Source organism: Ambystoma mexicanum, chromosome 3q, assembly GCF_040938575.1.
Source record: "Ambystoma mexicanum isolate Mex_15411 chromosome 3q, UKY_AmexF1_1, whole genome shotgun sequence".
NCBI lineage: Eukaryota > Metazoa > Chordata > Amphibia > Caudata > Ambystomatidae > Ambystoma > Ambystoma mexicanum.
Window position 1 is genome coordinate 71,667,113 of NC_090926.1, and position 144,179 is coordinate 71,811,291.

A 144,179-nucleotide genomic window follows, 5' to 3' on the forward strand; every position below is an offset into this window, starting at 1 on the left:
AATTTTAAAAGAGACAAGTTAGTAAATATATGTGTTTATAGCACTGTTGTTAATGTAGATATTGATTTTTTTTGTTTATTGTGGTATTAGTGTTTTCTGATAACTGAGCATTGTATGTACATGCACTTTCCTTTCCCTATGTGCATCCGGTATATTTTACTTAGAATCTGTTAGTTGAACATGCTTTACAAATGAGTATAATAGTAAGTGTACAGAGCACACTAGGCTTCTTAAGGCTGTGTTATTGGATGTTAGGAGATAGAAGAAATAATCATATGCTTTTTTTGCTATTTCTACAGGGTAAATGGTAGGAAGTGTACAAAAAAAGCATGCAATGCATGCATTTGTGAAGGTGTGGGAAATAAAGCATAAGGATTTGATGTAGAGGCAGTGGTGCCGTTTCAGTTGGGAGTCTTTCTAATGATAGTAGCCCTCATTCCGAGTATGGCGGTAAGGGATACCGGGCACTGGTAAGAAGACCGGTGCCGGTAATCCCAGAAATCCCTTACCGCCCTACTACGAGGTCCCTTAGCGAGTCCCTTCCTTAATGCCTGGTCTGACCAGGTGTTAAGGACGGGACACATTAAGGGACCTAGGCGCAAATAACCACTAAGGTCTGACTAGACCGGTAAGTCCCCATCGCACCAAACCGGACACAGTACCGTTATTGGTGGCAGTCATGGCGCAAATAGCACCATGACTACCACCAACTTCGAAATGAGGGCCAGTGTCTATCTGTGTGCTTGAATAAAGATGCATGTACTCATCCTGGCTGTGTGTCATTTTTGAATACACTGCAAAGCATTTTTCCACAAGTATACTGTTATTTCTCTCATCATTTAATATGAAATGACACTTTTGGTTGTGTGTGTAAACAAAAATGTGGAGAGCAGACAGGTTTGCAAGTGACACTTGATAGCAGATGGGAGAAATAACAGTACGTTTATTTTACAGGCTATACAGGGTAAGTGGCAGTTACTCTGTTTATATGCATTCATACAAGAGCTGTACATTTCTGTGCAGAAAATATTCTGTCATACCGCAAGGAACCTGGCGGCTGTGGACTGAATGGAAGCTGCGTCCTCCATTACTGGTTCCTTCACATACAACGAAGCGCAGAGTACGGGTCTAGTCTTTTTTACGCATTCCGACGCCCGTTTATAAGCCACTCACTTCCGGGGTCGGATGCGTTTCCGTACTCCTTGTACTCGCTCTTCAGAGTTTTGCCCTCTCTTTCTCGCCTGGTTTTCCTCCCGTCCTTGCTCTTTGTATTTCCGCATTCTCTTCGCCTCCGTCCCTTTTACCCTTCTCCTTCTACCTTCCGCTCCCTTCTTCCTCCGGTCCCGTCCTCCCGTCTGGTGTTCTTTTACTTCAGCCTTTCCTTCTTTCATTTCCTCCTTCCAGTCTTACCTACAAGTTTACTTCCCGTGTATCGACCATTTTCTGTGTAACGGACTGCCTTGCCTTATCCCAGTGACTTTGTTGTTCTTCCTGTGCACCGACTCCTGCTTGCCTACGGACTGCCTGCCTTTTCCTGTACACTGTTGTGGCGATCCAAACTTGGTTAATCCGGATATTCCGAGTTCACTCATCTCTTCAGTTGAAGCATTCCTTTCTGGGGTTTTTTATGCCGCTGGCTTTTTCCCCACAGTATTACGGCTGAGGAGGGTAGCCACAGTTCACCCTTTGGGTGTCACTGTGGCGTCCTTTCACGGTCGTCCTTCCCTGCAAAAAAAAAGGGAAAGAATCGAACACAAGACAATCCGAAGCCTGCTTCACATCGAAAGATCAGAGGTGAGGAGGAAGGGGAGGACAGGGGATCAGACTCTTCACAAGCAGAGGAAGATATCTCTGACAGATTGCAACGCCAGCAAATCCCTATGGCTACCCCACAACAGGTGCAGGAGTTAGTGGCAGCTGTCCAGAACTTGAACTTAGAAGTCCAAAATCTTAAGGGTGCTAATGCCGCCTTACAGCAGAGGGTGGCGGAACGGGACCCACCTACCTCGGATCTTCCTCCCTTACCCTTAGTCTCTGGGAAGTTTGAAGGGACGCCCAAGAATTTGAAGGAGTTCTTGGATGCATGTAACTTACATTTTTCATTCCGTTCCCATGCATTTGCTTCTGGACACGCTAAGGTCGGATTCATGATTACTCACATGTCAGGCAATGCTCTGGCCTGGGCTACCCCGCTGGTCAACAGAGCAGATCCCGTGTTACAAGACTATGAAGCATTCAAGACATTGATGAAGCAGACCTTCCTACGTACTGAGAGTACGTAATTTGGCCTCGGAGGACCTGTTGGACATTAGACAAGGGAACTCCGACTTAATGTCCTACATCACGTTGTTTAAACAAATAGCCGCTGAGGCGGGCTGGCAAGAACAGGCACAATACGCCATATTCCGGAGAGGTCTGCGAGAAGAACTCAAAGACGAACTAGCGCGCATAGAAAGACCTCTCACCTTTACAGATCTCATCACAGCTACATTGCGAATAGATTTCCGATTAACGGAAAGACGAGCAGAGCGTCGAAAGACAAAGATGGGGATCCCTATACCTCCTGTTTCCCTCCCTCTGACATCACCTTCCTCGACACGATCCACGCGAGAAGAACCTATGCAGATAGGCATGACCCGTGCCCCTCTCACGGTTGAAGAACGCAGAAGAAGACGAGAAGGAAGTCTGTGTATGTACTGTGATTCTTCGACGCATTTACTTCGAGACTGCCCAGATGTACCCCCGAGACGCTCGGGAAACGGGCACCCTCGGTAAGTTTGGGGACTCACTACCGAGGGATGAGTCCTAGTCCCTTTGTGACCCTTTCAATCACTACATTGGAAGGAAGTAATGATGACCGACTCATGGTGATGGCAGTTACCCTACTTATCGGCAAGACCTCCTTTCAGACCCAGGCTCTTCTGGATTGTGGGGCCGCTGGCAATTTCATAGACACTCAGTGGGCAGAAAGCCACGGACTCATCCGAGTAGCCAAGACCGAAGATCAGAAAGTAGAAGGTGTTGATGGAGAACCTTTAAGCTCAGGCCTGATTACTCATTCCACAGAGATCCTCACTGTGTGCATCATGGAACATTCTGAACGTCTATCCTTTGACATTATTCGAGCAGCACACTTCCCTCTCATTCTGGGCATAGGTTGGCTCCGTCGACACAAACCTTCTATAGATTGGACCAGAAACCTTTTAAGTTTTCACTCAACCTTCTGTAAAAAGAACTGTCTGCCCAAACCTACCTTTACTACTATCCAAACCACCAACGGTACAGAATCGAAGACAATACATTGTTTACCGTCCTATCTCAATGAATACACTGATGTAGTGACAGAGAAGATACCGCTTGAGCTTCCTCCTCACAGACCTGAAGATTGCAAAATTGATCTGCATCCGGGGGCTTTGGTCCCTTTTTGTCGTATGTTTTCTTTGACACTCCAAGAAAGAAGATATCTGCGAGAATACCTTGATAAGAACCTGGCCAATGACTTGATCAGGCCTTCTAGATCTCCTGCAGGTGCCTCTTTATTTTTTATTCCCAAGAAAGACACACTAGAACTGCGTCCGTGTATCGATTACAGGGGACTAAACAAAGTAACTACAAAGGACAGGTATCCCATGCCTCTAATCTCAGAAATCATTCACGCCGTTCAGTCGGCCACGATATTTACTAAACTAGATCTACGGAACGCTTATCATTTGCTTCGTATTCACTCTGGAGATGAGTGGAAGACTGCGTTTAGGACCCCCTTTGGACTTTATGAATATCAAGTAATGCCATTTGGCCTTGTCAATGCCCCTTCCATTTTCCAACGCTTCATGGACAGACTCTTTTCTGATCTCTTGGGTCATTCAGTACTCATCTACTTAGATGATATCCTTGTTTTCTCTCGCACCCAAGAAGAACATTTTGCCCACGTCCTGGAGGTATTCCACAGGTTGCAAAAAAACCATCTTTCGGTTAAACTTGAAAAATGTGTCTTTTCGGCTAAATCCATTTCCTACTTAGGTTACATCCTTTCCTCTGAGGGCATTGCAATGGACCCTCAAAAAGTCAATTCCATCCTTGACTGGCCATCCCCTAAGACGGTTAAGGACATTCAGAGATTTCTTGGCCTTTCTAACTTCTATCAAAAATTCATCCCAAAGTTCTCTCTACAGGTACTTCCTATGACCACTCTTCTGAAGAAATCCTCCTCTCCCTTTCAATGGACTCCTCAGGCGGAGAAGAGTTTTCAACAACTAAAACAGACCTTTTGTTCAGCTCCTGTCCTAAGACAACCCGATCAGCACAGCCCTTTCATCGTGGAAACTGACGCCTCTTCAGCCGCTGTAGGAGCGGTCTTGCTACAAGAACACCATGGTAAGGAACACCCGGTGTCCTATTTCTCCAAAACCCTGAACATCAGTCAACGGAATTACTCGGTTATAGAGCGAGAGTTACTCGCAATGAAATTAGCCTGTGCTGAATGGCGTCACCTCCTCCAAGGTGGGGAACATCCTTTTACCCTTCGGACGGATCACAAAAATCTGCAAGTGTTACGTCAATTTGAGTGCTATAACACTAGGCAGGCAAGATGGGCACATTTCTTCGCCCAGTTTGACTTCGAGATCACCTATATCCCAGGCGAACAAAACCTGGTAGCTGATGCCTTGTCCCGGCGCAGTGATTATCTGTCTGAATCGGAATCCACGAAGGAATTGATGTTTCCTAGAACACAAAGTATTGGAGTTATTTCTACCTTTTTACAACGCGTCAGGGACAATTCAAGAGGAAGATTCGAGGATGAAATGCATGGCAACCGGTCGGAGTATGTCATTAAAGACAGACTTTATCTGGTAAAAGATAAATTGTACGTACCCACGCCAGCTTTAAGGAAGACGGCGTTATCCTGGTGTCATGACTCAAAGTTTGCCGGACATCGTGGTATTCGTTGTACACAGGATTTTCTAATACGACACTTCTTCTGGCCCAACATGAGAGAAGATACCAAACAATATGTACAATCTTGTACCACCTGCCTTCGGAACAAATCCACCACGCAACGACCTCTGGGATTGTTGGAACCCTGTGCCATTCCTACGGGTCCTTGGTCCACTATATCTACTGATTTCATCGTTGACTTACCAGAGTCACAAGGTTGTACCTGTATCATGGTGGTGATTGATTCTTTCACAAAGTTGGCACATTTTTCGCCCTTGCCCAAAGTACCTTCTGCCTCCAGTATGGCGGAATTATTCTTGAAGGACATATTCAGGTTACACGGTCTACCCACTAAGATCATTTCGGACAGAGGCAGCCAGTATACATCCCATTTCTGGTCCGCTCTCTGTAAAGGCTTGGGTATAGAGAGAGCTCTCACCTCGGGATTTCATCCACAATCCAACGGACAGACGGAACGCCTTAACGGGACATTAGAACAGTATCTCCGGTGTTTTGTTAACCAACAGCAAGACAATTGGGTCCAGATACTTCCTATGGCAGAATTTTCTTATAATCACGCCAAACACTCTGCCCTCGGAATCAGCCCTTTCTTCTGCACTTATGGTTATCATCCCCGCACCTTACTTCCATTAGTTGACATAGAGAGTTCTGTTCCTTCGGCCGAAGTCTCATTGGCAACTATCCGAGAGGCACATAACCAAGCTAGGCTGGGATTGAAGGAGGCCCAAGAAAGAAACAGGACCCAAGCAGATAAACACCGCAGACCAGTTCCAGAATGGGGTGTTGGTTCTAAAGTACTCCTGTCAACTAAATTCCTACCACGTTGGGTACATCCTTCAAAACTATCCCCGAGATATATTGGGCCCTACAAAATCTCTCGGGTCATAAACCCTGTGGCCTTTCGTCTTCAGCTACCATCAAGCTTACGCCGTGTTCATCCGGTATTTCACACTTCTCAACTAAAATCTTTTTTTGAAGATAGATGGACCTGTAAGACAAGCCGCAACTCTGTACCCAACGACCCTTCTAAAGATATCTATGAGGTGGCCCAGATATGTGACTCCCGGTATCATAGAGGACGCTTAGAATACTTGATTCGTTGGAAAGGATACCCTATTTCAGAAAACACCTGGGAACCTAGATCACATTTGAATACCCCCTTGCTGTTGTACAAGTTCCATCGTAATAATCTGAGCAAGCCAGGAGGCGTGGACCTTAGGAGGGGGCATACTGTCATACCGCAAGGAACCTGGCGGCTGTGGACTAAATGGAAGCTGCGTCCTCCATTACTGGTTCCTTCACATACAACGAAGCGCAGAGTACGGGTCTAGTCTTTTTTACGCATTCCGACGCCCGTTTATAAGCCACTCACTTCCGGGGTCGGATGCGTTGCAACGAACAGTTTTCCTGATCGCCTGCGCTTCCGTACTCCTTGTACTCGCTCTTCAGAGTTTTGCCCTCTCTTTCTCGCCTGGTTTTCCTCCCGTCCTTGCTCTTTGTATTTCCGCATTCTCTTCGCCTCCGTCCCTTTTACCCTTCTCCTTCTACCTTCCGCTCCCTTCTTCCTCCGGTCCCGTCCTCCCATCTGGTGTTCTTTTACTTCAGCCTTTCCTTCTTTCATTTCCTCCTTCCAGTCTTACCTACAAGTTTACTTCCCGTGTATCGACCATTTTCTGTGTAACGGACTGCCTTGCCTTATCCAAGTGACTTTGTTGTTCTTCCTGTGCACCGACTCCTGCTTGCCTACGGACTGCCTGCCTTTTCCTGTACATTGTTGTGGCGATCCAAACTTGGTTAATCCGGATATTCCGAGTTCACTCATCTCTTCAGTTGAAGCATTCCTTTCTGGGGTTTTTTATGCCGCTGGCTTTTTCCCCACAGTATTACGGCTGAGGAGGGTAGCCACAGTTCACCCTTTGGGTGTCACTGTGGCGTCCTTTCACGGTCGTCCTTCCCTGCAAAAAAAAAAGGGAAAGAATCGAACACAAGACAATCCGAAGCCTGCTTCACATCGAAAGATCAGAGGTGAGGAGGAAGGGGAGGACAGGGGATCAGACTCTTCACAAGCAGAGGAAGATATCTCTGACATATTCATACCTGCATTTTGTATTCATGCATGTGGATGTGGATGAATCTGCAACTAGAAATCTTGGAGAGTTTTATAGTAGTTGTTTCTGTAGATCCTTTGCAGTCACAGCCCAATTGTACGGAGAGTGATCAACAGTACATCTAAAGTGCTGATCTGCAATGATGGAGTTAGATGTAAAGTTCTTGCATGTGATTGGTGGATGGTTGTGTGACTGCATAACAGTAGCCAATGAGGAAATGGTGCAGAGAGTGAAGTGGAAAGGGTAGAAGGGCTGCCCCATTGTTACATGCTCCGCGGACACCGCGGCTGTCCGCGGACAAGGTGTGCCACATACGGGACTTCTCAACATATCTGGCATGGAAATAGGACTGTAGGGTTCAAACAATCGGGTGTTGAGGTTGTGGTTTGTATTGAAAGAGGCTGTGTGTAGTGAAGATGGCAGAGGTGGAGAAAGTCAGGGTGTTGGTGGTTGGAGATATGTTTGTGCATGGTTTGGAGCAGTATGCTAAATGCAGGAATGTGGCAAACAATTTTGATATTAAAGGAGTGGAGGTGGTGTGGAGCACTGTGCCTGGTTTCAATGTACAGGCAATTGTACAAGTTTGTGAAGGTATGGGCAGGGTGAACAGTCTACATGTGGTTGTTTTGCACTGTGGTGCTTTGCCTTTGGGAGTATGTCAGTGCACCTACTTTGTTGAAAGATTTAGAAAACTTGTTTGAGACAGTAATGAAATTACTTCCAAATGCTAAGGTAATTTTTTCAGGTTTGGTACCTAGGGCAATATGGGACAATAGTTTTGTTTTTTTGTCCTCAGAAAAATATTGCTAGGTATGTAATTAATCGAGGCATGTTTGCTTTTATGCTTAGAGCTGGCATGTTCTTTTGTAATAATAACAAGATTGATTCTGCTAATGTTGATTATTTTAAAGAAGATGATATGTGTTTATCTTTTTTGTTTTGGAATGTAAGGATTGCTTTGGAGAAGTTAATATGAAGATTTTTGGATGAAAATAAGGGAAAGAAAACCAAAAAATATACAAAATAAAAGGTGTTTCTGAAGCATCGTAAATAAACCAAAAAAAGGCTCTTTTCCGAGCCATCCTCAAATGGGAAATGGGGCACACTATTTAAATTTTCATTCCACACTCTCAGATTTTTCGATTTGTCTGCGGACACTGCGGTTGTCCGCGGATGGCACATATTACATACAGGGATTTTGGGGTTGAGAGGCATGCAAATGAGATTGAGCAGAGCAAGGGATTGGTCAATAAGGTTTACTGGGTGTGAAGTGTAAGGAGAGAGTTTGTCAGAAAGTCTTTTTCCTAAGAGGAGAGCAGATAGCTATAGCTGTGTGTTTCCGAAAGCAGATTATCTGGATTTTGGGAGACTAATGGATATATTGGTTGGAGGTGCAGATTGTTGTGGAGTGGCTGCACTTCTTGGCATGGAGTACGTGGAATGAAGTGGCTGGATTTGGTACCTCTTTGTGCAACTTTGGTGACACAGTGTCATCCAGACATTATTATTATTCATTGTGGAGGGAACAGTTTATGACATGTCTCTCGAATCTCTTTGCAATTTGCAATGAAAGAAGGACTTAGGAAGATCATGGACATGTTTCCAAATTCCAGAGTAATTTTTTATTGTATTGCGCAGAGACAAATGTGGCTGCGTTCTTCTTCATTTGGCCCACAAATGGAGAAAGTGAGGCGCAATGTCAATAAGGCTGTTTGTGCCTTTTTGAGAGATGTTGGTATGTCCTCTTTTCACAATGAAAATATTATGTTTCGTAGCACACACATTTTTCGCAGAGATGGAGTACATCTTACTTATGCTGGCAATCAGATTTTTCTGAAAAATATACAAAATGCATTGGGACCCTTTTTGGAATTATACCACTCCATTTTGCAGTAGGTGTTGACCATTTGTAGTTTTCGAAACACAAAAAAACACCACAAAAAAGGCTCTTTTCAGAGCCACCACTTCCTCCCAGAGAAAAGTGCAATGGTTCTGATAGGGCAACACCCCCAAAATTTAAATGTCAGCGGACTGTTCGCAGACTTTAAAAAAATGCCCAGGACCCTGCACCATTTATTTGGCATTTTTATTTTTAGACTGTGAAAGGCAGTCAAGAGCCTTTTTTTTTGGTTTTTGTTGTTTTATATTTTTTGGGTTTTTTTTAAACACGACACACAAGGAAAGGAGGGGAAAGGAGGGTAAGGAAGGGACATGAACCACGGAGATAAGGGAGGCAGGTGGAGAGAGGAAGATGTAGGGTGGGCCTTATTCAGGTAGTGGGCAGTTCTTCTTGTGCTCCTTGACCACAGTCTCGAAAGCACCCCCAAGTTTCTCCCCCCTGCAGAGTACTGCATCGCAGTACATGCACAATATTGTGACCCTCGAAAGGTAAGGTCAACAGCATCATGAATGGCCTGCGAGGCAGCTGGAGGGATGCACTGCCCACAGGAGTGTCTCTTGTGATGGCAGGAGCGGAAACAGAGGATGATGCAGAGGAACTCAACCTACTACGTTTATCGCAAGGTACAACCTTATGAATAGCCCCACCATGGAACGACCTTAGGTGTCGCTTCATTGATGTAGTACCATAGCTATACGAACCGGGCTTGCCACGACTCAGCACCATCTTGCACTGAGTGCAGATCACCTTGTTTGCACAAGCTTTTGGCACTCCATCAAGAGTGGTAAATAACCGCCACACCCAAGACTCATGATGAGTGCTAGTAGTAGGGACTTCCACTACCTCATCCTCTTCATCCTCTTCATCACTCTCCTCTGCATACTCATGCCTGTTCTCCTCTGCAAGCCCTTGGGGACGTGGTGGTGGTGGAGGGGGTGGGGATGCTGATGAAGCCGAAGTAGCCATGGTTGCCATCTGGAGAACAGCAGGCAGAAGTCACCAGCAATGCAGGCAATGCAGGTCAGGAGCAATGCTCTGTCATGTAATCAGAAGCACAATGAGGAGCAATTCTAGGGTGTGGCCTTTTATAGAGGTGCTGGGGCATGCTTCACGGACACCCGCACTGTCCGTGAACACTTCTAACACCAAAAAAGGGCTCAAAAAGTTCCAAAAAGTATGCAGATCGCCAGGGTCATAGTTTGGGACATGTGCAATGGTGAACCTTTACTGGAAAATTCCCTGGATTTCTCAAAAAACACTTTTTACATGTTCGGGGGCCTGGACGTTGTCCGCAAATAAGGACTCATGCTCAGTGTGGGTGCGGTCACATGATCACTTTGCGGACACGTTCGCGAATGGGACGGCTGTCCATAGGACAGCAAATGTACGGGGTCTGTTGTGCGCATGCGTGCGAGTGTTCTACGGACAGTGTTCCTGTCCCCGAACTAATTAAAAGTGCGACACAGGTGCGGCAGACACTTACGGACAGGCGCGATGTTCGTAGGACTCAGGAGTGTGATACGCATGCGTGCGGGTGTCCTACTGACAGTGTTCAAGTCCCTGAATAAAATAAATGTGCATCAGAACTTTGCGGACAGATCAACGGGATATGTGTTATAAGGACATATTAATTCTGGTTGCGGACATTGCGAACAGGGGGGATGTTCTTAGGACACCTTAATTTGACTAGTTGCGGATATGCGGACATATTTAGTGTACTACGGACAACCCATTTTTAACTACAAACAGTGCGAACAGGTATAGTGTTCTTAGGACACCCCCTTTTCGGTTTGTTGCGAACAGACGGACATCTTTTGTGTCCTAGGGACACCTCCATTTTGATTGCAAACAGTACGAACAGTTATAGTGTCCTTAGGACACCCTCATTTTAGTTTATTGTGGACAGGCAGACATCTTGTGTGTACTAAGGACACCTCCATTTTGATTGCGAACAGTACGAACAGGTATAGTGTCCTTAGGAAACCCCTATTTTGGTTAATTGCGGTCATCCCGGACAACCACGCTGTCTGCGAACACCCTAATTGCCTTTATTTTAAAAGTAAGACACAAAGGAATATTCTAACACACTTAAAATGTTATTATTGTATAACAGTATACAAATGACGAGAGAGAGGGGGAAGCAGAAACTGAAACAAATACAGAGGAATTAGGAGTTTGGACATGTTGGATGGGAGGGGAGGAAGGGATGGAAGTTTCATCGTAACGTTTTTCTTGCTGGGGAGGGTTTGGGGATAGTTGACTGGGACATGGAGAGGGGGAACAGGTACATGTGGGATGGTGATATTTAATGTTTTCTTTTATGTGGTCCTCCACAAAGTGTTTTAAAGTAATGACATTTTTCATTAACATATCCGTTTTAGTTCCATTCACTGCAGAGGATTTTCTAAGGTCTCTCTTGGTATATTATTTTTAGTGTCTGTATGGTCTGTTAAAAAAAAATGTTAAGTACACATAAAGTAATGGTTATTAATTGGTTTATATAGAGAAATGTTGTGTCTACCATTAGTATCACTCTCTTCACTCATTTCCTCCCGTGGGAAATTTTCTTCCAGCCATTCCAAAGGACTGGACATTTCTGTGTAAAAAAAAATAATATTAGTTTTATGTACCTAATACAGAAGGTTTATTAATATATAAAATAAATGTAGAGTACTTACAAGTTTCTTGGTAAGTTTTGCTGTTACTGCTGTGTAGGGCTGCTGTTGCTTTTTGCTGTGCAGTTTCTGTGAGGTAATTATGTTGGAGGCATATTTATGTTGTTTTGGTATATTCCATTCTGGTGCATATTCTATTTAAATGGATGGTTAATGTTTTACATATACAGTTTCCACTTCTTATTTATTATTAAATATAATGTGTTTATGTGCTGCTTTTTGAACTTGTTCAGTGTTTCTATTGTATAATACAACAATGTAAGATACCCCATGAGTTTTTGGGTACTGTTGATATTAACCGTGTCCATCCGCGGACAGGCGCAAAGTCCGCTGATATCTAAATCACTAGCGGGGGGTTCAGTATGTTCTATGTTACATGTATATAAACTAAGGGAATACTAGCAAACACCTATCAAATTCATGCTACGTGTATCTATATTTAGTGAAAAAGCTTTGTTAAAGGGGTATTATGGTAAGGTTGAGCTACTAAAAACCTAAGAAATTCAGTAAAAAACGTTGTTAAAGGGACGTTATGGTTAAGTTGCGCTACTAAAAACCTATGAAATTCAGTTGTTTTTTTATTACTGTTCTCTCCCTGGATATGCTTATATTTGCATACATTATACAAACACTACTTTCCTTAGGATCCAGTCACATTATGTGATAGTTATACATAGGTAAGTAGTAGCTTTGAAGCAGACCAATCATTTCTGTGCATTAAGATAATCAGTTACATTGAAGATTGTCTGGTAATACTGCTGTTTTTTGTTTATTTCATTTTCCCTGTATATGCTCATATTTGTATGTGTTGTTGTCTGTTTGTGTTTTGTTTGCAGTAATGCAATTATGTAGTAAGTGGGTTTTATTAGCTACTTATTAAATGTTTCACAGTATGCAAAACTGTAATAAGAAAGCATTTATCATTTTACTATTCAACATGGCAAGATTATTAATATTGCACCTTCATCATATATGCTGCACCCAATGCCTATGTTTCTACATGAGTAGCTTAGTATACTGGAAAGAACATCATAATAGAATGCTATTTGTAGCAATGCATTGCTTAATGCACTATGTACCTCATGATATTTATTCCAACGATCCGTGACACTTTTTTATCAACATTACAATAAGAATCCCTTGTACATACTTTTCCTGAAAAATAAATACACATATATATTACAGGGCCTGCGGTAGCGTCCCTGTAGTTATGGTTGAGTTGCTCAACTCATAGAAACAGCAATTTTTTAGCAGCTTAAAACTTTGGCGCCGTTGGATGAATCCTCACCAAACTTCACATAAAAGTATACGGCTTCTCGGAACGATTTTGCAAAGTTCGGTACGGTTTCGTTTGGGGGGTCCCAACATTTTTGCAATCTGCTTAGACACAATGGGAAAAAATGCTTGCTTACGCCTAGAGTCCAAACTGCTGGATGGATTTTCATCATATTGGCATCAGGAGCGGTGACATGGTCCTGAAAACGTGCTTTGGTAAACTTGGTGTAAAACTGCCCAGTATTTTTATTTAAAAATTCCCAAGCATTGGTGGTCTGGCGCCGAAGAATATGGCCGCCTAGTACCGTCGCTCCGTCTCACCTTGTCGTAATTAAGACGTTCTGTTATTTTTCTGACCTGCTTTTCAATTTAGTTCCAACCCCAGAGTTGCCGCTTCATTTGTATTTTTTATCCCAGAAATCCTGACTTTCGCCGGCATCTCGGCAGTCTGTTGCTCGTAGCAGCATGACACGAGCACCAATTGCTTCCCGGAGCAGCCGCGCTGCATGAGGAGAAACTTGGTGCTCCGCCTACTGCAGTGCGCCAGCTCAGGCCCGGTTTGGCTCCACCTGAAATACAACGCCACTTCTGCCGGACTCTGCATTCCCTGTTGTTGCTAAAATTCTATATGCAAAATCTAAGTCCTTCACTCGATATACGTTTACTTGACATTTAACTGTCTTCTTTTCTACGTGCAGTAGAAATTATTATTGCACTCGATTTGTTTGGAATTGAATCCGGCAATATAAGTATTTGTACGAGGATACAGAAGTGTGTGAATACTTGAGGAACGAATATATCTCTTCCAAAGGGTCCCTGCAAGCAAAGACTATTTAGTCCTCTGCACTTGCCCGATCTGAATGTCACCTGGCCTAGTAGGATCGTTTGTCTGTCTTCCCCTTGTTTCCCTCCCTCCTTGCCTCGTCGCGCCTTGAAACACTTGTGTATAGGCGCGTTACAAATACCATATCATATCATATCATATCATAAATTAAAAAAAATAAGTGTGATAGAAGAATATTAACAGGATAACAGCGAAAGAGGGCAGAAGTTAGATGTAGTGAAATGTAATTTGTTTCTCATGGATTTAGCAAGACAAACTTAAGCATTCCGAACAATCTAAAATTATAGGGGCTCAAATTCAATATTTTGCCTTGATCCCTCTATCTGTATTACCGCAGTAGCTGCATATCACAACATCTTTACTCTTTTAGTGGGGCAATTTTAGGTCACTGTGCAGCCTTTGTCACCATTCTTTACACCATTTGACATACTGCTTTCTTCTGGACCTACTGCACTGCAGTTGCTACCATAGTGCCACTCAATTTGTGGTTTCTACCCCGGTACTGTCTATTTGGCACCTCTGGATACGATAGCAACCAGCAAAAATCTGAAAAGGCCTAAAAGCGACTCACCACCTCCGCTTAGCCCAACAGATCCATCCATTGAAACCATTTTACAAGAAATCAGAGTACTAAGGCCCTTCATCTGGAGGGACTCCCACAACTAATCAAAAACTCCACCAACTGGATGACAGATGGAAGGGCTTTGAAGACAGAATGGAGGAGGTAGAAAGAAGGGTAGGTCTCAAGCAAGATGTGTCCCCTAGGTAGCGCACCTTGAAAAAGCTGTCAAAGATCTCCAGAAACATAATGAGGATCTTGAAAAAAACAGTAGACCCAATAATCTACACATTTTAGGCCTGCCTGAAGGTTGTGGAGGCTCAAACCCCATTGCTTTTATACAGAAATTGCTACCTGCCATACTGCATCTTCCTTTGGAAACTTAATTCAATATACAATGTGTTCATCTTATTGGTCCATTGAGAAACTCTGCATCTCCTCGCCCTCCTCGTCAAACTCTTATATTGTACTTGATGAATACACCCAACTCCAGTTAATTATGTCAACAACTAAGGAGAAGAAATCTCTCACATGGCATGGAAGTAACTTGCATATAGCTCAAGACGTAGCAAGAAGCACAGAATGTGTATCCTTTCGCCCTGCAGTGAAGCAGCTCAACATTAGATATGGTTTATATCACCCTTGCTCATTCAAAGTCACCCATGAAGGACGTACAGCCTTGTTCGATGATCCTGCTGATTTGAAAGCTTTTATTCGCTCCATCAATACTGTAGGCATTGACACATCACCACAAGCAAATCCCTCTACTTCTTCTGGAACAAGAGGTTTCTGATATCCCGTCCAATTTGGTCTTCTACTAATGGCATTATTATCTTCATTTTTATAACATTGGTGAGACGGGTGCGGTCGTGACATCCCTCTCCTGATGTGAGTTGTCTTTTTTTCTTTCTTTTGACGGCTCTGTAGGCGTCACCTACCCTGGTTGTTCTTTTTCTCTTTGCTCCCTTCTTTCCCGTTTTCTCCCACTTCCTGGTCTGATCTCCTTTTTGCTCCCAATCATATATGCTGTTGCCTTTGGTCCCCCTGATTATGAGGCTTTTCCCTCACTTTTGGATTCAAAACTTGCCGACTTTGATCAGACCTCCCCTTTTTATCCCTTTACCCTCATGTGTTCTCCGTTTCTGTGTTACCCCTGTTTTAGGAGGTTCTAGTTGTAGCAATACCTCACTGACTCACGTTGTTCAGGCATGGCTCGCAACATTCTGGTTTGATTGTATTTTGTGCTCATTACAGGTTTATATTCAGACTCTACATTTACTTATTTGCCTCAATGGTATTTAAGTGTATAACATGGAACATTAAAGGTTGCAATAACCGAATAAAGAGGAGCAAGATTATTGGCTTTTGGGTTTCCTTGGAACAGATGATTCTCAAAAACGAAAAAAATCTTATTGTGTGTGGGGATGTTAATCAGGTCCTTGACCCGTTTCTAGATCGAAAATCTAAATGTTTGTTTAAAACTTCAAAAACCCACAAAGCCTTCATGAAATTTCTTGCCCAGACTGGTCTGGTTGATTCATGGAGACCTTCCCATCCTACACATTTAGAATACACATATAATTCGTCTCCACATGGCACACTTTCTCGCCTGGATTATATTTTCTCTTCCAAATCTCTTGAGGGCACTATTATTGACTCCACAATCTCAAATATTATTATATTGGATCACGCCCCGGTCAGTACTTCCTTCAATTTTGACAACTTGATAAAAACATCATCCAGATGGAAATTTAACAACTATCTATTGCAGGATCAGCAGTTTATTCAATCAATACAACTATTCTTACAGCAATACTTTGCTGAAAATCTCAATTGTGACACATCTGTTGTTAACAACTGGGATGCGTTCAAGGCTGCGCTTAGAAGTCATATTATGGCATATTCTGGGGAAAAAAATAAACTAGGTAGGAAACACCTTGATGAGCTTTATTTCCAACTTTCCAGTACTGATAAAAACTACTACCGAGACTCCTGTGCGATGAATCTTCATTTAGTTATGGCCTTACATTTCCAAATCAATAATGAACTCACCAAATTAGCGGCTAGAACTTTACTTAAATACAAAACCAAGATTTACCAGACTTCCAATAAAGTTGGGAAGTCACTGGCCTCTCATCTTAAAACTAGGAAGGAAAGAGCATATATATCACATATCAAAGAGGCACATCCCTTACTCACCCTAATGATATCTTCCAATGTTTTAAACAATTTTACTCAGACTTATATACACCTGAAATCACTCTCCCCTCAGAAAATATGAACTCCTTTCTCCATAAGATCAAACTCCACTCGTATCTACAAATTGACTTATAACATTTAGAAGGTGATATTTTACTTCCCGAAATCACACGTGCCATCAAGGGTTTGGGTAGAGGAAATGCCCCTGGACCAGACGGTCTCTCAAAAGAATTTTATGACAGCTTGACTCATTCCCTTGTCCCCAAACTTAAACTGTTGTTTTCCTGCTTAATCTCCCAAAAATCTTCTTCTGGATACTTTTTCTGAAGCGCTGCTCATATTATTCCCCAAAACTGATAAAGATCCTACACCCCCCTGCAACTGTAAACCGATTTCTCTCATTAATTTTGAATGCAAAATTATTGCTAAAGTTCTTGCCAACAGGATTGAATCGTCTCTCCCCGCTATGATTAAATCTGACCAAGTTGGGTATGTGAAAGGGAGGAACATGTCGGCGAACGCAAGATTATTATTTTATGCCTTTCATGCAATTTCTAGGGACAAAAAAGATAAACAGGCCTATGCCGCAGTTGTACTTGATGCGGAAAAAACTTTCGATCACGTTATTTAGGACTTTATGTTTCAAACTCTCCGGTGGCATGGCTGCGGCGAGAAGTTCATTTCCCTGGTACAGCTTCTTTATTCTTGTCCAAAATCATCTATTATAATTAACAGTCAATACTGATCCATCTTTCCATTAAGTAGAGGAACTAGACATGGTTGTCCCTTATCCCCTATTCTTTATATTCTCTCTCTAGAACCTCTGTTAGAACTCATTAGATTTGACAGATACATTCCTGGTATCCCCTGTGGAAATGCCACTATTAAAATTGCTGCATAAGCAGATGACATCCTTATCCTTATTAAAAACCCCAAACTTCACCTTCCTCATCTGCTTTATAGACTTCATCAATTTTCCTAGGTTTCAGGCTATAAACTCAATAAAAAAATATCTGAGATCCTACTCCTCCATTCTTTTGGCATCAAGCATGATTTAGATGTCTATGGTTTCAAATGGTGCTATGAATCAGTTAAATAACTTGGCAGTCGCTTTGCCTCCTCAACATATGACACCATCAAGCTTAACAAACAAATATTATTAGAAAGACTTGGTGAGCTAACGCCAGCGTGGTCTCCCCTCTACCTCTCCTGGTGGGGTCGACTCAACACCATTAAAATGATGCTATCCCCCATCATCCTATATTATCTGCGACTCTTTCTGGTCCCATTGTCTTCCTCATTCTTCAAATCCATCTGCTCTATTCTTCTGATGGGGTCTGGCAAATGTAAAAGGATTGCTGTCCTTTTACAAGTTAAAAGCCCCATACTAAATGGGTAGCGTCAGATTCCTGGACTTTAAATCATATCATTCAGCATTTCATCTTAAACAATCCCGCTGCTGGTCCCCCCCCAGACCCTCCAAATACCCCAGACATTCCCTCCTGGTGTGTTTTAGAAAAACACCTAACACAACCCTATGATGTAGCAGACCTCACCTATGTATTTGGCCATTTTTCTGCTGCCCAGTCTGATCCAATTAAGGCCACGGTTTCTGCTCTCAGACTTTTTCTTTTCCCACATACCATGTCCCCCTCCAAAAACCTTTCCCCAATGCTCCGGCGCAATACAAATATCACCATCAATAACAGAATATTATATCGAAAATCCTGATTAAAAAGTGGCATCATATTCATTCAGCAAATTGTAAATAGCTCTTCCATTCTCTTCTTCCAATAACGAACAAATCTCTTTACTATCCCTGTTTCGGACTTTAACTTTTAGAATCATCTGGTTAATACTTGCCTTGGTGCACTCCATCTTTTCTCGAACACCACTCTTTCACCGGATGCCTCTAGACTTTTATTAACGACGATGGTTTCCGATATAAAAGCCTCAAAATGTTGCTTGGCCTGTACTCTTGACGTGGGAGGATGACCTGGGTAGTGCTTTGGATGACCAGACATGGTCCCTGCTGTACTCTAGGTTCAGGGGCATATCAGCTTTGGCCAACATAACATTTGTTCTTCTTCATCCATAGAGCATTTATCACTCCCGTTAAATTATCCAATTCCAAGGAATACACAGATGATAAATGTTGGTCTTGTGGTTGTGCCCCTGCTACCTACAAACATATGTTTGTTGACTGCTCATATGTATATAAGTTCTGGTGCGAAGCGTGGAAACTCCTTAAACTCATTTTCACTGTGGATGTCTCACTATCTTTTTTAAATATTTTCTGGGAAGCCTAGCGCTCACAGGCATTAATTTGCATGCCTCTACCAAGCTATATGATTTGTTCTTGGCTCTAGCTCTAAAGCTCATCAACACCAAATGGGGGGACTCCCACAACCTTTCCATTAGGGGTTGGTAGAATAACATTTGTCACGTGCATACAATTGAATTATGTATGGCCACTTATTTGAACACTATCCCCAAATATAATGCCAAATGGGCTTTTCTTATTCGCTATCTGGACTGTTTTAGTGTTTCATCGTGTGGTACTTGAGCGCCAGTTCCGGGGATCCCATTACAGCTCATGTTTGTTCATAGGTTTTTGACAATGTGTTATTCTATAAAAATGTGTATTAATATATTGCTATTGATACCCCCTCGTTCCCCTCTTGTCTCGTGTTAGTATTTTATCTGTATCCTCGTTTGTCTTCCCTTTTAATCTCAGGTTTGTGATCTTTAACTTGATTGCAGATTTCAATGTTGTAAAACCTCTCTCATTGATAGACCATCCCCTTGGTACTACTCATTTTACCATTGATTATAAGAATATGTTTTCCTATTTATTGTGACTAATATTTTTCGTTATGTATGTCTGCAAAGGTTTTATTATGTACTATTTCTCACCTGTATAATTTCAATAAAGATTATTAAACAAAAAAAAGCCCGAAAAAAATTAGTGATATCTAGGTCCGCAGGCCAATCAGGGGGTGGCTTGGTGTCCACAGACATCAAAGACAGACGCTGATTGGAGGTTTAAAAACTTGAGGTGCGTCAGAATGTTTGAAAAGGTGGCCATATTGGATCTGCAGACATCACCAGTGACCACAGACATCGCAGTGAGGAAAGGGTCTGGAAATTGCATTTGGGGTGACTTTGTGGCCGAAAGAGAGCCTGGAAGAGGTGAGGGAGTGGAAAAGAGTTAATAGGGAGGTGTTTCCATAGGTGGACAAAATGGTGGTGCTGCTGCTGCGATGTCCGCGGACGTCAGTGGGATTGGGGAGGTACTAGGTGAGTCTTGTAATTTGAAGGTGTACTGTACGTACTTGTTAGATGGCTTGATTGTATTGTGGTGGGTGTGACCAGTGGGCAGTTTGTTGGGGGCATGGCCGCAGGCCATGACCTCAAGATTATGGCCACTGTTCACAAGCACTATATTAATATGTGTATATTAATTGTAGATACTATAGGGAAGCATACTGTATTAGTGATATGGTGGGATGATATCATTGAAGTGTAAATGGTATTTATGATTGCAGTAGAATTGAGGATAGTGGTGATGGAATCTGTAGGAGAAGAATAAAACAAAAGTTAACACTGGGTATGGATAATTAGATGCATATGGAAATTAAGCTTGAATCTCTGGTTCATTTTCTGTGGAATAAAACTATAATGGTTAAACAGAGAGGTTTTAAACGTTTATTTGCATTCAATTGTATGTATACATTTACTTTTTAGACCCTCATAAACAGTACATTGTAAGTACTATGTTTGGTACAACATTAGTGTGTGTTACACTGTTGTTTAATTGACTTGAAATAATCATTAGGTCATTGGGAAAGAAATCGTTAGTGGACAAAAAAAACTACATTTTAAAGAATATACATATTACAGAGTGTGTGTGGTAGCATTGATATAAATTGTGAGTGGTGTATGTGTGGTAGGATGTTTGTTTGAAGTGTGTTGTAAGTACAGATATGTTTAGAGTAGTTAAATACCCGTTGGCGTATTTTAACTATACTGGATTTTAGATGAAGCATTGCAGTAACAATGAGTGTTTTGGTATATTTGAAGTGTATTAGAATGAAAGGGATTTTTAAAGTAGTTAGATACCCCTTTACGTATTCTAGCTGTTTTGGATATTACGAGTAGTATGGTAATATTATGGATGTAGTTAGATACCCATTGGCGTATTCTAACTGTTTACTGTACTATACTTTGGTCAGGAAATTTGGGTTGAAGGAATATTAAGTAGGCATTTGTTAGATTTTCTGCTAACCTATGTTTTGGAGTAACGGATGTGTCATTACATTGAAACCATATTACAAAAAGGTGGGCTAGACCCTAGGTGGCCCAATGTGGTTCGGGTCAAAATGTAATCAAAGGAACAACATATACAACCACGATGCAAATCAACATAATGTGTTCTATCTATTCTAATTAATTAAAAGATTTGAAAAAGTGCTTAAGAAGTCACAAAGAATATCTCATGTGTTTCTCAATCACAGCATTTTTTATTATTAAAATTGGTGTGGTGGCAAACATTGCCAACAAAACATACATTGCAAGGTGCAACTTGTGAAACAAATATAGAATCAAAACATTAAAATAGAACTCATATAAATGGCAAAATCAGGTAGAAAACAAAGACAACCAATTCTGAGAAAATAACCAAAGGGCATACAGTGATTGTTACTTGCTTGAAATTGTGAGTGAGTGTATTTAGCTATAGGGTGTATTCTGCATTACCCTAGACTGCTGTATTTGATTCAACAGTGTTTGTGCATGAGGAATCCTCATGCAGTCTACATTTATCATTACCCTGAATGTCAAGACGCGATCAATCCGTGGTCATGTCTAAAAGAACTGCCTACGTGAATCATTCTAATCAGGTGTTTGACTGTGCCCCTAATTGTCTCATGGGCATTGGTACACGTTTCGGCGTAGCGTGGATGGTGGTATGTTTCAATGCCTTCCACAGGGCAGGAAGAAGGACCCTAGTGGGGGCAGATGAAGAGGGGAAATTAATGTAAAAAAAAGAGGGATGTTGTGAAACACTGGTAATGAAATATCCTTAGGTTAAGAATGCAACTTTCCCCTGATTGGACAACATACCACTATTGCATTTACCCTGTGTCTTGTGCAGGGATGTGATGTGGTATGGCCACAATTGTGAATACCCCACAGCGGCGGGGGGACAGGACGCTTCCTTCTGGGTCCACTATGGCTCTGAAATGCTGCCAACTGGGAATGGAGAACCAGTCTGCATATTAAAAGAGGGGAGGCCCTTAGTTTAAAGAATCAGGGGCTCGGAAAAATATGTATAGCAAAGAAACAGCTAGTAGTTAGCTTAAAGTTGGTAAAGGGCTCACACATATATTTGTGAAAAGAAAAGTACATTTCCGAGTCTTCTTTCACATGGTTGGGTTGGTGGCAATCAATGTCACTTCCCTGGTTTCAAAACAATTGAATAGAGACCCGTGGTTGGTGGTATCCCCTGGAGCTAAACAAAAATAGTGTGGCACAGATTAGTGTGTGGGAGATGCTAGGTTTGTCAAGGCAACATCTACATCTATTAGTGCATTGGAAACGCTGAGTATATCAAGGCAACATCTACTGAAGGAGATATGGGAGACGTAAGAAGCTCCTCTGTGTGCAGTAAAACCTACGTGTATGACGTGTCATAAATCACATTTTTCAAAAACAGTTTCATACCTGCAAGTTTCTAGTCTGTGTGAACACGTGGATAATCAAAGCGGCAAACCGACTTGTAGTTGAAGTAAAGGGAAAGCCGTCTAGTGCTGATCACAGTCCGTATCCTGGAGAGGCTGCATGAAAACACAAAAAACAAACCGTTGGGTTTATGTACCAGACAGCTGTTGACCGTGTGTAGGGATTGAAAAGACTGAAGAGCTAAAACAATGGTGAATTACCTTGTAGTTTAGTCGCCTTCTCGCGAAATCTTCCGCATGCAGGGCAGCGTGTGCCTGCTCTTAGAATCACTCGGTACCATTCCGTAGGCATGGTTAATAAGGAGCTTTATACTTAGCGTCGGAGGTCGCAAAGTAAAGCGTGCAGCATGGTGGCTGTGTTTCCATAGTTATTTACTTTCGTTTCAGTCAACAGCCTATCCTGACGTACTAATGTGAGTCTCTGCTAACCCCATACTGGTCGTTGTTATAGTGTTGCCATGATCACTGGCAAGAACGGTTACCATCAAGTGTACCCGTTAGAGACATGATGCCTCGGAACGGGCAAATATTCATTTTGCTTTATGTAGCGGTCAGAAGAGCATCATGTTGAATGTAAGACTTCACTGATTGTAGTTGGTGGCACCACCTGTAATTAAATGGGCGCGGTGAGTACAGTATCCGAATATTCTTATCTTCTGGCTCTGACTGTCAAGTACAGCTTCTTCAAAGTGAGAGACCCCAAACAGTGCAACTGTATAGGCATGCCAAATTAAGTTGAGGCTGATGTTGGAGTGAAAAAAAGCGTGCTGGTTTATAGTTAATGAGAAAATACCATGCCCAATTCTAATGGTAAATTCCCTGGGTGGGGCACATGTGATAAGTCCATAATGGTTATGGATATATAGTGTGTCTAGCCTAATGATATTTAGGTAAAGTCAGTGATCCCAATTGAATTTAAAATGGAATAAGAATGAAAAAGGGCCAAATGTAGAGCAAAATGGTGGACACGTGGGATGGCACGTGTTGTATGTCCAACCTGCATATAGAGCACAGAGTTCGCTCGTTTGTGACCACTTGGCATCCATGGTCATCAGATGTTTTGGGTAACCTTTTATTTGGTGACATTCATAATCATTCATAATCTTCAATGCCGGCAGTGTCAAATACTTTGAAACCAACCACCTGTTTTTTAAACATATGCAGTATAGTGTTCTGAAGTGGATGTGGCACCAGTGTGGTAGATTATGCCCACTGTTGTGAAGGTTTTCTTGCCAAAAGATCCTTGGCCGTCTGTGAAGCTAGTGAGTTTACAGTTATTTTTGGTACCATATGCATTGTACCTTAGAAGCATTAGTATGACCTATTGGCCTTGTGAGTTTAATTGTATGGTGGAACGATTGTCTGAATTCAAAAAAGGGCATAACATGTTGTGATTTGCATTTTGGAGAAGCTGCTGAAATGGAATGGATTGACAATTTGGTATGGATACATATACACATCGTTCAGTAGGGATGTGCTCTTGTGAAACATGGTTGCAGAGAATTCTTGTATGTTTCCACATGTATGAAATCTGGATGACTTCATTTATAGGGATGTTTTTGGTTTCTAGTACTTGTAATAAGTATATTAGGAATTGTTGTGGATCTTTCTGTGTCTTGAAGGTGAATTTGACCATGTGTGCAAGTAGTCTAATTCTTGCCTTATACATGAGAAACTGTAAGTGTTGTGAGGATTATTTGCAAGCCAACTGGTTGGAACTGTTCAAGTAAATGTGTACAAATGGTTGCAATTGGAAGAGAAGATTGATTGCTACTTTTGCATAGCAAGTTACTGCACTTGTGTTTCTGAATTTAAATGGACCAGAAAGTTCTGCTGTTCTATCTTTTTAAGGGCCTGCAGTTATTTTTTGAGAAGAGAGATTTGTCTTGTTCTCTTCTAATGGAGGCACAGTTGTTTTTGGACTACAGAATTTTGTGTTGACGATCAGTGTTTTGTTTTTTCAGTGGTATTGTTGAGAGCTCTTGTATAGATTCTGTTTGTATTACTTTTCTTTTTAAAGGTTTTCTTTTTTCAGGTAGAGGGGACATAGCTAGGTGGGGGTGTACAGTGCAGGTAGCCTGTTGTATTCTAGGATGCAAGGAATGTCAGCGTTGACTATGTTTGCATCAAAGGTAGCTAGGAATAAACCGCCAAGTGTACAGAGACGTGAAAGTGCTATGTAACTTATACCTTCTTTGAAGACTGTGCTGCCAGTGTCAATCAATGCCTGATCTAGGGTTAGACCTCATGATGAGTGAATAGTGACAGCATATGCAAGGGATGGAGAGAATTGTTCTCTGTGTACATACATGTCTTTGAAAAGAAGAAAACATGCTTTTGTGCAGCCTATAATGGTAACTTCTACAAGTTTGTCAAAGTGGATGTTGACAAACTGAATGCTATTCTCATGTGGATATATTTGGAAGCCAATAACTGGACTAATTGCTCCATTGACTAAACATTGTTCTATGGGGATCATTCCGAGTTGGGCGGTAAGGGTTTACGGGCACCGGTAAGGATATCGGTGCCGGTAAACCCTTACCGCCCTATTCCAAGGTCCCTTAGCGGGTCCCAGCAGGAACGGCTGGTCTGACCAGCCGTTCTTTATGGGACCCGTTAAGGGACCTTGGAGCTAATAATGGGCCCGCAATTTGCGGTCCCGTTATTAGCACCTTCCCCATTCCCATTGAGCCCTGTGGGGGCTCGAATGGGAATGGGGAATGGTTTACTGAATGGGGACTTACCGGTCCTCCAAGGTTGGAATGACCCAATAAGTCCCCATTCAGTTAGACCGGACCCGGGTTTGGAGGCAGCCATGGCGCTAATAGCGCCATGGCTGCCTCCAAACTCGTAATGACCCCCTATGTCAAGGTTACGTTTTAGGATTACACTGCAGTTAGACACAGAGTAAATACTTTTTCTAATCCAGCTGTGTTTGAGATACATTTTTCTAAGCTATTTAGTTGTGCTGTTGCTTGTTGACACATAGGGAGTGTTATATCATGCCCTTTAAGTTTGTCTGTGGAGCTGATATGCACTATTGGTGGCATTTCTTTTTTAAACATTGTATTGTTGAATTGACTACAGCTTGCAAGGGTTGGCATTAAGGACATTTATTTTATGTGTTGTTGAGTTAATTGTTCCATGACATCAGGGGAAGATGTGTTTTGCCCATATAGTTCATGGATTAGTGTAGTTTTCAAGATGGATTTTGAATCTTTAGTAAGCAGACCAGTTCTAATGCTTTTTCAAATGTTAGCATAGGTGAGATCTGCAGACTGGTGCATGTTTTCAGTTAGTTCTCTGCAGCGAAAATGTTGCCAGAGATTTACATTTGCAATGCTCCTGAGTGTGTTACATCATTGTTTGTGTCCTAATGTTTTAAAAATAGGTTCACCTTTTACCAGTGTTAAATGTATGAGGCCCCCGTAAATAATGACGTGTTTTCCTCCAAATATTCCTTCGTAGTCGTAACACTTTCTTTATTGGTACACTTGGTAAGACATGGTACAAGTACAATGAAATCTCATTGTTGGGGGAGACATCAGGTCAGTAGACAATTACAATCACGTGGTATCAGACATTAACTCAGACTGTAAGGGTAGACCTTGGGATGGGCTGATTCAACTTATGTCCGGGCAGACCTGGTAGTTCAGGTGTGTAGCTCATGTGGACAGTGAGCGTGTGTGTGACGCATGTGATGACACTATGTTCCGGAGATATGACTTAAGTGGAGTCCACATATCTTTGGGTCGGGATTGGAGTGGTTGCATATGCGCCCATTGGTCTTCCATATCTTTTGCCCATGCCACGTCCTTTAGCCAATGAGCCAATGATCCTTGTTGGGGGATTGTGGGCTGATTCATCATAGTAGGATACACTTTTTAGCCAACTGAAGACACAGTCATAAATATTTACACAGAGGTATTGATGGGGGTAGGAATTGTGGAACTGGCACAGTAAAGGTGAAAGCTCAACAGTTTTACATACCATTTCAGACAATATCACACATATCGTTCTAGAATGTTGCGAGTCGGGGCAATCCCATATCATATGGAAATATTTGGCGTTGGGAAACAGGCAGCGTGGGCATGCCCCGGTACCCTCCCCGGAAAACAACCAGAGATGACATGGGGAGTAGTGATACCGTTGCAACACCTTTAGCTGTATCAGTCTGAATCGGGAGTTGTATGATACTATGTTTGTTTGTGGGCACATATCGGACTAAAGGTCGTCCCCTATATCTCATTGGAGGTCTGCAGCCTATTTTGTTTGTGCGTTGTAGTGTGGTGTGGTGGAGTGAGCTTGGATCATGCAGTACAATATTGAAACATGCCGGCAGTTGTCTCTTTGAGTCAACACGTATCCCAACATGAGGTCATTGTCTGGTTCGACTTGGAAGTACTCCCACAATTTCTTGGAAGCTTTGCGGAGGCCAGCATATTGCAACCATTGTGAGGTTCGTCCACGCATCAATTCAGGAACATCAGGGGTTTGGATGAAGTTACCTTCTACAAACAGCAATCCCAGTGTTTTGAATCCATGCTGCACCAAAATACTGCTGGATCTGGAATCTATTTGCGTCAGGGAGGGGATGCATTTCCAGAGAGGAAACTCCTCATTAAACGGAGCTTGCATGCGTTTTTCTCTCCAAATGTTACACCAGGCAGTGCAGTGACGCTAGCAGGGTCAAAGCTGCAATAATTGGTGAACCCAGATGGGAGCACCAGGGATCTGAGATCCTTGTCTCCCGCTGAGAGTTTCTCGAGTTGTACATTGGGGGGGAGGGGAGGGACGTCGCTGAACAAGTGAACCCCAAACTGCGCTTGAGCCGCCATCCAATACAGCTGGAAATTAGGTGTGGCCAACCCTCCCGTGTCAAATGGTTGTGACAGTGTCTCCCATTTCAATATGTCTGCGCAAGAGAGCCAGACAAATTAGCAGATTTCACTGTCTAGCTCTTGGAACAGCTTCCTACCAGGCCATAGAGGTACGTTTAGGAACAAATATAGGGGTTTAGGAAGTATTGTCTTCGGAAGTGCTATTCTCCCCGCAATTGTGATGGGCATGTGGGACCATGTAGCCAGTTTAGCTTGCATTTGGGCCATGTAGGTTGCGTAGTTATGGCTGTGTAGAGAGGGACAGTTTCACACTATCGTCACCCCCGGGTATTGAATGGTTTCTGGAGACCATTTAAAACTCTGAAGGTCTGGGGATGGTTTAGTGGCATCATTGATGGGGAATAGTCTAGATTTACTGCAGTTTACTTGGTGGCCCGAAACCTCTCCGAAAGTCAAAATGTCTTGCATAACCGGTGTCAGGTGCACCCCTGGGTCTCGGATGTATAGCAGCACGCCGTCTACATAAAGTGAAATTATTTGTGAGTCTTTCGACATATTAACCCCGTGTTGACCATGTTTAAGGCAAATCATATCTGCCAGGGGTTCAATAACAATGGCAAATATCAGGTGGGAAAGGGGGCACCCCTGGCGAGTACCCCTGACTATCATGAACTGCGGTGATAGTAACTCATTTGTACTGACCCTAGTCACCAGTGATGCATAGAGGAGGGAGATGGCCCCAGCCGACCACGCAACCCGCCAATACAGTGTACATGAACTGCCGGGATACAGAAAAGAATGCCTTCTGGATATCCAGGGTGGCAGCCTCGGCCTGGGCCTACCTCGGGGTCTACCTGCGCTAAGATGTTAAAAAGGCATAGCAGATTCAGAGCCGTGGATCTGCCCCGGATGAAGCCCGATTGATCGGGATGAATAATGTGCGGCATGACCGGCATAAGTCGAGTAGCAAGTTTATTGGCAAACACTTTCACGTCAGTATTCATTAGGGAGAGAGGGCGGTAGGATCTGCATTGGTCGGCAGGTTTCTCAGGCTTCAATAGAACTATGATGATTGCCTCCTGCATGGTGGGGGGAGTGAACGGACTTAATCGAATCCTGCCATGCCTGCAAAAGGTGGGGGGCTAGGGTTTCTTTGTAGCGTTTATACAGTTCAGCCGAGAGGCTGTCGGTACCTGGGACTTTCCCGGCAGGTGAGAGATCGATAGAATGGGTAATGTCGTTGAGGGTAATCGGGAGATCTAGCAGGGTTCTAGTTTCATTGGAGAGTTGGCTGAGTGGTAGAGCTTTGAGAAACCTGTCGATCTGCTCTGTCATGCATGTGTCCTTGTTGGAGTAAAGGTCTGTATAGAAATGTGTAAATACTTCATTAATGGCATTGGGTATGCAGACTGAGCCACTGGCAGCTTCGGTTACAGCCGAGATGCATCTGGTGCCGTTTTCTTGGTGTGCCATGCAAGCAAGTCGTTTGACTGGTTTATCACTCTCCCCGTATCTCCAAGCCACTGCTGGGATATCAAAGAACTTCACCTCGCACTCTGTGTGTAGTCTAAAGGTGTCAGCATGGCCGAAGGTGGGTCAGTAGTTAGGCCCCGCTCTAGTTCTTTGAGAAGCTCCTTGCACTGTGTTATGTTTTGACAAATTTCTTTAAGAACACTACGAGATTCCCCTAATGTACACCTTGAAGGTCTCCCAGAGCGCACCAGGCAAAGTCACAGAACCCACATTTTCCTCAAAGAATAGTCGCACATGCTCTTCAATGGTGGATGCAAATGCAGTGTACTGTAGTGCCAAAGACTTGAATTTCCAGGTATTACGAGGTCTAGACAGTGTCGGAAGTGTTAGGGTGATGGTATAGGACTTGCGCATAGTCAGAAAAGGTGCGGGGTAGCATACATATTTAGTATCCCCCATTAGAAAATCCAAGATGAGCCATAAATCTATATGGGAAGAGGCATCATGGACAGATGAATAGAAAGAGTAGGATCGAACTCACACATGCAGTGATCTCCAAGCGTTCAGCAGTCCCAGTGAGTGTATGCCCTCCTTGATAGTGGAAGCCGTGTAGGGGCTCTCTGAGTGTGGGTGGATCTGTCCAAGCTTGGATCCAGAATGGTGTTAAAGTCACCCCCCATAGTACCGGTATCAATGGTCAACCATCAAGGCGCAATCTCAAGCTACAGTCTGAGTTTGAGCATCAAAGCACTAATAACTGGTGCTTCCAAACACATCTAAACCAAAGCATAGCACCCCTGCGAGAGACAGCAGGATGGAGTGCTCACCATTGTGAACCCTCAGGTGAGCTAACGCCCATTGGGAATTCCAGAGACACCCGTGGGTGGGCAAGGAGATATAGAGCAGTGCCAGTGCTTAGTCGGTAACATTGCTACCCTTTCACCTTAGGTGCAGTACCCACAGACAGCGCCACATGCACCTCCCAGCAGTACCATCCTCCCAGAGGCTCCTGACGCTCCCGCAGAGGCCAGGTACCTTGATAAGGTATTGATCAAGGTGTCCAATTACAGCCCTGTAGAATTAAGGGTCGCCAATGTTAGGGCCATAAACGTTCATCAGTACTAATTCCCTTCCCGCAAGGGATCCATACACCAGGACATATCTACCCAGCAGGTCGGTTTTGGCATGTTTACACTGGAATGGAAGAGACTTGTGGATCAGGGTCATGATGCCTCTAGATTGTGAGGAGTAGGTTGTATAGAAGCGGTGTGTGTCCCAGTTTATGGTGTACAGTTCGCAAGTTGCAGAAAGGGCGTGGGTTTCTTGCAAAAAAAAGGATGTTGGCCTTCTGTCTTTCCACATATAGGTGCATTTTACGATGTTTGATCAGGTTGCCCAGTCCCCATACATTCCAACTAAGGAGGGTTATGTCTCCCATCACAATACAAATTGTGCAGTGGCATTGCCCTCAGCGCTCTGAACCAACCCGCGCCCAGTCTCAGTGTTTCGTTTAGTACCCAAGTCTTACTAGCCCATGTATATGGCACGTACCAAGTGCTTTTATCATTTATAGAATAACCTCAACTTCCCCTGCAACCCCCCACTCGCATTGCCCACAAAATGGAGCGATGAAGACCCACAGAGAACTCCCACAACTATAAGCGCAACATTGCATAGGGGAGGCCGGTGCACAGGGTCACATGGGCCATTGCCGGACTTTATTTATACAGAAAACAGGCAAATGTACCAACATAATGCATACAATGAGTTACAGAATAGAATTATAATCAGCCCCACCATAACCCTGTAAAGGAGGAGAACTTCGTCTAAGATTCTTGAACAGTGTTGTGGTGGCAGATCAGGTCAACAGGGTTGACCGCACAGCAGAATCTCTGAGAGGTTGTAAGCATAGATGTGAGTAATTAACCAGGACAAAAACCACAGCTATTTAGCCAGGATCTAAGGTGCTGGCAGGGGTACCTACAGGAATTTCATAGCTTCGGCAGGTATGGTGAAGAAGAAAGTTGTATTGTTCCATTCGACCTGCAGTTTGGCAGGGAATAGCGTGGCATACTTCATGTTGTTATCTCACAGCCACTTCTTATCTGCTCGGAAGGACTTCCTCTCTTGTTGGATGGCCACTGAGAAGTCTGGGTATATGTCTATTTTGTTGGAGCCAATATGAGGTCTCCCTGCTCCCGGGCCACTCTGAGTATTGCATCACGGTCGCAGTAATTAAGTATGCGGGCTATGATGGGTCGTGGAGGAGCCCCAGGGTTGGGTTTGGGAGCTAGGGATCTGTGAGCTTGTTCGACAGCAAATTGTGGTGACAGTGAGGGGTTCCCCAGGAGTGGCAGTAAAGTGGATTCAATCCAAAGCTCGAGGGAGGATTCAGAGCTGCATTCGGGGACTCCATTGATGGAGATATTGTTATTGCAAGATCACAATTCCAAATCATAATTTTTCTTCTCCACTTGGAGTACCCACCTGGAGAGTGTAACCAGGTATGCCCTCATGGTGGATATGCAATCTTCTACCATGCCTACTCTCATCACAGCTTCCGACAGGCGTAGGTACATTTTGTTAATGCATGTCTTAAGAGTCAATAGTGCTTGTCATATCATCAAGCTTGCTATGGACTTTGGCGAATCCCTCTTGCATGCACGCCATCATACGCTGGGTCTCGGAGGGTTCCATCAAGACAGATTCAGGCTCTGCATCGCAGCTGCCCTGGTCATGGAAGCGGCCCTGGGTGTGGATTTAGTATATTGGTTCATGGAGCATTGATTCTTGGTCCCTCCCTTGGTCATACTGTGTGGCAAGCCTGGTATGGAGAATAATGGAGACAGGCCCTGCGAGTGTATTAGGTGCCTCAAGTGGCTCAGTACTATTATGCAAAGTGTACCAAGTTATTGTGTCCTGCATACAGCAGCAAGGGGGGCGAAGTAGAGCAGGGCAGGTCTCAAGGTAGCAGGGCAATGGGCCAGTACAGATGAATACTGCGATGATCCAGCAAGTTGTACTGGGGTGCAGGTGGTGTAAGGGAATCAGCCCGTTTCCACGTGGACTGTCCCAGTTTATATGGATGGCAGTGTATGGAAATGCTGCAGTCCTGAGCATATATGGGGTCCTGTGGTCAATACGCTCCTGATTGGTCCACAGTATGGGTGGGGTAGCGACAAAGACTTGGGTGTGCAAATAATGGCCCCCGGATCTCCACAGGTGTAGGTGTTGGGTTTGTCCCCGGGACTGGCAGATGATCTGAGAAGGAGTGCCGGTGTAGCTCCTCAGTATGTCCAAATTGCTATGCTGGGTTGAGGAGTTGGAGGCGCTCCAGGCAGCAGGAGAAAGGGGGAGTTTGTGGGGATAAGTCGTGGGTGTCTCAGAGGAGGGGTTGTGGCACTGCAGGCCCCCAAAGACCCAGTAGGGTGGTGCAGTGTGGAGGGGGTCTTTGGAAGGGAAACACCTCCGCTATCACCTGTCAGCCCTTGTGTCACAGCAGGGCGGCTGCCCTGCATCCAGCGGGACAGCAGCGTAATATTAGTCATCCCCTGCAGCAGGAGCTCCACACTCAGGCCAGGGTGGTGCGCCAGCAGCACGGCCTGCGGCTGTGAGTCGTCCCGGGCTCGAGCGCTTCCCAGCCGGTGTCGGGGCTCACAAGGAGGCGGGCACTGCAGAGCATGAAGTGGGTCTTTGGGAGGGACTCACCTCTGGTATTGTCCGTTGTCCAATATATCCCAGCAGGATGGCCACCTCAGCTCCGCACTCAGGTTGGGAGGGGGGGGCGTCCCGGCCTCAAGCATGCACCCCAAGCACGCACCACAGCCAATGTCGGGGTTTACAAGGAGTCAGGCAGTGCAGTCACTCACCCGCGCTCAGCGCCAAACATTTGGTATCCTGATCTCAGCGACCCGGAACAGCAGCAGTGTCGGGAGAAGGTCTCCAGGTAGGTGGGCACACAGGGAGAACAGCGGCAGGCTTTGAATGTCCCCAAATCAGTTAGAAAAGGTGTGGGAGCTCTAAGAGAGAGCCGTCATCTTGGCCATGGTGCAACAGTGCCTCTTTGTAGTGGGTTTTTAAGACTTCTTGCATTCTGAGATGAATTAAAGGAAACATTAGGTTGGAAACCATGCTTACTTCATATATCAGGAGCACTTTCATGTGTTTCAGAATTCTGTGTACTTCAGTAGCACCTTCTGGTGATAATTTGTAGTATTCTAATTTGTTTTTTTGTTCTACTGGGAGGAGCAGTAGTCTGTGTAAAGTTACACCTCCTATCTTGGATGCAGCTAAACCTGTGGGGGCTGATACAACAGCTGAAATGTTGTTTGTTAAGTCTTGTAGAAATGTGCTGATTACTTTAATTGAGAAGGTTTTACCAGAACCAGCTTCGCCATGTGCACACAGGAGCATAGGTTTTTAATTTTTACAGCTACAAGTTTTAGTTTCATGTTTAAGACCATGTTCAATTTCTTCAGTGACTTCTAGATAAATGGTGAGTTGTTCATAATTTAGCTGTGATTTGAGCACTGATAAGTCTTCTTCAGATTGTTTAGATTGATAGCCTTGCTCATGGCTATTCCTGCTTCATTTAGAATGAGTGGTTCTCCAAGTGGTTCTTGGCCTCCTGTAAGGGAAGGTTTACTGGCCTCAGGGGTGTCATTATCTAGTATAGCTTCAATTTCTTCCTCTTGTTGGTGTTCATTGTCCAACATTTATTTCTATGCTTGAAATTGACAATTGTTATGCTGCTTTCATTTGCTTTGAATGCAGCTTCAAATGAGTCATGGTCAGCTAATAATTCTTCTTCTTTTTTCCAAGGTTTAAAAAGTTGTAGTAGGGCCATGTAATACAGTTCTCTATGTTGCAGAGATTTACGTAATAACTTTATATGATTAATTAGGCTGGGTTGCATATCTTTTACTAGGCTTCCTTCACAAGTTGAGACTGAATATTTGCCAGTTGTGTCATCTGATTTGGCATTGCTTTTTTTGTAGGAGTAATTTTGGGCTATGTCGTATCGACACATGTTTCCCAAACTATTACTTCTGTTTGGGTAGTATATTTCAATTCAATTGTTTTTTTAAAATGTCTTAGCTGTTGGGATCATTTGTGGCTATTGTTTGTATCTCTTGGTAGGATTTTAGTGCTCTTTTTCGGAAATAAGCTAGACCAAGTTTTAGCCTGTTACACTTACCTGGCCTCTGCGGGAGCATCAGGAGCCTCGGGGAGGATGGTACTGCTGGGAGGTGCATGTGGCGCTGTCTGTGGGTACTGCACCTAAGGTGAAAGGGTAGCAATGTTACCGACTAAGCACTGGCACTGCTCTATATCTCCTTGCCCACCCACGGGTGTCTCTGGAATTCCCAATGGGCGTTAGCTCACCTGAGGGTTCACAATGGTGAGCACTCCATCCTGCTGTCTCTCGCAGGGGTGCTATGCTTTGGTTTAGATGTGTTTGGAAGCACCAGCTATTAGTGCTTTGATGCTCAAACTCAGACTGTAGCTTGCGATTGCGCCTTGATGGCCTTCTGTGCTGAGAGGCCAATGGAATTGTCTGTTAGACCTTGCTGGTCTACCCGTGGTATGTAGGTGTTGTCCTTGCTTTTGTGGCTGCTGCGCTCTCTGAGCACTGCTGCCCACTGTGTGGGTTATGGTGGTAACATAAACTGCTACGGTGTGCTTGCGAGCTGTAGAATTGACTGGGGGTAAGTCTTGATCCAGGCGCTGCTTGCGCGAAGTTAAAAAGTCTCAAAACAGCTGAGTATCTTCAGAACAGCTGTCTGCTAAGCTGCTGTTTAGGGTATATGTGCGTGCTGAGAGCGTGTTGCCTGTGCGCATTAAACGCGCCCTTTAATGTTTGTCTTTTCTCTTCCCTTGCAGGCGAGGTATGCGGGTATGCAGAGAGCGCATTGCATTGACAGTGAGCTTTGAACTTGCCGTCTATTGAAGCGCCAGTGTTGCTGAAGCTTCGATTGTGGAGGTGTGAAGAGATGCACAGCCAAGAATGAGGGATGGACCGCTTCTTCCGTTGGATGGAAGTTCCCTGGATGATTCTGTAATGGAATCTGGGCAGTGGAATTGCAAGGTAAGTTCTATATGCCAAGTCTTGGTGCTCCTGCATGATTTCCCTTCTTATATTGTTCTTTTTTCCCTCTTTCAGATCCGAGGATTGCCAGTAGCGCCCCGCTGCTTGAAAGCAGAATAACGGGAAGCGTGGAAGCAGACCTGGCGTGGCTTATATAGCCCAGCCACTAGCAGTGAGCTCTATAAGTGCACCATGGTCCACTGCACGGCCATCTTTGTAGAAACCAGGAAGTTCCTTAAGTACTCTGCTCCAATGGTGGCTGTAGCTGCAAGGAGGTCCGGCGCACCAGGACCCAACCCAACAAACCCCTTAGCCCGGTTTCTTGGGCCACAATGTACCACTACAAGGATACCTACATCTAGATGGGGGGCGGATGTATGCCTGTGGGGTCGCCCTGCTAGTGTCATGACATAGCCAGACAATGTGTTCAGATTTGCCATGTAAGGCGGTTCCTGTTAAATGTTCTGCAGCTTCGTAGCACCTGCATTCTCTATGGGAGAGCATTTTTATACATACCAAAGCGATATAATTTTTGTGACAGTGTTTTGTCAGATAATATGTCATTCCAGGGTCTTTTAGCTCTGTTTTCTCCGCTTTGGGGCTGTGATATAGACACACTACATCGCAGCTAGAAACACTAGTGTACAGGCGCGTTATAAATGACTTATATAATATCATATCTCACAAATGCAGTGATATTGTCTGCAATGTATTGGATGTCTATATTTTCATTCCACAAGAGGGCAATGATTGCATTGTAATCATTGATGCACTTGGATGCTTCGTCCCTTTTAATTTTCTATGTGTTTTTAAGGAATTTCTTTTTTACACTGTGTCTACCAAAAGACATTAAGCTATTTGCTTTTCCTGTTGTGCAAACTGGTTTATGGAAACAAAAGTGACATTTGGTAAAGTATTTACCCTTGTTTTATATCGAAGTCGGCAGTATTTGCCATACTTATGTTTTTTTTGGAAGCGTACGTTTTGTGTATGTAAGTCACTTTCAGAGGTTTCTGAAGGGATGTCACAGGTAATGCATTTTTGAATATATTGCAAAACAGTGGCATTACTATCATGACCAAATTTGGGAGCATCTTTTATCCACAAAAGCATGTCGATGAGTGGTGCTCCTCTGGATTGATATTCTTTTCTCCAAGAAAGTGTTCCAGTCTCTGAGTGGAGGAGTATTTTTTTTGCAGATGAAGTGCAACATGGCAATGAAGCCATGGTGAAAGTACCTTGATACATTAACAGGGTCAAGAGAACAGAGTTCTCCTGGTGTTTTCATATCTAGTCCCTCTTTCTTTTGGTTTGCCATAAAGATTTGAAGGATTGTTGTTGTACATTACATATTGAGTTGCACGTCCATTTGTATACTGGATGGTTTATTTGGGCAAAAGGAACATTGGGTTGAAAGTTTGTTGGGTAAGTTTTTTCTATAAGGGTTGTTTCTTTTGCCATAATGGTTTCTCCTCCCATTTTATAGCCTCAGCCATTATTGTCTGTGGCAAATGGGTTTCTCTGTTTTAGTTTATAAGCGTCTTCATTGAAACATGGCTCTGTGCTGCTTGTGTGAATCCATTCACTGTCACAGAAATTTTAAAAGGTATCTCTGTTGACATTGCACATGTTTAGTAGTACTTTTTGTAAATCATTGATAATTTACTAAGTGGTTTTATTCTATTTAATATTAACATAAACAATGTTCCCTTTAGTAGAAATGCACTGTTAATTAGAGCTTCACGAATTTGTTTTCTGCTGTAGTTTTTCAGGGTAGATTGTGACTTTGTAACTGTTTTTATAAGATTGTTGAGAACTCTACGGCGGAAAATGTTTTGTGAAATTAATGTTCTGGATTGCTTTACTGTTGCTACTCTAATATTGTTGGATATAGTTTTCGTTCATTACTCGATCTGGTTGTGCTTTTACTATTAGATTTTGCAAGACAGACTTCAGTTGTTATAGTGGTGGCTAGTTAATTTTTGTTGAGTGAGGTTACTAACTATTTTGTTTTAATGTTTTCTATAAATTGTTTTGGAGGAAGATGACTATATGTCTTGTTGTTATTCTTATCTGCTCTATTCTTTGTTTTCTACAGAGTTCCTTTTTAGTAGGCATTGTGTTTTGCCTGTTGGGAAAAGAAAGTGTGTGTTTGAACATTGTGGAATGTTTATGCATGTACTATGCATTGGTGTGTGTCTGTGATTGTGCAGTGGGTTGACAAGTGTGGTTGGGAAGATTGTAAGAGTAAGATGCTTTACAGGTGTGATAGGCTTGGGTTAGTGAGTAACAGAGTGGTGGTGTGATTGAATAAGAAAGGGCATTATGATGTTTTGAGGAAAACAGTGGTAGTTATAATGGTGTGATTTACTGCATAGGTATGAGGGTTGTGTGGATGTAATGGGAAAGGGGTGAAGAAGTGTGTATGTGTGTGATAATGTGTGTTAGTAATTTGAAATGCAATGAGTTTCAAAGTTGTTGCATTGGAATAAGGTTCTGATGTGCATAGTGGTATGGACTATTAAGGAAGTAAATTGTCATAATAACAATGTACTTCACACAGGCTACTGGCCCTGACAAAGGCAGAAACAATGTGTTTTGAAATGCAATAGAACCTTAATTACAGCGTAATGGATGTAAAACAGTCAGGCACTGCAATGCTGTGTTTAATATATGCACGCCGAGCAGGTGTTCCCACGGCTGCCTTTCCGGCTGGCTAGGGTGGGCTAAATGTGGTGGTGAACGAGGGAAAAAAAAACAGCTCGCTTTATTATGGGCCTCAGACTGGAAGCTGAGCAGACTGCTCTCAAGCGGGGTCTGCTGGAACCGGGAGAGCCCCCCGAGGGAGAGAAGGAGGAGCTGCAGCACCACATGCGCTTCTTTGGAGGTTTGGGTGTGTGGAGCCTGAGGTGCTGAACAGAACGTTCAGTGCCCAGAGGCTGGGCCTCTGTGTACGCACGACCGGTGCAAGCGTGAACACATTAATGCAGTGGTTGAAGATGAACACTATATAAATCAAAGCAAAACAGACAGTTTTGAGGGGAAAGACGGTGCTTCGGCCGCCATTGACACACAGTTTCACTGGAAAGAAGCAAGGAGTATAACCAAGGGAACAGAGGCCTACCAAATGATGGGGAAATACTTTGTAACAAGGCAGAAAGAACACTAGCCCAGAACGTTATAAAATGACTGTAGACACTGACTAGCAACAAAGTACACAACTGAAGGGAGCGATTTACCTTGTGGCGTCAGCAGGCAAGAAAGAGGATGTGTTGTTAAAGTAAAGGACTTATATGGAGGAAGATCCATGCCTATTGGTGGGTGGCGGGACATGAACGACCCTTGGTTTGGGATGTTTAGTTTTGATAAAATACTGACTTTCCGTTTTGAAGATAAAGCAAACTCATTTTGTGTAAAAGGTGCTTCTCTTTGCTGCTGTGGTGTCAAGTAGTAAAGATTGTTTGCATAATATGAAGCCTTCTGTCTTGACATATAATTACATTTATACACCTTCAGCCAATGTTAACGGTGCACTCATATGAAGCCCCTCTTGAATGCATGCTCTCCTCGAAACACATCTGTAGTGCAATGCATATATTTCTTATTGAACGCACCTTCTTTCTGTATGGCCAGTTGCCCCTATGGACTACCTCCCCTATTTCCCAACCCTATACAGCTGTCATTTTAAAATGCTTACAGCACTTTCATGGCTTACTCTGCTTGACTTATGGAATACAGTAGTTTTCCTCCACTAGGGCAGTATTTCATAAACTATGCTAGGCCATGCAAATTAATATTGTTGTGTTGATTTGATTTCCTATGTTATGTTGTTGCAATCGTGCAAAATTGCCGAGGAAATATTCGACATGTGAGTAAATGTGCTTGGCGACTTGTTCTTCTCATCTACATTTTTTAAATATATCATTGGTGTAAGAACACATTGGAGCAGATTCTTGCAAATCAGGAGGCCTTCCTTGTAAGCACATCCCACATTTAAGAATGAGATGTGCTTTAAAGTGCGCACAGAATAACTACATTCACCTGCGCCTGTTTCAGGGGGCTGTGCATTGCATGACACAATTGAGATCCTGGCCCTTTGACTGCACATAAAAAATGTAAAACACAATAAATGCGCATTACCATGAGAAAAGTCATGATATGCCAATCATTCTCCTGTGCAATTTAGCACCATTGGAACAATATAGCGCAAAAATGCTATTTAGCATAGCCAAAAATCGCATCCCCCGGCATAGCGAATACATTCCAGCAAGAACCCAGCTACCCCAAAACTACCTCCGCCCTTATACTGACGGGCGCCTTGCTTTCATGTGTAAATCGCCCTTTGTGGCACTGTTCTCTGTGTGCTGTTGTAATGCGGCTGCCTGCTCTACACCAATGCGGGTTACTGTACTGTATCCCATAATCTCAAGGCAGGACGCCACACGAGAGGAACCGCGGGACGACGCTCCGTCCACGCACAGATGAAAGAGCAATGCGAGCAGGAATGTGCGCGTTTCGCCTTTTCCGTCCTTCCATTCATGTGGACCCAGCTTTACCGCACGCCTCAAACATGTTTGGCGGTTTCTGTACCAGCATCTTAAAGGGAAGTGCTAAAGAAGGAATGTCTCAATTCATCTTAAGGCATGTTCCACAGCAGTGAAAACGGAGCCATTTATGAACGAGCCCCATTAGCATCTCTGCTGCGCCATTTCAGCGCCAGGTAAATCCCTTCTTAACGTCAGAGCTGATGGAATGCGTGTCGCCAGGTGCGCGGGCGGTGCTCCTCGGGAGGCAACACAACATCTGCACCTCACCAGTAATTAAAACACAAAGGAAGGTCTGTGGGCGGCCATTATCCGAGACAGGGGTCCAGGTGAAGCGCTGCCAGATCGTGTGACCTTCCTGCCACAGAGAAGACTTGACGAGTCCTGGCCTGCCGTGAGAAAGCCAGCTCCAGCTACACAGGGGCTTGCACGACGAACGGCTCTTCGTATCTGTTGCAAGCTCGTACTTTTTATTCAGTGCAAGTGCTTCGTTTTTTCCAAGCAGATTATTAAAAACACGAAGATCACCAACAGCAATTTCATTTTGTACAACAGCACCCTTAAAGCGAAAGATTCTGTGGGCGCTGCATCGGAAAGTGATCATCGAGCTGTCCATATCCCGAAGGGGGCGGGGGTGTTCCCCTAAACCTCAGTGTGGGGGTCTTTCAAAGGGGATTGCAGGAAAGCTTTAAGCGTTTTTCATATTCACAGCCAAACACCTACAGTCCCGGTGGGAACAAGCAATTCTCGCGATAGTTTCTCACATTACCTTTGATTTGAAAATGGTGCACATTTTGTCAGTAGCAAAATGAGAGAGTGGAATGGGAGCTGTCTGCAGAGGCCAAAGGTGAGAGTGCATTAATGACATCGGGTACTTCTGCCTTAGGTCTTCTTCATGCTTTGCTATAACTTCTAATGCTTTGTTATGTGCCTCATGCTTTGCACATGTCAGGCTATGATTTGCTGTATATGCCTTTTAAATGATCTGGGTCCCTTTCCAGCCCCCTTTCCCTCCACTTTGGGACATTGAGGTAACTATTGACAGCACCCTCCACTAACACCGTCAAGTTCGACATTGCTTAATGCAGCACAGTTACCAACCAAGCCACCCAAACATGACAGTTGAACACCCCTCACTACTTAGATCAAACAGCAGAACATTACACCTCTACAACACGTGTGTACACCACAGCCATGACAAATACCTCATAGCAGCTTGGCATACAGGACTTCCCAACAGCCAGAAATACCTCTACGCTCTCAACAGAGAACAGCTAGAAACATGGCCTACATGCACTGCTCAGGGAACTCTGGGTCTGCATACTTCAACGCAACAGCAAACATAGCTTGCCTGTTCCTCTCTCCACACTAACCTGCTGCAGCTCACCTTCTGCCCTTGCAGATCTACCAGACTGCCTGAAGTCCATGCAGAAGGTAGCAGAGCTGAGTATAAACCCTACTAACAAACCATAACACAGCTACTGTGATGTGACCCACGCTGACACCCAGAGCCTCGCAGGCAGAGTCGCAGAGTCAATGAACCGATTCTCATAGAACAATCTCGGACTCCACTTTGGGACATCTACTGTTCCACTTCATGAAGAAAGAAGTTTACCTCTTACTGGGGCTGTTGCTGCCTTAATGCCGGTATTGGATTGGATATGAATGTGGAGTAATAGTGAGCACTACAAGTTCAGAGACGCTGTGATTGACATCTTGGGACAGCCAGGAGCTCTGTCTATTAAGTGGTTTGCACATGTTAAAACCTGGTTGTGCAAGTTAGGCCACATTGATCTCTGGCAGTGCCCGGCTGGCATACTTGCAAATGCTAAGCAAATTGTTAAAACAGATTACTGGCAGAGAATTGATGGTGTCAGACTGAGAATGGCGTCCTCCTCTGCTGCTATGTCAGCTTATCGGGATGCAAACAGTACCCGAATCCCACTTGGACATCATGACGCTTCGACTGCTGCACACATTGCAGTTGAAGTTAAGGTTTGGAATCCAGTCCCTTGTGGCAACACGTAATGCATGGAATACGGATGGAACCAGCAATTGCCTGTATTGTTTGAATAGGGCTGAAAGGACTGAGCGCTTTCTATTGGCATGCCCCTTGTACATTTCCTACCGAAGAATGCAATTGAACCCAATATTTGTATCCCTGGGTGTTACATCTTCCAGGGAAGTTTTTTTTAATTAGCAGAAGGACTGATGACGCCGCGACTGTGTTTGCTGTTGCAAAATATGTCCATATAGCTTGGTTTAAAAGAATGCCATTGTTGAAACACTTCCAGGAGGTACCTTTAATTTGTGCAGAGTAGAAATGTTTTCCAACTCTTAGTCATGTTATCTATGCTTGTTTTGATCCTTTTTATTAATCATTGATGATGAATGTATATATGTATGAGATTGTTTAGATTCACATGATATGCATTTTCGCATTTTAGGGATCCTTGACAGTGGAACTATATAGATATGCATACATAAATGCATATTAGCAGTCTTCCAAGGTGTAATACCATACTAAAATCATACCAAGCATTTAGCCAATCTCGAAATGGGTCTCTCATTCTTGGCACGGCCAACCCCAAGATGGTACACTGCATCAACATCTGTCACCTCGAGCATTCCCTATTCCTCATCCAAGTCTCAATGTCAGGTTCCCAGCTGAAACTCAACTTGGCAAAGACTGAATTCATTCTACTAGGAAACCCCCCCAAGCATTCTCAGGTTCAGTATTGGCTGACTGACATGATGCTCAATGGGTTCACACGTCACATCTCATCCAGTCCAAAATCTCTCAGTGTTACCATTGACTGTGAACTCTCCTTCAAAAAGCACACAGGCAAGAAGACTCAAGCAGCATAGTACCAGCTTGCACTCTTCCACAAAGTCAAATATTTAATCTATTCATTTTTCCAAGTCCTCGTCAACTCCCACGGAGGCAGAGGCAATGCACTTTTCGCAGGAGCCCCAGATAATCCCTCATCACCGGACTAAGAAAATGTGCACACATCAACCCAATCCCCAAGGAGCTGAGCCGGCTAACCCTTAAAGCATGCATCATGTTTAAGACAACCTGCATCACCTACTAAATAGCCACGACCAAAACACCCCTCTGCCTGGCTGAGAAACTCATCATCTCCAGAGGCCAGCGTGCCAGCAGAAGCCACAGCATTTCAAGGCTTAAAACAATGAGTTGCAAGAGAGAGACAACAAGAACAATCCCTTTCCTGCACAATATGCCAACAGAAATGATTTTCTAGATCCTCTTCACTAGGAGTATGCAAAGTTATTCTTCCACCAGAGTTTTTAAATTCACAACTATGCAAACTACTCAGAGTTTGTTGTCCACAACAGTAATACCGTTAGACGATTTCTCAACAGTTGCGCTTGTAGCTAAAAATAATCACATGCATCCATTCCTCCTTCCATTTACTCTTCTCCTTCCCGTTTCTCATAGTCTTCAGCCGTCTTCAGCCTCAACATTGTGTAACTTCTGAATCACTCTCTGGCCTTTCGCTCTGCATGCCCACCTCATAATAATACGCTCCTGCGCCCCCAAGGATCTCCAACCTCAAATATCCCCCTCACCCACTGCACAACACTTGCTCCTATCCCCCACTTTCTGTAACTCTTTCACTTGGCTTCTGGAATGCACAATCCCTCTGCAACAAGTCTCCCTAGATCACCAACCACGTTGGCTCTTATCACACCCAACTTTCAATTGTTGCTATCACAGAATGCTTGTCCTACCCTCATGACTCTGCTTAAATAGCAGACCTTCAAACAGACTCTGCTACCTTCTTCCACTCTCCCCAACCTACTTGGAAGGGCGGCAGTGTGGGGCTCATTATAAATAATGCCCTCAACACTGCCCCTCTACTCTTGTCCGACATCAAGTGTTCCTTTTTCTAATATGCCACTATTCAGCTCCTCCCTCCTACTGTGTTCTGGCTCTCTATTGACCTGCTGGTCCTGTCATTTTCTTCTTCCCTGATCTCACCCTTCTCCTTGAGTCACTTTCCTCCAACATTCCCATTGTCATGCTTGTGATTTTAACCTCCCAAGGCCATGCACAGTCACCTGTCTTGAACTTAACTCTCTCATATCCAACCACTGCCTCACTCCCTCCACAACCAGTGTACCCATTCTGGTGCAACCTGGCTTGACCTTGTCTTTCTCTATAATCCAATCTCCTCCTCTGATCTCTTCATTTGCCCCTCTCCCTCCAATAACTCCATTGTTCACTTTATCATTGCTCTCCCTCCACCATGTACTCCTCATCCCCCTCTTCAGTGACTAAGCGGGAGGCCAGGCAGGACTGCCTTGCCCTTACCTTCATGATGTGAGGATATCTCTCTTTCCCTTATTCATGCCTCCAATCTTTTCTCACACCTCCCAAGCCAATATCCACTGTGTCCTCCCTTGCAACTGATGACTTTGCTCACTGCTTTTCTTCTAAAGTCCATAGCATTTTTGATACTCTCACATCCCATCTCTCTCTCCTTCCCCAAACCTCCTTCTGCCATCCACCGCTCTGCCTTATCTATACACTCTTGACTACTTTTATCCTACCTCATCCATTGATTTAGAACCTGTCCTTCACAGTGCCAACCTATCTTGCACTGTAATCAACCCTTCTGCTCCCCAAATGGTCAAAGAATTAGTGTCAATCACTTCCCTCTATCACTCTGAGCCCTTGAACCTCTCTCTCCCCGCTGGATTCTACCATTCCTCCTTCACATCTGCAACTGTCTTATCCTTATTGAAGAAACAGTCCTTGATTGGGTGGTCTTTGACCGGATCAATATGCACCTTGAGGATAATGGCTTTCGGGATCCACTTCAATCTGAATTCCGTATCAAATACTCCACCAAGACTGCTCTCATGCATTTTTCAAAATTCCTCTCTAATGCTCACCACTCCAAACTCTCATCTGTAGACATCCTTTTGGACCTTGCTGCCACTTCCAACACTGTCAATCACTTCTCTCTCTTTCTCACTCTCCAGGACCTTGGGTTTGCAAATCTGCTCTTGCCTGGAAAACCTCCTACCTTGAAGGTCAATCCTTTGAAATCTTCTGGAACTTGCAAACCTCTGATCCCACCCCTCTCCCCCCTTGGCTTCACGCAAGGATCAGTCCTTTGTCCTCTGCTCTTCACCCACTATACCGCTGCCCTAGGAAGACTTGTCTCATCCTTTGGCTTTCACTATCAACCTTTTGCTGATGACACTGATTTAAAAAAATCTTTTCACTCCTCCACCCACCCATCTTGGAATAGATTACAAACTGTCCCAATGCATGATGTCACTGGATAGCTCTCTGCTGCCTCATGCTCAATTCTTTAAAAGTTGATGCCATCTTTCATCTTTCTCCTGGCTTCCAGTGCCATTCTTACCCTCCCCTCTCCTATCACCTTTCCACCTGTCCTTATTGTTCCCTCACCCAAGTCTTGCAAGGTTTGGGGTTCCCTTTGATAGTGACCGACGACTGCAACAATGCATCACTGCCACTGACTCTACTGCTTAGATTAACCTGCTAAACATTTGGAAAATGTGTCTATTTCCTACTGAACACTACAAAAACAATCTCCATTTGCGTACTCAGCAACCTTGACTATTGCCCAAGCCTACTCCTTGGTCTTCCTATCTGCTCTTTCCTCCCTCTAGACAAAGTCCCCAACTTTGCTACCTGCACTCTCTACAACGTATTCAGATCCTCCACCATTTCTGCCTACTGACAATATCCTGGTTGGACCTCCATTGTCAACCGCTCTTTTTAAGTTCTTTCTTATAGTTTACTAAGTTATCAATGCTTTTGCTCCTCTGTGCGGTCATTGGGCCGTGGGCACGGGCGGGAATTTACTAGCATTGGGGGACTGGCAGGGATGTGCCCCCCATGATAACGTGCCACAAGTGGAGGACATAGGCGCCGCGGGCAGATGGCACCCTCTGGCTCACGCAAGAGGCGAAAAGAGGGGGGGAGTGAGGTGCACCCAGCGGACAGCGCCACAGTACACCACACGTATAAGCAGGCTGTACCTGCGACCAGACGGTACTCATGGTGGGAGAACGCCGAGCTCACAATGACAACCAGAAAGGCCCACAAGCACAGCCACAGACTAACACCAGTAGGAGCTGGGGCACAAAGTCGGAAAAGAACTGCCAGTGTACAATTACGTGGGAGGACACGATCCATTCCAGGCATAGACCCAGCAGCATAAGGAAACTCTCAAGTTGGCCTATCCAGATCCCTTTGCCGACCAGGGCCCAACCCGCCGTGGTGCTCGCTCACACAAGCCCAGTAACATTAAGATGGCCAACAAACTGGATAAAACGAAGGGCAAACAACCCACGCTTGATGAATATGCCAGAACATCGCCGGTGGTAGAGGGGGCCAAGAGCAAAGAGAGAACCCCCACCATGGACACGGAGGCCACGAGCAAGGATCAGCAGCAATCGCAGACCTGAAAGTGGCATGGGAAACCAAACTGGAGTCGGCCATGGTCGAGCTGAAGGTGGCACTCAAACTCAAAGTTGGGGCAGTACAGGAGGAGGTGAATCTCCTCTGGCAAGAAGTCAGGTCGCTGGCAGAACGCACAGGCGACTTAGAGAAGGAAGTGACCCCGAACACAGCCACATGTGCATCCCATAAATCCATACTCCACATCCTGGAACAATGCTTGGGCAACCTGGAAAGCAGGGCAGAGGAGGCAGCGGGACGCGCCCGTAGGAACAACATACGTATTGTAGGATTGCCTGAAGGAGCCGAGGGACCCAACCCCACGGAGCACATAGAATCAATGCTGCTGCAAGAGATAACCGGAGGAGCGTTGACTCATGGGTTTACAGTGGAATGGGCGCATAGGGCCCTGGTGAGGAAGCCACCACCGGAAGCCCCCCCAAGGCTGGTGATTGCAAAGATCCTGAATTACAGATACCGGGAAAAAATTCTAGAGCATTTCCGGAAGGGATGAACGATACAAAGGGCGTCGGCAAACATAACAGCATACACGGACTATACCCTGCAGGAGCAACGCCGACGTATGAACTTTGGTGCAGTGAAGAGAAGGTTGCGAGAAGTAGGCTACAAGTACATGCTGATCTACCCAGCGAATCTGAAAGTGTTCCACAAAAATAGAGCACTGTTTTTTGATACCCTGGAGGACGCGACAGAATGGCTGGACACGCAGAGTTATCCCCCGGAATCCAGTATCCAGGAGGAAGGTGGGGCAGATAAGTAACATGTAGACTGCGGTACCCAGGGTGTTGCAGTCTCAGACACTGGGACTAGAATATAGGATAGGATACAGTCTGTCGGAATAGTGCGACCAGGGCTGCACACTTATGATCCTTTGAGCATGGGAACTTAGCGCATGGCATAGGAGCCTAACGGAACCAGCCCTCACACCCCCACGAATAGACCAGTTAGGTTACCGGTAGAGCGGTGATGCCCTGCTGGGTTCCTGACCTCGGCACTCAGAGGCAGGACCAAACGTGGGGGAGCCTTAGATCCAGGGATGGAGGTGGGCACCAGTTGGGGATGGGTAGTGAGGGGGGAGGGAAGGGGTTGTGTGCAGTGTTTTATAGTTGTGGAAGGAGGGGAGGGGGTGTTAGTTGGAGAGTTCATGTTGGGAGAGGGAGGGGTATGAGCCTAGGTTCATGTCAAACTAGATGGGAGAGAGAAAACGGGAGGGGAGGATGGGGGACAAACCAAGCATGGCAATGGAAAGCCTTAGAATTGTAACCTGGAACGTGAGAGGCCTCAACAGTTACTTGAAAAGTAACAAAGTAATGATGTACTTGAGAAGGCTGAAAGTGGACATAGGACTGCTGCAGGAAACCCACCTTACTAAGGAGAAATTAGAAGTGGTCAAGAGAAAATGGGAGTCACATACTCTGCTTATGCGAGGGGGGTGGTCACCTGGGTGGCACCTCATGTGCCGTTTCAGTTGCTTCAGTCTACAGTATACCCAGATGGCAGAATGATAGTGGTGCGTGGGATGCTGGAAAACAGAGAAGTGAGCATTATAAACTCATGTGCCCCTAACCAAGACACAGCGGCCTATTTTAGGGACCTATACGGCAAAATTAGCCCCCTACTGGGTGGAGGGATTATATGGAGTGGGGACTTAAACTGTACGCTATACCCCAAAATGGACAGGTCTGATAGTAAAATAAGTAGGCCCACCCCAGCAGCGAGAGCATTACAGGCCCTGCTGAGAGACTCTGGGCTAGAGGATATCTGGAGACAGCTACACCCGGAAGATAGGCAGTACACACATTATGCAGCCCCACACAGGCTGCACACGAGATTGGACTATATGTTTGTCGCCTCGGAGTTGGTAGGAGAAATGATAGGCTCGGAATACAAGGCCAGAGTACTTTCGGACCACTCTCCCCTGGTGCTGGAGTGGAGGCACCAGCCCCCAGGAGCACGAATCCTGACTTGGAAGCTCAGAGCTGAGGCCCTGCAGGACTCAGGATTTCGCGAGGAGTTAAGGGAGGTGATTGTCGAGTACTTTGACATCAATACAGGGAGTGTGCAGTCAGAAGGAACCTAATGGGAGGTGTTCAAAGTGGTAGTACGGGGTGCAGCCATATCCAAATCCAGAGGGCTCCAAGGGGGCATAGAGCGAGAGCTACGGGATACAGAGAAGGAACTGGAAGAAATAATGCATAGGGGGAGCACCTCACAGGACGATGCCGAACAGATGAATCTGTTGCAACAAACTAGCAGGTATCACTGGGACAGACTATGTAAACTGAAGTATAAAAAATATGTCGAAAGGCAACATGCCGGGGGAGACAAACCAGGAAGGCTGCTAGCATGGTTATACAAAAATTAAACACCAAGACCAGTGGTCAAGGAGATAAAAGGGGAAGATGGTCAGACCTTGGATACCCAGGAGGGAGTTAACGAGGGGTTCCTCAGATTCTATAAATACCTTTACGAGGACACGGGGGAGGAGATGGGTCGGGAGATTCAGGAATGTGGAACGGGAGGACCTGGATGCCCCAATCACATTAGAAGAATTAGAGACAGTGATACAGCATCTACCTACGTGTATGGCCCCAGCGTCGGACGGGCTCCCAAGTGAATTTTACAAGACATACAAGCAGGAGGTGCTCCTCCTGCTGTTGGCCATGCTAAATGAGGTGTTTGAACGAAGGGAGCCTGCCGGAGTCCCTGAGGGAGGCGGTGGTCATTCCGCTCCTGAAACAGGGCAAGCCAAGCTCGGATTGTGGGTCATACAGACCCCTATCAATGCTGAACCAAGATAGCAAAATCCTCACGGCTACGCTGGCAAATAGGCTCAAACAAGTTATCGGCAAACTGATACACCCCGATCAAACAGGCCTCGTTCCAGGCAGGAACATAACTGACAACCACAGGAGACTCCACCACATTATTGATCAGACAGAGAAGGACCTCGGCGAAATGGCGATAGTCTCGCTGGATGCCGTTAAGGCCTTTGACTCTGTGAGGTGGCCGTGGCTGCTAGTGGCGCTGAAAGAATACGGGATGGGGCCAGGGTACCTGAGGTGGGCCAAAATGGTATATAGCTCCCCGATCGCCAGGGTTAAAACTGGCGCAATAATCTCAGACAAGTGGCTACTTAGTAGGGGTACCAGACAGGGTTGCCCCTGGTCACCCATGCTCTACATCCTTGCTCTGGAACCACTGGCAATCTGCCTCAGACAACAGTATGGGGAAATAGTGATCCCCACGAAGGGCGGATCACACCTCATATCATTGTACGCCGATGATATGCTGCTATATCTGCGCTTCCCAGAGGAAAACCTACAATACGTCCTGGAGGTGACGGAACACTACGCCACCCTCTCGGGCATAGCAGTGAACCCCAAGAAATCGTGCATGTTCCCCTTGGGTAGATACAGGGGGGCCCTGCATAGGAATCTACCGGTCTTGCCGATACCCGGGCAGACCAGGACATTCTGATACCTGGGAATCGACATATATCACACGGCCGAGGAGGAACACAAATACAATACGGAAGGGACAGTGGAAGGCATCAAGAATAGCATGGGGTTTTGGTCCATACTACCCCTAACCATGGTGGGTAGGGTGGCCTTGATCAAGATGGTGGTCCTGCCGAGATTGCTACACCATTTTATGAACATCCCGTACATGCCCCCAAACGCTTTTTTGGGAAACTCCACAGCTTATGCAGGGGTTTCATGTGGCACAACTCCAGGAACAAGGTGGCCCTATGGAAGCTGCAAAACCCGTGTGACAGGGGGGGAATAAACCTACCGAACTTCGAGATATACTACCTGGCGGGACAGCTTCAGTATGTGGCCAGGTGGTTGTCCAAAGAAGAGACGGCCGAAACCAGGCTTTGTACAAGGAAACTGCCCCCTTCTTCTTAAGAGAGGTGGTGTGGTTGCCCAAACCATTGTTGCAAGGACGGGCGAGACTGCTGGTACTGTGCTGGGAAATATGGAACAAAGCATGGAAAATAGTGGGAAACCTGAACCCATGCTCCCTGCAGGTGCCGCTAGTGGCGCTATGTGGGGAGGACCCGCAAACGATAAAAGGGATCCGTAGATATTGGGAACCGATGGGCCTTGCGACCCTCGGAGATGTATGGCAAGAGGGGGAGGCACTGGATTTCCAGAGACTAGTGGAGGACACTGGGGTGCACATAGGCCAATATATCACCCACACAAGAATTCTGAAACGGTGCGAGAGAGGTGGCCTGAGGTTGCGCTAGCGGAGCAACCCGATACGGTCATCGAGACGATGTATGATATCTCAGAGGGTGGGCACGAAATATCCTGCATATACGAACTGTTGATGTCTCGGGTGGGCAAGGAGTTGCTACACCTGAGGCGGGACTGGGAGGAGGAGGTGGGAGAACCTATGCAGGATGGACAATGGGACAGGGCCCAAAGGTACCACAAGAAGGTGTCTCGAAACACAAGGCTACAGCAGATCCAGTTATATGTTACTCATAGGGCATACATGACCCCTAGCAAAATTGGCAGGTTTGGAAGTTCAGTGATACAGAAATGCCCAAGGTGCGGGGAGGTGGAAGCTGGGATGTTACACATGTTTTGGGCTTGCCCGGAGGTGGGTAGATTCTGGATAGCGGTCAAGACACGTCTGGCCAAAAAAGGGATTACACTGGAGGTGGAGTCAGCTTGTGCATGCATGCTGGGGGGTTTTGCCAGACCACGCAACCTTAAGCACATTAGTAAGATGAAAGACCGGGCATACATCCTGGCCAAAAGAAGGATTGCAATGGGCTGGAAGGCAGCCCAACGACCTAGAATAGAGACATGGTGGGCTGACCTCCTAAAGTGGGCAGATGCAGAAACGGCAGTCTGGAATGAAGCAATCAGCAGGAGAGGGGAGGAGGAAGCGGGACCCCTGATAGCGTGGAGACAATTGGTGGCCACGATGGTGGGACCCTCCCAAGCCGAACTTAGTGAGGATGATATGAGTGGGAGTAACGAGGAGGACAAGCCTGGAGTTACGCAAGCTGGTGGCATTGAAGCAGGGGCTCGAGTTAAGGGGGTGGGTCGGGGTTTGGACTGTGACACACAACGTCAATTTAATGATGTGATACGAACGTCCTCAATGTTTGAAATGTATTTGCTCCTCTGTACCTGTCTGATTGTATCTCAGTTTACTCACCATACCATTCGCTCTGATCCTCCTCTGCACTCAACCTCATCGTCTCATTCCCTCCCTGTAACTCCTCTTGCTTCTGATCTTTCGCCCTGCTCCATTGGAACACACTGCCCATAACAATCAAAGCCAGCCCAATGGTGGATTTCTTCAAAGCTTGGCTAAAACTTCACTTACTTGCTAAAGAGGGAGTTCTCCCTATCCTCGCCACTATCCTCCCTACCCGATGCAAGCACTGGCCCAAATGACACACAATAATGTAATTTTCCATATTTAAATAGTACTGCTCTTTAGTTTGAAGCTCTTGCCCCCCCTTAAATCAATGTTATTTTTGTAAGTCACCTGTTTTCATATATATATATATATATATATCGAAGAAAAGAACAGGGGGAAAAGCTGGTCAAAGCTTTTTAGGCGGCACTCTTCTCCCAAGTAAAAATGCACTAGATGCAAAAAAGGATCTCCATCACACATCCTTTATTTTGCAAGAAACACGGTGGACAAGCAGTTTCAGGAGAGAACAAACAATTACGCGTTTCACCCTTCCGGGCTTCGTCGGATTGTAAACATAGAAGACAGGTATCTCTTTTTAACATTTGTCCGATGTTATAGTCCCTCTTCACTTCCATGTAGAAAATGTGTTTGCGCAAACTCTGTTTTACATGGGTGCCATGTTGGAAATGTTTTTTTGCAAAGTGCATTGTCAACTCATTTACACATTTCATGCTTATGATCCCAACGGCTTAATTCTTTTGTTTCGTTGAGAGACACTAGGTGACTGATGTTCAAACCAAAACATATATAAAAAAAAAATATATATATAGTTTTTGTATGAATCCCCCAATACATATATATATTAAACAGCCACGGTAGTGGCTGTGTAGTTATGGTTAAGTTGCTGTTTCCATAGGAAGAGCCCTTTTTAGGTGGCTTATAACTTCGCTCTCCCTGCATGAATCCTCACCAAACTTTGCAAAAAAAGTATATGGGTCACTCTGAATTTGCAAACTTTGGTGAGGTTTGGTCCAGAGGGGGCACAGATATAAGGGGGGTCCCAAAACTTCTTTTTTCCCCATAGACGGAATGGGGAAAAAACTTTGCTCACGCCTACAGCCCAAACCGCTGGATGGATTTTCACCAAATTTGGACCAGGAGCAGCGTGAAAATCCGTCCAGTAGTTTCTTTTAAAATGACCAAAAGGTAGGTCACAAAAAATGTGTGATATCTATGTTCAGTCCGCGGACACACTTCCCTGTTTGCTCCACGGACAGGGTCCTGATTGGCTGGGCGATGCGCGTCGTGTCCCTGTACATTGGACGTGTTCGCTGATTGGGTGGTTGAGAGCGTGTGGTGCATCAGATTTTCTGGGCACGCCCGCCATCTTGTATTTGCGGACACATCAAGTGTCCTGGGATGTTCGTAAATAAACAAAATGGGGGTGTTCTGAGGACGCTATGTCTGTCCGTATTGTTCGCAAGCAAGTTGAAACTGTCCTAAGAACACACGCGGTGTCCTGAAATGTTCGTAAATAAACAAAATGGGGGTGTCCTGAGGACGCTGTCCGTATTGTTCGTGGGCAAGTTGAAATTGTTCTAAGAACACATCAAGTGTCCTGGGATGTTCGTAAATAAACAAAATGGGGGTGTTCTGAGGACGCTATGCCTGTCTGTATTGTTCGCAAGCAAGTTGAAACTGTGCTAAGAACACAAGCCGTATCCTGAAATGTTCGGAAATAAATCTAATGGGGGTGTCCTGAGGACGCTGTCCGTATTGTTCGTGGGCAAGTTGAATTTGTTCTAAGAACTCATGAAGTGTCCTGGGATGTTCGTAAATAAACAAAATGGGGGTGTCCTGAGGACACTAAACCTGTCTGTATTGTCCGTAGGCAAGTTGAAACTGTTCTTAGAGCACACATGGTGTCCTGAAATGTTCGTAAATAAACGAAATGGGGGTGACCTGAGGACACTATACCTGTCCGTACTGTTCGTAGGCAAGTTGAAATTGTTCTAAGAACACTCATATTGTTCGCGGACATTAAAAGTGCCCATATGGCATAGTTAAAATGTTTGATTCTATGGGTGTGGTCTATGGTGTGATATGCTGCGGTGGTTGTGGCCAGGGCCTAGAGTCTTGGGTGCATGGCCAAGACCAAATTTATAAGCACCGAAGTTATAAGCCACTATGGGTGTGATTTGCTGCGATGGTTGTACTTATTATAATATACTTACTGTTTGGTTTAGTAACTGGAGTACATATATTCCTTGTTAATTTATGTGATAAAAGAAAAGATCATGTTAGTATTGGTAGTTTGTAACGACTTATAACATTGAATAATCAACATTTTTTTATTTTTTTGACCCTCATATTTAGTAGATTACAAACCAGTGTACTGTGCAATTTGCTCAGTTTCTGTATTTGTAGCTAAAATCATTGGGTCTGTGGGAAAAAAAATCCATGTTGGATTAAAAAAAAACTTTTTTTGTTATGCTACAGTCTATTTGTTTGTTTGTTTTCAGTGTTCACTTGTTGTTTCTGGCTAATGTTCTATATGTTGGCTTTTTGCAGATGGAGCAGTTAGATACTTGTTGGCATATTCTAACTGTGTATTTTTTGATATAATGAAGTGGTATTGATATATCTGTTTGGATATTGTAAAAATCTTGGGGCAGTTAGTACCAGTTGGCGTATTCTAACTGTCTATTTTTTGTTATAATGTAGTGGTATTGATTTATCTGTTTGGTTATTGCAAAATCTTGGGGCAGTTAGATACTTGTTGGCATATTATAACAGTTTTTAGTTTTTTATTGAAGTTTTGTTAATGTTTGAGTACAGACTAGTTAATACATTTTGGTTTTAAGAAGATTAAATAAGTGTTTGTAAGATTTGCTGGTAATCTCTGCTTTAGAGTAATGGTACTATCATTACATTTGAACCATCCACATTTTTGTTTTATATATGCAATATAGTGACCTGCATTGGTTGTGGCTCCTGTGTGGTAGATTATACTTATTGTTGTGAAGCTTTTCTTACCAAGTGATACTTGACCATGTGTGAATCCAGCCAGCTTGCAGTTGTTTTTGGTACCATCTGCATTGTAGCATAGAAGCATTAGTATTACGTATTTACTATGTGTTTGTATTAGTAAGGTGGAGCGATTATACAAATTGCAGGTAGTACATAATCTACCATGGTTTGCATTTTGTACAAGTTGCTGAAATGGAACAGATTCACAATTGGGTATGGATACATACACAAAGTGCTCATTGGGGATTTGTTCCTGTGTCACATTGTTGCAGAGAGTGCATGTATATTTCCACATGTATAAAATCTGGAAGATTTCATTTAGAGTATGTTTTTGTTTTCCACTGCTTGTAGTAGGTACATTAGAAATTCTTGTGGATCTTCCTGTGAGTTTATAGTGAATTTCACCATTCCAGCACAGTAGTCCAATTGCTGTCTTATTCCATGAACACTATACGTGTTGTCAGGATTGTTTGTTGCGTTTCTATGAAGTACTAACATTTGCAAACACATTTGGTCTGTACTGTGTAAGTAAATGTTGTCAACAATTGGTGGTAATTGAAATAGAATATTCATTGCTACATTTACGTAGCAACTTACACCAGTTATATTTGAAAATTTAAATGGACCAGATAAGTCTGTGTTCAAGTCATTTTTTCGGAATGTGTGTTGTTTCTTTGAAGAAGTACTTGAGTTCCTTATGAGTAATAGGTTATTTGGTTGTGGTAATTGATGAAGTATTAGTTTCTTTTACTCTCTTTGGAGGATTTGCAGTGACATCCTGTTGCATTTCTGTTTGATTTAGTTTTCTTTTACAACGTTTTACTTTTTGTGGAACAGGATATGTTTTTAGATGGGGGGTGTATAGTGAACGAAGTCTATTGTATTCTAAAATGCAAGGAATATCAGCGTTTACTTTACTTGCATCAAAGTTGATTAGAAATAGACAGTCAAGTGTACGTAAGCGTGATAGTGCTACGTAGCTCATGCCATCTTTAAAGACTGTGTTAACAATATCTATCAATGCTTTGTCTAGGGTAAGACCTTGTGATTTATGAATGATGACTGCGTATGCAAGAGTTAGAGAAAATTTGCGTACATACATGTCTTTGAAGAGAAGGAATTGAGCTGTTGAGCGTCCTATCCTTTTCACCTCTGAAAGTTTGTCAAAGAGAATATTGAGAAACTGAATGTTGTTGTCACGTGGGTATGTTTGAAAGCCAACAACTGTACCCAGTGCTTCATTAACTAGTCCTTGATCCACGTCAAGGTTACGTTTAAGCATTACTCTACAGTTTAAGAATAATTTTTATATTTTTTCCAACCAAGCTGTGTTGGAGATTGAATTTTCTAAACTATTTAGTCTTGTTGTGGCTTTCTCACACATGGGTAGTGCCATACCATGTACGTCTAGTTTGTCTGTGGCGCTAATTTAAATTATTGGTGCATTTGTTTTTCAACATTGTTTCATTGAATTTGGAACAGCTTGCAAGAGTTGGCATTAAGGCCATACAATTGATATTTGTGTTTGCTAATTGTGTGAATGTGCCGGGTTTTCAATATTGTTTGTGCTTCTTGAGATAGTATACCAACTCTAATACTTTTTAAGATGTTGGCATAAGTGAGATCTGCAGATTGCCGCATGTTTTCTGTTAATTCTCTGTATTAGAAATGTTGCCAAAGGTTGACATTTCCTATGCTGCCAACAGTTTTACGGCAGAGTTTGTGCCTAAAGTTTTAAAAATAGGCTCACCTTTCACTGGTGTCAATTGAAGAAGATCTCCGAAAACAATAATGTGTTTTCCTCCAAAGAGTTCTTTGTAGTTTGTTTTGAGTACTTCTTGTAATCTGAGGTGAATCAAAGCCAACATTAGGTTGGAGACCATGCTCACTTCATCTATTAGTAGCATTTTCATTTGTTTTAATACTTTGCGTAGTTCCATTGCAGCTTCTGTAGAAAGTTTGTAATAGTCTAATTTGTTTTGGTGTTCTACTGGCAGGAGTAGTAATTGGTGCAAAGTGACACCACCTATGTTGTAGGCAGCTAAACCTGTGGGGCAGTGACAACAGCTGACAGTTTGTTGTTTGTCAATTGTTGAAGGAATTTGCTGATGATTTTGATTAAGAATGTTTTGCCAGAACCAGCTTCACCACTGACGTACAGTAGTATAGGTTTGTAATTTTGGCAGGTGCATTCTTTATTTTCACGTTGTACACCATGTGCAATTTCATTTGTTACTTCTTGAAAAATGCTACACTGCTCATTGTTTAGTTTTGATTGTAGTATAGTTAAGTCTTCTTTATCTTCATACTGACACATGGTGTTTTCTACTTCTGTCATAGCTAATTCTGCCTCATTTGCTATTAGTGGCTGTCCCAGTGCTTCTTGGCTTCCTGTTACAGAAAGTTGACTACTGTCAGGAGTGTCCTTATTTAGTTGGGCCTGGAGTTCTTCTTCGTGTTACTGTTCATTGTGCAACATTGTTTTGTAATGTGTAAAGTTAACATCGGTTATAGTGCTTTCATTTGCTTTGAAAGCATCTTCGTAGGAGCCATAGTTATCTAGTATTTCTTCTTCTTTTCTCCATGGTTTAAAGAGTTGTAGCAGGGACATGTAATATAGTTCTTTATGTTGAGGAGTCTTTAACGACAATTTTATATGATTAATTAAACTTGGTTTGGTGAGTTTTACTAAGCTGCCATCACAATTTGTCACTCTGTATCTACCTTTTTTTCATCAGGTTTTATATTATTTTTGTATGTGAAGTTTTGGGCTATGTGGTATAGACACATGGTTTCCAAAGTGGTACTTCTGTTTGGGTAGTATGTGTCCAGCAAATTGCTTTTCAAAATGTCTTGGCTGTTGGGATAATTTTTGGCTATTGTTTCTATGTCGTCGTATGATTTGAGAACTCTTTTTCTAGATTTAGCAGGACCAAGACTTAGCCATACTATATTTTCAGATTTGCCATACAAAGCAGTACCGGTTAAACGATCTGCTGCTTCATAGGAGCCACATTTTCTATGGGAAAGCATTTTTATGCCCAAGCTGTACAATTTCTGAGACAGTGTTTTGTCTGATTACAGGTCATTCCAGAGGTCTTGAAGCTCTGTTTTTTCTGCTTTGGTTAAGTATGCTGTAACATATCTTGCAACTGCAGTGGAATTGTCTGCAATGTACTGCACATCTATGTTTGAGGGCAATGATTGCATTGTAATCATTGATATATTTTTATTTTTCTGTTCTTATTATGTAATATGTATTTTAAGGTGATTTACCTTTAAAACTATGTCTCTAACTGAAGACATGAAGTTGTTTACTTGACCTGTTTTTGTAACTGGTCTAGGGAAACCAAAGCAGCATTTGGTGTAGTATTTCCCTTTGTTTTTGTATTTGCAACAACAATATTTGCCACATTTGTGTCTTTGAAATTGTAAAATTTGTGCATGAAGATCACTATTTGTTGCTTCCGATGGAATTTCACAAGTGACATATTTTTCGATAAACTGTAACACAGTGGCATCATTGTCTTGACCAAATTAAGGAGCATCTTTAATCCATAAAAGCATGTGGATATGTGGTGCTCCTCTGGCTTGGTATTCTATTCTCCAAAAGAAGTGTTGCACTTCTCTGAGGGGAGGAACAGTTTTATTACAAATAAAGTGTAGCATAGCAATGAAGCGATGATGAAAATATCTTGAAACATTAACAGGATCTAGAGAACAAAGTTCTCCAGGTGTTAGTTTATCTATGTTTGTTTTGTTTTTGTTTGATATGCATAGGAAATCATGTAAATCTTCCCATGCATATTCTGCACAACTTAATGTAACAAACCAAGTGGGTGGGCCAAGGTTTCTTATCATACAACGTACATCTCCATGACGTTGGAACCAGTACGCTTTTGTACCACCCATGTTTGCTAATAGATTTGTAATACTTGATTGTAAAACCTTATCTTTTTCTTGCACTTTTTGTAATAATTGTGTAGCTGACATATTTTCAAAGTGGGTTCCTGATTTTAATGTGTGTGCAACTCCGTAACATCGAGTTGCTAATTCACTTTCAAAGAGTAGGTGGAATATGTATTCCACATTTTCTCTAAATCTGGGATCTTCAGAATACATCCGTAACGAGTGGTATTCTGATGCTGTTGTTTGAATATGTCTATCATCGTACCTTCCTCCTTTGTCAGTAGGAAAGAGTAGAGGAAAAGCACATGCTTCTATACTTTTTTCCCATATGCTGATTGGTGATCCTTTTGTTTGTCACATTTGATATGTTTCTAGTGCATCTTCTACGGTGTCATTAGAGTGCAATGGATGAATTGTATAATGGTCTAAAGTATTGGATACTGTAGCAGGATCTAGAAGCTCAAATTGACCAGTTTCCGGTGACTCTTGAATTATTTCAGTGGTTTCCTTCAAGTTTTCTTCAATATTAATTTCTTTGTAGTATTCATTACTGTCTTTTAGATGTCTAAGGCTTGTCCAACTTTATGTAAGTCTACCAGTTGTTGCCAAATTCTTTTGTCTTTTGTAGGTACACCATTTACTAAGATAATTAAAGATTGCTCCATTGGACGTTTCACTCCTAGAGTGTGCACATTTTGTTTTAGGTCTAATGGTAAATACACTACTTTGCCACGAATGCCTTTCACCAATTCAGAGGGAGGTAATTTAGCTGTTTTTGGTTGAAGGCGTATTATTGCTTGAAAGGGGTGCACTGTTTGAATTATGATGCTTGTATATAAATTGAGTTGTTGTAGGCATTTTGGTAGTGGGAATAATTCCAAATTATTTGTGTTAGCACTTGAAGGAGTTTGGTTGTTGTCAAGTTTTATAGTGCAGTAACTGCAAAGTATTAAGGGGTCAGTTATTTCGTATTTGTTTTCTGCTATAAGGAAGAGAGCTAATTCAAACCATTTAGAATCTTCATTGTCTTCTATTTTGTATGTTAGGACTACAGTTTTTGTGTTACTTTTATAAAAAGTTCTGCGGCAACATACACACACATGGTTTGCTACTTCAGCAGATGTACTTTTAAATTTCAGTATTTCTTTTTTGTATGTGTGTAGTAGAAGTTTGCCATGCGTAGAATTGTTGCTAGTCTGTTTTAAAGCTATTGCATTTTGTAAGTGGCTTTCACTTCCAAAATATTTTTTCTGGATATAGTCGATTTCTTCAAGTAGGTCTTTGGCTGTACCATATAGAAGAATGTTATTTAAATTGGCTAGTGCTAAAGCAGTACTTTTAGCATAGTACAGTTTATAGACTAGATTTCTTATAATTGAATGATGTGTTGATATCATTTTGATATGATGGAAGGTGGTTTTGCAAATAGGTCCTGAAATGCAGGCTAATGAATGTCCTTGTAGTCCTGTGCAGTAGTTTCATTTTGATTTTGTCTTTGCCTTTCACATACTGATTGAGGAATTGGCGTAAAGACTTGAAATATTTTTTGGGAATGTTACACATTGACGTGCATGGCCATTTGTGTACTAGACATTCTGGTTCAGTTGAATGGAGTGGTAATTCTAAGTTTTCTGGGGATAATTTTGTAAGCAGTATTTCTTGTTCCATTAAGATATTATTAACTTTTTCATAACCTTGTCCACTGCTATGTATGGCATTTGTATTTATTTGCTTTTGTTTGTATGCTTCTTCATTGAAATATGGTTCTGTGTTTGTGGTGTGACTCCACTCACCTCCACAGATATTTAAGAAGTTATTTTTGTTGACATTTCGTTTATTGAGAATTCTTTTTTGTAATTTAGTCATTGGTTTTGTTAGTGGTTTCATTTTGTTTAACACTAAAATAAATAACTTTCTTTTGAGAAGGATTGGACTGTCTATCAAAGCTTCTAAGATTAATTTTCTATGGTAGGTTTTAAGGGTTGTGCATGATTTCTCTCCTATTTTTATAAGATTTTGAAGGACTCTGTGGCGGAACATTTTTGCTAAAATACTTTTTTTGGTATGCTTACTTGGCACTATATCAAGATTTATCGGAACTGTTTTAGCAGTAGTGGTAGCTGAATTCTTGTTAATCGTTTTCTGTTTCGTTTTACATTTTGATAGAGGAGGCAACGTTTCTGTACTTGAAGCTTGTTTTGTTTCGCTAAATGACTGTATTTGCTGTTTTGCTTGAACTTCTTGTACAAATTCTGCTAGAGATGGATGCTTATTTTGGACACTTCTATTTTCATTTGCTCTACTTCTGCGTTGCTTTCTACGGACTTCATTTTTGGTAGGCATTCTTTAGGCTCTGTTGAAAAAATAACGAAGGTATGGGTTGTGGTGTTCTGAAATGTATGTGTGCTGTGTGCATGACTGTTTGAGTATGATGATAAAGATGTATGTGATGGTGTGTGATTGTGCATTGGGATGGGTATTCTTGAATTTATGTGCTACTAAACTGGGGTTCAGATGACAGTAGAAAGTAAGCTAGTGGTGAGGAGAAGCACAAATAGTAAATCTAATGGTATCGAATTAAAACAGTTCTTTGTTCTATAATATTAAAATTCTAGGGGCTGAGTTATGTCATTTGTGCGTCAAAAAATGGGGATTTGTGCGCCAATCTGCCTGCAAATCCCTGTTTAACAAATAGGGATTTGTGGACAGAATGGTGCACAATCTCTGTTTTTAGGCGCAGAAATACCATGAATGAACCCCACAGTGTGTTTGAGTAATAGTAAAAATATTATGGTGGTATTTAACTTACTTTGTTTGTGGAATGAGCAGGTTTCTTCTGAGTTGTTGTTTGTACTTCAGATTCTGCTGCTGCTTTTCAGGAGAGTGGTCTTCACTGCAATTGTAAAGGAAAGAAATTAGTAATTTTGTGTGTTTATAGCACTGATGTTAATTTAGACATTGATTTTTATGTTTTTGTACAAGTATTCTTGTTTGATATCTGAAAATAATGTGTGCATGCAATTTCGTTTGACTATGTGCAGTCTTTATATTTTACTTTAAATATGTTAGTTCAACATGCTTTGCAAATGTGTGTGTAAAAAGAAATTAAATAGCAGATAGGTTTGGAAGTGACAGTTGATTATAGCAGATGGGAAAAATGACAGTAAGTTCATGTTATAGGCTATACAGGTTAAAAGACAGTGAATCTGTTTATATGCATTTATAAGAATTGTACATGTACGATACAGAAAATATGCATACCTGTAGTTTGTGTTCATGCATATGGATATTTGCATACAGCTGCAAGTATAAATCTTGGAGACTTGTACAGTAGTTCTTGTAGTAGGTGCTTTCTAATGATATGACACTTGTCCTCAGAGTGATTAAGAGTACATTTGAAGTGCTGATCTATGATGATGGAGTTAGATGTAGAGGTCTTGGATGTGATTGATGGATGGTTGTGTGACTGCTTAGCTGTATCCAATGAGGGAATGGCACAGAGAGTGAAGTGGAAATGGTAGAAGGGCTGTCCATGTTACGATATGTCCGCGGACATGGCGGTAGTCCACGGATATCGCATGTTACATATGGGGATTTTGGGGTGGGGAGGCATGCAAATGAGAATGAGCAGAGCAAGGGATTGGTCAGTAAAGATTAGTGGGTGTGTTGTGTCAGGAGAGAGTTTGTCAGAAAGTATTTTTCCTGAGAGAAGAACAGATAGCTATGGCTGTGTGTTTCAGAAAACAGATTGTCTGGATTTTGGGAGACTTGTGGATACATTGGTTGAAGGCGCATGCAGAAAGCTGTGGAGAAGCTGTAGATCTTGGATTCCCACATGTGGAAGTGCACTGGTATGGAGTGCGTGGAATTGAGTGGCTGGACTTGCTACCTCTCTGTGCTACTTTGGAGACAGAGCATCATCCAGACATAATGATAATTCATTGTGGAGGGAATAGTTTAGGACATGAGTCTGGAATTTCTTTGCAATTTGCAATGAAAGAAGGACTTGGGAAGGTCATGGACATGTTTCCAAATTCTCAAGTAAATTTTTCTCGGATTGCGCAGAGACAAATGTGACTGTGTTCTTCTTCATTTGGTCCACTAATGGAGAAAGCGAGGCGCAATGTCAATAAGGCTGTTTGTGCCTTTCTAAGAGATGTTGGCATGTCCTCTTTTCACAATGAAAATATTATGTTTCATACCACATACATTTTTCTGCAGAGATGGAGTCCATCTTACTTATGCTGGCAATCAGATTTTTCTGAGAAATGCACAAAATGCATTGCAACCTTTTTTGGAATTTCAGCCATCTATTTTGGAGTAGGTGTTGACCATTTCAAGTTTTTCAAACACAAACAAACACCACCAGATGCAGCTGGGGGAATACGCTCTCCCACAGGAGTGTTCGTTGTGGTGACAGGATCGGAAACGGAGGCTGTAGTAGAGGATCTCAACCTACTACGCTCTTTGCAAGGTACAACCTTGCGAATGGCCCCACCGTGGAACGACCTTAGGTGTCACTTCATAGTTGTCGTACCAAAGCTGTACGAACCAAGCCTCCCGCACTGAGCACCATTTTGCACTTGTTGCAGGTGACTTTGTTCGCACGTGCCTTGGGTACGTTACCATGAATGGTAAATAACCACCACACCCAAGAGTCACAGCGAGTGCTGGTAGTAGGGACTTCCACAACCTCATCCTCTTCATCCTCTTCATCCTCCTCTACATCCTCACTCCTGTTCCCCTTTTCAGGCCCTTGGGGAGGTGGTGGTGGTGGAGGGGATGGGGGTGGTGCTGAGGCAGATGTAGCACCAGGTTGAAGCAGAGGAGCCATGGTTGCCATCAGGTTTCTGAAAAATCCGGAAGATTGGCAGCCAAAGTACAGTGTTCTGTCAGGTAGCCAGAAACACAATGAGGGTGAGCTCTGGGGTGTGGCCTTTTATAGGGGTGCTGGTGCGCGCTTCGCGGACACCCGTGCTGTCCGCGGACAGATCTTACATCAAAAAAAGGCTCAATAAGGCCCAAAAAGTATGTAGAAAGTCAGGATTATTGTCTGGAACTTATGCTATGGTGATTTATTATTATAAAATATTGTGGATTGCCTGAAAAGGTAGTTTTAAATTGTTTGGGGACACGAACAGTGTCCGCAGTCAGAACACACGCTCAGCATGGGCGCGGTCACATGATGGCAGCGCGAACATGTCCGCGAAGGGAACGGGTGTCTGCAGGACAGCAAATGCACTGAAACTGTTTTGCGCATGCGTGTTGTTGTTCTACGGACACTGTTCGGGTCCTGAAACTAATTTAAAGTGCGACACAAGTGAAACAAACAGTTACGGACAGGCGTTTGTTCTTAGAACAGTTTCAACCCACCTACGAACAGTACGGACAGGTATAGTGTCCTCAGGACACCCCCATTTCGTTTATTTATGAATATCACGGGACACTTGATGTGTTCTTAGAACAGTTTCAACCTGCCTACGAACAGTACGGACAGGTATAGTGTCCTCAGAACACCCCCATTTCGTTTATTTATGAACATTTCAGAACACCGCGTGTGTTCTTAGAACAGTTTCAACTTGCCTACGGACAATGCGGACAGGTATAGGGTCCTCAGGACACCCCCATTTTGTTTATTTACGAACATCCCAGGACACTTGATGAGTTCTTAGAACAATTTCAACTTCCCCACGAACAATACGGACAGTGTCCTCAGGACACCCCCATTTTGTTTATTTACGAACATTTCAAAACACTGCGTGTGTTCATAGAACAGTTTCAACTCGCCTGCGAACAATACGGACAGGCATAGCGTCCTGAGGACACCCCCATTTTGTTTATTTACGTACATCCCGGGACACTTGATGTGTTCTTAGAACAGTTTCAACCTGCCTACGAACAGTACGGACAGGTATAGTGTCCTCAGGACACCCCCATTTTGTTTATTTATGAACTTTTCAGGACACTGCTTGTGTTCTCAGAACAGTTTCAACTCGCTTGTGAACAATACAGACAGGCATAGCGTCCTGAGGACACCCCCATTTTGTTGATTTAAGAACATCCCGGGACACTTGATGTGTTCTCAGAACAGTTTCAACTCGCCTGCAAACAATACGGACAGGTATATTGTCCTCAGGACACCCCCATTTCGTTTATTTATGAACTTTTCAGGACACCCGTGTTGTGCGCAGACACCAAAACTGGCGTTTTAAAAAAAAAACACAAAGGACTAAATTAACACATACATAACATTTATTTTTCATTATATTATATATATATGTACAATTTATGATAGAGAAGGGGTAGAAGAAACGGACACAAAAACAGGGGAATTGGGGTTTTCAAGAGGATTGATAGGAGGAGATGAAGGTATGGAAATCTCACCGAAACGTCTTTCTATGTAGTGAGGGTTTGGGGATAATTTACCGGGATATGGAGAGGGGGGACAGGTACATGTTGCACAATGGTATCTAATTTTTTCTTTTATATGGTCCTCCACAAAATATTTCAAAAGGTGGAAATTTGTCATGAGCTTGTTCATTTTTTCTTCCATGTGCTGGAAAATTTTGTTCTAAAGTATCTTGTTGTGTATTGTTTTCATTGTTTGTATGGTCTGTTAAAAAAAAAAAAAAAATATATATATATATATATATATATATGTATATATATATATATATATATATATATATATATATGTTAAGTGTACATAAAGTAATGCTTATTAATTTGGTTATATAGAGAAGTGTCTACCATTAGTTTCACTATCTTCAGACATTTCACCATGTGGGAAATTCTCCTCAAGCCATTCTAAAGTATTTGACATTTCTGTGAGGAAAAAAAAATATATATTACTTTTATTGTATTTAATATAGACATTTTAGAAATATATAAGAAAAAAAAAGTGTACTTACTAGATTGTGGTAAATTGTCTTCTCACTGTTCTGTAGATCTGCTGCTGCTCCTAGTTGTGCAGTTTCTGTGAGGTAATTATGTTAGAAGCATACCTTTCTTGTTTCGGTATATTCCATTTTACTATGTATGTTATTTAAATGGATGTTTGATGTGTTAGATATATAAGTTCTAATTCTTATATATTACTATATGTAATGTGTTTGTGTGTTGGTTTTTCAACTTGTACAGTGTTCATATGGCATGATATAACAATTTAATATACGCCTGAGTTTTTGGGAAGTATTGGTGATGTCCGCGTCTGTCTGTGGACATTCGCACAGTCCGCGGACATCAAAATCACTAGCTAGGGGTTCAGTATGTTCTATGTTACATGTATATAAAGTAAGGGAATCCTAGAAAATTCTATCAAATTTACACTATGAATATGTATATTCAGTAAAATAAAATTTGATAAAGGGAGGTTATGGTCAAGTTACACTAATAAAAACCTTTGAAATTCAGTAAAAAAACTTTGTTAAAGGGACGTTATGGTTAAGTTGCGCTACTAAAAACCTATGAAATTCAGTAAAAAAACATATCTTATGGTTCAAAGTAAAACTGAAAAACCCCTGAAATTCGCCAGTTATGGTAAGCTAAGCAACCATAACTCGCGAACACCGTGCACTGCTAACATTAACACCCAGGACATCAAAGATGACATCACAAATGTCATTGATGACATCACTGATGACATCATATGTGCATTTACTTTTCATGAAAACTCTGTACAGGGGATTCTTATAATGTTGACCAAAAAGTGTCAAGGATCATTGGAATAAATATCATGAGCTAATTAGTGCACTAAGCAATGCATTGATATAAATAGCATCCTATTCTGAAGTTCAATCCTGTATACTAAGCTACTCATGTAGGAATATAAGCAGTGTGTGCAGCATGCATGATGGAGGTGCAATATTCAGAATTTTGCAATGTTGAATACTGAAATGATAACTGCTTTCTTATTAGAGTTTTGCGTACTGTGAAACATGTAATAAGTAGCTAATAAAACCCACTTACTACATAATTGCATTATTACAGACAAAACACAAAGAGACAACAACACATACAAATATGAGTATACAGGGAAAGTGAACTCAGCAAAAAAGCAGCAGTAGCACCAGAAAGTGTTCATAACATGACTGATTATCTTTATGCAGAGAAATGATTGCTCTGTTTCAAAGCTGCTACTTCCCCTATGCATATGTATCACATGATGTGACTGGACCCTAAGGAAAGTACTGTGAGTACAATGTATACAAATATGAGCATATACAGAGAAAGTACAGTAATAAAAACAACAGAACTATCAGAAAGTGCTGATAACCCTACTGATTATCTTCATGCACAGAAAGGATTGCTGTCTTTCAAGTCTGTGTCTTCTCCTATGAATATGTTTCATATGATGTGACTGGACCCTAAGGGTATTACTGTAAAAACATACTTGAAGGATAAGTGTACAAATATAGTACCTTTTCAATTTTTAGTTCCTGACAGTTACTGAAGAAAACCATGTAGCCTAGATATGTTAGTAAAGGAAAAAAGTGGGAGCCAGACATGTGATGTCATCAGTGATGTCATCAATGACATTTGTGATGTCATCTTTGATGTCCTGGGTGTTAGTCTTAGCAGTGCACAGTGGTGGCGCGAGTTATGGTTGCTTAGCTTACCATAACTGGCGAATTTCAAGGGTTTTCCGGTTTTACTTCGAACCATAACGTCCCGTTAACAACATTTTTTTTAGTGAATTTCATAGGTTTTTAGTTGCGCAGTTTAACCATAACGTCCCTTTAATAAAGTTTTTTTTACTGATATATGTATATATATATATATATATATATATATATATATATATATATATATATATATTTATATATATTTACTCTTTATTTTGTTTTGTCTCTGGTTATGTCTCACTTTTTTACATCCACATAAACTGGCTCACCACTTGTTCTCATCTTTGCACTGTTGTACAAACACCCTTCGTGGGAATGCCTCCTCCATCTGTGATTGTGTTATTGTAAGTCATTTCTGTTCAAAATTCACATCCCTGCTATTCAAATAAATACAAATGTAAAGTGAACACAAATACAGGGTTGCTGAGAAGTAAAATACGCAAAAGCCATTTGCAGAGGTTTATTACCTCCGAAGCACTTTTAGCAGAAAAAAAACATGCATAACCACATATGTGGTCATGTATACCTCCCCAAGATCTTTAGCGAAAAAAATGTGCAATATAATTTGCAGAATATAAAATTAATAAACATAGCTGTGGCCCAGCCTCCCTCACTCCTACCAGCCAGCCCTCTAAAAAAAAAGTAAAACAAGTTTAAAAAGTTTGTTAAAAACGAAATAATGAGTTGTAATGCATGCAATTATGAATTGTCCGTTTTTTTAAATTAAAATAATAAGATGCTCACACAGCAAAATAAAGCATGCACTCAGATTCTTCCAGTCACATGGATGTAGTCAACCATCACTCGCAGGGCAGCCACCAAAGATAAATAGGTTGTGGACATGGTATACTGCCTAGCCAGCGGCTGACCCGCCTGCAGTACATGGTATGCTGTTCTCTACGATCCTTTTGACCAGGAAGTAATTGGTTTTTGAGGAACAGTTCCATTAAATAGTGCTCTGTGGGACTAGTTCTCCTCATAGCCATTCTTTGTGTGATAGATATAAATTAGCATGTTTTAGGTTACAGCTGTTTGGAGAGAGTTAAAAACACAGCACCTCTAGAGCACCATTTATCACGCTAATTCAGTATATCCTTACCTAAATGCCCTCATAGTTCAATTTGTGGGTATTTAATGTCACCTGCGACAAACTACATGACTTTGCGAAGTGTGCATAAAACAAATCCTGCAACCCTGCGTCTTCACTTGTTGTGAGTGGTGCAGATGTCCAGGTAAAAAGTGCACAGTCGAATTGTCCAGTTTGCAAGTTTGGCTGCACTGTGTTCCCATGCAAGCAAAATATATCTCCCTATATGTGTACACATGGCAGCCAGAACTCACACACCTAAGAGAAATGCTTCTGCTGGGTGGACTATGAGGGTCTGATGCTAACAATCCATCTAGGAAAAAGCTTTTAATTAAAAAAACATGGATGAATTCTTTGCAGCTTTATGCCGTAATTTCAAAAACAATACGAAAAATGTACTGCTAGAATAACGAACATTTATATTGTGTAAGGAGAGAAAATGCATATATGCCATTGACATTATGCCACAATACTGCTGTGAATAGTTACTTATATGTATTGTATTTATTGTAAAAATATAATCAGCACCTGAATGGGAGCACTGTGAAAAATACTTGTTAGCACACTCCTATCAGCAACAAATCGACTCAATCAGCACACTTTCTGTAATGGCCACAGCTAACACCCAGACACAGTTCTTTAGAAAAATAAAGAAATGTAATAAGAATTATTCATAATAAAATCAGTACATAAACAAATTGGTCATCTCGGACTCAATCAATTATTTTGAACAAACTCACAAGAAACAATTTACATACACAAGTTTCTGTGTGGGGGTTAGTACGTGAGACTGATACCTCACCAGTTTAACAATATAAGTGGGTATCACGACTGTGAACTCATTGTATACGTTTATGATCTTCAACAGCACATTTGAACAACTCTTTCCACCCAACTGTTGATGATCTTAATACCAAATAATGTTACTTTGACAGTTGTGGAGCTGTGTCTGCCACCAACCATTATTATTATCCCACGCTCGTGTGTCAACTAATGCTACCAAAAGTCATCTTTTAGAATGTCTAAAAACAAAACATCAACACCACTGTGTTTCAGCCATAAGGTTTCTTGGGTCTCCCTGGCAGAGTGCTTAGGAGCCTCCTTGGTTCTCAACAGGCCTTCATCAGACTAGATCACCTTCTTTTCTTTTTTTCTACAGCTGTGTAAATTCCACAGGGTACAACAAAAACTCTGTCACTTCAACCATTCAAAATGCCTGCAATCAAGCACAAACAGGGTGACTAAATTACTGACTGCATGTTGGAAAAGGTTCAACTGTCACTAAAGTGTCACCTTCACCGTGAATAGGAGAGTAATTTACTATTGACCTTTCAGCGGCTCCACTTCTGGAATCAATCCAATTAACAAGGATATCATTTCATAATAAATGTGTTTCATTTATCAGATGGAAGGGTTTTCAGGATGGCCAATAAATGCTCAATTTCCTGGGTAAATGAAAGATAGTAAAAATGTGCTTGATTGTATAATTTGTTTTGCTCTTGAAAGCGCAACACACGAGAAGGCTACTATGCCTACATTCCAAAATAACTTCAGATGGAACTTATCCAGAGTGGCATGGCTTTTTACAGCCCTGCTCTTCTCTATCTGATTTCCCAAATCTCTCAGCTGTACCTTGTTCTGGGGGGACCCTTCACTCGCTCTGCTCTTTCTGCAGTGAAAGCTTATGTAAATTCGAAATTTGGTATGGGGTCCACTACAGTAGCTCGCTGTCAATTAACTAGAAAACTGCTGAAATTGCACAATCTACAGGCACTACCTATATCCCCTAGCTATGCTGTAGCTTCTCTACTGTACCTGCCACTGTGTTGGGTAAATAATCACTGGTGGTGCTCCCTTTGGTTTAAGAATAACTCCCTTTGGTTCTTGCCTCAACACTAGGCCTTCTTTATGCTGTGTGATGTTCTTATACTGCACGATTGAACATAAGCAGATAAGTAAAAGATCTCTTTCCGGGTGATTGCATTGTCACCAACTCCTAGACTGGCTCTGCTCTGTACAGAAGGTGCAATACAGCAGTGTGTGCATCACTCGAGAATTAATGGAATCAATATAGGTTAATGCGCATCTGCAGGGGAACATATGTGTTTGCGCTTGAGCATTATCTTTTTGCACCGCTTGAGCAGTGAAATACATTTCAATATTTGTCTGACCTCCTTGTTCTCGCACAGCGATACTAATCAGTGTGTGTTAGATTACTCTACACCTTTTGCCCACGGGGCTCTTATTTTGATTTTTTGATTTTTGATTTTGAATAATTTCTTATGCGCACCAGGCAGATAACTGCATTCGGGTGAAGATGTTAACTAGATAATTGAACATATCACTGTGGAAGCTGGAAGTGGCCCTGAGGGAGTAGGTTCATTTAAATAGGAAAGTTTTCAATTACTTTCTAAATCTTGCCAGGGTAGTACATGAGCGGATGCTAAAAGGCAGTTGGTTCCAAAGTTTGGGGCCAAACACAGAGAACCTTCTGTTGCCTTTGGAGATGCGCTTTGTCCTCGGGACACATAGCAGGAGTTTGTCTTCTGATCAGAGGTCTCTGGCTGGGTAGTAGTGGCAAATTCTGGTGTTCAGATATCGGGGTGCAAGTTTATGATCGCACTTGTACACCAGACATGCCACCTTAAATTTGATGCAGCGCTTTCCTGGCTGTAGACACATGGGGCCTCATTACGACCCTGGCGCTAAGGGGTCTGCGCCAGCGTTAGCTGCGCGGACCCCTTACCGCCAACTACGAGTTCCTGGAGCGCCATGGTCATTTTTCCGCCCGCTTTTTGCGGGCGGAAAAATCCATGGCGCTCTGGGACCTTGGTGTTAATTACGCCACCGTATTTTACGGTGGCGTAATTAACTCCTTCCCCACTCCCATTGAGCCCTATGGGGCCGAAATGGGAATGGGGAAGGGTAAATGGGTCAATGGGGACTTACCGCCCCGCCGACCTCGGAATGGGGCGGTAAGTCCGCCATCCGCCATGGCGTAAAGGGACTTTGCGCCATGGCCGGAAAGTCCGTCGCTGGCGGAAAAAATCCGCCAGGGTCGTAATGAGGGCCATGGTCTCTTTTACCCAGATGAGCCGTTAACCTGACTGCCGCATTCTGGGCCCTCTGCAGTCTTAACATTTGTTTCCTCGGGATCCTTGTCATAAGACTATTACAATAGTCGAGGTGGGAATTTACCAGAGCTCCCACCACTACAGGAAGGTCTTGAGGTGTTAAGAAGGGGAGCACATTTCTAAGCAGCCGCAAAGAGTAATATACTGCTTTTACTTTTGCCCCTACCTGGGCTTCACTGGCCAGATTTTCTTGCCAAATGCACCGGAGGTTTTTCACTTGTCTTGAGAACGGAATACTCACTCCCAAAATCTGTGGGGTAAAGTTAGTGTCTTCCTCTCTGTTTTTCTTCTCTGATCTAAATAAAATTATTTCTGTTTTGCCTGCATTAAGTTGTAATTGGTTGCAGGCCATCCACTCTTTTATATCTTGCATACAATGGTCTATCATCTCAAATGCCTCCAGCAGATTGTCTGTCACCACATAAATCTGTTTATCGTCTGCATATGAGTGAAATCGTAGGCCGTGTCTCCTCAAGATATCAAATAGTGGTCGAATATATAAGTTGAAGATCAGAGGTTAGAGTGCTGACCCCTGTGGGACTTCGCACCTCCGTTGTATTAGTTCTGAGAGAAATGCTCCCAGTGTTACCCGCTGTATTCTATCCTGTAAAAAAGAGTCAAACCAGTCTACCACTACTTTGTCTGCTCTCCCGATGTTCCTCATTCGTTGAAGAACAGTCTTGTGGTTGATTGTATCAAATGCCGCCGATAGGTCGAGCATCAACAATATTGAATTGCTTCCCCTGTCTGCGGCTTCCAGTAGGTCATCCTGGACAGCCAACAAAACCGACTCTGTCCCATGATTGGGGCGAAATCCTGATTGATGTTCGTCCAGGATGTCTTTACTGTCAACAAAGTGCTGAAATTGGTTACAGACTATTTTCTCTAGGATTTTGGTAGGCCAGCATAAGTTGGCTACCGGGCGATAGTTTTTAAGTACCATAGGGTCTAGATTAGGTTTTTTCAGTAAGTGTTTTACCAGTGCGCTCTTAAGTGCACAGGGAACATAGCCTTCTGCGAGTGATTTGTTGACAAAAGTTGTTATAAATGGGGTAAGATTGGATGCCAGACGAATAGCAGTACAGGCTGACATAGAGAATGCTAGATCTTTTGTCGGTTTTAGTTGCAATATTAGAGCCTGGATTGTTTCTTGTACGATTGGCTGGAAGCAGAAAATCTCCCCAGTTTCCTGATTTTCTATCTCTGATTTCTCTTCTCCCACATCACCCCAATCTTCTGCCTCACGTACTTCATTGATACTCTTCTGAATATCCACAATTTTTTGTTCGAAAAAATTGTTAAACTTGTTGGCCTGTTCTTGAGAGTCAGCTGTCGGTACTGACATACATTTAGGGTTCCTAAACCTAGATACTACATCAAATAAAGCCTTAGACAGATTGTCTGCTGACTTAATTTCTTCTTGGAGGAAATCTTTTTTTGCCATGAAGATGGCATTTTTATATTGCCTTAGGCGGATTCTCGCCTTCTCTGCATCTTCCTCTGATTTAGAGGATCTCCAAAGTTTGTTAGCCTGACAAACTTGTTTGCGCATTAGGCTCAGTGGTGGATTAAACCAAGTTTTAGAATTTTTGGCTGTCTTAAATCTAAGTGGTGCATATTTGTCACAAATTTCCCTTATCAAATCTGTCCCTTTGCTAAATAATTTCTCACATGTCAGATTAGAGTCAATACATCTGTTTTCAACTTCCACGCCGGGGATTGTTTGTAGATCAGATGCCTTCCGGCACCACACAGGTATACTCTCCCATCCTTTTCCCCTCTGGTGTCCTTTTTCCCTGACTACTACTTGTTGTAGACAGTGATCTGACCATAACAGCCGGAACAGTCTCACCAAATTGGACAGTTCCCCATCTTGCCGCTAGGAGGTCTAGACAATGTCCTTTCTTATGGGAAGGTTCGCTGGTAATAATCCCCAGGTCATGATTATCCAGGAGTTCCATCAAAGGCACATAATATGGCTGAAGGTTGTCTCTTTCTAACCAGATGTTCCAGTCTCCCATACATAGTATGTCTTTATGTTTACTCCCCAGCAATGTGAGGTGAGAATCCAATTTTTCCTAAAAATCTAGTAGAGGGCCAGGTGGCCTATAGCCCAACAGTACTTTGATTGTTTGGGTAGGGGACATCAAAATCGAGAATTCCCCAAACTGGATATCATCATTCCAGTCTAGTTTTGCCATATGTGAAATAGTCAAACATGACTTGTAGATTATAGTGATCCCCCCTCCTCTCCTCTCCTGTCTATTAATAAACTGGATAGTATACATCTCTGGAACCAGTTTGTGGAATTGAAGAGCTTGTGTCTCTGCTCTCTGCTGGACACTAGTCTGTGCCCGGACTTCCAGTGAATGTTACTGCTCACTATGGCAACCAATGTCCCGCTCCTCAGCGGGGTCCATGTCACCTATGTAACATCGGCTTCCTCTGGAACGGGACATCTGACTGCCCATGGTCCTACTTTCGCATGACCATCTTGGTAGGGGCCACTGTACACAGAGCCCTGTTTGTTCTATGCATGCAGTGGACATGAATCTGAAAGTTTTCCCTTCCTGTGAAGTGGAACAGGCAGAAAAGGGCAGCTATTACTTAATCATACTAGGACCAACCACACAGGCTAGAAATGACAGCACTGTTTCTTAATCATATTGGCACCAATGCGCGGGCAAAAAATGACCATACCAACACTTCTAAACTGTGACAGGAAATGTGTTGTGTTAAAATGCAAAAGGACTGTTTGACTGTATCCTCACATGTACTGCCGCAACAGCCTACATTATGACAGGCTGTGTGAAGCACTGATTAGGAAGCCCATGACTAGTTTGCTCTTGAAAAACTTCTGTATCTTCACTGAAAACCTCCATTCTTCACACAAGTAGGTTGCACTTGCCTCTCTGCCCTGTGCCATAGGTTAAAATACACCTGCACAGGTTGATGCTCTGACATTAGAAGAATATATTCCTGAGTGTTACATACACATCTGTTCTAAAGGTCCCCTGCCACTCTGAGTGAGTTCCATCTAAAGTTATTTTGTAATTTAGGCATAGTTGCCTGCTCATTTGTTGTGCTTTCAAGAACAAAATAAATGAGGCAATCAAGCACATTTTGTCTATATTTCATCTATCCAGGAAATTGAGCATTTATTGACCATCCTGAAAACCCTTCCATCTGATAAATGAAAGAGGATTTATTATGAAATGATATCCTTGCTAATTGGATTGATTCCAGAGGTGGAGCCAAGTTACACTCCTATCCACGGTGAAGGTAGCACCTTGGTGATGATTGAGCTTTTTCCCTCATGCAGTCACTAATTTAGTCACCCTGTGTGTGCTTGAATGCAGGAATTTCGAATGGTTGAAGTGACAGAGTTTGTGTTGTACCTTTTGGAATTTGCACAGCTGTAGAAAAAAATAAAAGAAAGGGATCCAGTAATTTTTGAAGTCCTGATGAAGGCACGTTGAGAACCAAGGAGGCTCCTAAGCACTCTGCCAAGGAGACCCAAGAAAAGGGCCGGCACACAGTAATGTCAACGTTTTGTTTTAGACATTGTATAAGATGACATTTGGTGACATTAGAAGTGCTTAGGTTGACGCATGAGCGTGGGATAATTATAATGCTCAGAGGCAGCCACAGCACCACACTGTCAAAGAAACATTATTTGGTGTTGAGATCATCAACAGTTGAGCGGAAAGAGTTGTTCAAATATGCTGCTTAAGACCATACACGTATACAATGAGTTCAAAATCGTGATGCCCAGTTATATTATTAAACTGAGATTGAGGATTCAGTCTCAGGTACAAACCAATACACAGAAGCTTGTGTTTGTATATTGTTTCTTGCGAGTTTGTTTAAAAGGAGTGAGTGAGTCCAAGGAGACCAGTTTGTTTGCGTACTGATTTTATTATGTTTTATTCTTATTACTTTATTCTTATTACATGTCTTTATTTTTCTAAAGAACTGAGCCCGAGTGTTAGCTGTGGCCTTTAGAGGAAGGGTGCTGATTGCGTCAATTTATTTGTGATAGGAGTGTGCTAACACATATTTTTCACGGTACTCCCATTCAGGTGCTGAGCATATTTTTCTGATAGTTTTCCCAGGGGTGGTGGCAGCACATCACTGGGTACCACATCTTTCTGTAACCTGTATTTATTGTGACATGGTTTACATGGATATACTATGCACTTACTCACCATTAGAAATAAGGACCGTGTTTGGGGAATTACACACCTCACGATATTGTACGTGCATGAACAAATACATAAAACTTGTTATTATATTCCATGAGAGTTTGTTGCCAATTTGGTTTAAATACCATGTGTGCTATTTCTCTACTATCACAATATGATACACTCACACATGTCATCAGAATGGTAGGTTACACTTTAGGATGTCATCCGCATGTTATGGTAGCATTAGTTATGGCATCGCGATGATATGTTTTTCGCAGCCCCAATTAAAAACTTGCTTATGTGAGCCTCAGTTCTTAGTTAGAATATGAAGCTTTCCCATCCTGGTGTTGCGTATGTCAGTCAAAGCTGAAAGTGGGAGAGTAGCTGCTACATCACGAAGACTTAGGGCCTCATTCATGCAATTCTTTGCACAGTGCAAAGTGACTTTTCACTGGTGCAAAGTGACTTTGCACTGCCAACAAACACCCTGATTCATGGAACAGTGCAAAGTGCCTTTGCGCTGTTCCATGAATCAGCGTGTTTGCTGGCGGTGAAGGGTCACTTAGCACTGTGCAAACTATTCTATGAATCAGGCCCTTACAGTCTAAACGTTCCCAGTGGTTGGAAACGGCAGAAACAGAAGGGCTTAAACATTTTGAGAATGTCAGACATGAACGTCTGGGCATTATAATTAGCTGTGTCTCAAGGTGGCGGTTTAGCAGAACCTACTGCGATCCAAAGCTAATGGCATGCAGGGTAGAAACGAGAGGAGGGGTCGTACATACCGATTCATCCCCATCCCTGTTCTTTGCCATCCTTCCTCTCCTCTCCCTACTCATTGCATTGCTCGGTTGCTGTGACACATGTTGACATACATTGGTTATTGTCTTTTGGGCGTTTATGCTGCCACTGTTTCCCAGAAAGCAGGGCTGCCTCATCCGCCCCCCTTCCAGCAAACAGTGATTGCAGAATTTGCCAATAGACCTTTTTTAGATGTCTCGCAAGTGCCTCTCCATCCCAAAAGGATTCTTAACATGGTAATGTCCTCTTTTATTATTGATGTTGTGAAGGGCAGACCCTGTCCCCTTTCTGTTGTTGTGTTGTGGGCGGCAACCCATGTGTTGTTGTAGGCAGAGGGTCCGCCCGCGCGCCAGTTCACGCCTAATGAATAAAGAGGTAACAGCTACATTCAACGCTTTCGCGCTTCATTGATTATTGTCATATTGCCTGTCATATTCAAATGCCTATATTCGCATTCTTATACTTAACAAACATGAATTTAGGAGGGTTAAAAATAAATGTTTGTGAGCGTTACTTAAATGATTTCAGACTCATCCAGGATGGGTAAGCCCAAGTATGGCAGGAAGTATTTTTTTTTCTCAAAGGTCCTTCCAGTTGGAGTAGAAATTATTCCATATCTAAAAGCAACAAGGAGCTACTTCAAAAGTGAACACAAATCCTTACAGCACAGGAGGCTCAAAATAATACATGCTGATTAGCATACATTACTTAATTAACGTTGCTTCTGTGCAGCGCTGTAGGAATGCTTTCATTTTTTTTAAAAGTCCTTTGTAAATCCATTAGCAATAGTATTTTTTCTCTGTTTTATGCGACCGGGAGGTCATTCAAAAAATGTCAACATTATTCCAGCTGCCACCCGCACAAAGGCTTAAAGTGTTGGCTTTTCCAATGCTTGTGCGTGGTAACCTGCGGCAGCCAAAGGGAAAGTGTGTTTGCTAACAAACCGGTAACCTAGCAATCGATGGAGTAGCAGAGAGCTGAAGTTTGGGTGGCCTCTGTGGTTGACTGGCACTGACAATGGCGAGGCAGAGATAAGTGCAGAGGTGTACCATGCATCACCCAGACACCCGGAAACAAGCACCGCAAGACACACTCATACAGCATGTTTGCACGCATGTAGCTTTCGACAAGTGAAACGTGAGAAATCACTAGAGTGAAAGCACAAACGTCGAAGGCTCTTGGTAATTCGTTTTTATGTACCTCAAATTCGCCTCGTTCGTCCTAGAAACATTAATATTACCTTTTCAAAACCACTTGACAACGAATAATACCCTTCCCTGCTACTACAAGATTGGGACCCCTATGCAGGAAGACGCTTTCTATTCACAAGCCGAGGCCAGGCACACACTACAATCGCATCCCTCCATCTCCTCAAGCACAAAGCCACTGCAAAGACAGGGTTTCCAACTACTTAACAGTAGCGAATGGAATTTGTCCACTGCTGAGCTATTTACATGTGGGTAGGACAACCTCTCTCAACACAACACCACATCACTTCTAATACTTTCATACTTTCCTCACATTTTATTGCAAGATTCAAACACCTTGTCCCTATAAACGGCAGTCATCAATGCGTTATAACACCTAGAATCATCGTAAGGGGTGATCAGACAGCACAGATTGGATGGGGCATAACTGATGTTAGCTAATGTATACAAACATCCAGAAACGTGTTGGTGGTATTAATGCATATGAAGCACACTTTAGCGGTAACCTAACACTCCAGTTCTATGCACGTCATCCACCAAAAACAAAACAGTATTGTAACACATAAGGGTGGACACTGTACTGATGAATTAACTTATGCACTGTCCCTCCCCCCTTCCCTTGCACTTGCGCGATCTGAATGATAACTGGCCTAGTAGGATCGTTGTCTGTCCTTCCTTTGTTCCCCCTCCCTTGCCTCGTCGCGCCTTGAAACACTTGTGTATAGGCGCGTTATAAATGCCATATCATATACTATCATATCATCATATCATATCATGCCTAGTTCTAAACTCGCCCTGTTATTCAAGAATAGATAAACATAACCTGTATAACAGCAATCCTGCTGAACGGTGCACTGCTTGTCTAATAGGGATAACAAAAGAGGGTATCCTTAAACTAAACTGTGCTCAATGTTAACATTACTCTAAAGAGTCAAGAAAATTCTCATTTGGAATGTGCCATACCATATAGTTAGCAACAGACCTCTCCTACATAGAAGGATGCAATCTCTACTCCACTAACAAGACCCTAGGGTGATGTGAGAATACTAAGACACTCTAGGCACTCACTAGATTAATTGACTCTTCTAGTACAGTAAGGCATGGATTTTACTCATTTTATTAAACCCTCGCCTGAGTCTATACCCGAGAATCCAATAACCAATCATTAAAAACACACTGACCCCCCAATGCCCAAAACTGGAAGGGTGGCATATAAAAAAGCCATTCATTTCGCAGTGCAGCCCAGTTTAGTCAAAGGATATATATTGTATTGTATTCATCATTTATATGTAGCACCCTTTCTCCATTTGTATGGCCTCAATGCGCTTTGTAAGAGGATTCAATTCAACACTACAGCTAAGTCAATGCCTAGTCTGGGATACTGAATGGAAACCCTTATTGATATATCTTTATGTCCAGTTCATGCGTTCTGGATGACTACCCCTATATAACACCCCTCTCTTGGAATCCCCCTGACCCCACTGAGCCAAGAAGTAGTTCTGTTTTGCAAGTTAAAAAGGTTTATTTGATAATTTAAACAATAGATATATATATCACACTTTATAATAATTAATAATGGAATATCACACTTAATCTGAGCAGTAATCAATAATGGATAGTCTGGCACTAGCACACTTGTGAATAGGAACAGAAGAATAAGGTGGCAGAGAATGCTTTATATAAGTTCAGATGGATGTAATGTTGAATGAAAATGCAATACAGAAAATACTCAATATGATTTCAACAAAACAATGTAATCACTTTTCTCTGGCAATCCCCTCCCCCCTTTATGCAATGCAAGGAAATGTAAGGAAAGCACACAGTTCTCAGAAATGCAATCAACTGTAATTCAGTTCACCCCAGCAAGCTTAGACTACAGAAGTTGGAAACACAGGCCCAAAATGCTTTTACATGTGCTGGCAATGAAGTGAAAAATATGCTAAAATGCTTTTAATTCCCTCTAGCGGTTCAGGGTGAGTGGTATCTAGTTAATATTAGTCCAGGTTCACTCTAGCAATGATTCAGGGATGGTTCTTAAGAGGCAAACGAAATTTTAGCAAGGAAAGCAAGAACTGCTGTTTTCACACATGGATAAATTTGCAAATCGCGGCAAATTCGCGAGTGCGTTTTTTCGGGGGTAGGAATGCAGTTCTAAGTTCGTAGGAAAGCCAAGATTCCAAGCTTTCAGAGGAAAGTTACTGCAAGTTCCTAGCACAAACGGTTACGGAGTTATGAACGATTAAATAAAGGTAGTTTTTCGGATTTGGAATGTTAAAATTCAAAGTGACAAGTGACAGCTAGCAACTAGAAATGACAGGTGACAGCTTTACAAATGACAGGTGACAGTTAGGAGGCAGTTCTACTTAGATTAAAATAGATTGAATTATATTATTTTAACTAAGAGATTGGTTCTGCACAGTCTGCTAGGTACTCACAATATATTTTTGAATTAAATGGGCCTCGCCACGGATCTGGTCAGTTTTTAGACTGGACTCTGGTCTGGTCTCTGCACTTCACAGTGATCTGGGTCAGCTCTCTGGTTCTGCTAGCAGCGGTCTGGGTCAGCTCTGCTCTCTCTCTGGGTACAGCACTGCTACTGGATCTTTCTGCACAGCTTTCTCTGGAGATTGATGGATTTGAAGTCTAGATCTCTGGATGTGGTATGGTCCGGCAGAGCGCGTTGCAGCAAATGGAATTGAATGTCCCTATCTGTCCTGACTGTCTGCTTTTATGTGTTTTGAAAATGGGTGTGTGTGCCGCATCACTAGGCTCTACCCCTCTCCACTTGTCATTGGCCACTTCATCCTCTTCCCCTTGATTGGGGGAATGAAATGAAGTGTCATCATGATGAGGTCTGTTTATGGTACAGAGAACCCACCCCTGTCAAATTACACACAATCTATATTTTGACCCAAAAGTCATATTTGCACAGGTACACATTTGTTTAAAATTACATGCACCCATCACATATCACAGGAGGTATGCCCTGTCCAAATCTGCTCTTCCTGGGAGCTTGCATTCAGAAATGGCAACATTTGCACTTTTTGGTCAGGTTACCAATATCAGATTCTTACTCAAATTTATACACATGTGCGCAAGGAGTATGGACATTACTTGATGAAGTGTCAGATTTTTAACATGCATACATTTTAAGTAATACCCTCTTAACTGCTAGTTTGCCCCCAGATCATGCCACCGGTTCTAAAAACCTCTTAAAATGTGGGCAGAAAAATCACAAGAATTCTGGTATCATTTAAATAATTATGACAAGTCCGTACTATGAGTTATTCATCTTTTTCTAAAACCATATTCTGGCTACAGGGGTGTGGTTTCCCCCCAGCACAAGGTTGAATTTCTGTTTTTTCCAGTTCTGCCAAGCCAGCTTGCTCTCACAGGCAGTGCTCCTCCCCTTTCCTTCCAGGAGGAAGCCACTTTTTACGGCCCCCATAATAAAACATTCGCCTGAGTCAGGAAAGGGCTTTGTTCAATTTCCTGCAGAGCCCAGGTAATTCAATCAGGGAAGTGTCATATCCCTTTTGGTGGGAGCAGCAAAAGGGCAGCTAGGCCTGGGAACACAGATGTTGTGCAAGTCTCATCTCCTGTCGGGGGTAGCTGTTGGGCAGAATTCAGTTTCATTAAGCCAGGTTTCAGATAAAATGTCACTTTTTGTTACCCAGTTTAAGTCAAGACAATGTTTACATATGCAGCTAGAATGCTGATTCTAAGTTCAAAACTATGGCATTTCAACAGTGACAACTATGTGCCACTCAAAAGTAGGTCACTCAGTTAATTTAAACATTTTCGATTTTTGGTAGTTTTAAATCCAGTTTCAGTTAGGCTGCTGCAGACCTGCAGAGCTCAGCCAGTCTTGTTATGAACATTCAAGTCACTTCAGAATATAACTTTACATTGGATCCACCTCTCAGTAAGTCTTTCTTTGGCATGCTTTGGGTTCATCTATTCAGTTTTACACATATAAAAAAAATCTGGTATTGTTTTAAAACGCCGGCTTTCTGATAGTGGTGAGTACTGGTGTTGCACCCATTTTTGGGATTTAAGAAAATGAATTCCCCACAATTCTAGGTTGCTTTTGGCAATCAGCATTGCCATTCCCAATGGTTTCAGACTACTGTGTGGGTAGTCCAATGGTGGTTTTAGGCAGTGCCCTTCTGTGCCCATAACATCGGCAAAAATGAGTGGCAGCCTATTCTTCATGCATTTCCCTGTGCATTTTCTGGAACGCTCTGGCCATCATGATGTTTTCCATGTCAGTACTGCACAGTTTTTGAGGTAGGGCTTGGATGCGTGGATAAAACATCCCACAGCTTTGTGGTTGAAACGCCCTCACTGACCGCAGTCCATGTGTAGGAGGTTCTAAGAGTTTGAATGAAAGATGCTTGTGTGCATTCTTGCTGGGTTAGGACTTAGGTTCGCTTGATAGGCTCCAGGAAGCAGCCGGGAGGTCAGACACATGGGTGGGCGCTGTTGGTGGTTTAGGATAGAGATCTAGTACTGTAGATTCAATGCGTGCCCAGCTAGATCAAATTGTTTTTCATTGGTCGTCGCTGTATACTAGGGGCAGTGGTGTTGAGGTACATTAGGGGTTCAGTGTGGACGGCTATGTGTGCTGCTAGCCGGAATAGCATTGCCATGGATGGTTGGCCGTGCCTGTGACCTGTGTCTACAGATGTGGTGTAAGGTATACATACCGTAGGGTTGGCTGAGGTTCGACTGCTGTGTTCTTTTGTTGGTCCAATGTGATTTGCTGGTCACGCTATACGTGGTCTCTCTGGAACGAAAGTCTGAGCAGAGGCAGAGGGTCTGGAGGGATGATGGGGTGGGGGTTTCGGGGCTTACCTGGCCTTAGTCAACTGGTCAGGGGCGGGTTTGGGGCACCTGAATACAGGGGGGTCAGAGGTGCACCTCGAAGGGAGTACCACATTAGACAGTAAGATACAGTAACACATGGATTTGGGACACCTGGATAGAGGGAGGGAGGCCAGAATGGGCATACAGCAGAGGACTGCAATGCAGCAGCACTCATACTTGGGGAACCTGGATAGAGGGAGGGTGGGCAAACAACCGTAGACAGTAAATACAGTAATGCCTAGTTTGGGACACCTGGATAGCGCCTAAGTGGGCATACAACAGTAGACAATGAAATACAGTATCACCTAGATTTGGGACACCTGGATATCTGGAGAAACGCCTAAATGGGGATACAACAGTAGGCAGTAAAATCTAGTAGCACAAGGATTTGGGACACCTGGATAGAGGGAGAGAGGCCTATATTGGCATACAACAGTAGACAGTAAAATATAGTAGCACCAGGATTTTGGACTCCCGGATATAGGGAGGGAGGTCTATATGAGCATACAAATGTAGACAGTAAAATACAATAGCACTGTAAGAGATTTTGTCTTATTGGGGTAAATTTGGGATTTGGTGGTATTTTCTTATCATAATATTTTGGTGGTAAATTGGTGGTAAACTGGCCTTACATTTAGAGATAGTTTATTATTACTATATTTTAGTGATTATTTATTGCTAGCTTGTGTGGGTGGTAATACTAGTGGTATATTACTTTGTGGTATTTTCAGAATTATCTTATTTTTGTGGTACAGTGGTGAGCATGGATTTTTTATACTACAACCCCATCATAAAACAAACCTTTCCTTTCTATTAGAAGGTTTTTTAGTCGCCTGTATAGAGCCCCCAGACTTATGACACTTCAGAGAACCCAATGAGTTTATTCAGGACGCCACCTATGGTTTGTGGCTGATATTACTGGTTTATGTACATCAAGTAATCTATGTCTAATCTGACACTCCTGCTTTTCAGCATGCAAAGAAGGAATCACTTGCAACATTTACACACACTTTTCTACCTTGCAGATATTTATCCACTCTTCCTTACTTGCTATATTAACTACAGTGGCAAATTGGCAAATGCACTACTGCTCTGGTGTAAATATCACCTGTGTGATTCCCTATATAGAAAATATTCACAGATGCATGAATCACACCAAAGCCTCAGCCTTTGTTTTTACACACTCTGTATTAAATGACAATTATAAACAGCAATACTTCTTACCACTGGATTATTACAGCAACACCTGTAAAATATAAAAGAGAACAGCAACAAACAGGCATATTGCAAAAACAAATACAGTTTCAATCACTTTGAATATAGAGAAAAATAAACCTACCGTATTTTCTTTTTCCTAAACTCTCTGCACTGCCAGTAAATTGTATCAGCACACATTCATCATTCGATTTTTTTTCCTCACTTGACACTTATCTTACCAAGGCCAGTGAAATCTGAAGTCCCAGCATGACCTCACTGTGTTTGCAGACCCAAACCAGTGCCAAACTCCTTTGTATGTGTGGGGAGCTGCCAGCTGATTAGGTTCGTAGCCAGCGCTCAAACCCACATGGAGTTCAACAGATATGGCACCGTCTGTCTCTTTGTCCCAGCACAAACTAAATCCTTCCTCCTGTTCATTCCTTAAGAAAACTCCAAGACAGCCCTCTGCTGACGTGGCTCATCCACCTACAATCCCTACCAATCAGACAACAAGAATGTGCCCTGTACCAGCCTCCGTTTTTCAAGACATTGAACATTTCATTTGCAAAGCAACTGTTTCTATTTTCCTTTCCTGCATTTTACTTATTTCTGCTATCCACAAGAGAAAAAAAAAACGCTCACATAAACTGGAAAAAATCAATTCCACACTGTGCATGTAAAACTTAGAATGCATTTCATTGTGCACCAAAAACTGCATTATAATGCTATGGGTTGAAATTAGTATATTAGTAATGGAGTTAGTATAAGGTTAATCAGTTATGTATTTCTAATGCAGTTTGCACACATGAAAACATCTGATTTATAAAACTGTGCACCTCTATATTTTGGAATGGCAGCATACTGTGCTAAACTTTTATTCTTTTTTTTTTACTAAGCGTTCTGAAAAATCTGCCTGCTGGCTATTACTGAAATAATAGCTGCAGTTTGAAAAACTGGGCCTGGCTGCATTTCCATGCTGTATGTTGCATGGTGGCAATAAAACCCCATATATATCCTTACATATGGCTGCATTCCATGCTGCTTGTTGCATGGCAATAAAACCCCATATATATCTTTGCAGCACCTAGATTTGGGAGATCTGGAAAGAAGGTGAACATCTAGATGGGGCTATAGTGATGCAGGCAGTAGCTATATGATTTTGGATAACATGGCCCATGGGTAAATGCCTTTTTCTGCGAGTACAACAGTGGAAAAATTGCCTATGTGAGAGATGCTTCCACTTGACCCAATCTGACTGGGCTAACACAATCTATCCAGATGTGAGAAATGGCTGATTAACACAATCTATCTAGGGGCGGGATATGTCTGACTAAAACAAGCTATCTAGATGTGAGATATGGCTGACTAATACAATCTATCTGGATGTGAGATATGGCTGATTAACACATTAAATATAGAAGCGGGATATGGCTGACTAACACAAAGTATCTAGATGCGAGATATGGCTGACAAACAATGGTTAATCTTCACAGTTATATCTAAGTGTGACTCATACTAAACTTCACAATTCTATTTAAGTGTGATGCATTGCTAATTTCACCTGGCCAGAGGGTGACTCCTAAATTGGGTCACAACAGTAAATGCAAAACACCTAAAGGTTGGTACCGAGCAGTGATAGAAATAAAATTTACTAGCTGACTAATTTTGGTATGCTATGTTATGCAGGTAAGAAGAGTGGCAGAGCTTTTGGAATGCAGTGATTGCAGCTCTCCCCACGCAGACCGCACTTACCATGTCAGTCGCAGGGAACAGGGCTGAAAAACGCTGCACACTGCATAAAATTATGGCAGGAGCACTCAGCACAGGAGGAGGCTGTGAGATGGGAAAGCACACCGATCCTCTACGTTTCACAACAGCACTGAGCAACACAATGGGGTCACCAGGGACTAATCACGGGTGGGGGTTGGGCTGGGAGGCAGGAGGGGGAAGAAACCAGGATGCAGGTCGGGGTAGGGAACGGGGCTGAAAGAAACACTGCACACAGCATAACATTATAGGGAAAATACTTAGGCCAAGCAAGATTTCATGCCCAAGGGCAGGAGCACTCACCACAGGAGGAGAACAATCAACAGGACTTGTCAACCGGTTTCAGTGACAAAAATGATTGCTTGTGTCACCTTCTATAGGAACTGGCCAGATTATTAATCATCATGTTCAGGGCCATCCTATCAGCTTATTAGTGGCTGGTCACATCTTCTAATGACCTATTCACTCAATGTCATCAAAGCCGTTTTGTGCCTGGTGTTTTGTTATTATAACCCAGGCAATGTTCAGTGTCATCACAAGGCTAGGCTGCATCACGCAGATCATTTATCTGAAAACTTGTTTTAAAATCAAAGGGGCACTAGTATGATATAATATTACATGATGAGTCATTAAAACGCGCCTGTACACAAGTGAACTTTAACTCTAGACGTACCTTTGATGTCACGCAGGTCTTCAAAAACAAGTTGAACTTTCGAAGACTTTTCCAGCGTTTCATCCCTCACCCGGTTTTGTTCGTCTGCTCCCGAAACTCCGGTTTCACCCACAGCAGCGCCGGTTCACCAACCCTCATCCGGCCACGCTCCCGAACACCTGAAAGGGAAGAGTAGACATACTTAACAAGCAAGCAAGCAGGCAACATCGGAAGGCACAGCCAATGCGCACACAGCTGTTCACTCGAACCAGGTATACCGCAAGCAGCACATTCAGCTGAACTCACAAACAGCTGCTCGCCCAAATAAGCATACCGCAAGCAGAATTTACACAGTAAGACATACTGCAAACAGCTAACAGCAGCTGAACTTTACCCCGTACCCAACTACCTTTACCAATGGAGGCACACGCTCCGCACACGCAGGAAGCAGCATGCGTGTCCATCTAAAGATTCTACCAGCGCACAGGTCCTCCTTGAACAACACAGAACAGTACAAACAACGGGAACAGAATAACAAGGGCACTGAACTCTACTAGGCCACTCTACAAGGCCCCCCTCCACTGAAAGACAGTTAAGGTGCAGCCTTAAGCAACAGCCGGTCTGGGATTGAGTACCAGTGAAGGAACTGGTAGTGCATTGCACAGATATACGGAGGTTTGGCGCCCCTGCGATTGACAGCAGGATGGAGAGCCCATCAACATAAATCATCAGGTGAGCTGAGCACCCATTGGGACAATAAGGTGATCAAGGCGAGGATAGGGAGGTGAGGGGATGATACAGAGGCTCACAAGGTAATGTCTGTTCCCTCGCATTAGGTGCAGTCTCTACAGACAGCTCCAACCTGATGTCCAACAGTATCAGCCATCAGGTAAGCGTAACAGCGACAAGGCAATGGGGGGAAGGTAGAGGGAGAACAAAACAAACAATCTTAATAGGCCTGTGTCATTTAGATCATGCAAGTGCGATAAAGCAATGTTCGGGGGGGATAGGGGGAAGTGCGAGGGAGAGGGAATGGGGGAAGTGCAATCAGGACAGAGTTGCCCTGAGTAAGTGTAGCCGGGGCAGCGTGGCTCAGGGTAAGTGCACAGAGGCTGGGGAATGAAGGGATACAGTTTCAGCCCCTAAGTGCACGATAGGCCCGGAGACAGTGCAGTGGGCGACTGGTCATGGAGGAGCATAATACCCAGGGAGACACTCTGACGGTAGCCAGGCAACCAGTCAGGTCAGCAGGGGAGAGAGAGAGAGAATGCAGAGGTGAAAAGGAAGGTCTGGAGCTGCTCCTGGAACTTCAGGTGGTCTGGCTCAAGTTTGAGAGGGGCAGGGAGGCCATTCCAGAGGGAGGCACCTGCTGCGGTGAGAGGTCAACCCCCCACTCTCTATCTGGAGAAACGCCTGACCATCAGAGAGTTAGAGGTGGCCGAGCAAAGGGCTCGAGAAGGGAGGTGTTTTGGAAGAGAGAGCTGGATGGCACCAGGAGCCTTGTGGTCAATGCAGAGGGCCTTGAACTTGATGCTTGTAGCCACCGGGAGCCAGTGGAGAGATTTCAGGGCTGGAGAGATTCAGTCCCTGGGCTTAATGCTTCCCCACATCCATCATGGAAGGCTTGCAATTTCCTGCATGCATTGGAGTCGGCATACGGCTCAACCTCTTTCTCAATAACTGCACAGCAGAAATGCTTTGCCTCAACCGTAACATCGCCTTTCGCCTGGGCGGGTACGCCATGGGGACGGTATGGGTGGTGCCCAACCAAATAAATATGTGTTATTAATGAGTGAGTGTCTCACGCATTAATAACAGAGACACATATTTCATATTCATTGATGCAGTTTTCATCAATGAAAATGAAGCACGTGGAGAAGGCTGCAGCTCAGCACACAAGTCAGTGCTCGCGCTGAAGCGATTTGATGTATTTGTTATGTCACAGCTGTGCAGTGGGGAGAGCCATCCCCACTGGAAATGCACAATGCATTTTTGAGCCCGGCGAGACATCAGATGGTCTCAAAGCTGGGCTCAAATGGAGGCCTGTGGGTGTTCAAATTGAAACGCCCACAAGGCATATTGCACATTTCACCATGCCCCCTATCCTGTCCCTCATATGGACTGGGTGGAGTTACAGGTTGCAGACCCCACCCTAGGCTATGTCAGAGACAGGATAAGGGGTGGGGTCATGGAATGCAAACATGATGTCACAAGCTGAGGGAGGCACTGTGCGGGATCTGGCCTCCAGTCCACACCTTCCTCCTCCCTCAGCTCGTGACTTGTGCTGTGTTCTCAGCACAGAAGGCAGGCTCGCTCACTCATGGGACACGAAGCTCTAGTTCCCACCCACTACACGTGGTTCCAGCAGGGACGTTTTTATGGGAGGGTAAAAGGGGCACTTGCCCAGGGCCCCCACCCTGGAGGAGGCCCCACAAGGCTGCCTGATTTAAAGAGGTAAGATTCCTTTGTCCACCACACTAAAATGGCACACATCAGGATATTTTATGGCATGGTGCTGGGGCTCTAAACCTATTGCCTGTCTGTTTTGGCAAGTACATTCTGCCTCGATAAATTCATTATGCAATGCTGTCTGTGTTAACTGTGGAATATATATAGTTTGTGTGTTTGTTCCTTGCGGCACAACTGCTGTAGCATTCTTTCCTTCCTGGGGAATTATTTTGATTATGTGCAATAGCCACATTTGAGATGCATATTGGTAAAATGAGTGCCACAATGGTTCAGAAGTTAGCTCATTGTGTTATGCACTCATTGCAGAGATATGTGTTCCTATGCAAGATTAGAATAGCGGATTCCTGTAAGGCTGGCTGAGCCTTTCCTATGTCTGAAGTTTATAAACCTGCCTGTGCATGTACTTGGTCTTGCAGCACAACAGGTGCTATTAGCAGCAATGTACCTTCACCAGATATGGCTTGCTATAAAAACAAACATGTCATTCTTATGGTGAAGGTCTAGAAAATGATTTCTTCAGATTGGGTGTTGTAAAACCTAGGCAATCACCTGCAACGATGAGCATAAACTGTTAGTCCAAGAGATGAATACGTATCCAAAGTTGGAACCAAAGCATTCCTGCTTGTATCCTGGGATTGCCAGCAGACAATACAGTGATCCTGGTCAAATCATATATCTCGTACATTACTGTACTGTCTTCTTTGAAGTTTACCTCCTCGCATGGTGGTGGCATCGTTTAGCCTATTACTTGATCTTTCTTGTTATGCAGGCCATTTGAGTGGAAGGGGTGGTAAACAGAAGGGAGCGGACCAGATCGTGCAGGACTCGGGCAAGCATATTTTAAAGTCTGCTTGTTTGACGTAAAAGAACGCTTTGCATTTTTGTAAAAGTCAAAGGTTTTTCTGCACATTTATAAATGACAATTTCACAAGCCAGTGTTTTGGAACTATGTAAAGCTTTAAAATACAAAAGAAAGACCAACCCGGATGAAATCACACTGATTGGTATGCTGATACTTATATACTTCTCTTGATGATGGAGAGAATGAAGCTAGAATCATTCTGTGTTACACCCTTCTATGATATTTTGTTTTTAAGAATTGCCATGTTTGGTAATGTGATTGGTGTACTTTCCAAGTCCGTTTTATAAAATGAGATTATTTTAGCTCATGGAAAGAACTGGTAATGAAAGTGTTCAAATGCAGAAACTGCAGAGTCGGCACAAATCCCAGATTCTCCCCTTAACCAGTGTGTGTAATGCTGTGCATCTAATGTAATCTTGTACTGCCTAGCCTCTTGAAAATGCCAGTCTCTGAACCTTTCAAAATGTTCAGCTCTTCATAGAGATTTCCTTCTCAGGGTCTGATCTTCAAAACAACCTCACTCATGGTTTCACTGGCTATAGTGTTGCTTCCACTGTAATATTGAGTATAGATATATTGCTCACCACAGGCACTTTATTCTTTTGATCTCTAATGGCAAAACCATCTGAAAACCATGCCCCACTTATAATCTCAGTCTGTCTGGATAACAACACCTTCCTGGTAGCTTCTAATCTGCATCCACTATCCATGCTATGGTATGCATAGCTTTCTCCTTCCTACCAATTGGTCTCCTCTATCCATACATGAGCACGTTTGCATTCTGTGAGGCAGCAAATGTGAGTTCTCTGTCTATTCTGGGTTACATTTACCTTTTACAAACAGTCCAGCATTAATACTACAGCTTGCATACCTTGCTGAATTCTATTGATGAAAAGTCTCCTGAATCTATTCTAGAGCAGAAGTAACCTCTTCGTAGACTGATAATGTTGGCCTTCAAATGGTCCTTGTTTATCATTCTGATTAGAGCAAGAATGAAGAGGGTAAGGGGACTTAAAGGGAGTAAACATCCTTATTTTTAATGATGTGAGGCAGCATATCAACCTATGGATTGTGATTGCGGTGGGGGGGTGTGGGGCACATAGTCTTGATCACTTAATTCCTTTGGTTTGGTGGAGGGCGGCACCAAAGATGTCCGTGCCCAGGGCCCCAAAAGTGCTTAAGATGGCCCTGGGTTCCAGGCCAGGTTAGCAGAACAAGGGGAAGTCCAGAAGTTTCCAAAGAGGACTGGATTGTGAGCCAAGGACAAGGAGATTAAGGTAAGTTAGTCACAGTTTTACCATTGATTAATTTACTCACTCAAAAAGTTCAAATGATGTGACTGGAGGGCGAGTCACACAGACTTGCAGTCACATAATTTGAACTTTTCGACTCACGTGGAGCTGCATGGCACCTACCATTGTTGGCACTTTTCCTTCTGGCAACATTATTTATACATCAGGGTCTCTCGCGCACAACACTGTTGCGTGCTTTTAGCTTTCGCAATGCTGTCATACAACATGCCTTTGTCACGCACAGTTATATAATACTGGGCGCTATATCATGCAGAGCTCTGGGGAGCAGAATGCTGACAGGCTCCACCATGGTGATGGCTATCAAACCGAGAGGCACAACGCAATACCACATTGCTCTTTCAGGCACAATCGCTGGAAGGGCTCTACCATCCGCAATACAAAATAAAGGACCCTATTATGCGCCAGTGTCACACGTAAGACCCCATTAGCAAGACTTAACCATACCCAGGGCCCCTTTGTCATTCAGGGGTCTAAATAATCAACATTATTAAATGCAGGCCCTATCATATGCAATAATATTAAGTACACAAGTTACAAAGGCTGACGAAACCACAAAATATGAGATGGGGGGCATGGGGAAGCTCTTATGAACATATGCGGTGTCGTCGCGCTATACCGCTATCAACAGCAGCACCATCCAACCCACTTATACGTGTTTAATTGATCTTAGAAGGTTAAACAAAGGTGGAGTACGACCCACTGGGATGTGTACCTTTGGAAAGTTGCAAAGCCACAATGTTCTCATCCAAGGCCACCAGTTACAAAAGCCTACTTCACAAAACAGGAAACTATTGCACGTTCAAGCAGTGTGAGGGGATGTTTGCGAGGGGCTTCTACCCTAAAGGTTCTGCTAGCTTAGATGTTCGAACGGTGTTGTAAATTAAAGAGGGTTCTTACTTTTCTGTCTTTGTCTGTGGATGACGTGATGAGCTGAGTGGCAAGTGCAGAGTAGAGTCAGCCCTGCCACTAAGGCGGAACGCCACCGCGGGGAACCTAAGGAAGCAAGATGCCGATTACTCAGTGAAAAGGAGGTCCGCAGCTGGGAGGAATAAAACTAAAAGCAGGGTGAAAATATATTTTTCCATCATTACAGGTTATTTATATAATGCATTTCTTTATGCGTACAACATAGTACCAGCTATTCTCAATACAAGCTGCTGTAAAATACACCATCACACTTACACACGTAAGAATAATGAACCACCATTAGTACCTAACAGTAATGCTTTTTAGGTCATATTTGTGTGATTTGGGCAGTAAATTGAACATTTTGGAAGCCATTTTCCTCCTTGATGTGGGTTGGGCTCGCTCGCTGCGCTTGCTTACCTCCAAATTCGCCCTGATAAATGTACACCCCACCACCTTTCAAAGTCACCAGCCGCCACTGCCTTCCGCCTTCTTATATTAATGCATAACTCGTTTTCTTTTTTTTACTTTAAAAAATAGCTAGATAAGCAGTAACACAGAAGTTTAAAAAATGTACATGCCCATTGACTAATTGAAATAAGGGTGATTTAGGAAGGAGAACATAAACATTTAGTTTTGACTGAAAGGCAGCAAAGCCACCCATGGTCAAAATATTCCTGTACTTTGAGCTTTTGGATTTGTGTAAGGATACAGCAGTAGTTTGGTTTTGATGGTTGTGCCAGAATGCCATCTTCGAACGAGAAACACCCTGAGCTTTTTTGATATTTAATATAAAATGATGCCGGTAAATCTGGCTCTGGAAGTGAAATCTGCTAATCATATCTCACTTCGTGTTAAGCCTGTCTTCCAACACTCCTCTGAATCTGCATTGTCAGTTTGCTGGGGGACAGCTTCAGAGTGGCATGTGCATTCTGGCCAAAAGCCTGAGGGAGCCTAAAGTTCCAGCATCCAGGGCCTGCTTTTAACCATGTGCATCCCTAATCCAAAATTCTATGATTGTTTATTCCCAGAGCCTGATGGGAGATTCAAATCATAATATATAAGCCAGGTCTAGTTTTGACATGATGGCCTCAGGAAGTACTGGCCAAAATACATTGGTGTCCTTATATTGTGAGGTCGGTTGCCAGTGGCTTATTTCACTGACAGGGCCTTGTGTCTATCAGTGCCTCGGACTGAGTTTCACCCAAAACAACTATTTGGGTCCATCTAAGGAAACCCCATTTTGAGCTCTCTCGGAAGGCTTGTCACCTTCTCCGTTGGACAGGAAATCTGACTAGTGGGTTAGCTGGCAGCCACTGGTTCAAAGGCAAGCCCACCAGGACAATAGAGAGCTCACACAATTGAGGTCACCAGAGACTCTTTGAGTCCATCGGACTCCATGGGAATGGGGATTTACGGAATTCCACCTCCGGAATTACTGGGTCACCGGGGTTGTAATGCCCCGGTCATTCCAGCAATCACAGAGTCGGAATGGTATCTCACATCCGGTGGCAGCCTGCCGGTTTTTCCGGCACAGCTACCGCCGGACTCGGAATGAGGCCCAAAGTCATCACCTGTGACTCAAACAGTACACAGCATTCATTCCCCACCCGCATTGGCTACCCCCTATGTACATAATATCAGACCCCTATAGTACCTCAACCAATTGAGCACCCCAAATCTATTCCAGTCCCCCAGCACATGATCTTTTGCCCTGCTGCCATGAGTTCGATGTACATGATTGGCGGGCATTTGCAAATGTTACCCTGCCCATGGGTTGAATCAGGTGATGTGCACCTGGACATTGACAGCTGCTCAGTGTATACTTTCAAGGGCATCTGGAAAAAATAAGTGCTTCTTGTGATCCCAGACACTCAGGGCCCCCTGCCATGCCTCCCCTGTGCAGAACTAGATTTGTTGGCATCACCCCTTGCATCTCGTAGCAGAAATCACAGGGCATCTTGCTCTGCTCTCCTCCTTTGGCAGCTGCCCCTCCCCAGGATTTCACCTGGGCCTTTCCATGGCCACACTAATCAGTCACATTGTGAGGAATTTAGGGGTTCTGTTTGTGGGTATCTGGCAGTTCAAATAGGATGACCATTATGCTGGGGTCCGCTAATGCCCTAAATCTTGGCTGGGCTGATTTGGCAGCTCAGGACGTCTGCCCCAGCTCAAATGAGTTTGCCCGTCGGGACGGGCACAGTCCTATCCATGCTCGGCCATTCACATTCCATTCTAGTTTCGCAGGCCTGCATCATGATACAATTACTGTTTATATATCAGGCCGGAAGGCTTTCTTGTTCTACTCTCTAGCTGGAGAATTAGATGGGAAAATGACTGGGGACTCTGCTTGGTGCACTGCTGATTCTATCACGGCCTGTGGCTGACTAGGTCTTCATTTTATATGGCAGTGCTTCAGTATTTCCTGTGACGGGGACTGAAGCCTGTTATGTTATTCTTCATTACCTTTTCATTACCATACTCTCTTAGCACACACCGACACCTGAGTTACTGGTCCATTGGGGTTCATGAATGCATAATGCATTGAGATTCATCATTGGATAACCCAATGCTTGATATTTTTAATACCATGTGCAAATACGCTATGTTTACCTGAGAATCAAATTCAGTGCATCGCTGACTAAAGTGCACTGTGCATTAGAACACAACATTGTCTTGTGCCATCCTCTTAACCCATTGGGTAACATGATGCTTAGTATCTCTAGTACCATGTGCAAATACGCTGTGTTTTGGATTCAGTGCATCGCATATTAAAGTGCCTAGTGCATTTAAAACACATTATTTTATGCCTTGCAATTTGTCAGTTGGTTGTGTCATCAACAATGTGTTCAGTATTATCAGGCATAGTAAACTTTCCAATTGCATATTATTCCTACACACATACATTATCGGATGTATCCTATTATTCAGATAAAGATTATTTCTTTTTACTTGACCTCTACCCTAGTATTGATCTTTCTTGCTCTAATGAATTGCTGGATATCAATAAAAACATATAGAATAAATGTGCTAAAACATGGATATTTAAATGTGCAAATGTGAGCTAGTATACAATTAGTGACAATTATATTTCAAAGTCATACATAGAAATCACACACCTAAAAAACACACAAATATAAATCTCACACATATAAAAACGTATTCAGTAAGTCTACTATGTTCTTTCCATTGTTAGCTACTTTGAACATTCCTGTTACTATTTTCTGTCCTTTTCTTAATTCCAAAATGTACTAAGACATTGGATCATTTTAGCCTATATCCAATTCCAACACATTGATTGTTTCATCCGAGGCATAATAATATTCATACTACTCTCCTATGAATGTGTACAGTTCTTCGTCTTTATTGTGTCCGCCTGGGGATTTGGTGTTGTAGTCAATTATGTATCGGCTTTCCAATTGTTTCAACTTGCGCTCCCTGTCTCCCCCTCTTGTATGCGGCAGTACATGATCTATGCCGTAGAACCTGAGGGCCTGAATATCTCCTCCGTGTACATCTGCAAAATGTTTCGCAAGAGGATAAGTTGGATCCAAGTTTCTTATTGCTCTCAAATGCTGCAAAATTCTGACCTTAACTTCCATCTTTGTACTTCCAATGTACTAGAGATTGTAACTGCAGCTGATTACATATATAACAAATTTGGTGCTGCAGAATATAGTTCTTAGGATTTTGACATCTCCCCGTGTTCGTGGGTGAATGTATTGTTTAATATTTTGCCCACATTTGCAAGCTTTGCATTTTATACACCTCTGGAATCCTGCTGGTTTGTCTGGTACATACTTGGAGAGACTTTGTATTGTAAGGATTTTGCTTTCCTGAAGGTCCCATTTGGATTCACATTTATCACAGATTGAATATCTGGATCTTTTCTCAATTTTTTTCATCACAGAAGTGAGGTTAAAAAGGAAGTGAGGGATATAATGGCAAAATTCTATTAACCATCTTTGTTATTCTCTCTCAGGTTTGTCAAATACAATCGAGGGTTAATAGACTTTTGCCATTATATCCCTCACTTCCCTGATGAAAAAATTTGACTCAGACATTTACTTATGTTTATCTCCCTAGCCATTTAGGGCGTCCTTGATTGTCAGATCATGTACTGTTATTTTAAGTTTTTTTATGCTTACATGCTGTAGGTTTTGTAGATAATAACTAAAATATGTTAAATGTGTGCATTTCTGTCTAAATAAAATATGACAGCTCTCTAAGTGGTGTTAAGTGTGGATTATCACACCTTGTGCTTGTGAAGGTGGGTGGCTGTTCTGTGGAACTGTCGTTTTTTTGCATTCTCCTCATCCAACAGAAAAATACATTTCTCCTTACATCCCTCTCCTAACGGCCAATACTGGACAATACTCTTGATCTTCTATTCCAAGCACTCCCCTCTAAACCAGACAGCCCTGCCAATCGGAGAATGAACCATTTCTCTTCTTCTTCCAATTCTCCTCCTTCCAACCCTTAATCTCGACTCCCCCTCCAAACTGCCCTCGTCCATCACGCTCACTGCAACACTCACTCTAAGCCAAGAAAGTCTACTTGCCTTAGTCCCCCCGCTTAATCCCCTATGTTCATATTACTCAACCTACATATGCCAAAGTACCCTTTAGCCCCACATCCACCATCAAACATCCAATAAGTCCCTGCAAATACACACTCTTCTTCAATGCCAGATCTGTCTCCAGGAACTGGTAATGTGTGCTCAATCCTATCACTACTGAGTTCCTTAATTTCATGGTTATCCCCAGAAATTGCTTCTCTCAGGATTTCACTGGTTGCACATGAAGAATTTCCTCCAGGATACAAATTCATAGTCCAGAACTGGGCTAGCAGAGTAGCATTTCCATATTCCACAAGGATTCTATCTGTGCTTCCCCTAACGACTCACACCTCCATATGAAAATAATTTCTGGTTAAGTTCATGGTCTCGCCCAACTCATCACACTCATTCCTCCTTGTCTACAAACCCGTGGATACAATGGATTCTTTGCAAACTCTCTCAGAAATGCCATTGCATCAATACTCATCTCTCACCCTCTTCTAACAGTTGTAAACATGCAAGTCCAAGTCCTCAAGGTGCTCAGAAGTATAAGGTAAGACAACCTTTCTAACAAGGTATTAGCCCCTTGGTGGGGATGTAGATGTCACATGTTGTTTTTAGTGTGACATTGTATGTAGAGTAGATGTAGTTTTGCCAAACATTAGGAAGCTTTTAGAACACTTGCGTTGCAAAACATATTTTTTATTACATTTAATAATTTGTATTGCATTTATATTATTATATGAAAGTATGTAGGTTGTATTTAGTTGCTATGTGTAGATTGAGTTTTTAGTAAGTATGTGTTGATTGTTGCATTGAGCAAGAGGCCTACCATGTTGAAGCACTTCATATTTACACGCCACAGATCCTGCAATTATAGGCTGCAAGGCCATGGAGCATTGGTCATTTATTTGAAATTTAATTTTGCTACTGGGCAGGAGGTTGCAAGCAGCTAAGTTCAGAATGGGGCAGGATGCCAAATAGGGTTCAGTTCATTGTTGCAAGTAGGAAAGTTCCCAGGAACATAAAATGGGGCTTGAGGCAGCAGATGCCTTCCCAGACGATAGCCCAATGAATACATAATGGTCATGAATGAAACAGTGAGACACACAAGAAATCCCACACAGTACCATTGCCAAATTGAAGAATTAGGATGTGAGTACAGCGCCCCCACCAAGAGCAGGGCATTTTGTCTGTTAAAGCAGACGAATAGAAGAAATTATTTTCCTGGAGCATTTAAAACAAATGTTACTCAGCTCCTCATTGTGAACAAGATAATTAGAAGGTCACATCCAGAGTTGGTGAGATATCTCTAGATGGGAGTTTAGGGTGTAAGGAGAGGAAAGCCGAGGGCCAATCATGGGGAAGGGATTGATTTTTTTCCAGAGGATGCAACAAAGTTTTGACTTCACTGATTTCCACTCACAATATTATTAGTCCATCTCAGTGGGGTGCTACGGCCTGAGCTCTCTCAGGTATCACTGTCTTAATATGGCAGAGCTTTTTTTATCATTAGTTTTATGAAGGGTTCTAACCAATGGTAGTGCAACAATTTTAGCTGATGATTAAATTAGGTCATGATGGGGGTGATATTTTAATTGTCACGTGAAAGAGGAAGAACCCTCCAATCAGATCCTTCAATGCAGTGTTCTTTAGGGGGTTAATGATGATTAGCCTATGAAAAAAGCTTCAATTGTAATTAATACCCAATGGGGGTGTGGCAGTAAATGAGGAGGCTCGAACTGGGGCATTACCAGCGTTAATCCCCCTGCTCCGAGCCGTTCAACAGCTGGAGGCTGCCATCTTCCCCCGCTAGGGAATGAGGTAAGTTTGGCCTTTCCTCTCTCCCCTCCCTCCTACCCCATCCATGGAATTCCCTACCCACTGCCCCCACTTACCTTCTTTTTAGTCCATTTTGGGAGCAGACTTGCTGGGAACACTTGTCCCCAGCGCATCCGCTCCTGATCTCTGACAAGCCATCATGGAAAGGAAGAAGGGACCACAAGTAGTCCCATCCTTTCCATGCCGGCCATTTTTTTGTTTACTTTTTTTAATGGGTGCCCTGGAAAGAGAGAAGGGTCTACTTGTAGTCCCTTCTTCCGTTTCCATGGTGGCAATTTTTTTGTTTACTTTTTTCAATGGCCGCCATGGAAAGGAATAACTGACTTTGTTTTTCCTTCCCCGGCGGGCATCTTTTAGAAAACAAAAAAGTTTTTCTGTTTCCAAAATGCTGGAGCATTTCGGAACAGAAAAAAATGTTTTTAGTATCCCGGTCGTATGTGCCGGGGTACTAATAGCAATAAGCCCAGAGCAGGTCGGGGCATTACCACTTCAGGTAATACCTCGGGGCCTTCGTATAACTATGGGTCCCGGGGTATTACCTGAAGTGATAATGCCCCCCCCACTGCTCGGGGCTTATTGCTTAATTAATGTTGCGTTAGTAAAATATTGAAATTCTACAGTTTTGTGCTTTAAATATTGTAGCCCGGAATGGGCATGTTGAGTTTTTTTCAGGTCAGTTCTATGGACCTGTCTTACATTCTCCCAGCTATATTTTTTTGATCAAAGGGCTGTTTTCTCTTGCAAGGTGTGCAATCCCTTTTTCATTGCTTTTCTGTTATTTCCTTGGATTGCTTTGGAGGCAGGGCGCTCACATGTACACAGTCTTAGGAAACTTTAACATTTGGTTTGACATACCCATGAACTCCCTGTCCCACTCTCTACTTGCTAACTTGGAACTAAAGCAATGTACACAGCCAGTCTCAGCATTAACACACTTGGCCGGACATCCCTTAGTTGCAATCTTTGGGTCCTCCAACCACCACACCACCTTCCCACCTCTTATATAGATGCACCGCCTTGCCATCTTCTCCGACCCTGCCTTATGCAGAACTCCCATTCCCATTCCCAATATGGCCCCTGGTCCTAAAACACTATCCTGCAAATGGAAGGATATCAAAGTGTTCCCTAATCTTGCACCTCTTCTTTTAGAATCCCTACCTTCATTCTCCCTCTCCTCCAGTCAAGCTTCCACCCCCCCCCCTCCCCTTAACAACTGGCTTTACAAAGCCTATAACACGCTTTCACCCATCAGAGCTTTCACTACTAAGATGAAAGATCATCCATGACTTAAGATAATGAAAACCTTCAACTGGCCTGTGGAGTGTAGGTGCAAAACTGTCAACAGCAAAAAGATCTGCCTACACACCTCAGCTATAACTTTACAGGGACAAAATCCACAAATAAAATAAATCCCACTACAAGGACAGGATCAACAAAGCTCTTCACCCTTCTAGAGAGGTTTTTTAAGTAAGTGCTGTATTCAGTTCCCCAGCTTGTCCTCTGTGACTCTTTGTCTAACCGCTTCTACAATAAGGTCATAGAGAGGGATAATAATATACAGTCAACAGAATCCTTCTTTCCTTCCCTTATTGAGTAATTTTAACACAGTGGATTGGTCCATTTCAGGCATTCTGTAAGTGTCAAATCCTGCTTCTGTGGAAGGATGAGGGCAGCTGTCCGATCTCTTTCTGAGCATCTTTCCAGATCATCCCAGATGGAGACTAACCAAGACTCAGATTCTTATAGTGGTCTGAAGTATGAAGCACAATTCTGGATGTTGTTGGATTCTGAAAAGAGGCATAGTGGTGAGTAGGTTGCTCAGTCAGCTAATTTGGCTAAGTAGCCGTTGTTAGAAAGTGTCTGTAGTTGTTTACATCAAGTGGATCCCTGCTTACCATTTTTAGAAGAGGCTTGATCAGGGATGTTTATAGTTCTGAGGGGAAAATGGCAATAGCAAAATGATGAGTTGATGATGGAGAGGGCAGTTGTTGCAGCAGAGAAGATCACTTATTGCAGGGTGGAAGGGTAAGGGTCACCAAAGTAGTTGGTTGGTTGTATGGCAGATAGGAGCTTCAAGAGACCTGAGAGAAGGAGGTGAGCACTGGTGGTGTAGGAAGGTGGGTGCATACAGGGGGAGAATGAGGTGTGAGAGTAGGTCAGACAAGAGGTTGTGGCTAGTAGAATGGTCCCACCCTTGTTTAATCTCATAGACCACTCACGCTTCCTCTGCACCCTCGCCAATTCCTCCAGACAAAGCACTCTCTGACCAACATCACCAGGTAAAGGCTCTTTTCCCAGCAGCCAGGATTTGGTCCTTACTCCAGGATTGAAAATGACCAATCCGCTGAGGTAACAAGACAACATAAGATGTGAAACCTATCTTTAGTTTACTCATCGTTGTACATCAGAAGACGTTTCACTTGGAACTGTATCAGGGTACAATCTGCCTAAAGTCTTCTGCCATAGAGGTGATGATAACGACTTCAAATGGCAAAAGAAACTCCCCAAGCTAATCCCAGAGGGCAATTTGTGGTGAGCTGCTGCTTGGACACGGCATGTATGCTCCATGAACATTGGTTCTCAGTATCCTGCTCATTGAATTTAATAGCCACTGCAAGTGGTCTATAGGAATCTTTGTGGCTGAGACGGGCAGAAAAAGAACCCACCTTACCATAGATACTTTGGGTGGGCTGCCCCAGAAACCAAGTAGCCAAGGAAACGTTCTGGGCTCTGTTTCATACCTCAAACCACTTTCAAGCCCTTTTTGTATTGCTGCAGAGGTGCTCTGAAACTTTACACTTCTTCTAACCACTTCATGCCTCAAGCCATTGATTCGACCAGCACATGTCTGTGCTCCAGCCACTTTTAAGCCAATCAGCGCTGAAAAACTGCATTGCATCATCTGGACCTATTTATATCAACCTGATCGCTTTGTGCCACTGACTTGACCATGGCCTGCCTGTTCTTCTGATGGTTCATGCCGATCAAAAGTACAGGAATGCACCGTATTGCTGGATCATGTCAAACTGACTTGACTCTCTCAATAAACACTCAGTCCATTGATAGCAGCCACCTGGACCATCTTGATGCTGACTCAACCACTGGAATGCAGTAAGATGCCTGTCTAAAAACTGACGAGCCACCCATGAAGAAGATGAAGGTACTCAGATTAGTCTGTCTGCCCTATCGTCAGAGTTCCATTTTTCATCCACAATTCTGCATTATCTGTGTCTTCTGTTACAGAGATGGCTTATAATTAGTATGTTTATTAGTATGTTTGTGTTTTAGTTTAATTAAAGACTCCTATTTATATTCATACCAAGTTGTTAGGACATTTGCTTTATTTAGGTATCACAGTATTATTTTTGTTTGGATGTTTCATTGCCACCTCACACCCCTCCTGAAGAGTATAGCCTGCCCTCGGCATGAGTTACCACATGCAGTGAAGGAGTTGAGTTCTGCATGTGTCACCCTTCTGATTGGGACAACTTCTGGTTTGGTAGCTGTGTGTCACTGAGTCGGAGTTTAGAAACTACTAATCCTCCTTGTACACCTGCAGAGTGGTAGTAAGAGAAACGTGACACTGTGGAAATTAAATGGCTGTGTTGGGGCCTTCCTATACTCATTGTCATAAGTGAACCCACATATGTGAGTTTAAAAGTCTTACATTTTACATGTGGTGTGGGCCCCCTGACTGTGTGCATTTGCCAGACTGGTTAAGCTACACGCCCCCACCCTTAAGTCCCCATCCAATAATTCAAATACAAATAAGAAGGTAGAGTTGAAGATTCTAAGGCGCAATGAAAATCTAAACAAGGACTCGTACACAGTGTGCCATGTAGCAAAACTGATAAATTAGGTTCCGACAAAAAACCTACCATGTAGGGTTGTCCTAAATTGAAATTTATTCTAATTTGCGAATTTGTTGAGAAAGCATAAGAACCAAAACATCAATCAAATATTTACAACACAATTATACCGACAACCCCATACATTCCTATCCTGGAGCGCAAAAATTCCTCTCACACACTGCTCAGTCTCATCTTCACTACTAATCACATATATACCACACACATACCATACTGCAAAACATGATGAAAAACACAATTAAGTGAAAAACTATTGAAACGAAAGGACACAAAGGAAGAATGAAAAAATGATCTACACTTTCCAAAAGTTCATTTTTTGCTGAAAACACATTTTGTTAGGCATAACTCCTATATAACAAATGTATTTTTTTAGAATGATCCATATGTCCTATGTCATCGTCGACTTGAGTTTCAGCGCGGAGAAAAAGGTCCTTAATGTGAATCTCTGGACCAACCCCATCAGGACGATGTGTTGGGAGAGTAGGAAACAGGGACAGGTGCCGGCTGTGGAGTACACAAGGAAAACAACAGTTGTCCATCCACTGTAACTTATACTCAGGCAGAAAGTATTATGGGGCAAAATAAGAACCTCAAAAACATGAGGCCATATGTCTGATGAATTAATCAAAAATCAGACTGGGGCCAGCGCAGCACCCCGAACCATGAGCCAACCGAGGGCTTTGGAGGGCCGGGATTGAAGACAAGAGCATTCTAGAAGGAGATAGCACCATGTGGTGAAGCTGTATGGAACATGCAGCAAAAGAGGGAACCCCTGGTCTGCTATGGATTTTAAATTGCAGGACCCTCAGGCTGGTAGCTGGCCTCTACTACTTGACTGTGGTGCTCATAGAACCCACGGATGTGTGCATTGGACTCACGCTGTCCTGGGTGTGAGTGAGGCCCAAGAACGTGAATCAAACCACCCCGGGGCAATGCATGTATGTTATGTTATGTTATGTTACTTTGCATTTATATAGCGTTTTATGTACCAATGGTATGATCTCAAGGCGCTAGTAGGTTGAACGCCCTCAGGAACCGTAGTTCAAGTCAGTAGAGAGAGAGAGTCATAAGGTGCGCGTGAGCAGCGGATATGTGTGCAGCAGGTGTGGCACTTGTATGATAGCTGCTTCTTAGCGGTAGGTGTGGTGGTTGGGAGATCAGGAGTATGTGTTCGTTCTGGCAGGGTGATAACAAGACTGATTCTGGCTGCATTAGGCCTGAGGTGAACACCTAGGCTGGCGGGTGTGCAGCCAGCTGTGTTTAGTTAGGATGATGGGGAGTATGTGGCAGGTGTTGGTATGAGAACAGCTATACCGAATGTGTCATAGTATCGTTGTGTTCTAGTTGAGTGATGGAGTACAGAAGAGAGTAAGCGTGATGATGTGATATGGTGGTTTTCAGTAGGTGCTTGAGATCGAGCACACATCTGAACCATTTATTCAATCTGTTTTGTTCACTCAGTCTGTTCAGTCAGCTTCGTCTGTTCACACATTTCGCCTGGTTCTTTATTTGGTTTATTAGTCATTCCATTCATTCTATCATTCGATCGTTCATCTACATAAACTGTTCGGCCATCTCCATCCAGTTCTGCCCACTCTATCCGTTCTGCCCATTCCATCTTTTCTATCCACTCAATCCGTTCCGCCATCACGATTTGATCGTTCCGTTCCATCCACACCATCTGTTTCATCCACTACATCCGTTCCATCCACTCAATCCGTTCCATAAACTCCATTAGTTCCATGCACTCAATCTGTTCCATAAACTCCATTAGTTCCATGCACTCCATCCGTCCCATGCATTCCATCCGTCTCATCCATTCCATCTGTCCAAGGCACTTCATCCGTCACATGCACGCCATCGGTTCAATGTACTCGTCATTTCCATGCACTTTATCTGTTTCATGCATTCCATCCGTTCCATGATCTCCCTCCATTTTATGCACTCCATCAGTTCTATCCGTAACATCTACTCCATCCATTCTATCAGCTCCATCCATTCTATCCACTCCATGTGTTCCTATCATTCCATGCGCTCTATCCATTCTATGCACTCTATCCATTCTATGCACTCTATCCGTTCCATGCACTCTATCCCTTCCATGCACTTTATCGGTACCATGCATTTTATCCGTTGCATGCACTCCATCTGTTCCATGCACTCGATCTGTTCCATTCACTCTATCCGTTCCATGCACTCTATCCCTTCCATGCACTTTATCGGTACCATGCATTTTATCCGTTGCATGCACTCGATCTGTTCCATGCACTCGATCTGTTCCATGCACTCGATCTGTTCCATGCACTCCATCCGTTCCATGGACTCCAACTGTTCCATGGACTCCATCCGTTCCATGGACTCTGTACATTCCATGCACTCATCTCTTCCATGCACTCAATCTGTTTCATGTACTCCATCTGATTCATGCACTCCGTCAGTTCCATATACTCCATCTGTTCCATACACTCCATCTGTTCCATATGTTGAAACCGTTCCATCAGTTCCATTCGTTCCCACTCTCTGTCCGTTCCATTCCTCTATCCATTCCAACACTCGATCCGTTTCACCACTTAAACCCTTTCGTCTACTCCATCCGTTGAGTCTGCACCATCCGTTGTGACAAATCCATGCATTCCATGCACTCCAACCATTCTATGCGCTCCAACCGTTCCATGCGCTCCAACCGTTCCATATACTTCAATCGTTCCATGCACTCCAACCATTCCATGCACTCCAACCGTTCCATGCACTCAACTGTTCCATGCACTCCTACCGTTCCATGCACCTCAACCATTCTTGCACAATGTCCATTCCAAGCCCTCTAGCTGTTCCATGCATTCCATCCGCTGAATGTACTCCGTCACTTCTATGCATTCCATCCATTCAATCAGTTCCATGCATTCCTTCTGATCTATGCACTTCGTCCGATCCATGCATTCCATCTGCTCCACCTACTTCATCTGTTACACCCTCGTCATCCGCTCCACCCTCTTCATCCGTTCCACCCTCTTCATCCGTTCCACCCACTTCATCCGTTCCATCCACTTCATCCGTTCCATCCACATCATCCGTTCCATCCACTTCATCCGTTCCACCCACTTCATTCGTTCCACCCACTTCATCCGTTCCATCCACTTCATCCGTTCCAGCCACATCATCCGTTCCAGCCACATCATCCGTTCCATCCACTTCATCTGTTACACCCATTTCATCTGTTCCATCGGCTAAATCCATCCACCCGCTTCATCCTTCCTCCCGCTTCATCCTTTCCACACACTTCATCCTTTCCGCACACGTCATCCTTTCCGCACACATCGTCCTTTCCACAAACTTCATCCGTTCCACACACTTCATCCGCTCTGCACACTTCATCCGCTCTGCACTCTTCATTCGCTCCACACCAGACACTTCAACCTTTCCACACACTTCATCCTTTCCACACACATCATTCTTTCCATACATGTCATCCGTTCCACACACTTCATCCGCTCCACACACTTCATCCGTTCCACACACTTCATCCACTCCTTACTCTTCATCCACTCCACACTCTTCATCCGCTCTGCACACTTCATCCGCTCTGCACACTTCATTCGCTCCACACCAGACACTTCATCCTTTCCACACACTTCATCCTTTCCACACACTTCATCCATTCCACCCACTTCATCCATTCCACCCACTTCATCTGTTCTACCCATGTCATCCGTAGCACGCACTCCATCCGTCCCATGCACTCCATCCGTCCCATGCACTCCATCCATCTCATGCACTTGATTCATCTATTCCATTCGCTCCATTCATTCCATGCACTCTGTCATTCCATGCCATCTATCTGTTCCATGCACTCTATCTATCCTGTGCACTCCACCTGTGTCATGTACTCATCCTTTCCATCCTCTTGTCCACTTTATTCCTCTCGTCCACTTCATTCCTCTCGTCCATTTCATTTATTTCATCCATTTCCTTACTTTCATCCACTTCACTGTTTTCATCCAATTTATTCCTTTCATCCACTTCACTCCTTTCATCCACTTCACTCGTTCTAATCAGTTTATCCATTTTAATTTACATAAGTGGTTATTAGTTTTCGATTTCTCACTCGGATCATGATGCTGGATTGTTATTTATGATATAGCAGCTTTGGGCTAAGGTCATTGATTGCTGTTATCCAGTTTGAGTTAAGAGTCAATTTTAGGGGAAGAGCCATGTTTTCAGTAATTTGCGGAAAAACATGAGGTCCTCGGTGAGTCAGATGTGGGGTGGAAGTGGTTTCCACAGAGTGGGGGCCAGGGCTGAGAATGATGATCCACCTAACCTGACTGAGTTGGTTTTTGCTATGACTAGGAGGCCGGCAGAGCTTGATCTTAGAGTGCGTGGAGGATGCGAGGGTTTTAGTTTGTCTTGAAGATATTGAGGTCCGGTTTTATGCACTGCTCGGTGAGAGATGCATAAGGTTTTGAAGGTCACCCTTTGGGCAACTGGAAGCCAGTGCAGAATTTTGAGGGCTGGGGAGATGTGATCTCTTGGGCCAAGTGCTAGTAGCAGTTTGGCTGCAGAGTTTTGTGCTCTTTGTAGTTTAGTCAGTTGGTATGCGTGGACTCCGAGGTAGAGGGGGTTAGCATAGTCCAGTCTTGACATAACAATTGATTGGACCGCGGAGAGTCTGTTGGGAAAGGAGAGGTATAGAAAAATGCACCTAAGAGTTTTAAGGTGGTCGTGGGAGGACGTAGAGACGTTGTTGACTTGGAGCGAGAGGGTTAAGTCTGAGTCTAGGGTGCATCCAAGGTTTTTTCCTGAATTTGAGGGTGTCGGGGAATTCACCATGGCTGATGGCCAGGGTTGTGGGTGCGGAACAAGTTCGATGTTCCCACATAGCATGATTTCAGTTTTGGAGGGGTTTAGCAAGAGATGGTTTGTGGTCATCCAGTGATCTATGTCGAGGAGGCAGGAAGCGAGGTCGGGTTGGCAGTTGGCTTTTGAATTCAGGAGTTTTAGGATTAGTTGTGTGTCATCAGCGTAGTTGTAGCACAGGATATTGTGCGAGCAGATCTTTTGTGGGAGGGTGGACATACACAGGTTAAACAGGAGGGCTGATAGGCATGCTCCTTGTGGAACTCCGGTGTCGACTGATCGGGCGTGGGACGCATAGGCGGAGAGTAGGGATATTTGGTTCCTATTGTTGAGGAAGGAAGCTATCCATTTGAGAGCATTTCCACGGATTCCCAGGGAGTGGAAGCGGTCAAGGAGGATTGAGTGGTTGATTGTGTCGAAGGCGGCGGATAGGTCAAGAAGGATAAGTACGGCGCATTCCGCAGAATCTGCAGTGTTTTTAAGGTCATCCCAGATTGAGGTTAGGGTGGTTTCGGTTCCGTGTCGGGCTCTGAAACCTGATTGAGTGGGGTCTAGGAGATTGTTGGCTTCGATAAAAGCATTTAGTTGGGAGTAGGCGGTTTGGTCAATCAGTTTGGCAAGGAACCTGGTGTTTGAGATATAGCGGTAGTCTTTGGGCTCGAGAGGGTCGAGGGAAAGTTTTTTTAGAAGAGGCTTGACATGAACAGTTTTGAACGCGTCAAGAAAAATTCCTGAGGAGAGGGAGTCATTTATGATGGTTCTTGTATGTTCTCCTGCACAGGTAGAGGCAAACATTTCTTTGAGGGTTGTGGCTGGGCAGGGGTCCAGCGGGGAGCTGGATGGTTTGCGAGCAGAGAGAAGTTTGAGAAATTGGTCAATTGATATTGGAATGAAGGAGTCAAAAGTTGGTTGGGTAGCGGTCGAAGGCAGTGGAATACCAGGTAGGGTGGGTGGATTGCATGGTGGGTGTAAGAGAGCTAGTTTGTTGGTTAGAGAGTTTGTTCTTTCGAGAGCTGTGGTGTAAAAGTGGAGAGAGAGTGAGTCTCACAATGAATGTGATGGGGTGGGAAGGGTGGTGGTACATGATGGTTTGGTGAATCTGGCAATGATTTTGTGAAGTTCTTTGCTGGGGTTTTTACAGTTTAGGATTCGGGTGTTGTAATGGGCTTTTTTAGCTTTCCGTATTTCAGCCTTGTAGTGGCGATGGTGCCGGGCCAAGGTGGATCTGCTCAGGGCGGTTTTGTCTTTCTGCCATTTGCGTTCTAGGGATTTATATAGTTGTTTAGTGGTCTCCAGTTCTGGTGTGAACCATCTAGGAAAAAGGCCATGGCAAGCTGATGGTTTGCAAGAGGGGCTGAGCAGGATTAGTGAGGTGTTCAGTCATGAGTCAAAGGCGTCGGAGATTGGGTATTCATTTGGTGGGCGGGTAGGGGGAGGAGACTGGAGGAGTGCATCGGCTAGGTCGGGAAGGATTTTTTGTTTCTTCCAGCATTTGCGTAGATTTGGAGGTTCTGGTTCGGGTAAGGGGAGCAGGTTGGGTGAGCGAATGGTGAAAGAAACAATGAAGTGATTGGACCAGATGATAGGGGTTGGGGGGTTTAGATGTATCAGGTTGTGGGAGCGGAAGATGGCATCAAGGGTGTGTCCTTTATAGTGAGTCGGCCCGTTTATGTGGATATGGAGGTTAATCGCGTCTAGGCCGTCAACCAGAGAGTGGGTAATAGGGTTGGTGGGGATGTCAAGCCATATGTTTAAATCTCCTAGAAGGGTGAGGGTGGGATGGTTTAGTTGGAGGGTGGCAATAGAGTTGCAGAGATTGTTTGAGAATTGACTATCATATCCAGGTGGTCTGTAGATGATTAGGAAGCTCTGGGAGAACGAAGGGGGGAGGGATAGTTTTACGAGGAGTGATTCGCAGGAAGGAATGGATAGCTAGTTGTCGATGATTGAGGCGTAGAAGTGAGACTTGAAGGCGATTGCTATTCCTCCTCCTATAGAGGGACGGTTCAGTGGGATGAGGGAGTAGTTTAAGGGGAAGGCTTCATTGGTGATAGGGGCAAAGTCGTCGGAGAACCAGGTTTCCATGATAAAGACCAGGTCCGGTTTGTCAGAGGCAAGGAGGACAAAGATGCTGTGTCTGTTTTTTGCTACAGATCGGGCATTAAAAGGGATGCAATTTACTTTGGTACAGGAGGATGATGAGGAAGTGGCAGAGGCGGGGGGCTGGAGGAGAGAGAGTGGAAACTGGGGAGAGAGAGGGGCGATGGTTGGTGGTCGATGGGAAGAGTAGGCAGGCAGTTGAGTTAGTGGGTTTGGGAGGAGAGGGGTTGGACTGGTGTGACGGGTTGATTGGATTTGGGTCGGGGGATATGAAGTTGGGGTGTGGGGGGGGGTTAGGAGTTTCAGTTGTGGTCGGTGAGAATTCAAAGGAGAGGGGGTTTCAGGCAGGGTGAGGCAGGGGGGAGGGTGGTGATGGTCTAGATTGGGAGGATGAGGTGGTGGGTCGAGACAGGAGTGGCGATGAGTACTGAGAGATTGAGGGAGATCAGGTACGTTTTCTCTTCAGTGTTTTTGTTGCAGTTGGTGTGTGAGAGAGGGTAGGGGGTGTTGGAGGGGGAAAGGGAAGTGGCTACTGTTCTTGCAAGGGCGAGGTGTGCAACTTTTAGGGAGGGGAAGGAGTGGGGTCAGAGGGGGATGATGGTGAGAGTTGATGACGGGAGCGGGGGGTGGATGGTTGCGGGGCTGGGTGTGATTGGGAGGCTAGACGGGCCGTTAGTCAGGGGAGCAGGGGGAGCAGGTATGATGACCTGGTGTTTGGATAGGGGATGGGTAGAGGATGTGGTGGAGGGTGGGATGGTTTGGGGAAGGGGGGATGGGAGGTGGGGTGCGCGGGAAGGGAAGCGGGCACGAGGGGCTCATTTTCGGCGGACCTTGGTGGGTTGAGTGGACTCATGGTTTGGATTAGTTTTGAACTGTGTTATAGTTGGCGTTGGATGATTTCGTTCACACCTTCCCACTTCAACTATACCACCGGATGTTAATTGTTCACACTCTCTATGATTAACTGTACTACAGCTGTACCACAGCGATTGTTCGCACTTTCTAAGTTCAACTATACCACCGGGTGAGATTATTCACAGTTTCTAAATTCAACTATATCACAGGGTTATATTATTCACAGTTTCTAAGTACAACTATACTACAGGGTATGATTATTCACAGTTTCTAAATTCAACTATATCACAGTTTCTATTTAGACTTTCTGAATGCAACTAGACCACAGATATGCCATTAGGCCGACTTTCTAAATGCAGCTAAACCACTGATATGCTATTAGGCAGATTTTCTAAATGCAACTAAACCAGAGATATGCTATTAGGCAGACTTTCTAAATGCATCTAGACCACGGACATGCCATTAGGCAGACTTTCTAAATGCAACTAAACCACTAATATGCTATTAGGCAGACTTTCTAAATGCAACTAGACCACAGCTATGCTATTAGGCAGACTTTTTAAATGCAACTTAAACCACTGATATGCTATTGGGCAGACTTCTAAATGCAACTAGACCACAGATATGCTATTAGGCAGACTTTCTAAATGCAACTAAATCACTGATATGCTATTGGGTGGTCTTTCTGAATTGTACTAGGCGACATTTATGTATTAGGCAGACTTGCAAAATGCAACTACATCACAGATATGCTATTAGGCAGACTTTCTAAATGCAACTAACCCAAAGATATGCTATTAGGTGGACTTTCTTAAATTCTACTAGGCGACAGTTATGTATTAGGCAGACTTTCAAAATGCAACTACACCACAGATATGCTATTCGGCACACTTACTAAATGCAACTACACCACAGATATGCTATTATGTGGACTTTCTAAATGCAAATTAGACCACAGAAATGCTATTAGCCAGACTTTCTAAATGCTACTATACCACAGATATGCTATTAGGCACAATCGAGATGCAATTACACCACAGATAGGCTATTAGGCACACTTTCTAAATGCTATTACACCACAGATATGCTATTCGGCACACTTTCTAAATGCTATTAGGCACACTTTCTAAATGCAATTACACCACAGATATGCTATTAGGTGGACTTTCTAAGTGCAAACTAGACCACAGATATGCTATTAGGCACACTTTCTAAATGCAACTACACCACAGATATGCTGTTAGGCACACTTTCTAAATGCAACAACACCACAGATATGCTATTAGGTGGACTTTCAAAATGCAACTACACCATAGATATGCTATTAGGTGGACTTTCTAAATGCAACTACACCACAGATATGCTATTAGGTGGACTTTCTAAAAGCAATTAGACCACAGATATGCTATTAGGCACACTTTCTAAATGCAGCTACACCACAGATATGCTATTAGGCACACTTTCTAAATGCAACTAGACCACAGATATGCTATTAGGTGGACTTTGTAAATGCAACTATACCACAGATATGCTTTCGGTGGACTTTCTAAATGCAACTACACCACAGATATGCTATTAGGTGGACTTTCTAAATGCAACTAGACCACAGATATGCTATTAGGCACACTTTCTAAATGCATCTACACCACAGATATGCTATTAGGCACACTTTCTAAATGCAGCTACACCACAGATATGCTATTAGGTGGACTTTCTAAATGCAACTACACCACAGATATGCGATTAGGTGGACTTGCAGGCACACTTTCTAAATGCAACTACACCACAGATATGCTATTAGGCACACTTTCTAAATGCAATGACACCACAGATATGCTATTAGGTGGACTTTCTAAATGCAACTACACCACTGATATGCTATTGGGTGGACTTTCTGAATTGTACTAGGCGACATTTATGTATTAGGCAGACTTGCAAAATGCAACTACATCACAGATATGCTATTAGGCAGACTTTCTAAATGCAACTAACCCAATGATATGCTATTAGGTGGACTTTCTTAAATTCTACTAGGCGACAGTTATGTATTAGGCAGACTTTCAAAATGCAACTACACCTCAGATATGCTATTCGGCACACTTACTAAATGCAACTACACCACAGATATGCTATTAGGCACACTTTCTAAATGCAACTACACCACAGATATGCTATTAGGTGGACTTTCTAAATGCAAACTAGACCACAGATGGAAGAGTTTACAACAGTTTCACTTGTTTGGTTGAGTGGTAGGGTAGTATGGCGAGAAGTAATTGCTTCAGTCCCCGCCTTTGCCACACTTACTTATTGTTGGCTTCTTGCTTCTCCTGCGGATACCTGCAGATACGATCTGGAGCCGTCTCAATGAAGCTGTCCTTGAGGTCCTTAGCTGCCTGGGGCTGCACGGACAGAGGGCTGCTCTCGGAAGGTTCGTTAATGGCTTGGGTGAAATGGTCACTGGACAAATCAGGGCACAGGAGACGAGAGGGTTTGGAACCAGGAAGTAGGTGTGGTGAGGGAGCGAGGAGCGTGGAGAGGGGAACAAGGGCCTGGGGGTGGTGAGGAGACAAAATGGGCACAAGGCGGCACTCAGAGGAATGGGGCACATGCAGTACTTACATGGCGACCATGGATGGCAAGTGGAACTCGTCCGTAGGCACGGGTCAATAGACCCAGTAGCAGAGGATAAAGAGACCAATCAGGGTTGAGGGGGCGGGTCGGGAGGCGGGAGGGTGTGGAACCAGGAAGCGGGTGTGGGGAGGCAGTGAGGAGCACGGCGAGGGGAACAAGAGCCTGGGGGGTGGTGAGGAGACAAAATGGGCGCAAGGCGGCACTCAGAGCAATGGGGCACACACAGTACTTACAGGGCGACCACGGATGGCAAGTGGAACTCGTCCATAGGCACGGGTCAATAGACCCAGTAGCAGAGGATAAAGAGACCGATCAGTGTAGAGGGGGCAGGTCGGGAGGCGGGAGGGTGTGGACCCAGGAAGCAGGCGCGGGGAGGGAGTGAGGAGTGCAGCAAGGGGAACAAGGGCCTGGGGGGTGGTGAGGAGACAAAATGGGCGCAAGGCAACACTCAGAGCAATGGGGCACACACAGTACTTACAGGGCGTCCACGGATGGCAAGTGTATCAAGCGGACATGCAGTGCAGCAGTGAACAAACGGGTGCCGCGCAGTGTGTTGGTGACCCAAGGCTGGGGTGACTAAAGAACGAGCTTGGTGATCTGTCATGCAGGCGATTGCACTAAGTGGAAACAAAATGTGTTACCTTAGAGTTGAGCTCGAACAAAGACGATTGCGTGGATGGAGGAAAAGCTCAATCTGACTCCTCCATCTAAGAATGCAAATGAAAACAACCACACTTAATATTGTCTGCAAGGACAGGGATTTGCCAATGCTACCTGTCCAATAATTCATCAGGTGCTCAATTGACACATGTGCTCATGAAAGACTAAAGAAATATCTATGTTAGGGATGCACAAAGACACCCTTTTAGCTTTGCAAGTTTGCCTGCATGGTGGGATGTCTGTCCTTCCCTGGTTACTGGTAGACGTTTTGTGCACAAGTCCAATAGTCGAAAGTTATGCCCAGTAGCAGTGGGTGGGCTACATCTATTGCTATATAAAATCATGACTTGTGCCTCAGAGGGCCAGGGCTGCAGAGCTAGTGTCAGATATGGCCAGACGCTTGAGTGACACCTGGAAGCACAACCGAATTCACACCTGGTGCAAAAGGGAGAGCAGACACAAGCCTTCTCCAAGTGATGAGAAGAGGACCAGTCAATTGTATTCTGTCTTTGAACCAGTGACCCAGCTGAGCAACAGGATTTACTAACAGACAATACCTTCATTTCACTGCTGCAGGAAATCTGACTAGAGTTGGCGAGGAGAAATAAGGACAACAGAGAGTGATAACTGACAAAAGTGCCTTAAAGCTCTCCTCAGCCTTCTTGACACCCTCAGCCTCACACAGCACATGAAAGACCCAACACACGAGAAAGGTAACATCCTAAACCTAATCATTACTGCACTGTCTTCCGTCCACTACAGCTCCGCTTTCCCGCTTGACTGATCTGACCACCTAGATGTGCTTTTCAACATCCTGCACACCACGCCAGTCAAGCACTCAGAAACCCATCAACCAAACCTTCAGGTCCTTCAAGAACGTCCCAGTGGAAGCCCTCACAGAAGACCTTGCCAACCTACACCTGCTCCCATCCGAACTGCGATTCTCTACTGGAAGCACTCAATGCCACCCTCTCAGCCGCCATTGACTGACACACACCTATGAAACAATGCACCTGCAAACCAAAACTGTCTACACCCTGGTATGCGCAAGAACTCAATGTCAGCAAAAGAGTTATCTGAAAACAAGAGAAAACCTTGTGCCACTCCAGGACCACCTCCAACCTGGCACTCCTCAAGAAACTCTGAGCAACTCGCCAACAACTAATCAACACAGCCATGGCCTCCTACTATCAGAATACAATAGCAGAAGCCAACAACAAAAGCAGAGTTCTCTACAAAGTGGTGAATCACTGTGTCAACCCACTACCCAACCCTCCCGTACCACACTCCATCAAAAATTACACTACCATCAACATCTTCCCGATCGAAACAATCTGCAGGATTCACCAGCACATAGATGCCAGCTCTCCATCCACAGACCCACCTCATGTCCCTCCTCGTGAAATCTCCACGCCCTGGACAACATTCAAGACACTCTCGCCAGAGAACCCGGTAGAAACCCTGGCTGCTCTCAAAACCACATTGTATACAGATGACATCCTCCCAGCAACCATTCTCAAGAACCTCCACAGAGACTCTCTCCTTCCTTATCTGGAGATCATCAACAGTCAAGGCACCTTCAACCCTAAAAACAGGACAAATCCTCCCTCTACTAAAGAAACCCACTCTGGATCCGGACAACATAGGTAGGTATTGCCCCATCACCCATCTTCCCTTCCTAGGTAAGATCATCAAGAAAGCGGAAGCCACACAACTGCAGCAACACATCAACACCAACAATCTCCTCCAAACCTACCCATCCAGATTCAGTCCTAGATTCAGCACGGAGACAGCAACCATACAGGGGGTCAACAACACCCTCAGCATCCTTGACGATGGCCACCCCTGCCTCCTAGTTCTCCTTGACCTCTCAGACACTTTTGACACAGTAGACCACCAGGCGCTTATGGACACCCTACATCGGAGCATGGGGATCAGCAACCTTGGTTCAAGTCCTACCTCATTAACCGCAAGCAGTTTGTTCAGATAGACTCCTCTAGATCGTCAATGCTACCTGTCATCTGTGGAGTCCCGCAGGGGGTCCACATTTCTGCAGTGATCTTCACTCTATACATGGAGCCACTAGGAGTCCTCTTAGCCACACACAACATCCACATCTGCCAATACGCCGAAGACACACCTCAAAATTGACTCCATCAAGGACATCAATTGGCTCAAAACCTGCCTCTTGCTGACCCAGTCTTGAATGTCCAGTGCATACTTGAAGTGCAACCCCTCCAAGACCAAATTCCTACTTCTCACCAACAACACTGAACACCCAGGCATACAGACCTGCCTATCAACCATGAACTCTGAGGGCTTCATGCCTCCTGCGCCAAATCCCTTGGGTTCCACATCGACAAAAAACTCTCCTTCAAGACACACATAAGTAAGATGACTCTGACAGCTTGGTGTCAGCTCTCCCTCCTGTGAAAAGTCAAGTCCTTCCTCCCAGCAGACAGCTTTAGATCCACTGTTAAAAACCTGGTCGTAGCCCATCTGGATGGGGGCAATGCACTCCTCAAATTCCTCTCGCCATTCTCCTTTGTGCCCCTGATAAGTGTCTTGCACATGGCCGCACTCCTCATCAAGGGTCTACACAGATACAACCACATCACCCCAGCCCTCATCGACCTTCACTGGCTCCCACTGCATGCACAAATCACCGTCAAGTCTTGCTACATCATCTTTAAAACAGTCACCCTCAAGTCACCCAACTACCTCACAGAGAAACTCTGCATCTCTGGCGGACAGTTCACCACCAGAAGCCTGGACACGTGCAGACTTGAAATCTGCTGCTGAAAAAAGGAAAGGACCTTAAAACAAGTCTTCTCTGCCTTCGCCCCAGGGCTATGGAACCTTCTCCCCGTTGACATCAGAGTTGCCCCCACGCTCCTACAATTCAGAAAAGAACACAAGACCCCCCTCTTTAAGGAGTCTCTCCTCCTCAACACCTAGGCCATCAAATTGCCCCTCGTGCCATCTGACTCACTAGATGCTGCCTGCCCCACACTGTTTAACTGTTCTGTTGCTACCGCTGAAAAGCATTATGTTATTCATCTGTAATGTTGTACAGCTCTCTAAAGTGCTCTGTTATGCATCTGTATTGGTGTATACCTCTGTAAAGCGCTCAGTTACTTCTTGAAGCTAGGGCCACACTCAGGAAATACCATAATAATAAAAATAATAGAAAACCTTGACTGTGCCAATAACCTTTCAAAGAGGAGCTGCCAGGAACGCCCGAAGGGGCAAGCACCTTCTGCATTCCTGTGTCTTCCTTTGTTGCCTTCCTGCATCAAGAGACTCTATAGACCCTCCGACTGGCCACCATGACTGTGCAAAACATTTTAAAGTGTTTGCCAACACCTCTTTGCCAATGTGGTAACAAAAACTGCTTGCATTCCTGAAACTGGTTGGAAGATCTGAAGAAATCCCAACTGCAAAGTTTCATACGTGACATTGGGCTATTCTGAGGAGAATGGTCCACCAGCTGAGCTGTATTACTTGGTATTTCAGAAGAACTGTCCAACATGCTAAATTGTAGCAACCAACATTCATTAGAAAATGCCACTGCTACATTTGGATTGCATCTGAAATGGCAGAGAAAGATGAACGGCAAGTTCCCTCAATGTATCATTGAGCTGTGCATTGAAGGGACCCATCTGTTGAATGGTCGCACCAAAGAAGCCTCCGCCAAGTACTGCTGGTACATTTGATAAAGTGGTAAAGCAGGCGTTGTCCAACAAAGGGGCACCACTGTGAAATCCAAGTCTGTAACAACTGGAAAATCCCTGAAAAAGAATTTGCTGTTCCAACAGAACATTGAAGGAAAACAGAGATTGTGTCACCCATAAAAGTTTGATTTTATCTGACTATTGTCTGAGAACGTGGTTTTCAAAATGTTTCTTTTGCAGTTGGCCATTGCTAACCCGTATTGAAATAGGGACTGCTTATGTGCATCTTTTTGAACGCTAAAGTGAATAGCAGAACTTAACCTGCTATTGTAGATACTTATCGATAAATCCACCCTGTAAGTGTTCTGTTATTGATACTCCATTGCAGAGATTCTCCTATTGAAAGCAATACAATGTTATACATCTGGTGTGCTTTCTCTGCGCGACCACTTTCCCTTAGTTGAGCGGAGGACGCTTAGTGGAGAGTAAAGTCTAGCTAGATGGGTGAGGAACTGGCACTAAATACAGTCTCTGTAGAGAAATTCCTTCAGACAACTTATCTGACCCATTTTTGGTTTTGGCGCTTTGGTGGCGTAAGCCATCTAATCGCTTAAACATTGGTATGTAAATGTAAGGAGAAATGGGAGTTTGGGAGCTGTTTATGGCGTTGACATGGCAACTAGCCGATTCCTGGCTAGGAAATGGCCCAAGCACCAGCCGGGCCTTCACCCTCTCGCTCCCGTCTGCTGGCCTGCTGCTGTTGCCGGGGAGCTGTGCGTGCTACGGGCGTAGGAGCAAAATGACTGCACTAACTAGATGCCTGTTAGATTTTCATTTGTATGAACCAATGCCTTTTGTCGGATTAACTACTGTTGGACTATGTTTAAAGTCTGCAGTGGAGTGATCTCTGTTTGCGCTGCTTTGCCTAGACCTCGCTTTCGGCCACACAGTGGAGGAACAGGCTGATGGAATTTGAGACAGCCAATGCCACATTTCCTCCCATTCCTTTCCTCAAAGCCACCAGGGAAACGTCCTTTGTGCATGCCATCAGCTCGGCCGGAGTCATGTACACCCTGACCAGGAACTGCAGTATGGATGACTTTGACAACTGCGGCTGTGACAACTCCAGAAATGGCTGCATTGGTGAGTTTGATTCCCAGTATTAACTCTTTTATAACTGGCAAATGGTTGGGTACAAATCACTATAAAGGAGCCACATGCCACAAAAGGGACTCGTATGCACAGGAAGAGGAACAAGACGAGAAAAAGGTTGCGCAAGGCCCGGTGGAAAGCGCTTACCCCGTGTGGTCATAGTGCGAGTCCCTGGCAAACTGTTAGTATTTGAATAGTGGCCAGCGGCCAATAATTCCAAGTGGTCTTCACCTCAGGGTCATGATTCTAAAAGTTGCTAAGTTTGCAAGACACATTGCAAACTCCCCCCTCCGTGCAGTCCGCCACGTGCATTAAAGCTTCGAATGCCGGTGGAAATATGGCTCAATCTCCATCCTCACTCTACCTTAAGCAAGCTACAACTATCTAAACAATTGAGCTTGTGCTTTTTTTAATGAAATGGATACTGATGGACGTAACACTGATGGTTTGGGTGTCCTTGTAAAGAAAGATAATGTAGTAGACAGGCAGAGCCTTTGCGCACCCATTTTATTTGCTCCAGTGTATAAAGCTGCTGTCACTCGCTGGGGTTATGGCTGGGCACACAGGGTGGCCTGCCAGATGGTTGCGAACCCTCCCTGCGAGCCTGCGCAATTCCTTCACACCAACACTGTAAAGACTGGTAGGGGGTGTCTGTACTTCCGCTCTCTGTATGGTAGAGGAGAGGCACAGAGGACCCCAGCCAAGATTCTCTATTATTGGAAACGTAGTCGAGCAATCAAGGCCTAGCTTCTCAGGAGGTGATGCAGGCTGGTTCTTAAGTACAGTGTAGTCCCCGAACCCCCACAAAGGAATGTCCACACACTGTATTACTGAAAACACAGTCTTTATATAGTTAATATTCAAAGGTATGTACACAATCACAATAACGCACATTGTACTCGGAAGTCAACAATGATAAATATATACAATTCTAAAGTGGTACCACCAATGTTATCAAATCTCATTAAAGTGCATCAACCGTACAGTTAAAATGTCACACAGATCAATAACGAGGAAACCAGCAATAGAGATAGGAAGGAACGCAGGATGGTTGAAACAATAGGCAGAATGCTGACCGCTACTACTAGGCACAGTTCTGTGTGGAGATCTCCCCACCTGGGCAACCTGTAAATAAAGATATATAGCACAAGCCCAGTCCATATATTGTTCAATAGTCTTAGTTCCTCCTATTAAGGTTTTACCCCCCCCCAATGTACCTGGTGGAGTAGAGTTCTCCGAGTATGAGTCGATCGATCCTTCTTGAGTGACTCCCTTTAAAGCAGGAGCCATGGATCGTCGAGAGGCGTCGAGGAACTCGGCGTTTGGTGTTGGGGAATCGACGGCCCTTCTTGAGTGCCCTCCCTTTAAGGCAGGAGTCACGGGACATCGAACGTCCGACGGAGAAAATGTTGAACTATGGCAGCGAAGTGGCAGCTTCGTTCCTAGCGGTGCTCGTCGACGACAGAGCGTTGGCGTCCTGCAAGGAAGAGGCGTGCGGGGCAACTCGGTGACGATAGTTCTGGACCGCAAAGAGAGGATGAAGAACTGTGGTCCAGCAAGGGCGTCGAGTCGTCAGCGTCTCTGTGGTCTTTAGGTGGCAGGAAACCCACTGGCGGATGCTCCTCGACGCGTCAACGGTCGGGCCTTCTCCAGCGAGATAAAGCAGGCGATGATGCAGACGAGAGCGTCCGATGATCAATCGAAGTTCTTAGGAAAATGGGAGCACGGCGGCTCCGGTCGGCGACGGCGGTCGTCGACAGTGGCGGACAACAGTCCGAGTGCTTCTCTTTGGGATTCCACAGCAGTCCCCGTCTCGGGTCGGCAACCTGTCGAAGGTCTGTCTACCAGGGAGCTTTGGCAAAGATCAGCTGGTGCACGATGGTCCCTCGTAGCTCGGGAAGAGGGAGCCTTACCAGGTCCTCTCTGGGTCAGTCCTTGGAGGCACAGCAGCTTTCAGATTGTGAAGGAGAGCAACAGCAATTCTTCTCGTCCAGCAGGGCTTCAAGGTCAAGCTTCAGTTACTCCAGTTACTCGTCATAGTGGACTTCAGCTTCTGAACACGATTCCTAGCAGTGAGAGGTCCCCAGATATACTGTTGATCTCCCATTCATTCCGCTAGGTCACACTCAAGCATCCAATCACAACTAAGGGCATTCATGCAGGCAGTCAGCCAATCAGGCACATGAGGTATTCAGACCATTCACTTCTCTCCAGACACTCACAACAACAAGTTATGTGTATTGGGACAAGTACGGAGCTATTCAACACTCCAAACTGCATTCATACTGGTTTCGGGCAGAGCTGTCTCAGTCATTGTGTCAACCACCAGATACTAGACATCCACAACACAGAATGCATATTCGTCACACACTCTATTCACCCGGGTCCCACCCACAGGAGGTACCCACAACATACATCACTGGGAAGGGTCCAGCTAGTCTGGCCGGGCCTTCACAACAACACCATATATGGCATTTCCACCCAACAGCCAGTCAGGGGGAAGGGACAGAGTCAGGGCTTCCCAGGACTTTGGGAAAACAAGGTAATAGGTAATAGAAAGCAAGAGGCCACAGGGGCCATCTTGTTTTCCATCAGGAATCAACTGATCCCAATGGCAGGGCCGGATACTCCGCGCACCTGTCAAATTCAGCATGGAGCTGCCACCAGCCCATACCCTGCTCTGCGGGCCACCCACAGGTGCCCAAAAACATACACTAGGGGCACAGGGTTGTACCCCCACCCATGGGTGCCATAAGGGTATCCCACGGGTCCGTTCACCAAACCAAAAGAGAGAGGGCTGCACCGCCAAGAGTCCCACATGAACTCTGCGGAAAACACGACAGAACACACGATAAAAAGCAGTAAAGGACAAGGATACGGAGGCCCTGTCCCTCCGATGCATTTCCAGCATCACAAACACCCAGTACCCGATCAACGCACAGAATGGAGGCTAGGCAATCAGGAACCCAACACAAGTCCCCTTTAAAGAACACCTCAGAGTATAACCCAATAGGGCGCACTATGACAATATGTAAAGGATGCCTTGGTGCATAGATTGCATCACAACACAAAACTGATGTCCAGCTAAATAGAACAAATGACAGCATCTCAAACTATGTATCAAGATACTCATTACTAAACTAAACTGTAGGCAGACCTGATCAGATATTTCCAGGTCCATTTAATGTATGTATATTCTGGGGTACAAAGCGTTAATCGAGGTAAGCACTTTCCTTTGTATGCATTGTGTTGTCTCTTCTTGCTCTTCTTGGATGCCCTGGAGACCGGCCAAGATCTCAATTGTGGCCGGGTTCGCGTTTTCTCTATTGAAATTGTACTTGCTGCAGGGACCTCTGAGCTCCCTCTCCCAATCCCCAAAAGCCTGCCTCCCCTCGGGTTATTCTGGCACAGGAGCCTCCATTGTCCTCGATGAGGCTGGCACATTACCCTCTAGGTGTGTGTGCATGCGTGCCTCACTGCCTCCCGCGACCCAGCGTGCAATCTCCTTAAATCCCTCTCCATTTTTACCCTATTAGAATTATTGAATATTCTGTTGAGGGGGGGTTGTGTTGAACGTATTACGTGACAGCCCCCTCTACTCCCCCACCGTTCTCGCTCTCCCTATACCCTCTCATCCTTCCTCTCACACAATCACTTTATTTGTTACCCTCTCACTCTCGCTCTTTGTCGCACATATTTCCTCTTGCTCATCATTGGCACCCTCTATCAATGGCTTCCCCATTGCTCTATTCCCCATGTCATTCTATTACACACCTGCACCCATTATCACATCCTCCTTTCACACTTTGCACTCTCCTCTTAGCACCCTCCTGCCTTTAAATGCCTAATGCAAAGAACAGTAAACGCCAAATAAGTAAGAAAGTAACCATTGCCAATGCTTGTTTTTATTCTTTTTCCGACTGTTCAAATGCAAAGTGTTAAAAGGTGGGATTAGCAGCGCATTTCAATTTGTTGTCTGCAGATTTTGAGACGAAAACGTGTGAATGTTGTGTTTTACAGTAGCATTGTTTAGCTCGACAGGAATTTTGGGAATGAAAAAACAGATATGGCCTGAATACGTAACCTTTCCCTTCCGTTCCCTTGGATGTTTGCTGTAAGGAATGCGTGCTCTCGCCATTTTTTACCTGCTGCAGGGCAATACCAGGTGAAAAACTCTAAACATGTCACTTGGGGAATTTGAATAGAGAACATGGCTGCTGCTCTGACCATGGCTTAACCGCAAGCTATGTAAACCCACTGCTAGCACATTCCCACACAAATAAGAGTGCGCCAATGTATGATGATAGGGAAACCTGCTGTTAGAAGCTGATGCCAATTCCTTTTCGAATGTAACCATACAGGCGGCGTGCCCCTTTTACGAAATATTCTACGGCTTTCCTGCGATAGAGAATTACTGGCACACTGAGAATGTTTGCTTCATGACTTTTTTTTTCGACTGCAGGTGAGACATTTGAAATGAATCTTTACACTAAAAGTCAAGTGGCCCATATTGGGAATATAGAACTGTCCGCCTGTCAAAACCAGCAGATATGGACGCCTTCCCAAATAGTGCCACAATGCGTCAGTACTTGTTACTGAAGTTTAATATCAGTGAAGCGCCAGCAACCAAAGGTGCATTGTATGGCATTGTTAGATCAGAACACCACAGCCGCCTATGCAGCACCTCTGTCTTAGAAACCCTGCTCCATCTTTTAATTGAATGTGTGAGTTTAACGTTAATTATGCACAACTACATCCGCTCCTATAACAATTCTTAAGATGCTGCGGCTTTGGTCTATTTTTATTGAAGGCAACGATTATAACCTCATATTTTATATGGTAACATTTGGATTTTAACTGACTAATATCTATGATCTTACCAGGCATTTTACTGACTTTTTAAGTATTGCACGATTACCCTTTATGCTCGTCTGTCGCTTGTTTTCCCTTACCTGTATATATGCTCGTTGACTTGGATTCTTGTTACTATGTTCATTTGTTTTGTACTTTGTTGTAAATACAAAGCCATTCGGCTAATCGTAGATTAATAATAAATAAATAAATAAAAATAAATACATGTGTCCTATGGAGAATTAGAATAAACATGTGTATCATAAGCCTTTCTTGGCAGGGTGGTAGTCTTGGCTTAGCCCTATGCTCGGAGTTATGTGAAATAAATGTAGACAATGTTCACATGGAGGAAGGGGAGATTTTCGATTTCACTGTCAGCCATGGCTTTCAGGAGGTTTTCGGTGAAAGTGTTTGATGCACAACATTCTGTTGGTATTATGAGCAGTAACACCATTCTGGGGGTGTCTCAAGCATGGGCCTACCCCTCAGACCATCAAGCATATATGAACACGCGCAAATACTGTTTACGGGAAATATGGATGGGAGTATACATCATATGCCAAACTGATATAGCCGACTTTAAAGCAGGTAACATAGCTGTACACAAGGAACACGTGGTCAGTTGACGTTAATGCATTGTGGAATACATGATGGATTCTGTGGGGACCTGCTGGATTTTGCAAAGATGGTGACGCAAGTGCCACCTATGTGGCAAAGCGTTGCCTAAACAAAAAAGAAGCATGGGTATTCAGAAGCAGGGTTCGGTTAACATGGCAAGTGGAAATGCTAAGGCATGAAGTTGCCCAGTCAGAAAATGTTATTGTGTGTGTCCCAGGGCCATTTCAACCAGTGCCTGGTAGCGTTACAATGATTATCTGAATCAGGAGTTATGTTGGAAAGTGTGGCGTAGGGATCATTCCTTCGCCTGCTCACCCCCTGGTGTAGCAGGCGCCCCCTACCCCTCTGAAGTGTGGGGGCTCCATGGCAGGTGGGGGCCCTGATGCTGGACCCTCACACTGCAGGAAATGAGGGTGTCCATGCTCCTGGTATTCCACAGTCCGAACATCGCCATTGTTTCTGACACGTGTGTTGGGTCTTTCTCTAAGGGAATTCTGGCTTGCATCCATGAAAATGGAAGGAACCCAGAATTTCCTTAGAAGGAGGCCCAAAACGTATGCCAACCCACAACATTGGTGAGAGGGTGTTACTATTTGGACACCCGGAATGGGAGACGACCCTGAAGCAACATGTGGCTGTGTGTTTGTATATGGTGTGTGCGTGTGCAGGTGAGTAGCTGTGAGATTGTCCATGTGTGGGACTGACTGGTTGTGTGTCCCACCCACACCACTCTACTCCCCCACTGCACACCACTCTACCCCACACCAACCCAGACCCTTCCACACCACCCATACAACTCCATACTACTTTGCAGAAACTCCACACCACACCATTCCGCCACACCACTCAACCCAAAACAACACCACCCTACATCATTCCACGCTGCTACACCCCACACAACCTACACACTCTAAACCTCTACACCTAACCACACAACCCATTCATCCACACATTTCACTCCATCCCCACCATCCCACCCCACTCTATACCACCCCACATTATATATCATCACAATCCACAATGCCACATTACTCAGTAGCACTCTACAACACTCTACACAACTCCACCACACCCTACCAACACCATGCATCAACACTATACACCACACAACTCTACACCCCTGATCTCACACCACCCCACACCACTCCAGACAATTCCACACCACTCTGTTCCACCACACTGCACCTCTTTCTAGCAAAACCCCCAGCCCCCACTCAATCCCACACCACTCTACACCACTTCACGGAAAACCACTCAACACCACTCCACCACATCTAACTTTACATAACTGCATAACTTTACTAACTTTACATAAAAGCCACTCTCCACCACACCACTCCATTTAACCCAATTCCACCCCACACCACCACCCCACATATCTTCCTTCACTAGAGTGCTAAGATGTGTGACTGCATGTCTGCCGACCTACCTGCTGTTCCATCTGAAGGTCCCTGTAGGAACACCACCTGAGGTACCGCCATCCATCGTGGTCTCTGTGCCACCTGGCCCTCCCCTACCTTCTCCGGCTAACAGTGTTGGACCAATCATGTGACTCCTCACATGATACTAATTCAGTAAGTGGCTCTCCACCTGCTGCCTGATGCCAGAGCAGTGAGGGCTGTGACTGCACGTCTGCTCACCCACATGCTATTCCATCTGAGAGTCTTTGGAGGAGCAGAGCATGAGGTGCCACCATCCATTGTGGTCTCTGTACCACCTGGCCCTCCCCTGCCTCCTCTGGTGATGGTGTTGCACCAATAATGCTACTCTTTAAGTGGTCCTTCAAGCCCACTCATATTTATCCCAATTGGGAGTCTGTGCCCTGGATGTACTTTCAAAGGGCAGACTTTATAAGGGGAATCTATTTCTCCTGTTTGCCCCTGTCCACATCTTGGCCAGTGACCTCGTGTTATCTTCATCCGTGATCAACCCTGATGTGATTACCATCCAGACCTATAATCTCGCAACATTCCTATAACCAGTTATTTATTACATTTCTCATGATCTTATCTTTTCTTCCAACGGAGTCTCAGATTCCTTTTCATCTTTCATATCACCCATCATCTTATCACCACACCTACTTACGTCATTCTTCAAATCTAATTTTTCTCCTGACTCTCCGTGTCCCCATTCCCCAATGTCAATTGGCATGTGGAAGGGCTAATCCATAAACCACAAACCACACCCTACTCTGGCCCTTTTCCAATGGCTCAATCTTCAATTTCTCTCCCTCACAGAGACCGGGATGTCTCCTACTAACACCGCTACTTATGCCTCTGCCTCCCCATTACCCCCTCATAAATGGGGACTTACACCACTATCACCACTTGTAATCTGGCAGTAATACCGCTGGACCAAGTGTCGGTAATGGTAATTGCAATGGCAAGTATTCTGGACGATTTACTGCTGGAATCATGTCCAACTTGTGATGAGGCCCCTTATCTTTTTTTTCCATTCCATTCTCTTCATGCTCTATTTATTTCTCAGATAATTTCCTTCACCTTTCTCATTTCTTCACCTTCTCCTCTTCCCTCAAATTCCTCTTCCTTTCTGTGTCGCAATCTTCATTTCATCAATATCTGTATTTTCTTATCCTCTCTTACTCCCTCTCTCCAGACATTTTCACAACTATCGGCTGAATAAGTTTCAGTCTTCCCTTACTCTTGACCTCTTGACCTCTCACTCACTCTTTTCCTATACCATCCCTATCCCATCATCCACGTCATCTTTTTCAACACCTTAATAACATCCGCTCCCCACAACCACCTGACCCATCTCGTTACTCTTCCCTATTCGCTTCTGACCTTGCAGACTACTTCTCTACTAAGGTTACAACTCTCCACTCTGCCTTTGTGTCCCCCCTCACCTCCTCCTAACTCTTTATTCTCTTCCTTCCCTTCCTCTCTTACCCTTCTCTCTCTGTCTTGTCTTTTTTCCCTCTTACCATCATTGCTACCACACGTCTTTCCCACTGCCTCTCCAACTGACCCCATTTCCTCTACACTCATCCACTCTATTTACCCTCAAATCCTTCCTTATCTCACTATTCTCATCAATCTCTCTCTCTTCCTCTGTCTCCCTTTCAACCTGTAAGCATGCTACTGTTATCCCCATACTTCTCTTTCTTCCAATTTCAACTTCCAATTTCCACCCTATCAATCTTCCACCTTTCCTATCTAAGTTTTTGGAGTGAATTGTCTACTCCCATGTATCTTCCTATCTACAACTACACTCTCTACTTTCTGCCCTTTAGTCTGCGTTGTCCGCGTAGTCCACCAAAACAGCTCTTCTACACATCTCTAATTCACTCATTTCTGCATGCTGCAATAAACGTTCCTCTATACTAATTCTTCTTGAACTTTCGGCAGCCTTTGACACCATTGGCCACCCCGCTCTTTTTTCTACCCTCTCTTCCTTGGGCATTTCTGCCTCCATTCTCACTTGGTTTGAATCCTATCTCTTTGGTTGTGTCCTAGGCTGACCGTTGCTCTTCCATCTGACCCTTCTATATGGTGTTCCTCAAAGGTCATTCCTCTACCCCCTTTTGTTTTCCCTCTCTTCTATTCTTCTTTCCTCACTAATCTTGTCCTTTAACCTATCCTGCCATTTCTAGGCCGACGATTCCCAAATCTTCTTTTTTTCTTTACTGAGTTCTCTGGTGCTCTTCACTCCAGAGTCTCCCTTTTTCTCTGCCCTCCAAACCTGGACATCGTCACACTTCTTTACCTAAACCCATCTAAACGAGAAGTTCTCTTCTTTCCTCCATCACTTCCTTCCCAATCCTTCCTCCTCCTTCCGCTCTTGTCCCTTCTCTCAGGTCTCCTTTTCTCCCTCTGCTTGTAGTTTTGGTGTTCTCTTTGACTCTTCTCTTTCTTTTTCCTTTCAAATTTCACTTGCTGCAAGCAACTGTCACTTTCGTCTCTTTAATCTCTAAAGAGCTTGTCCCTTTCTGTCTTTTCACGCCACTAAACTCTGTTTCTCTGCTCTAACTTTCTCCAGGATCAACTACTGCTCAGCCCTCCTGATTGGTCTCCCTGAATCCCATCTCACCCCTCTTTGATCTATCTGCAATTCTGCTATTGGTCTCTGCTTCTGCCTCCCTCCTCATACATCAATTTTTTTTCTCATCTGCTTCTATTTTACCGTTCCAATCTGGGCTCCTGTCCTATATCACTATCGGTCTAGTTTCTACTGTCTATTGTCTTCAAATTTCTTCACTCCCTCCCTACCTGTCATCTTTAGTCTCCTTCTACTCCCCTACCTGTTCTCTTTGTTCACAATTTACTTTCCACCTTGTCCCCAAACCTCCCTGCGCTTCCTCTCATTTTTGCTCATTTTCCCTATTCGTACATTTTCATTGGAACTCTCTCCCTCTTGCCATTCGCATTTCCTCTTCCTACCACATCTTCCAGACTCGTCTTAAAGCCCATCCACTGTCTCTTCTCTCTGACTCCTAACATCTGACCTGAAATTTTGTACTCCCACCACTGCATTATTGTTTTGTATAGCTCTATTTTCATTTATGGTAAGTGCTTTGTCAAAAGCTCGATATACATGTCAATAAATACAAAATACAAATACACGCCACCATGGCCAACATCACCCTACTCCACCCCATCACTCAACTCAACCACACAACAATCCATTCCACTCTAAAGATTTTCATCTTACTTCACCTCAGACCACACACAGAATATTCCACATCAACCCACACCACACCAGCACAATGCACACCATTCCATTCTACTTCAACCCAACCATGCATCACTGTACCCCAACTAATCAAAGAAAACCTCACACCACATCACTCAACCCCACCGCACCCCATTCTACACCACTCCAACCCACTGCCATCCATGCAGCACAACACTCACCACCACTCCATACTCTCTTTATCATACCACCCCAGCACACACCACTCCATCCCACCCTATACCATCCTACACCGCTCCCCAGCCTTGTTGCCCCACACCACGCCTCCCCAACCCATATCACTCCACCCAATCCCATACCACACCAGTCCATCCCACAACACCACACACCTTTCCATGCCACTTCGCACCACCACACCCTACCCATTATCAGTATAAACCAATCCATAGCACCCCTTCACTCCATACACACTTCCCCACATCATATCACTCCCCCACACCACTCCTCACCACATAACCCCACCCATGCCACTCCACATCACTCCACACTACTCCACTCAGCTCCATACACACATTCCCACACCAAATCACTCCCCCACACCACTCCAAATCTCATAACATCACCCATACCACTCTACACCACCGCATCCGAGCCCACATCAATCTACTTCACCCCACACAACTTCATATCACTCCACTCAACTCCACTCCATTCTACATCACTCAACCTCACACCACTCATCATCCTAGACCACCCTACATCACACCACTCCGATCCACTCTACACCACTCCCACACAACCCCAAATTGTAACTCTCCATCCCACTCCTCTCACTGTCCCTACCAACACAACCACCCTAGCACCTTTATCCATGCTGCCTCCCACACACGCTCACTTCTTCTCCCTTCCACCCTAGCTCACCCTTAAAACCATCATGCTTACTTTGAAAGTTCCACACATAATAACATGCTTGCAAGTTAGTGTTTTGTGACATGTAACGTTAGTTATACACATAGTGAAATGTGTATCTACTCTATTGATCTACTATGTTTATTACTAATGTGATTTGTCTGAAAACACTACCTTGCAGACATGTTTAGAATCACTGGTAGAGCCCAAGCCTTTACTGCATTCTTACCTATTAATGTAAAATACAATAAACAACTGCAAACACCAAAACTACTGGCTACGCAAGTGCTTGTTGAATTCTAGTTGTATGTGCCATGGTAGCTTATGCTCTGGTTTTGCGGGTGGTTGGTTCTGTTGGAAGAGGAATAATGTCGGTCCTCGCCAGAATTGTAGGAGGCCAGGTAGGAGGGTGTGAGGCGATCGCTCATTCCAGGGTCCAAATGCGTATTAAGAGAATTCCAGTCTTCTTTTCCTTTCTTTTGAGACTCTCCGATGATCCAGTTGTGCAGGATAACGGCGGCGGGGGTGATCTCTGACCAGGTGAGATTGGATGCTTGCTGGCTCGGTAACCTAGTTTCCTGGTTTGTGTGCAGCTTTATAAGTGACAGAAGATGTCTTCAAAATCATATGATTTGGGGAGGGCACGCGGACCTTGGTTCACAGTTCCTTATGATGTAGCATTTTTCGTTATTTGCCAGGATGCCCACATTTAAAAGAAATTCTGCTGTGCTTCCTTGGCCTCGACTACAGATTCGGATGGTGGGAAAAGTCAAAATTCTTTTCAAAACGCAGCATATGACATGACCACATGTCTGGTATTCCCTTATTCCTTGCCCCCCCCAAGTCTAATTGCACCACACTTGCTATGTTTACTGAGAGTGGAGTGGGAACATCAAATAGTCAGGCATCTATTTTGAACAATTTATTTGGTTATGAGCTATGAGCTACTTCTGAATGCAAATGTGAACAGCAATCTATGGTGCCCACATCGGCCCTCAAAAATCAAATGGAATTTAACATTTTAAGCATATTTGCCGACTGTACAAATGCCTCAGGAGACTCCCCCAATGAAAACAAGGATTACAGACCATGCTTTGTTATATGCATTCACAACATATCACTGAGATGATGAAGGCCTAAAACAGAGTATTGTTTTTCAAAAGAAATCGTTTGAGTTAATATGGAACATAATTTATCGCAAAATATGTGTATGCATCTTTTTAGCAATGCAAGACCCGTTTCTCCATTATAGTCCCCGGTAGTGGGGTCTCTCTTTCTCTCAGTGGTGCCCCTAGTCCTGTCCTCCATGTTATCTCTTATGCGTGAAGTCTCCCCTGCTGCAACGGTCCCTTTCCCTTCATGTGCTGCCCCTAAGGTCAGGCCTGCCTTTTTTCACGTTCACACTGTAATTTCACGCCTGTGTTCCTCCTTGACTATGCTCTCACCTTAGCATGCTATTGTGTTTAGTTCATCATCCGAGTGGCACATTAGGAATCCAGGAGCTCTTCTAACACATGCTATCCGACCTGTGCAGGAAGCCTTACTTCTGTGTGCTCCTCCAACTCCTGCGCTCATGGAACATTAACAACCTCTCGTTGCGTTGGCCTTCCAGGCGCATTTCTTTACTCTGTGAAGCCTACCCTGTCTTTCTAACATGACAAATATCCGTGTGGTCTCTGCTTCCTTTGCAATACATTGGCCCCTTTAGCACAAAAGAATACCTCTAGCAGCATAAAGACAGGAAGAATTTCACCTGAGACTGCATCTCACACTTATTGCTTTACTCTAACCCCAATACGTTTTAATGGTACATGCAATGTGGGTCACCAGTCACCTTTTATGGGTAATCTTAGATATGCTCCTACCTCTCTATAGCACTGTAGTTTCATTCCCCACCCTTATCTTTTCACTTCCATTGCCACAGCAACATCAGCATGTTTCCATAGTGACTGCTTGGTTTACTCTTTGTTTTTCTTTTTGAGAAGTCTACTTGTCTCTTGGACAAAATTCCCATGCACTGCTTGTGCTACATATATCTGGGCACCATTTCATGCACTATCCCCCATATCCTTGTTGTACCTTGCCACAAAGTCATGTGATACTTTATCTGATAGCCATGCAAAAGCCCACAAACCTTGCCTTGACAAATACTCATATCAGGCGTAGCAGGACATCTGGCGTGGCTCCTTTGGAACCAGATGTTTTGATTTGGCAATTTTGATGCACAATCCGTGTTGGCATGCCTTGTTGGCTGCAGCAAACAGGTCTCAGGAACCTATCAGCACTGACAACGTCTTAGGTCTCAACAGCCAAGGATGAACATGGATAAAAACACAACAGGAGAGTTCTTGAGGGTGTGCTTTGAACCATCTGGCAAAGCATACCTTTCCTCAATTAAACAGAATGCACATGTACATGATACGGCTCCGGCGCTGCGTGAGCTGCAGAGCAACTGGATTGAGCACTTTGCCTGCCAGGTTAATTGCATACTTGCTACTGATTCTTACTGACTCTTACAGATCCTCTAAACTATAGCCAGATGGTAACTAGGCCCGCTTTATTCTAAGCGCGCCCTTAATTCTCATCTTTTAGAAGTTACGGGCTGAATGGTAATCAAGGCCTTTTCTACACTGCACTAATCACCGCACGTTTTGCACTCAGCCTAACAGTACGCCACTTACTGCACTAGTGGCCAATAAGGGTAAGCCTTAACATATATACTAATTGTTAATCTAGCAAGCAGATGGCCACTGGATTAGACATGCAATAGGCTGATCCGGAGTTACAACATGAATATGAAAACTAAGAAGTGCTCCCACACCCCTGGTATAGGGAACACTGTATAGATGCAGATACAGCTAGATCCCGGTGAGTGATTCACTGTATATTCTACAACCTTTCTATAGACGTTTCCCTAGAACTATAACTGACTGTTTATGCATAGGTTTCTTTACACATTGGAGCACACTGTTGTGTATAAACTACCTTTAATACTCTACTTCATTGTCATATGCAGATTGTGACAATACATGGGTTGATTGATCGGAAATGTTTATTTTATTGGTTTTCCCTCGTAGATAGTGTTGAACACATTCAGGCTACCGGCATTTCAAGAACAGAAGGGGTTAACGATGTGCATGCAGTCTGAATCCCTAAGGACCATTAGTGTTACGCAATACATAAACGGCGCCAGTATTCCTTCGCCACCTGCAGACTTGTTACCATCAATGAAATGTTGTCTCCTAGTGATTGATGATATTCATGTCCATATAATGCACATCAAGTTGTATACAAGCTGGGTCCTAACACACTTTGGCCGTTACCGACTCAGGGAAGCTGTAATTAGATGTTCTATCTATTTTAGCCCTTGCTTTGGTTCACTATATGAAATGAAGTTTCAAATTGATGTATGGTATCTCCTTTAAGGAACTCTGTTGACAGACTCTCGCCAACTTGACATTTCACACCTGTATATAATGATTTGACTATATAGACACAGGTTACAACATACTGATTGTGTTTTTTCATGTGACATTTCTTCAACAGTCCGATTAGGCCCTTTGAAGAAGAAGAATTTCCACGAAAAGCGTTGGCCGACTATGTTGGATTATTGGATACATTGTACATCCCTCATGAATAAATTCCCTTCTTTTGTTTCACAACATTTGGCTGAAGAATGTATTTACAAACTCTAATATTGGAGCTAGACACTACTGAAAACTAAACGACTTTTGTTCATTTTGAAATACTAACCGTCCCACCAAGGCGGTAGCCTATAGTGTGAAGGGATGGGAGGATTCCAAACTTGATCCTCTTCTCCCTTCTTGTGTATAGAGGAGGTTCTGTGCCAAAGCCTCAATCCTCCCCTGCACCTTCGATATCTTAAAACCAGCAGTGCTGGATCCTGAACAAATTAACAAGATTTCCTTTATCAAGAAAGAGGTGTGCACCCAGAACCCCTCTTCCTTCAGGACTTGAGTCAGACAAAGGTGCATAAGGAGGAGAGAAAGTAGCAGTGAAAGCCTCCACTGACACACGCTTCATGGGTCGGATGACCGAGAAGGTAGGTGCAGTGCTGGAGTCAGCTTGGCCTGAGGGGTAGAGAGAGAGAGAGAGATGGGAGGAAAGGAGAAAGTGGTCACTCCAGGAGAGGGGAGTGTTGAGATGGTCGGAGAGGAGGAGGACTGAGGATATCAGAACATCTACAGTGTGCCCTGCAGAGTGAGTCAGGCCAGAAGGAAGAATAGAGGAACAGAGGTAGTCGCAGAGATTGCGAGAGTCCTGCAAATGCACAAGAAGCATCCAAGTGGATGTTAAGGTCTCAAAGGAGGAGAAGTTGAGAGCTAGAGGTGAGGAGGGAGGAGGCGAGATCCGCCCACTCAGAGAGGAAGGAGGCTACCTGGCCAGGCAGCTGGTAGACAGTGGCCACAGGGAGAGAAAGGTCAGGAGAGAGAGAGAGCCTGCAGACCAGTCATTCAAAGGACGAGTAGTCCTGCATGTAAATGATAGAAGCAGGGATCCACTCTAGGAAGATCAAGGCTACACCCCAAATGGGACGCTTGGCTCTGGGCACAGAGAGGATCTTGTAGCCATCAGGAAGGAGAGTGTCAAAGCTCATGCCAGAGCTTGCTGTGAACCACGTCTCGATCAGACCGAGGCCATCTAGATCGAATTCTTCCAGAATATGGCAGATATCAGAGTAGTGTTTGACAGCGGAGCGAGAGTTGAGAGTGGCAATGTGGAGCAGGTTGCCCCCTTTGAAAGACTTCCATGGATGGGTACAGGTCAGAGGTATGCCCTGAGGAAGTGTTGAAGGCACCCAAGGATGGGCAGAGGAGGAAAGAGGAGAGGGCAAGGTAGCCGAGGAAGAGGATGTTGATGGCAGAGGTGTGGCAGAGAAAAGAGGCAACAGGGTGGCTGGAGAAGCAGCAGAGGCAGCCGTAGAGGTAGCAGAGGGGCCAGAGAGGGGCAAGCAGGGACAGCAGGGACAGCAGGTGAGGAAAGTAAGTTGATAAGGTGTAGGAAGGGTCTATTAAAAAGGAGGAGGTTGCTTTATAAAGAAAACCGGAAAAGTACACATACCATAGTGTCACTCAAATATATAAAATATTATAGAACTATGTTAGGCAAAAAAGTGTACACTTGTGCAATTATTCCCCCATCTTCACTAGGAGACTACAAATACCATAATGCAAATCAGCAAAAGGCAAAGAAAATGTCTCTCGGAGCTCTCAGACACCACAGGGAGCACAGAAAAAGTGCGGCCCCCTCAGGCCATGTTGCTCTAAGTGGTGATCTTGTAACTTCAGCTAATATATTAGGCAACATGACCCGAGGGGCCAGCCACTTCCTTGCTTTGAAGCTAAGCAGGGCCAGTCCTGATTACTGCATGGATGGGAGTACCAGACACTTATCGTGTCACTAGCCATGACCAAAAAGTGTACAATTGTGGCATTATTGCCTCTATCTTCACTAGGAGACTACAAATACCATAAAACAATTCAGCAAAAGGCAAGTCAATTTCTCTCAGGCAGCACTGGGAACACATGGAAGGGGCCAGGCCCTTCAGGCAATGTTGCTCCAAGTGGTCTTGTAACTTCTGCTACTTTATTAGGCAACATGGCCTGAGGGGGCCAGCTGCTTTCTTGCTTTGAAGCTAAGCAGTATCAGTCCTGATTACTGCATGAATGGGACTCCCGGATGCCTATGGCCAGTGAGTCTTCACCCCTGACATCACTGTAGCTGTAGAAAAATAGATATATTTTCGTAAAAAATGTTCTCCATAGCCGTGGGATATCCTTGGCTATCTGTAGTCATTTTATAGCCATGGCTGTCAGGGAAAATGGTGGAAAAAAATCTTTCCTGCTCTTCTAAGCCCTCACCAAGTGCCCACAACAGCTTTACCAGGTCCCCCCACTCCCCTGAGGGCCCCTCACCTCTCCTGCCCTCTACCGTTCCCCCCACAGCACACACTGTTTCCGTGACTCAATTTGCTTTGAAATGATGGCTATTCATGGTTATTCTGTCCATAGCTGAGGCTACAGAAAATCTTCGTGTTGCAAACAGTACCTAGACTCCCTACAACTCCCAAATTTCACCTGGTCTCCTCTTACCTCCCCCCTGATGGCCTTTGCATGTTTGTTTACCTGCAAATGACTTTTCTTCTGCGTTTCATTTTCCGATAGCCGCGTCTATCTCTTACATCGAGCAAAAATAAGTATGCCAGCTTTTTCACGGTTTCTCAGCTAATTTACCCAAGATATATCTATTTATTTTTTGAGAATGGGACACCACTTCTCCATGAAATATTAAAAAAACTACTGGACAGAATAACCCCAAACCACAAAAAGGCATCAAGTCAAAGCTTTGTGCCCAAATTGTTTCGGAACTGGTCCAATTCCGTCCAGCGGTATGGACCGTGCTGTCTGGCACAAATTGACCTTTTTAGTCTATGGAAAATGAAGGCTGCAACTTTTAATTTGCATTTTTTGTTTTCATAGTAACATTGCAGTTTGGTGAGGCCTGCACGTCCCTAAATGAGCTCATCACAATGTAGGCCGAATCCGTTGCACGAGCCAAAGGTTATTTGCAATTCATTTTTTCAGGGTTCCTATGGGAGTCAGACTCAACCTAACGAAAAGGCGGTGACCGCCGCCCAATAATATACATATAGATTATATATTAAAATATATATTAAAAACAAAAGACGGCAGAATACTCTACGTTAAAGATGGACAGGCACACACTGCAATCAAACAAACAGGCTGAATCGTTTTCTGGGTTTAAGAGCAGACAACAAATCTTAATGTAAGATTTCAACATTTCATTTTATTCGATTCTTGCTGCCACAACACTGACAATTCTCTGCCTGGGCAGCTTAAACATGGTGTGAACAAGTTTGTGCATAAACGTTTTAAAAGGGCACAGCTTTTAAATAGTTCTTCTTTCCTTTTTTCCATTTCTTGTTGTACCAGTGAATAAACATTGAAAAACGACTAGCTACAAAAAAGTGTGTCATGTATCATTAAAAAACTACAATTGTAAATAGAAAAATAAAAAAGCATGACAATTAATATAAAGTAACATGTGTACGGACTCAGTGCAATCACTAATACATGAAAACATGACATAAAATTATGCAGAAAACCTTTTTGCTTACAAAAATGCCATACATAAAATATGAGGCAAATGCACATGATAGCAGTGCTATTTCATTGATACCTAAAGTGACACGTGCACGAACTAAGTACATCCACTGATACACAGAATGCCTGACATGGTGTCAGTTATGGAGAGAACCTCACTGCTCATTAAAAATACCATGCATACATTATACTGCACCTATTCATGGTGGAAGTGCTATCCCAATCATACATTAGTGGCACACATATATATGTTTATGGAAGTGATTGTGCAAATTGAAGCAGTGAGAGTAATTAAGACAGGTAAACCTTTAGTTCACTGATCAATTTATTAGAGCCTATAACATTGTGGTGACCTCTGCGGGTTAAACCTGGAGACCTTCTTTGTTTAAGTTGACTCCATTCTTTGGAATACATTTTGAGTTTTGAAAATGCACTGTCTGTTAATTTCCCAGAATTGTGAGATGCGACGGTATACAGGGGACATGAGATTAGGCATGTCGCCCTAGCGAAATCCATAAATAAAGGCAATACATATTTCTACACCCTTTTCTCATGGTTGACTCTATCAGCAGAAAGACAGGAATACATGGTTTTCTCTCAGTGAAATCGCTCTCATTCTGCATCCAAGTTGCCAGGAGCAAAACAAATCAATGGGCATCCTTCTGATGAATGCATTATACACATTCTGTCTGGTACTAGAGGGACATTTGGAGCAAGGTATGCACTGGTAGCTCTTTGTGTGCCACTTTCTCCTTTGATTTTGATTCTTCACTGTGCTTGGGTCGAATGCAAAAGACATTGCAGATGTCATCACTTCCCACAAACTTGACTTCCTGGCTGTAACTGAATCATGGTTGCACGCAGCAGCTGGCCCTGTCCTTTCTATCGCCTTACTAGATAGCTATTCCATCTGCAGAAGGGACAGACCCACAGCCAAAGGGTGAGGCATTGCCACCATCACCAAAACCTCCCTAAACACGAGAGAGACACCCACCACCCCCTTTACCTCAGGGGAACACTTTGCAGTAAACATAACACTGAATGCGAACACCACTCTCAACATCCATTTTATCTACAGACCACCAGGGCCCGCACTCTCATTCGAAAATGATGTTACCCAAATTCTTTCCAAAAACTCCAAACCAAAATCACAAACCATCATACTGGGTGATTTTAACCTGGGTTTCCATGACCCATTGGACAAAAACACCCTAGCCTTCGCCAACACCATGTCAGCTCTCGGGCTATCACATAGGATACACAATCCTACTCATGTGAAAGGCCGCACTCTTGATTGGTCTTGCAGACATAAACTGCAATTCCACTATATCATCCAACTCCCCATGGCCATGGTCAGATCACCATCTTATAACATTTAAGATCGAGACACTGACCAATAGCACCAACACCCCTAAACTAGCTCCAGCCGCCCCAACCAGAAATAAGCGAAACATAACAGCCAACAACCTACTGCCATTACTGCAACCCTTCCTAGCAGCCCAACTCAAGGACAGGCCTGACCCAACCACTATGACCAAACATTACAATGACACCATACTGGCAGCCATAAACCAACTAGCCCCACTTGCCCTTTGCAAAGCCAAACAACCCGCGCCCCTCAATGGATGGTTCACCCAAACTCTAAATTCCTTGAGAAAAATAAAGAGAAACGAGGAAGCCCAGTGGAAGAAATCGCCTACCGAACAAAATAAAATTGCCTTCACCAAGACCGCCAGAATATATAAACAAGTCCTCCAAACCAAAAGCGCATTTTACAATGACAGAATCACTAAGGCTAACTCAAAATCCAAGGAACTATTTCTTATCCTTAGAGAGTTAGAAACCCCCGTTCCTCCTGCAGAAAACTGCAATAAAAATGTCAGCTGGTGTCTGGACATTCAGAACGCTCTCCTGGGCAAAATCACTTAACTAAAGGCTAAAATATCTGCAAAAAAGAAAATGCTAGCTAACCACTCTGCCACAGCCAATCACCAACCGACAGCCACCATCAATGCATAAACGGTCCTCAAAAACCCATGGGTCCTACCATTACTAAAAAAAAAACTCCCTTGATCTCAATATCCCCACAAATTACCACCCCATCACAACCATCCCATTTCTACTAAAAATCTTAGACAGAGTTCCCTACTTCCAAATTCAGAAATACTTGGACGAAAACAACATTCTGGGACAGAAACGGCCCTATTAGACTTAAAAGTCCAAATGGATGACTTGAAAGATAAAGGAAAGCTTGCCTACTCCTTCTATTGGACCCTCGACTGCCTTGGATTTGGTGGACCAAAGTTGTCAGGCTTCGGGACCCTGCTGCAATGAAGACCAGGAGGCGCCATGCAGGACTCAAACGCGTGTCTCCCACTCATAGTATGCAGTACAGACATCGTGCGGCTGGCCCTTTAAGGAACCTATTGCCAGGTGCCTGGAAGTTGGCATGGCAATGTTGGCTTCCAATGCATTTGTCCAGGCCCTCCTCCTGCGGCACTAAATGTGCATGGGTGTCACGTGATTTCCTTAAAAGCACCTCCTACCCGCTTCTCCGGTGCTTCTGATTCCTGCAACAGTGGCGTTTTTGATCTTGTGTCCTTGTTTCCCTCTCCCGTTACCTCGTTTCCTCTCCTTCCTCCCCTTCCCCTTTTTGCTTGCTTGATCTCCTGGTACTCCGACCTGGCTTGCCCACGGACTTCCTGTGCCTTTGTTTCCATTTGCAGCCTGCCCAGTTAACGGACCCGGACTGCCCCTGGAACCTGCTCTGCTCACATTCTGTCTTGTCGCAGCCTGCCTCCTGTTTGATTCCAGAAAAGAACTCGACCTTCTCTTACATACGTATTGTTTGGATTGTTGTTACTTTGAACTTTACCCGCAAATTACTTCAGCTCTCTGGAAACCTACTACAGGGTACTTGGACTAAAGACTTCTGGTGTACCCTCTTCCAGGCGTCCTCGTTTTGTCGTGAGTAGGTGCCGGGACTTCAAGGGTACGTGGTCTAGAGTCTTTTGGTGTGCCCTTTTTAGGCATTCTCGTGCCGTCGGGGTCAGGTGGTTGTGGACTCCAGCTGTTTCCTTTGGATTGAACTGTCATCTTGCCACTTCCTCGGCTGTCTCTACCTGTGCCTTGATATACACCAGCTTCCCTGGTTGCCTTCAGTTAGGATCCCATGCGGTAAGCCCTCTTTGTAGTTCTAGTCAGATGGTTTTTCTCATCCTAGTTGAATTGAAGACTTACTGACTTATTGTTGTAGGTCACCTTCAGGTGACGGCCTCTGTCATTATCACTACCAAGTTCCTAGTAGTCGAGTCAAGGTTAGTGGATGATCATTTGTAAGCTAATAGCCATCTTGTTTCAGACTGCTCGGTGGTAATCCTTGCTTTCCTTGCAGTCTTGACCATCTACAGCCTCTGTATCCTGTATTCCGTTTCGACTCCTGCCATCTGCCTCGAGTGGTTGTTTCTGCTCATCGATCCTGGTATCCTATCTTTTCGCTAATTAACCGTGCTGGTTGTACACTGTTATCAGCCAGTCAGCTACATTAGCTAGAATAATTCCCCTGCTACAATACGTGTGCAAGTTCGCCTCTGACAATAGCATTCTATGCAACCACCTAACCACAGCTGCACAATTCTCACCCAGTGCCACCGAATGGATAAGGTCTTTCCTCTCTGACAGAACTATGAAGGTCTTCTCACAGAGGGCAGAAGCACCACCCACCATTGTCACCTGCGGAGTACCGCAAGGCTCATGCATGTCCCCCATTTTGTATAACATATTTACAAAGCCCCTGTTTGACTGCCTTGATGGAAAGGGTGTCGCCTATACAAACTACCCAGATGAAACCCAGGTCCTCATACCAATTACTGCAGATCAAGCCTCTGAAACCCTCACACTCAATGCCATCTATCTAACAATACAGGCTTGGATGGCACATCACGGGTTGCACCTCAATGACGACAAGACAGGGCTGCTTCTCATAGGCTCTCAACTCAGGCTTGCCAAACTCAGCACTGCATTTCAATCCTTTAACATCGATGGCAACACTATCACAGTTTTCAACCAGGTTAAAACTTTGGGATTCTACTTAGATTCCCCCCTCGCCCTAGCTAAACAAGTGAATGCCCTGACCTCAGCCACGTCCTACACGTGCATGCTTATCAACGCCTGGAGACCCTTCCTCTCTCCTGACAGCTGCATCACTCTGGCCAGAGCTCTAGTGCTGACCCAACTAGCCTACTACAACACCCTTTACACCAGCACCTCCACTTACAACATACATAAACTCCAGGTCCTTCAAAACAACGCCATCAGAGCAGCGCTGAACATCCCCAGATCAGCTGACATCTCTGAAACTAGACGGAAACTCCACTGGTTACCCATCCAAGAACGGATCTGGTTCAAAACGCTCACGCTGACTCAAAAATGTATTCACCGGGTAGCACCTGCCTACCTGGCATACAAAATATCCAAACCTCAATCCTCCAGACCTACTAGAACAGCTTACAAGCATCACCTTGTCACCCCCAAATTCAAACTACAAAAATCCAGGGGCAGCAGCTTCCCCACATTGCCAGAAAAAACTTAGAGCCTAGGAGTCCTTCTGGATTTTCCGTAAACAGCCCAAAACACACCTCTTCACTCATAAACTCTGCTTCTAAAGGACAAATCTGGTACCCCCGCTGCAACAATGCATGCATGCCACCGTAAACGAGCATACATCTGTATCTCTGCCTTTGACACAGTCAACCATGCCATCCTGCTCAACCGTCTCTGTGATAACCTGGGTATCACCGGTCAGGCTCTGGAGTGGCTCACTTCTTTCCTCTCCGACCGACCCTCCCAGGTCCAACTTGGGTGCTTCTTCTCTGCTATCTTTTTCTCTACCTGCGGTGTCCCCCAGGGGTCTAACCTCTCTCCCTGGCTGTTCAACTAATACCTGGCCCTCCTGGCCCACCACATCGCCACTCTCTGCCCCAATCTTTAGTGCTATGCAGATGACACCCAGCTCATCTTCAGGCTACCCTCTGCCTCCGCCTCCATTTCCTTCATCTCTGACTGTCTGTCTGCTATCCAGGAGTGGTGTGCTGCCAATTACCTCTGCCTTAATGCCAGTAAGACTGAGATTCTCCTCATCGGCACACCCACTCCCTCCTTCCCTTCAGCTCTCTGGCCGGCCTCCTTTGGCCCTCTTCCTGCTCCCAACTGCAAGGCTAAAAACCTTGTGGTCATCTTTGACTATACACTCTCCTTCTCTCCACACATCTCTGATGTCTCTAAGAAGTCACACTACCAGCTGCACCTCCTCAGAGGTATACTTCCTTACCTCTCCTTCCCCCAGAAGCTCACTGTCTCCAGAGCCCTGATTTTCTCTAAGCTGGACTATTGCAACAGCCGCTTTCGAAATCTGCCTGCCTCTACTCTCCGCCCTCTGCAACTTATCCAGAACAGGACCGCAAGACTTGTCCTTTGCCTCAAGACCAGGGATTGTATCTCTCCAGGACTGAAATCTCTGCACTGGCTCCCAGTGGCTGCAAGGATTGAGTTCAAAACCCTCTGCATTGTCCACAAGGCTTTCTGGGGCATGGGGCCTCAATACCTTCAACTCTCTGTTCCTAAATATCTCCCTTCTCAAGATCTTCGCTCATCCGCCTCCAACTCCCTCAGGGTCAGTCGCATCTACAAGCAACGAGTCGGTGCTAGATCTCTTTCTTTGGCTGGGGACTCCCTCTGGAACAGCATTCCTGCCTCCCTGAAACTTGAGGAGAACCACCTCTGGTTCCGGAAGCACCTCAAAACCTTCCTCTTTGCTTCTGCTTTCTCTCTGCCTCTCCCCTGTTGAATTCTTGGCTGAACTGTACTGGTTACCTAGCCGCCCTCTGATCTCGGGCCCAGGTCCCCTCCCCTGCCAGTTACACACCTGCACTGCCTCCCTGGTGATTCCCCACACCCGGGGACTGTTTTCTGTACCCCTACAGTCCCCCACCAGTACTTGACACCTGATGTCTGCACTTACCCTTGCACTTGCCACCGGCTGGCCCTACTTCTCTTATTGTTCATAGTATTCCCTTATCCTATGTACTTCACTGTCCCCACCCCCCTCCCATTGCGCACTTTCTCCCTTCCCCCTTACCCTTCACTTGTGCAATCTAAATGACACTTGGACTAGTATGATTCCTGTCTCTGTCTTCCCTGTGTTCCCCCTCCCTTGCAGCATCACACCTTGAAACACTTGTGTATAGGGGCATTATAAATGCCATATCATATCATATCATATCATATCATATCATAAGGGATTTGTTAAGGGAACATATCTACTTATAAGAATGAATACATTGGCTTCCCCTTATCTGTAGGGCATGCTTTGAACTACCCCTGAATATGTATAGTACTGATGATAGCAGACAAAACAACAGTGGATTGGTCTATGTTACATTGTATGTTAGGTTGTCCCTCAAATCTTCTAATTGGTTGGCATACTATCCCAACCTTTGACTTTTGGCTCTTTTAGCAGTACGTACGTGAAACAAAACGTAGGTCTTTGAATCCCTTCAGACTACTCCCCGTTTTCCCAATTAGTCCATCATCTCTCATCAGTAGGCCACCGGCCCAATTCTTCCGTTTGTAGTTGACCTTGTTGCCTGTTCACTGTCCTGGAACGTTTAAGGGAGATTGAGCACACCACTATCTTAGCTTGACGCCCTAATGAATAGCCTTTGTTTTCGACTTCTGAGTCACATGTGAAGAGACCACAAATATGCCATTTCAGCCTTCTATCTACTGCTATTTAATTTAATATGCAGGTTGCTGTTCTCCTCTTGGACCCTAGAGACTTGCTCACTCTATCGCACATGATATTTGTATACTTTTAATTGACTTTCAGTTTGGCTCTCACAGATGAAGAATGTCCCACCTTCAGAGCTTATACATGTACTCCCTTTGTGCTCTGTGCTTATCCCTCAAAATAGCATCCTTAACTCTGGGCCAACCTTGACTCATCATCTGGTCTGCACACAGAGCTGTTTTTCCACGTCTCCTGATTCTACAGCCTCAGCCTGTCTCTGAGGTAGCTTGGTTAAGCTCAACATGAGCCAGCATCCATTTTCCCATTACGGCAGTTCTTGCCACGTTATATATTCCTCTATAGCAAGATTGTATATGTCATCTATCTACCTTGCGCTACTGCATATTTACAGTTAATGGTCAGAAGGTTACTTCATCCTCTTTGTTTCCGCAACTACTTTAGCTTTAGGTACATGTTACTCTTAGTGCTTCAGTTACATCGCTACTGCAAAGTATTTTCATATCATTTCAGAACAGATTCACATATCTTCTTTAAGACATCACTTTGTCATCATCAAATTTCACTTTAATGTCCGCCCATAATATTCATTGATGCATTCTGACATCTTGCCAGGCGACATCCTCCATGTATCATTCTTCCATGCAACATCCTTCCATGCTTTCAGTGCAAGGGTACATTCTGTATGGCTGTCTGAATGCATACTGTCTCTCATATACACAATGCAGTATGGGAACTATGCAAGGGTTCCCATTTATTACTATTCTCCGCTTGTCCTAGTATGTACCTGCTTTCCTCTACAATTACATTCATTCATAAACGAAAGGTAACATAAAACACGATGCTCGCTAAACGGCTGCTTTGCAAATGTAAAGCATATACAGGTTAAACAGGCTTCTTGTTCACTGAGCGTTTCCTGTTGTTTAAAGCACTATATTGCAGTATAGAGTACTCTGCGAGTGCATAGTGCTTCACTATTCTCTAAGCACTACATTCTACTAACAGGTCTTGTCCGGCCTATGGTAAGTTACATATATGAGTGGAATTCTAGCTTGTCATGGTATTTCAGTTATTGCTTTTCTACCCCGTAGAATTTGAGACACCACTCTCTACACATGACACCACTCTGTGTTAAGCATTTAGATGGGTTTACATTGTTATGTGCATACAGAAAGAGTGCAGCTGAGTTGGTTAATGCAACTGAAAGAACGGTTATACTATGCAGGACTGGAAGAAGCCCTATAAAGTGCTGGTGCTAGATGGATATATATAGGTAATTATTGAAAGGAGAGGAACAGCAAATGGTCGATTTATACGGCTTCCATGAGATAGTGCTGACATGTGTGCAGTCTTGTCACTCTAAAGCACGGGTTCACAACTTACGGCCCGCGGGCCAGTTGCGGTCCGCCATGCTATTTTGTCTGGACCAGAAGAATAACAAAGTCTTTTCCTAATGCAGTGCGGCCCACAAGCAGCATCGGCCGCCCTCCATTAGGAAAAGACTTTGTTATTCTTCTGGGCAAGACAAAACACTAACCCTCATTGGTTCAGTGCACACGCACCACGTCGCTCCTACGAGCCGCGCAGTGCGTGTGTGCTGCACCAATGGAGTGCCAGCACTACGGCTTGCGTGGTCAGTAAGGCTTGATGCCGGAAGACATTTCACCCTTGCCACAACAGCTGTAGTACCAGAAACATTGCCAGCGTTCCAGCTAGCCTGCCTTCCAGCACGCCTGGTAAGTACATATGAGGTGGGGGCTGTTTGTTTGTGTGTGTGTGTGTCTGTCTGTCTCGGGTATGTCCTGACTGTATGTTTCTTTGTATGTTGAGATGCAGGGGTGGGGATGATGTGTTGGGTCTGTCTGCATGTTTGTATTTGTGTGGATGGGCAGTGTATGTTGAGATGGGGCTGGGGGGTTTGGATCTGCATGGGTGTTTGTTTTTGTGTGGATGGGCAGTGTATGCTGAGATGGGTTGGGGGGTTCGGGTCTGTAAGGGTGTTTTTTTGTATGTATGTGCAGTGTCTGTTGAGATGTGGGGGTGAGGGGGTGAGGGTCTGTATGGGTGTTTGTTATTGTATGTATGTGCAGTGTATGTTGAGATGTGTGGGCATGGGTGTAATTATAGGG